Below are 132,500 nucleotides of genomic sequence, written 5' to 3'. Positions count from 1 at the left end.
TTTACATGCTTAAGGTATGTTCTGAGCATTCTGGGTAATAGACAGATAAATAGACAGATGATAGATAGATAGATAGATAATAGATAGATAGATAGATAGATAGATAGATAGATAGATAGATAGATAGATAGATAGATAGATAATAGATAGATAGATAGATAATAGATAGATAGATAGATAGATAGATAGATAGATAGATAGATGATAGATAGATAGATAGATAGATAGATAGATAGATAGATAGATAGATAGATAGATAGATAGATGATAGATAGATAGATAGATAGATGATAGATAGATAGATAGATAGATAGATAGATAGATAGATAGATAGATGATAGATAGATAGATAGATAGATAGATAGATAGATAGATAGATAATAGATAGATAGATAGATAGATAGATAGATAGATAGATAATAGATAGATAGATAGATAGATAGATAATAGATAGATAGATAGATAGATAGATAGATAGATAGATAATAGATAGATAGATAGATAGATAGATAGATAGATAGATAGATAGATAGATAGATAGATAGATAGATAGATAATAGATAGATAGATAGATAGATAGATAATAGATAGATGATAGATAGGTAGATAGATAGATAATAGATAGATAGATAGATAGATAGATAGATAGATAGATAATAGATAGATAGATAGATAGATGATAGATAGATAGATAGATAGATAGATAGATAGATAGATAGATAGATAGATAGATAGATAGATAGATAGATAGATAATAGATAGATAGATAGATAGATAGATAATAGATAGATGATAGATAGGTAGATAGATAGATAGATAGATAGATAGATAGATAGATAGATAATAGATAGATGATAGATAGATAGATAGATAGATAGATAGATAGATAGATAGATAGATAGATAGACAGATAGACAGACAGATAGACAGACAAACAGATTATTTATTTTTTAATTTCTTGTCATGGACCTTGGCTTTGTTACCCTCAACCTGATGTTTATCGTTTTGAAATGAAAATATCACACAGTCCAGGATACAATGCAATGATTTACACTATTTCAGTCTAGAAAATCAAAGCTTCATTTTCATGTGTGCATTCCTGCCCATCCAGTGATCTGACCTATAAGCAGGTGAGTGAATCTGTAAAAAAAAACATGACACTTGGGGCAGGGGCCCGGCGGGAGTTGCAGCTGGGGAGCCCAGTCTGACACTGTAACTGTCACATTACAAGCCTGTCATAGATTATACTACCCAATTTACATCAAGCTAAAGTTCATTTTTCAAAACGCATCAGTTAATAGTGCTACTCTGCACTGAAATCCAATTCTCAAAAGAGCAAACAGATCTTTTTATATTCAGTTTTGAAATCTAACATGGGGCTAGATATATTCTCAGTTTCCCAGCTGCCCCCAGTCATGTGACTTGTGCTTTGATAAATTTCAGTCACTCTTTACTGCTGTACTGCAAGTTGGAGTGATATCACCCCCTCCCTTTCCCCCCAGCAGCCAAACAACAGAACAATGGGAAGGTAACCAGATAGCAGCTCCCTAACACAAGATAACAGCTGCCTGATAGATCTAAGAACAACACTCAATAGTAAAATCCAGGTCCACTGAGACACATTCAGTTACATTGAGAAGGAGAAACAACAGCCTGCCAGAAAGCAGTTCCATCCTAAAGTGCTGGCTCTTTCTGAAATCACATGACCAGACAAAATACACTTGCTGGTTCAGGAATTAAGTTTTATATTGTAGAGTGAATTATTTGCAGTGTAAACAGTGTAATTTAGAAATAAAAACTACATTGTTAAAATGATGACAGAATCTCTTTAATTTTAAAGAAAAATGTCATACAGCCCTGGTCGTGCCTCAGAATAATTTCGATGCCCATTGACTTTAATGCATCATTTGGACAAAAAAGTTGTGCGTGTAAAAATTGTCGCCCGTGTAAAAATTGTCGAGCATCAAAATAATTTTGACACCTGTTGATTTTAATGCGTTTCACTAATTTTTTGCCGTTTCGCTAATTTTTTTGGAGTTTTTCCGGCGAAGCAAAACAGGACAGATTCGCCCATCACTAGCAGCCATATTTAAATTGACGTAAACATAAGTATGTTAAGTACGTTTCGCTAGGAAGGAAGTATCACTAGGGAATAGTCGCTAAGAAACTTTCATGCTGACGTAAGTTCGCCATCGTTCATTTGCCGAGACAAAGTTTCACATTTTGATAAATATGTGTATTCACCACAAAATAACGTCTGACGTAGTTGCAGGAAATGTAGTGAAATTCAGACGTTGATAAATGTGCCCCCTGGGATGCACACGTGCAATCATGCCCACGCCTGGTGGAGACACAATAATAATGCAGGTGACTCAGCAAAGGAGAGTTTGTGCGAATGTATCTGGAGGGCAGGGAGGACACAAGTCACATCTTGCACCCAGTTCCAGCCGACACTCGTTACACCACTGACATGAGAAGTTGTTACATTTACAGTTTGTTTTACGTTTCCCCTACACATGCGCCTAATGCATCGCACTCTAATGCTGTTTCTGGAGCTTAACATAACACAATTCCAATACACAATGGCACCAGAATATGCAAATTGCACGTGATTCACCAATGCAGAAACTAATTAGAATCTGTATTGGTAAATTGTTCATAAATTGTGGCGCCTGTTACTTAGTGGCGCCTGTTACTATGCTGTAATTGTAGAAAATAATATGCAAACCCCCCCCCATTGTCGTTGTCTTATGTTTTTGCACTTGGTCTTTTTTAGTGAAAGGAAAATAACGTAGGTAACAGGAAACCTGTCTGTAAATCAGTTAGATGATAAATGATACCCTCGTTTTTATAGATGTCAATGGAACACAGGGGGGGTCATTTATAAAGTTTGCGCAGCGCATATTTTTCGCAAATGTATTGCGCATGTTTTTTCCTGTGTGCAAATATATTGCACTGCTCTGCCCGTAGTTCCGAATTCGCATTGTGAATAAATTTTCGCAAATGGCGTGCAAATGAGACGGGAGTTTGCACAAGCGCACCCAATGTGCGAGGTTGTTGTGTGTGAAAATAGCGTTGACAGCTACTTACCTTCGCAGTTTGCAAAACTGTTTTGCGAATATTTTATCCGCCACCAAAGTTGTGGCGTAACTGAGTCGCAGAGTGTGCACATAAATATTCGCAATTTGCGAATTGTGACATATTTAAAAACTCCTATAGACATTCGCATTGTGAAAAAAAAAATTGCAATTCTGTTTGCACCCTCTTATTGAGCTTTTTAAATATATCCATGCTTTATAAATGACCCCCAGGGAGTGTTATCACCCACAGTAAAACATGTCTCCTGCAGGGAATTTGAGAAAATCACAGAAGAAACTAGTGATGTGTGGGTCGGGATTTCCCCAACCCGCACCCGACCCTAATCTCGGCCCGGGGGTCGCGACCACCCACATCTGACTTCCTGCTTGCTTTTATAGACCCGCGCTGGCGCTGCATCTATAAAAGACGAACCAGGAAGTCAAAAGCTGGCTATTATGTTAGATAGTGATGGGCAAATTTATTCGCCAGGCGCGAATTCGCAGCGAATTCCCGTGATTTGCCACCGGCGAATAAATTTGCGGAAATTCGCAGACGTAAAAAAATGGCAGCCGGCGTAAAAAATTAGAAGCCAGCGCCGTTTTGTGAATTTTTCACTGTTTCACGAATTTCGTGGGAAATCTGTGGATTTTTCGGTGACGCGAAATGCCCCAAATTCGCCCATCGCTAATCTTAGACATCCAGTCACTCCAGCCTTTATACATTACATTCGCGGCTAACTAACTATATTAGAAATATTTTTTATTTACCCAGTTTTTATTCTTACACTGAACTGTTCATTTAACAAGAATCAGTGTAGAAATGCTGTACTAATGGTGTTTTTGGGTTCTGTACCAGCCCAAGGCAACAACAGCAATTTAAGATTTGTGCCTCTGGATATTCCCCCAGTAACTCCCCATCTTCAATTCTTTTGACTCACAAATTAAGCAAGACACAATTAAAGGGTTCATTCACCATTGAGTTGACTTTTAGTATGATGTAGAGCAGGGGTCCCCAATCTTTTTTACCCGTGAGCCACATTCAGATGTAAAAAGAGTTGGGGAACAACACAAGCATGAAAAATGTTCCTGGGTGGTGCAAACATTTGCTTTAATTATCCATTTGGTAGCCTCTATGGACTGGCAGTATGCAATTTGTTTTGCGCAAAAAATTGTCGTGCATCAAAATTATTCGGACGCTCATTGACTTTAATGCATTCGGACAAAACGCTTGCACGTATGCAAATTGACGCTCGTGTCAAAATTGTCGCACATCAACATTATTTTGACGCCCATTGACCATTGACATGTGTTTTGCAAATTTTTTCGCCATTTCACTAATTTTTTCGGCAAAACGGGACAGATTCGCCATTACTACCAGTGACCCCAATTTGGAAGCTGAGTCAGAAGAAAGAAAATAATTAAAAAAACTATGAAAAAAATAAATAATGAAGACCAATTGAATAGTTGCTTTGAATTGGCTATTCTATAACAAACTAAATATTAACGTAAATCGGAACCACCCCTTTAAAGCAGCATTTCAAGTGTGGGAAAAGTGAGGAAAAAATGTTAAACTAACAATCTCTCATCCCCAACACTGTTGGACTGGCCCACAGGGATACCAGGAAAACTCCGGGTCGGCCCAGGTGTCAGTGGACCCTCCTGCTTCTAAACATTTGTAACAATTTCATATTCATTCCCTAATTCTTTATGGAAACAAAGGGGCCAAATAGATGGACAATAAAGTATATCATCTAAAGAAAAGTACAGGTATGGGACCTGTTATCCAGAATGCTCGGGACCTGGGGTTTTTTCGGATAACGGATCTTTCCTTAATTTGGATCTTCATGCCTTAAGTCTACTAGAAAATCATGTAAACATTAAATAAACCCAATAGGCTGGTTTTGTTTCCAATAAGGATTAATTATATCTTAGTTGGGATCAAGTACAAGGAACTGTTTTATTATTACAGAGAAAAAGGAAATCATTTTTAAACATTTGGATTATATGAATAAAATGGAGTCTATGGGAGACGGTCATTCCGTAATTCTGAGCTTTTTGGATAACGGGTTTCCGGATAATGAATCCCATACCTGTACTAAGAAAATGAAAAGGTTGAGTAAGAAGTGGAAGAAATCAGCTTGGAGAATGGGCCCATGGTCTAAGTCAAACAATGATTCCCAGAACTGTCACTGGAAATCACAGTCAGGTCCAGACTGAAATTAAAATAGGCCCTAACATTTCAGTTCCACAGAGGCCCAAACTGCCCCGCTGCAGCCCAATAAATAGTGAAATCACGTTACCCTGACTTACACTTACCTAGTACAGAAGCAAGGAATTATCGTATACTTCTATGTGTGCAAATGGTAATTATATATTATATTATATAGCTGCAAAAACGACAGGTATGGAATCCGTTATCTGGAAACCCGTTACTAGGCTGACATTAGGCTGCAGGAAAATGTCAAAGTATTCAAGTGATTCCTCATTTAAGGACCAAATGACTGACGTACAATCCTGCAGACTTTTTGCAGATCCAGGATGAAATAGGCTATTAGGGGATTGTATGTTTGATATATACATTGTAACATGAATTACAACTCATTTGTATTTTTCTAAATGTATTTCCCACTTTTAACCAGTAGATGGCGCGGTACACTGGCGCATGTAACGTTTTTTTGTTCCATATTAGCCAGTTGAAAAAGTTATAGGGTAGAACATTTGATATGAGGCATAACAAAAGTGGTGTAAAGATGATACCTTTATTATCTGAGATGATAATCCCAGCAAGCTTTCAGAACATTTCAGTTCCTTCTTCAAAGCATAAATGTCAGTCTCTTTAGTAATGATAGCTTGATACTAGCCATGTTTAGCAGAGCACTATAAGGGTTAGTTCACACGAGGAGATTCAGGGAGATTTTGTCGCCTGGCGACTAATCGCCTCGACTTCTGGGCGACAATCTCCCCGAACTGCCTCCTCATGTCATCCCATCTGCTAAAATGAAAAGTCGCCTGCGCTAAAGCACACGTGGCTCTGCATTTTCCGAAGTCGCACAAAGTTTCCTCGTGAGGCAACTTCAGGCGACTTCGGAAAATTCATAAGAGTGGAGACAGCATTTTGTGATGTAAATGTGGTGTTAAAACTGGTGTAAAAATAATCTCCATATTCACAAACAGAAATCCACCAAAATACAGACTTGACTGACACTTGTGGGGCTATTTACTAAGCTCCGAATACCTGAAATTCCCCGAAATCCCAAAAATTTGTGATTTTTTTTTATAAAATCAGACTTTTAAAAAAAATCATGAATTTTTTGGAATTTATTAAACCCCGAGGACTAAAAAGCCTGAATATAAAAACACAGCATCTCAAACCTGTAGAGGTTACATAAAAGTCAATGGGAACAGTCCCATTGATTTTTGTTTGTGTCGGGGGTTTCGGGCAATTTCACAATGTTTTCTGAGCTTTCGGGTGAAAACTATAAAAAATTCAAAGATTTCGGGGAAATTAATGAAAAAATAAGCAATAGAAACCTGAGGGGGTTGGATCGGAGTTTGTAGCAGCCGATATTGAGATAAATTCAGACCTTGATAAATAACCCCCTAAGTTTATATGTAGAAAAGTTAAAAATATATCTGCATCTCCATCTACCCTACGCGTTTCATACCCCTAAGGGCACTTAGTCATGGGCCCTAAAGTTTACCCCAGGAAAACTTTTTTTTGCTTTGAAAGTACACATTCAGTCGAATCCAAAATGAGAACCTGTGTATTTCTACTCTGAGGGGGTTATTTACTAAACTCTGAATGCAAAAATTTACGAAAAATTCATGATTTTTGTTTTATAAAATCGGAGTTTTGAGGACTCTGATGATGGAAAAGTCAGAATCAGAAAATCCGGCATCTCAGACTAGTCGAGGTTGCATATAAGTCAATGGCAGAAGTCCCAATGATTTTTTCATGTGTGCTGGGATTTATACAATACCCCGAAGTTTTCTTAGTTTTTGAGTGAAAATTCCACAAAAATTGTGAAATTTGTGAAAATCAGATGAAAAAATCCAGAAAATAGTGAAAATCAGATTTTTTTACCGAAAGGAAATTTTCGGGAAAACTTAATAATAAATAAGCGTAAAAAACCAGAGCAGAAAATATTGAGATCAATTCTGACTTTGATAAATAACCCCCGTAATGAACAAACTCTAAGGGGGTTATTTATCAAAATCCGAATTTATCTCAATATTTTCTGATAAAAACTCCGACCAAATCTGCACAGGTTTTTTGGGCTTATTTATTAATATACTTTCCCGAGAATGTTGTTTGCGAGAAAAATCAGATTTTCTCGATTTTTTCGGATTTTTCCCCCAAAAACTCCAAATTTTGCCCGAAAACTCTGAAAACTTTGTGATATTGCCAAAAACCCAGCAGAAATCCGAAACCTTCCAGGTCCTGAGCATTCTGGATAACAGGTCCCATAATGGACAAGAAAAGGTTCTGCTCAAGAGAACCTTGATACTGGGATGCAGGTTAGTTTAGCGACAATATATTAAAGTTTTATATCATGGTTCAAACAGTAAAATAGGTCGCAGTTTGATTATAATACAGCAAATCATTTTTTGGATCTGTGTGAACTTAAAATAAAAATGTATTTGCGTTACCAGCCTAGAGACGAACTTGTAATATCTAAAGTTAAATGGGTACTAGGTCTCCTCTAACTCTCTCTAGCCAAAGCAAAAAACTGGCTGGACAGGTTCTCCTGCACTTTCCTAAATGAAATAAAAAGGTATATGTAAGTTTGTTGACAGTGCTAATATTTACCCCAGAATGGTGAGCATACCACAAAGTTACGGGTTACTGAAGTTATGCCAAAACATTGCCAAAAGTTATAGACATTTTTTAAAGTCACCTTCAGGAAACATAAACTGAATTTCTCTCTCGGCAGTTGTAAAGCAATAACTTCCATGAAGAGCATTCTGGAGGTCATCTGTCCCATATATTGCTCTTAAACTGAGACCAACGAATACCCACAGTTAGGGGCCGATTCACTAACTTCGAGTGAAGGATTCAAAGTAAAAAAACTTCGAATTTCGAAGTGTTTTTTGGGCTACTTCGACCATCGAATGGGCTACTACGACCTTCGACTACGACTTCGAATCGAAGGATTCGAACTAAAAATCGTTCGACTATTCGACCATTCGATAGTCGAAGTACTGTCTCTTTAAGAAAAAACTTCGACCCCCTAGTTCGCCATCTAAAAGCTACCGAAGTCAATGTTAGCCTATGGGGAAGGTCCCCATAGGCTTTCCTAAGTTTTTTTGATCGAAGGATATTCCTTCGATCGTTGGATTAAAATCCTTCGAACCGTTCGATTCGAAGGATTTTATCGTTCGATTGAAGGAATAATCGTTCGATCGCACTATTTGCGCTAAAATCCTTCGACTTCGATATTCGAAGTCGAAGGATTTTAATTCCCAGTCGAATATTGAGGGTTAATTAACCCTCGATATTCGACCCTTTGTGAATCGGCCCCTTGATCATTTGCAAAGTTATAATTAACTTTTTAAAAAGGTACACTTTCCTAGCAGATGAATTAGAGCTCACTCAAATAACCGATTCCAGGACAAATAAAATCTAACAAAATAACTGCCTTTTGCACAAATTCTGCATGTAGAGAGACAGGATTTCTGGTGAATTTAATACATGAGCTCGAATGCATCTTCTAGATAAATGGAGCCCCCCTATAAGATATATTGGATCGTTCATCTGACCCCCAACTCCTGAATGAAGACAGAATGAGGCGAAACAGATGCTGAGAGAGGAATAAATGAAGATACACTTGATTATTTCAGAAACAGTACCGAATTTATAATTGATTGTATTTAGAAAGTTTCTTTTTTCATTATGCTGAAGGTTATATAAAATTTTCATTGTCGTGATAGTTTCCCTTTAAAAGTCAATATTACATCAGTATGTATTAATGTCGCTTTATCTGGTCATTCTCTTGCTTTATGTTGGACTGTATGCAAGACAGCTGGAGGGGCTCGGACCATGAGGCCTATGGGCGCCAAAGAGGGAAATCCATGAGTGAAGGAACTGTGGGGGTCATTTATCAACACTGGGCAAATTTGCCCCTGGGCAGTTACTCATAGCAACCAATCAGATTGCTGCATTCATTGTTCTACTTGCAGCTGGCTTTAAAAACCTAATCACTGATTGGTTGCTATAGGTAACTGCCCATGGGCAAATTTGCCCAGTGTTGATAAATGAGCTGTATTCAGAACACCAGCCTATCCAACAACACTGGGGAGCCAATAAAAATGGTCAGTTTGAAATGCATGTGGCGTCAGCAGTGTAGTGGTGTTAGAGGAGCTGAAAGCATTCACTGTCCCTAAAAAATACCTATATTTTATAGCATAAGACATGATATATGAGAAGAACACTTAGGAGGTTATTCATTTGTGGTTTTCAGATGATAATCCTAAAAAAATCAAAGTTTTCGGGCATCAAATCCCAAAAAATTGTATGATTTGGATTTTTTCACAGTTTTATTGTGTCATTTCCGGCACTGGATTTTTTCAAATTAATTTATTGATAAATACGGTAAAAATGGGCACGGAGGTTTTTTTGAAGCGGTTTTAAGAAAATAGTGAGACATTTTTGGATTTTTGTAAATTACCCCCTAAGTGAATCAGTAGAGTTTTGCTTCCAGAATTGTGGAGCTATTGTAGAATACAGGTATGGGATCTGTTATCTGTAATGCTTGAGGCCTGGGGTTTTCCAGAGAGGGCAGATTTATCAAAGGTTGAATTTCAAATTTATATGAATTTTTTTTTACTCTAATAAATGTGAATGTACTCACGACTCGAATGGGAGGATATTTAGGAAAACATTTGAAGGTCTAATATTCTATCGAATTGTCCCGACCCGAAAATTGTAATCGAATTTGAATCGAGTTTTCCCTCCGGAAAAAACTTGAATGTCAATGTAAATTAACTCAGCAAGTTTTAGGTGGCGAATATTCGAATTAGAACTGTTTCCATGGTCGAAATTTAAATTTTCATTCGAGTTGGGGGATTAAAATTCAAATGTGTGAATTTTGACACCAAAAATATTTCAAAGATTCTAATTTACTATTCGACCCTTAATAAATCCGTCAGGGTACAACATAGCAAATACTTTTGACAACTTTTACAAGATTTATTTAGCACAAAAACTCAAACTGGAATTAAAAAATGCATTTTAAAAAAAGATGTATTTTCAAAAATAAAGCTACCGTTTTTAGATATTCCAGTTTTCGAGATGACATTTCCAGATTAAAAATAAGCAGGATCCCTTGAGTTTGTTCATGGTCTTTATAAAGAGATACAAGTGCCAGAATACATATTCCCCTGTACTTAGTGTAATTGTGCTGGAACAGTTAAGTGTATGCCCTTTAAGGAGTGATATTTAATAATGGATAAGCAGCTAAGCAGTGTTCTCTAAGCAAAGCTCCATCAAAGCTTTTAAGCTCACACACAGAGCATTTTGTTCTCCGCTGCATTCGTGTCTGTGACAAATCTATCTCCAGTTCTGCATTTTTTAAAATATTGTAGGGACTACCATTAATCTTTCTAAAGCGGAACAGCTGCAGAATACGTAGGTGCGCTACAAATAAAGTATAATAAAAATATCTGTAACCTTGGGGGCTTTTAGAGGAAACTATTCGGCGTGCAGATAGGACCGTTTTGGTATCACTTTAAGGAGAGACTTCAACGGAAAAAATTCGACCCTTGATAGATCTGCCCCTAAGGCTGGCCATAGATGTTGAGATTTTTAAAAGATCCGATCCTCATCGTGAGACCACAATTTTCTCGGAACGATCGTACGATTGTATGAATTTACCATCAACTAAAAAGACCAATTTGCCAGGAAAACAAAGGGGAGCTGCCTGCTTGGCCCTGCAAACATAGATAGATTGCACTGGGACCGACAAAGATTTTTTGACCTGGCCGATCAATTTCCCGACAGATGTCGCCCGAAAAATCGTAAGATGTACGATCGTTCGAATCCCACTAACCGCACAATAATTTCGAAGGATTGGTCAGACTTCCCCAAAATCGGTCATTCGGCAAGAAGAATCGTCACGTCTATGGGGAGCTTTAAGCTCATTTAAAGTGGACCTGTCACCCAGACACAAAAATCTGTATAATAAAAGTCCTTTTCAAATTAAACATGAAATCCAATATCTATTTTTTATTAAAGCATTCATAGCTGTTGTAAACTCATTTAAAAATCTCAGCTGTCAATCAAATATTGTCTGCCCCTCCTCTATGCCATGGGCATAGAGGCGGGGCAGACAATTACTTTCACTTTCCATTCAGCACTTCCTAGATGTCACTGCTCTCCCCACATTCCCCCGTTTTCTTTACCATTTAATTGTGTAACCAGGGCATGGGGATGGACATCAGGTCCCCCATTCTGGTGCACAAACAAGATTCTGAGATGATGCAAGGCTTGCCTTAATAACAGTGTCCACAAAATGGCTGCTGCCTGTTTGCTATCATTTTGAATTCCCAGACTAAAGGAAACAAGATTCAAATAATTTATATAGTGTAATTTAAGTTCATTTTGCTTGACTAATGTGATAAAATAGGATTTTTAATAATTTTTTTTGGTGACGGGTCCCCTTTAAGTGTCATTTAAGAGCCCCCATTCTGTGACTCTCTGAAAAAATGTCAAAATTCAAATTCAAAAAGACCAACCGAAATTAAGTTGAAGGTTTTTTTTGGGTCAAATGGGTTAGTTTTTGATCGAAGAGGTATGTATTCGGCCGAATTCGATTCATACGAATCAAAGGAATATTGCATTTGATCAAATTCAATTCCACCAATTAGCTCCAAATGGGTTCTAGGAGGTCCCCCATAGGCTAAAATAGCAATTCACCAGGTTTTAGATGGCGAATGGTCGAAGTCGAATTTTTAAAGAGACAGTACAATCTTGTCTTGTTTTGATTCCTGTTTTGACCATTGCCTGCCTGACTATTCTGAACTCTGCCAAATCGGACCTTTGCCTGCTTGACTACTCTGAACTCTGATTATCCTGACCCTTGCCTGCTTGACTATTCTGATTCTACCAGTATTGACCCTTGCCTGCCTGACTATCCTTGAACATTGCTGTAATGCTGGAGAAGTTTAACAGAGGACCCCGTTGGCCATTGTAGAATAAATAACAGTTCTTTTTAAGTTATGGAGAAGAACACAAACAATTACAGTATATAGAGAGGATGGCGACCTTCCGCATACCAGTGGTGAGTCTCACAGTTCCTTTTGGGCTGGATGGAGACAAGGAATAGTAATGGAGTCTTTCTTTGCAGGTAACAGGTGACGGAGACCCGCAGCAAAGTGCAACTCCAGAGTAAGTACTACAAAGGACTGTAGGGCAGCCAGGTATAGTCATTAGCGGTTGGAAAGATAAGGTTATTGAGACTTATGTATAGGTCAGGTTCCAAACCAGAAGTCACCAGCGCGGCTGCAGATAAACAGGAGCCAGATATGCAGAACTGTAATCCAAGGAAACAGGCAAGGAGATCTAGCCAGGAGTTAACAAGAGCCAGAGAAGCAGGAGCAGGCTGTCAGCGAGAGCAGAGGGGAGGGACCTGAAGAAGGGAAACCCGAGCCAGCAGTGAGAAGGGGAAACCAAGGCAGAAGAGGGAGGAACCGCAGGAAGACAGTCTGGCGCACAGGAGGCAGGACCGGAACAGAAGAGGCTCTTCAATAACTATGCAACTTCCCCAGTGCGCAAGGTACTTTTATACCCTGCTGGAGGAGGGGGCATGGCCAATCTCGGACCCTGGGGAAGGGGGTGTTGCCAAAACCGGACCCTGGGCCCCAGGTCATTACAGCTGCCTGCACTGACCCCAGCCTGTCTGACTATGCTTTGTCTACTCCTAGAACTGTACCTTTTGTCCGAAACCTTGCTACCGACCGTGCCCCTTTGCTTGTTCAGAACCTTTTCTTGGCTCCTCTCTTAGTAAGACCTGGCGGCATCCAATTAGCTGAGTGCTCCTCCGGAAGTGAAAGGCGGCTGTTAAAGGCAGAAGCAAGAGCCGAGACCAGGGAGCCTAGCATTGGTTCTGGATTTGGGGTGCCGATCGTGACAGAATTAAAGAAAAAATGTCTCGGGGGAGGGGCAGAGGGTGCTGCTGACTAGTGTATTTAGAAAAAAACATCCCTATCTTGTGACTCAGGGATGTCATCATTTGATTTTGCACATAATGACATACGATCAAAGTTCACTCAACGGCAATTCACTAAAATGCAAAGTTTCGTCCTGGGCGTCGAACACTGGCGACTTTAGGCTATCGATACTTCAGCATTGTGAGCATTTCAAAGCGAAGATACGCTAGCGTTAATTTCTGCCTAGTGAAAAGTCATTAGAGATCTTGTGCTCAGGTTCATTTGAATACAGCGGGAAATGTGAAATTGAGTGGACGTCTTTATGTTATATGTTGCAGCAAATACATTACATTTCCACTGTTAATTACACATGTCCAGGGAACCTTAATAAAGACAATAGAGTTGTTATAATGCCCTACACATGAGCCCAGTGTCTAGTTAATGTTCTATATGTTAGAAAATGTATGGGAGAAACCGGTTACCCAAAAAATTTTTTTAGGACTTTTGCAGGCTATCACTCTGAAAAAATGAAAATACGGCAGCGTTTTTTGAACTTTGATGCTTTTTCCATGATGTAACAGAAGAATGAGGAATATCTATGCGCTTCAAAGCACTTCGTCTGGTCTGAGCTGGCAAAGGCAAGTCTGGCGAAAGAGGTAACGTTCAGTAAAATCCGCGGAGTAAAGCCCATTCTCCAGAGTGAATTGTCATTTGGCGATAGAGTGCGAATGAGCGCTAGCGTCTGTCTCTTTGGTTAGTGAATTGGCGCCTGTGCCTATTAGTAAATTGCCGATGTACCTGCAGGCAGTAATGCTGGTGAATTGTCGCCAGCGTTTGCCACTTCGCCCCTTTAGTAAATCTGCCCCATAGTCTCTTGCCTTTACTCATTATCCTAAATCTTTCTCTCCGCTCCAATCTTTGTTCTGATACTGAAATAGGAAATGTCTATGGTAAAGGCATATAAAGCCATACGGATGGGTGAAGAGGAAGGCTCGGTGGCTCCTTGACCCCAGGGCCGCCATCAGAAATCGCAGGGCCCCATACTAAAACATTTTCTGGGCCCCTGGGCTGCACCCACCACAAGCCCCACCTACAGGTCCTCCCTCCTCACCCCACAGGTCCACCCCCCATCACATACTAAAAAAAAACACTGGTGGCTATGGTTCCCACATGCTAATAAAAAAATATTGGTGGTCAGGGCCCACCATTAAAAAAAACATTTGTGGTCAGGGCCCCCCCATTAAAAAAAACATTTGTGGTCAGGGCCCCCCATTAAAAAATATTGGTGGCTAGGACCCCACATGGGAAAAAATTGGTTGCCAGGGCCCCCCCACGTTATAAGAAAATTGGTGGCCAGGGCCCCCCTTAAATGTTCATGTAAAAAAACTTGCCCCCACAGAAGTTTAAAAAAAATTGGTGCCCAGGGCCCCACCACACAACAGGGACCACAAAGGGTTACCTTTAGGGGGGCCCTGCCATGTTACACTGACTTCATTAGTGTGGCCCACCTGCTGCTAGTGAGCTGCCAACAACAGAAGGGAGGAGGGGAGCACAGGTGGCTGCATCTTCTTCCAGAGACCGCATTTTCTTCCCTTATTGGTCACAGAATTTTAAGTCCTGGTAAAACTGAATGGTGATTGGATGAGTTGGAGGAGAAGTTCAAACCTCAGATATCCAATCCCTGAGCAGCTCAACCGGGACTTAAACTCAGTGACCAACAAGGGGAAGTAATGGACAGAAGATACCTCCCCTGTGCTCCCGCCCTGCCTTCCCGAAGTCAGCAGCTCTCAGAAAGCAGGGGGGCCCAGCTAATCAAGAATGCGGCGTGGCCGGCCCCCCTTACCCTCGGGCCCCCTACAACTCTCCCCCCTGTTCCCCCCTGATGGCGGCCCTACTTGGCCCACTGAGGGATGTACTAGTATCCCGGATGGCCAGTCCAACTCTGTGTACAGCACATGGCTTAGCTAAACCACTTCTGAACTGTTCTGCGAAACACTGTCCCTGGATTTATAGAGAACTTTCAGGGGTTTAAATAATGATTACCGGTTCAATGGAAATGTCTGATGTGGAAATGAAATGTAATTTTTTGTGCAGAATATTGTCTGCGTATTGAGAGAAGCAGCTGCACAACATACACTCACTTCATATGTTTATATGGTTTTAAAGTTATTTGTAAAATGTAAGTGCTGTTGGTCCCAGCTTGTTCTCTGCACTGCTGCTTCTGACTGCTGAAACAATGTAACAGAAGCTGATGACAGAGCGTACAAGGCACTGCTGAAGGAGGCAGAACCATCAGTACAGAAATGGACAGACAAATACTGGGTTTCAAAAGCAATTACATTTCCTAATCTCTTACAATCCACTGGGAACTTTTAATGAATCTGTATGGAAATTATTACAATGCATTATTACAGCATTTTATTCGTATCCCTGACCCAAACAAACCAGACACTCACATGAACACTCAGAACCCAAGCAAGTTCTCTTTCCTTAACCAATAACATCAGCCTCTCTAACTCTGAGTTAGTCAGCGAGTTTAAGGGAGGCCACATGGGACATAACTGTTCAGTGAGTTTGCAATTGATACTCAGCATTCAGCTCAGATTCAAAAGCAACAGTTGCGACCCATGTGCCCCGCCCCTCAAGTCACTGATTGGTCACTGCCTGGTAACCAATCAGTGGAAACCAAGAGAGCTGAAAAGCAGGAAGTAGTGTTCTGGCTATTATGTTAGACATCCAGTCACTCCAGCCTTTATACATTACATTTTTGGCTAACTAACTATATTAGAAATATTGTTTATATTGCACAGCCTATCTATTTACCTAGTTTTTATTTTTATACTGAACAATTCCTTTAACACATGTAAAATTGCTGTCCCCTTTAAGTAAAGCAGATATTGCTTGTATATTTTATACACATATATTTTATATTTTAAGAATTGAATTAATTAATCAATCACATGCAAGTTGAGTGTTGGACTGGCCATGTCAGGGATGACTGTGATGTAGTTGACCAGCTTAAATATATTGCAATATATGAAAAATAATACCTGCTTTGTTTAAAGGGTAAGGCATTTTTAGTAGCAGTATGCACAAAATGTCTGTGTCTTAAATATATTGATAATGGATTGAGTGCAGAGGACTCTTGTATTTTTCTATATATATATATATATATATATATATATATATATATATATATATATATATATATATATATATATATATATATATATATATATATATATATATATATATATATATATATATTGTTTATATATATTGTTTATAATATACTGCAGTCTACAGTTACACAGAAAATGAGATGTGGAGCTGTGAACACGGTGTTACTAAGGCAATCACACTGCAAGTTTGTGTAGATTGAACTACTAATCACAAGAGAAGAAAAAGAAGAAGTGAAATCAAAACACTGTTAGTCCATAGACACTCAGTGGCGTAACTACCAGGGGAGCAGGGGGTGCGATTGGGCCAGGGCCCACACCCCCTCAGGGCCCCCCAGCAGCTCATGTGCCATTTATTCCAGCCGGTTCCGGGCTTACAGAGGGAGGCGGGGAGGCCCAGCTGCGTGTCCCGCACCAGGGCCCGCCCCCTCTAGTTATGTTGCTGTAGACACTCACTTCAAAGCAAACTAGTTCAGTGTGGCGCCTATATAGTATAACTGGCAAAACTGCCTTATATAAAACGTAACCTTTAATAAAATTAGGCTAAAAAGAGGAGCGCCCACAAACCCACTGCTAAAAGCCCATTAGGCCGCAGTGCAGGAACAATGTCCTTAAAAAACATTCATTTAAAAACCAGCAAATGGTGGAAACGGTGGTATCTTAATCAGCCAAAAAACACACTTCGCCGGTAGTAATATTAACCGTTGGTTACAGAGCAAACACTACCCGCTCCCACCCTTCCATTTGTGCCCCAAGTTTGCCAGCAAAAACTGCCTGTCTACGTAGGGACAAAGTGGGAGCTAAGCTGCCACCGTCCACCTATTTGGCCTAATTTTATTAAAGGTTACATTTTATATAAGGCAGTTTTGCCAGTTATACTATATAGGCGCCACACTGAACTAGTTTGCTTTGAAGTGTTTTGATTTCACTTCTTCTTTTTCTTCTCTTGAGTCTACAGTTACACCTTACAGTTGATATTGTATCTTAACTATTTATAGATATATAAGGCAACCCACCTAGTGACAGAATAAGACTGCATATTTAGTACTTACCCAACTCAGATTTATCAGTCGAAAAAACTCTCAAAAATGCAAATGATAAAGTTCAAAAACTTAAACCTGCCTAGCCTTTACAGAAGACAAATCATACATTTTTCCCACAACAAAATCAAGAAAATATGCAATCAAGAAGAAAATACAATTAAAATCTCACGTTGATTTGCCTATAATAGTTTTTTTTTCAGTTAAATTAAGAAAAAAAAACCAAAGAGTTTAACATATAGAGTAACTTTATTCAGTAGTTTTGAATTGTTAAATACATTGACATAGCAATCTCATAAATAATCTGCGTATACACTTCATATGCTAATGTTCCTGTAAAGGGGTTTTTCACCTTCAAACACTGTTTTCAGTTCAGTTGGTTTCAGATAGTTCACCAGAAATAAAGACTTTTTCCATCTATTTCTATTTTCTATTTCTTATATTGAAGTGTAACGTTTCATTTTTCACCTTCGAAAGCAGCTCTGAGGAAGGGGTCGCTGACTCTTAAACTGTTCTAAATTGATACATTTAGTTGATACATTTGTTGTCTTTGTCCCTGCTGAGCAGAATCCATGAGTTTCATTACAGGCAGCTGTTAGAATTGATACAATAGTTGCTGATATTCCAAAGATACTGCTGAGAAATGTATCAACTAAATGGAGCAACTAATGGAGCAAACTGTAACAGTTCAGATGCTCGTGGATCACTGAGCTGCTTTTACTTTGGGAGAACAGTAGAAATTAAAAGATGGAAAGCAATTGAAAAAAGTCATTATTTATGGTCAACAATTTGAAAACAACCGATCTTAAAAAAGTGTTAGGAAGGTGAACAACCCATTTAATATACTGTTATACTATTCAGTTGTTTTTTTTTTTTTTTTTTTAAAAATGACACAGCAATGAAACACATAAATATTTAAAAGGATAGAATATATTCACTACACAATATCTGTCACTTAAAGTTCTTCACTTTCAAAAAGTCCGGGGTACGTAGGCTGGGAGTTCTGGTACCATTCCGGTGAATAAGTCTCTTGCACATCCAACCCTTTCATATTGAGTGCCGAGTACTTGCTAAACGTTGGTTTAACATTAAGTTGTTTCCCACTTGGCATCTGTTTGTTGACAAGAGCTGAAATCAAACATGATAATATGTGGTTACATTGTATATTAGAGACATAACTTAACTCCTTCTGTCTGTTCCCCCATGTTTGCAAAGTCTGCCTCCCGCTAAATGTACCATGGCACTTGCTACAAGTGATGGGCGAATTTGCGCGATTCGCCGCCGAATAAATTTGTGAAACGGGCGCGAAAATCGCCGGCGTAAAAAAAATGGAGGTCGCCGTTTCGCAAATTTTTTCTGTTTCACGAAATTCGCAAATTTTTTGGTGAACCAAAACGACACAGATTCGCCCATCACTACTTGCTACAGACTGAATGCATTAAAAAGCATCTGTCAGAGCAAGAGTAATTCTGCCTCTTTATAGGTCCCTGGTGAGGGTCATCTGGAGTATGCAGTGCAGTTTTGGACTCCAGTCCTTAAAGGAAAACTATACCCCCCAAACAATGTAGGTCTCTATAAAAAGATATTGCATAAAACAGCTCATATGTAAAATCCTGCTTCATGTAAATGAACCATTTTCATAATAATATACGTTTCTAGTAGTATGTGCCATTGGGTAATCATAAATAGAAAATTGCCATTTTAAAAAATAAGGGCCCCCCCTGAGATCGTAAGATTCACTGTACTGTATGTTAGGTCACATGAGCCAATTAACAGACAGAGTTGTGTCTTTTGCTTCCACACTTCTTCCTGTTACAGTTAGAGCTGCAGTATTTCTGGTCAGGTGATCTCTCAGACAGCACACAGACCATCACTAAATGGTGGCTGAAGGCAAGAGATGTAAAAGGGCAAGATTTACTTAAATATATATTCCAGTTTGGTAAGATTCTTTAATATGCCACTTAATATGATATGAACCATCTGTTGCTTAAGTGTTCATTTGGGGGGTATAGTTTTCCTTTAAGAGGGATATAAATTAGCTGGAGAGAGTGCAGAGACTAAGTGCAACTAAATTGGTTAGAGGGATGGAAGACTTAAATTATGAGGGGAGACTGTCAAGGTTGGGGTTGTTTTCTCTGGATAAAAGGCTCTTGCGAGGGGACATGATTACACTTTACAAGTACATTAGAGGACATTATAGACAAATAGCAGGGGACCTTTTTACCCATAAAGTGGATCACCGTACCAGAGGCCTCCCCTTCAGACTAGAAGAAAAGAACTTTCATTTGAAGCAACGTAGGGGGTTCTTCACAGTCAGGACAGTGAGGTTGTGGAATGCACTGCCGGGTGATGTTGTGATGCTGATTCAGTTAATGACTATAAGGGGCATATTTATCAAGGGTCGAATTTCAAATTGAAAAAACTTCAAAATTGTTTGCTCTCTGCTCTCTGCAATATTGAGTTGTTAAGCTTCAAAAGGAAGTTTTTCAGAGATTCCATTGAGGGAAAGTTCTATGCCAACCAGAGCGTGGTCAGACCACGTCCGTAAGCCTATCCATGGTTTACTAACTTATCTGGTGGTTTGAAGATCTGTCTTCCTAGTGTGTGTGTTTGAAATCTTGGGGGAAAGTATGTGAAATCCTTTGCTAATGGATATTTAGCTCTCCATACATCAATCAGGGCAAAGTTATGTATTAACGTCCTAAAGTGTTTGGCTTGGGCCATTTGACTTTTATTTGCTGTTGCCTTACCAACCGCTCTGTGAACATCTATGTGTGGGTTTAGGGTCAAGTTAAAGGTCAAAGTTGAATTTTTAAAGAGACAGTACATGATAAATTTTGATATTCGAATTTTCGAAAAAAAATTCAAATTTGAATCAAAATTGGGACTATTCCCTAGTTGAAGTTCACAAAAAATAGCTCAAAATTCGAATTCTTTTCATTCGAAAATTCACCTCGAACTTTGATAAATCTGCCCCTAAGAGTGGCTTGGATGATTTCTTGGACAGACATAATATCAAAGGCTATTGTGATACTAAACTCTATAGTTAGTATAGATATGGGTATATATCATATATGTGAAAGTATGGAGGGGTGTATGTATGGGTGCTGGGTTTTCATAAGGAGGGGTTGAACTTGATGGACTTTGTCTTTTTTTCAACCCGATTTAACTATGTAACTATGTAGCTATGTAAGAGTGACATTTTGCATACTGAAAAGGCTGTCTTTCTTCAATTTCGTGTGTTATTTAAAGGGGAACTTTTCGCGAACATGAAAATTTAGTATACGCTTCAGCCTACCGAAATAAGAAACTTTCTAAATACAATCAATTAAATATTCTGCATTGTTTCTGAAATAATCAAGTTCATCTTCACTATCCCTCTCTCAGCATCTGTTTCTCTTCATTCTGTTTTCATGCAGCAGTTGGGTGTCAGATATTCATTGACAGTTAGATCCAATATATCTTATAGGGGGGCTCCTTTTGCCTAGAAGATGTATTAGAGCTCACTCTATTAAAATCACCAGAAAACCTGTCTCTCTACATTGCAGAATTTATGCAAAAGGCAGTTATTTAGTTAGATTTTGTTTGTACTGGAATCAGTTATTTGAGTGAGCTCTAATACATCTGCTAGGAAAGGAAGCCCCCCTATAAGATATATTGGATCTAACTGTCAATGACTATCTGACACCCAAATCCTGCAAGGAGACAGAATGAAGAGAAACAGATGCTGAGAGAGGAATAGTGAATATTTAATTGATTGTATTTAGAAAGTTTCTTATTTCAGTGCGATGAAGCTTATATTAAATTTTAATTTTTGTGATGGTTCCCCTTTAGGCATATTTTAATGGGCTTATGCAATAAAAAGTGCAACATTTACTGTAGGTCTAAATTTGTTTGCATTGCTAAAAGTGTCCCACCTAGTGGTAGACATGAGAATAGCACCCAAGCAGGAAAAACCCATGACTTGGGTCACGGTTAAATGAGAAGGGAAGAAACCACAGCTGTCTCAAAGCAGTTCCATCCTAAAGTGCTGGCTCCTTCTCAAAGCTCAGAATCAGACACAATGCACTGAGATGGCTGCCTCCACAACAATATTAACAAGTACCCAGGCCTCAGAAGAGATCCAAGAACAGGAAAAAGATTGAAACCAACCACAGGTATTATGCCTCTCCTGCTCCTTTTATTAAGAAAGTTTTTTTCCGCAAATTTTTATTGCTCTTGTCACTTAACTTTTTTTATTTATGAAAGACAGGTTTGGCGTGGACTTTTAAAATCTTTTTTGAAAATGTTGCTTGTGATAGCTTCAATAAGCAGAGGGGAAATAGTTGCCCCTTTTCGATTCATATATACAAATTATGGGGAAAAACCAAAGTAGGAACCTTTAATAAAAGAAGGGGGGCAGTGAATGGTTTGGATAAAGAACAAACACAAATAAAGAACTGATATCATAGGTTCATTATCGAAGCTTCAACAAACCCCAAACAGATTTTCAGTAGTTAAAAAGGTTGTCAGTTTAATATTCCTTACTTGCAACATCAAGACGCGTATGGCAAGTTTCAACGCCAGCTTCATTCACTGCTGATATAGTGTACCATCCATCATCTGTTTTGTTAATGTTGTATATCACAAGGGAAACTCTTCCACTATCATCCTGATATAACCTGGAAAATGTATAGGCAGGAATTGCACTTGATATACAGAAGTAATGAAATAAATACAATTGATGGTGAATGAACTTTGTTGATGTAATTCAAGGTGTGTCTTGTTGCACGAATGTCATTTTGAAACAGCTTTTCCAGGGAGCATTCACTTGAGATGGATGTAAGTAGCTTTTACTTTTGGAATCTGAATTTCATTTCTAAGGGGACTGCTTAAAGGAGAACTAAACCCTTAAAAATAAAATGGTTACTAATGCCATGTTTTATATTGTGAACTTATTGCACCAGTGTAAAGTTTCAGCTTGTCAATAGCAGCAATGATCCAGGACTTCAAACTTGTCACAGGGGGTCACCATCTTGGAAAGTGTCTGTGACACTCACATGCTCAGTGGGCTCTGAGCAGCTGTTGAGAAGCTAAGCTTAGGGCTCGTCACTAATTATCAAGCAGAAAATTAGGTTTGTCTGTGATATAAGCTGATGCTACAGGGCTAATTATTAAATTCTGATGCTAATTGCACTGGTTTCTGTGCTGCCATGTAGTATTTATCTGTATTAATTACTAATCAGCCTTATATTGTGACATTTCTATTCTATGTGTACTGTATATTGTGAGTGGGTCCCTAAGCTCAGTAAGTGACAGCAGCACAGAGAAAAGAAGATTGTGGTGTTCATGCAAATGGCCTGTAGATGTCACTGTGCTCATACTTATACTGTGCATACTTCCTGGTAGCTTAAAAGTGAAAGTGAAAGCTTACTTTCACTTTCTTACTGTTGTATAATGACTGCATGACTCTGCTAATAAAAGCACTGTTATACTCTACTCATCCTCGGCTACCAAAACATAACAAAGATGGGGAGCTACTGGGGCATCTTTGGAGACACATATCTTTACTGCTAAAGGACTGTGGTTGCCTTGGGCTGGTACAGAAACACAAAACATAATTTCAACCCTACTTCTTTAGTTAAGTTGTAGTTCTCCTTTAAATCACTGAATGGGTCTGCAAACTAATATAGATTGCAATCTAATATATATATTGAAATTTCTCATTAATTAGGGTCTCATGGGGCCCCCTATAACTCCTACCCCCCACAGGGTCTGCTACTTATATAGTTATGCCCCTGGCAGTAAGGAGACATAGATTTGTTTGTTTCACACAGAGAACTGTATAAACTTAATATATTGATTGAAGTGTATGCACTTCATTAAACACTATTGTGTTTTAATTCTGAATGATATAATACCTTTACTAGGAAATAGTGTATATAACCAAAAATGTAGATACAATGTAATTTTTGTAATGTATTTACCTGATCCGGTCAGTATTATAACGTAGCATCTCGTTATTTTTTTTCAGCAATATCTGCGGTTGTGGCACGGCGGAGACAAGACATTCTATTTTTATATTCTCTCCTTCAATTGCTTTTAATGCTGTTGGCTTTTGAATAAAGCATGGAGCCCTTTTGCGTTCCTGTGCTGAAATAGTTTTATTATATTGTAAGAATCATTTTACATATAAAAAGAAAATATATAAAAGTTAATTTCTAAAGTTTCTGTATTTTTTACAGGTTTATTACAAAAAAGTAATGATAATACCAAACACCGAATAGCCTTGTATTAACATTACTCTACAAGCAATGTTTCCTCTAATTCCTCTTTGGCTATGTGAGCAAAAAAAATAAATCTTTTGTGCACGTTTAAACGCATATTTTTAAAAACTGTATGCTCAAGTCCGAATTTATATTATACATACAACGGTAGCACCTGCTCAAGTCAGAAAAAATTCTAATATCGAAATTTATCATGTACGGTCTTAGAAAAAAACGTTGAATTGAATTTGATCGAATATGGTGTTACTTCGATTTGTATTTGAACGGAAACGGCCTATTCACCCGAAAAAAAATGTAGATTTTTTAATACATTTCGGTTAGTCTTTTTTTATTCGAATTTCACATTTTTTTAATTCGAAATTCGATCCTTGATAAATCTGCCCCAAAATGTTGTGTTTTCACACAAAATTTTTGTGCACGTCACAATTCATACAGCTCCAAGGGAACAGTGTCTATAAAATATATATACAAAGCGCAGAAGAAAGTGGAGAGCAATTAGGACACACAACGAGGGTTATTTACTACAACCCGAATTTTTCTGGTCGGGGTTTTAAAGGGGAAAACACACATTTTTTTGTGAGATTTATTATACCCAGAGGCTGCTAAAAGTCCGAATATACTCCATCTCAAACCAGTCGAGGTCCTGTAGAAGTCAATGGCAGATGTCCCTTTTACAATTGGAAGATTGATCTGCTCTGGGTTTTGTACGATAATCCAAATAGTTTGTGGGTTTCAGGCCTTAATCCGAAAATTATAGTATAGTTTGATTTTTCCACAATTTTATAGAGTCTTTTCCCGCACCTAATTTTTTGAGTTATTTTGTTGATAAACAAGGTAAAATTGTGGAAGGGAGTTTGGTCGAATTTGTTTTAGTAAAATAATGAGAACATTTTGAGTTTTATTACTTAAACCCCCATAAATTCCAACAGTTTAGTGGAAATGATATGTACTGCAGAGCTGTTCTTTCCCTTCCACCTTCATGGGAAGTGGCTGCTAGCAGGAAATTGTATTTTGATCCATGTGGTTCTCCCTTGAGAACAATGATATAAAAAACACTGGTGTAAATTCCAAGATACAGGTCTAGACTGGCAATCTGGATATTCTACCAGAAAGCTGCCAATGACTAGTGGTCTTAAATCCCAGGTCCTACTTTGAATCTAAAGAATTGGTACTTCATAATTTAAGCAAAGTAAATCTGAACCAAGGTGTGAGGTCTAATGAACTGCATCCTTTGTATATAGTAAATACAGTTTTTTCTAGGCCATTTATGGTGGTTTCTTAGACTCCCTTTCATCTGGGCATCTCAGTGAACTCAATATGCTGATTTTGCACATATAAAAATGACTTACCTAGTACAGTAAGTTGCAAAGTAAATGTTGATTTTCCAGCGCGGTTAGATGCCACGCATTCGTACAATCCTGCATCACAAGTCTTAACTACTTCAAATATGAATGAATGAACGCCTTTCTCAGACAATATAATTTTGTGGAAATCATCAGCCTGAACAACTTTCCCATTTATATACCATGAAACATCTGGAACAGGCACACCAGTCACCTGAAAAAATAATTGACATATAATGTTAATAACAAGAAATTATAATAAAAAAAACAAGAAAAACTCAATGTCCAATGAATATTATATAGATAAGTAGCCTGCAACAGAGAAAGAAACTCACCTAAATAATTATAGGTTTGCCATAAGGGATGAAGTTGAATTTGGAATACTCTAATTAATTCATTGGGCATTGGTGACTTCTTTGTTCCTTACTATTTTCCTAGTATCTTCTTTCAATGCATCTGCCCTTCTGCTCTGTATACTAGAAGGGCCAGCAGTCACCTCAACTCATATATGCATAAAGGATTATCAATTCCCATATCTGCTTGCTTTGTGTGCCATCAGTGTTTGGAGTCTTAAAGTGGTAATACTGCTGCTCTCTTAGGGTGAGTCCACACTAGGAGATTCAGGGAGATTTTGTTGCCTGGCGACTAATCGCCTCGTTTTCTGAGCGACAATCTCCTCGAACTGCCTCAACGTGTTTTCCCATAGGCTACAATGAAAAGTCGCCTGCGCAAAAGCACACGCGGAAACGTTGGAAACTTTGGGCGACTATTGAAAACGCATCGCCGCGTGTGCTTTGTGCTTTAGCGCAGGTGACTTTTCATTGTAGCCTATGGGAAAACACGCTGAGGCAGTTCGAGGAGATTGTCGCTCAGAAGACGAGGCGATTAGTCGCCAGGCGACAAAATCTCCCCGAATCTTCTCCTTACCCTTAAATTGGAATGTGGATCATGTTTAAATTAGACTTTTTTCATGGTTGTAAGGAGATACAGCACTGGAAACACATTTTTTGGGACAGGTTCTATATTTGTTTTCCTGGCAAATTGGTTTTTTTAGTTGATAGTATGGCCAGCTTTAGTCAGTTTTCCAGCTGCCCCCAGTCATGTGACTTGTGCTCTAATAAACTTCAATCACTCTTTACTGCTGTACTGCAAGTTGGAGTGATATCAACCCCTCCCTTTCCCCCCCAGCAGCCAAACAAAAGAACAATGGGAAGGTAACCAGATAGCAGCTCCCTAACACAAGATAACAGCTAGGCCCGGACTGGCAATTTGTGGGTTCTGGCAAATGCCAGAGGGGCTGCTATAAGGTGCCATAGAAAGTCAGTATTTAGTGGGCTGGTGGGGATGTTTGGGGCTCTGTGTGGGCTGATTGGGCCTTTGTGTACCTGAAATGCCAGGGCTTATTTTGACTTTCAGTCCAGACCTGATAACAGCTGCCTGGTAGATATAAAAACAGCACTTAATAGTAAAATCCAGGTCCCACTGAGACACATTCAGTTACATTGAGTAGGAGAAACAACAGCCTGCCAGAAAGCAGTTCCATCCTAAAGTGCTGGCTCTTTCTGTAAGCACATGACCAGGCAAAATTACCTGAGATAGAGCCTACACACCAATATTACAACTAAAAAAATACACTTGCTGGTTCAGGAATTAAATGTTACATGGTAGAGTGAATTACTTGCAGTGTAAACAGTGTAATTTAGAAATAAAAATGACATCATAGAAATCATGACAGAATCCCGTTAAACATAATTCTCACTTTAAAGTCTATTCGACAGAAATGTCCTTCTTCAACAGTTAAATCTTCTGGAACTTGCAAAAACCTCGGTGGAAAATATTTTTCTTGTATGGATGATGATTTTGACTCTTCTCTTGGTAAACCTCTATTCCTGCAAAGCACAATCGTTTGTATAATGTTAACATTTTTAACACAAAGTATTATAGAAAGACAACAATTTGAACCGAGTAACAATAATCCACTTTTGTAAGAATACATTTAGGTTGACTGCATATTTGAAAGCTATACCAAGGGAAGGTTACAGAATCTGAAAAAGTTCTTCCAGTGTCATAAGAACACATTCATTCACTGGATCCATCTAATTTAATATGGCACATAAGCCTAGGCTGACTGGCAACCGATGTTTTGTTTATTTGTCTTGTCCCATAAGGGCAGATTCACTAATGGACGAATTTTCGCCAGCGTTAGCTTCATGCACCTCACACCACTTCGCCAGGCGCAAATGTGCTATGACTATGCCAATTCACTAATATGCAAAGTTTCGTCCTAGGTGCCGAACGCTGGCGACTTTTCGTTTTCGCTAGCGTTACTTCGGCAGTGCGAGCATTTCATAGCGAAGATAACGTTCATTTGTGCCTAGAGAAACTTCGCTAGTGATCTTGCGCTTAGTTCAATTTGCATAAGGCGGCTAATTTAAAGTTGTATGGACGTCTTTATTATAAATGTTGGTGCAAATGCTTGAAGTTACCACTTTTTATTACAAATGTCCAGGGAACCTTAAGGCAAGAGAGTTAATATAATGTCCTACACATGAGCCCACTGTAAAAGGAATGTTCCATATGTTATCAAATGTCTGGAAAAAAACGGTTATCCAAAAAAAGTTTATTAGGACTTTTGCAGGCAATTCCGCTTAAAAAAGCAAAAGTCACCAGCATTTTTTGAACTTTAATGCATTTTCAGCTCACAGGATATGATGTAAGTGACAGAAGATTGAGGAAGATTCTTTTTAGCACTTCGCCTGGTCTGATAGAGTGCAAACGAATGCTACCGACAGTCTCTTCCACTAGCGAATTAAGGCCTGCGCCTGTTACTGAATTGACAGTGTCCCAGCAGATGGTAATGCCGGTGAATTGTGGCTAGTGTTAGCCACTTCACCCTTTAGAAAATCTACCCCATGGGCTCCTATAGCAGCCTGTCAAATTGCAGCATGATAGCCTCCTGATGCTCCTAAGCAGGTAACATGGAAGGGCAAATTCTGTATGGCCGAGGTTTGAAAATCCATTCAATTCATTGTGGTAAGAAGAAAATGAATGTTGATGTTTTTCCAAGATAGATAGTTATCCAATTAAGTCCTAATCATCTTTTAATTCTTACAGAAAAGATAAAAAGCCTTCAATGAATGGAGCAATTCACACAGCAACAACTGTAGCACTTAGCCACGTTCATTTCCTGGACCAAATAGTACATTGAAGCTGGCCATAGACGCAAAGATCCGATCGTACGAATCATCGTACAATCGGACTTCCCTGTCTCCCGACCTGCCACTAACCATTCCGATCAAATAAAGTAACGTAGTAAAAGAACAGATCAGCCGATGATCTGCTCTTCCAGCAATTGTACGAAGGTTATGTCCGACAAAAGCTGGTGACAGTCTCCCTCTGAAAATCGTACGATCGGCAATACATGAAGAGATATTATCAGCAGCCGACAAATCTTTTAACTCGTCCGATCGACCAAGCGACTGATCTCTGCCGGACAAAAAATGTCGGGACTCTCCACACACGGTCCAAAAATCGTATAATCTTTGCGTCTATAACCAACTTAAAGGGATACTGTCATCGGAAAACATGTTTTTTTCAAAATGCACCAGTTAATAGTGCTACTCCAGCAGAATTCTGCACTGAATCCATTTCTCAAAAGAGCAATTTCGAAATCTGACATGGGGCTAGACATTTTGTCAATTTCCCAGCTGTCCCCAGTCATGTGACTTGTGCCTGCACTTTAGGAGAGAAATGCTTTCTGGCAGGCTGCTGTTTTTCCTTCTCAATGTAACTGAAAGTGTCTCAGTGGGACATGGGTTTTTACTATTGAGTGCTGTTTTTAGATCTGCCAGGCAGCTGTAATCTTGTGTTAGGCAGCTGCTATCTGGTTACCTTCCCATTGTTCTTTTGTTTGGCTGCTGGGGGGAAAGGGAGGTGGGTGATATCACTCCATCTTGCAGTACAGCAGTAAAGAGTGATTGAAGTTTATCAGAGCACAAGTCACATGACTTGGGGCAGCTGGGAAATTGACAATATGTCTAGCCCCATGTCAGATTTCCAAATTGAATATAAAAAAATCTGTTTGCTCTTTTGAGAAATGAATTTCAGTGCAGAATTTTACTGGAGCAACACTATTAACTGATTCATTTTAAAAAAAAAATTTTTCCCCATGACAGTATCCCTTTAAGACTTATTTCCAGCTGAAACAATGTACAAAGTCAATGTAGTTTTATTGCCAATGTCCTTTATAGAAAAGCAGTTTGGAACACTAGTTCTGCCTCATGTGCATATGCTTGGCTGTCGTTTCTACCCAAGTTGGTATCAGAGGTGCAGAGCATGCATATGCCCCGCCGAAGTGCTTTGAGAATTAGTACTAAGACAGGTAACATTTCACACCCCTCAGATGCATCAGTAAACTACACCTACCATGTCATCTGCAATCAAGAATAATAAAAAGAAGTTTAATAAGGCACTTGCCACTTTTCACCTGAAGCAAATTATTTTTGCAGTTAAATTTCTATTGGTTAAATGTGTGTCTCAGCAGTTAAGAGGCCACATCTAAGCTGGATTCCATGTGAATGAAAATACAATTATGAGAAATGCACATTTATGGATTTCCAGGAGCAATGTGGAGTCGATATTGCTGCTCACAGCTAAAAAGCTACATCTAAATGTTGGATAATTTGCTGGATGGCTCCAATAACACAAATTAAACATTAAAGTAACTGATATATGATGTGTGTGTCTGTATGCACTTATTTACAAGTATATATATCAGTCTGATGAGTATCTGCACTCCAAGGCAATTTTTCATATAGCTGGGGTGCACAGTTATAGTATATGTATATCCACGAATATCAAGGAAACGGCACACCCATGTAAAAAATCTTCACCTCTTTATTTTTGTTGTATCAAAGTCCAACGTTTCGGTCCTCATTATGACCTTTGTCAAAAAGATCCTTTTGAAAAAGGTCCTAATGAGGACCGAAATGTTGGACTTTGATACAACAAAAATAAAGAGGTGAAGAGGTGAACCGAAACATTGGATCAATAAACCATTTTCTTTATTCTTGACTTTTTGGTGTCATTGTTTAAATCTTGTGAGTGCTAGGAAGAGATTTGTCGCTGGGCAACTAGTCTCCCCGAATCTGTCTGTGTACCCTAACACCACTATTCCATTCAGCCCGAGGACCCAATGATCGGATCATAATGAATCCAATACGGGAGATCGGATCACGGGATTCGACAGGATTTTTTCATTTACTCCTTTAAAAATGTTGCTGTTTAGCCAGGTACATAGTACATAGCAACTGTACCATTTAAAGAATGACGAACTGGAAGGAATTTCTTCAAGCTGATTTAATGTTTGTCTTTCTTTGGACTAACACTGGTAAATTATCTGAGAGTTTGCATTGTGAAAGACTTGGGGCGTCATATCTCAGCAAAAGAAGCAAGTACCCTGCGGGGTGAAGGTAGGATTCTTGGGTGCGGGTATAGATGCGGGTCTGCGGGTCGCGGTTCTGCAGGTCGGGTTGCAGGTCTCATCTAAATTTCTTATCTTATGCTATATTGTCTATAATTTACTCCTTTAAAAATGTTGCTGTTTAGCCAGGTACATAGTACATAGCAACTATACCATTTACTGCAGGAGTTTCTGCAACTTTTAAAGTATGAGGAACTGGAAGGAATTTCTTCAAGCTGATTTAATGTTTGTCTTTCTTTGGACTAACACTGGTAAATTATCTGAGAGCTTGCACTGTGAAAGATTTGACTTTTTCAACCTTGACAGCTACGAAACGATTTAACTATGTAATCTATTCAGATATTTGGTGGCTTGCCACATAAGAGTAAGTCACGCTTTATCCTCGGAAAAGCCACGTGTATTGGGGTAGCGATACACCCAAGGGAAATGGATGCCTGTGTAGAACCTCTCTTAGGTTATTGGGGTTGTTCAGGCTTAAAACCCTATAAAGACTGTTTACAAAAACAGTTGTTACTCCAAGAAGAAATATTTCCTAAAAAAAAATTCATTCATACGTCCCATATTTTTTCCTGGTGTTAGAGAAAAAAGATCTGACAACAGTCCCAATTGGCATGCCACTCTACTTCTATATCTCTATATTGTTGGAATCTAAGTAGACTATTTTAATTGTATTATTGTCCTTTATTTATATTGTGCCAACACATTCCTTGGCACTTTACAGAGATTGTAGATCATTCATATCAGTCCCTGCCCCAATGGATCTTACAATTTAAGGAAAATTCTTATAAATCTTAGCTGGCAATAGAATACATCTGTACATGACTGATCCCTCCACAATAGTCACTTTGGTTATTGTATTATTTATATTATTAGCAAGTATTAATAAAGTGTCAACATACTGCACAGTGCTGTTCATCAGATATATCTCAAACATACAGATTACATACAAATACCGACTGATACAAGCTACAGGGTCCTGAATAGTTTTCGGGATAGCGGACATTTTATTTTGAAAACAAATGGCTTGGATTTACCCATGTCTTGCAACTTGGACTGAGGCCAGGAAGAAAAATGATATTTCTATATAGTAAAAACAAAACTGGTTAGCAAGGACATTAATTTAAATTCAATCTAATGGCTCTACAAAGAGACAGTGGGACTGGAGGCATTTCTTTGAGTGTATTTGGGATAGAAGTCATATGCCACGCTCAACATTCTACGGTAGAGAAATAGGCTAGATTGATTTCTTCTGCTATCTCCTGCATTAGCATTGGGTATCAGCACCAGTCAGCAGCCTTATAATATTTGGTAACAGTCAGTACAATTCATTTTCTATCCTAAAATTAGATTCTAGATGAGATTATTTGGTATTTGACTTGATTTTTCTGGTAGGAGTTCCCTCACAGATACTATGGAGAAATAGGATAGGCAATAGAAGCACTAAGGGGCTGATTTATTAAGGGTCAAATTGTAAATTTATTTTGGTGTCAAAATTCACGCATTCAATTTTTAATCCCCCAATTTGAATGTAGATTTGAATGTGAGATTTATCACACCTCGACCATGGAAACAGTTCTAATTCGAATATGCACCACCTAAAACCTGCCGAAATAATTTACAAATCAATGGCAGAGGTCCATTGAGCCATCTGAATATGTTAATAGCCTTCCTGACATTCAAGGTTTTTTTTAGAGGAAAATTAGATTCCAATTTCATTCGTATTCGATTCAAATACTAAACACATTTTTGGATCATTCCCATTCGATTGAATTTTAGACATTCAAATTTTTTCATAAAGAACCTCCCATTCGAGTTGTGAGTACATTCTGAAAAAACATTCAGATCAATTCGAAATTCGACCTTTGATAAATCTGCCCATAAGTTTTTCAGCTGGTAAAATGGCCTGGATTGACCCCGATCAAGCCTATACTTTAGAGCCATACAAATAAAAGTGAATTGTCCTTATCTGACCAACATTAGTTGTTGGTGGTCATTTGGGGTTTAATTTACCATATACATATAGTACATGTGGAGGAGCTTCATACTTTTAAGCATTATGACATGGAAGGTAAAATAACACAAAATACCCAGTGGTGGAGTAGTGAAATTTAAGAAAATCTTTGTGTAGCAGCTGACCACAACCAGCAAAAGAAAGAAAGTGACAAATGTTGCCTGGGACTGGATCCCTAAACTCAGATCTCCTAATATGAAAGTGCATATGCATTATGTATGTTTTTTTGGGAATTGTATGTGACTAAATTACTATTGCTTCTAAAAGGCAACAAATATAAAATCAAAGACTTTTAACCTTTGTCAAAGAAGAACCAGGGGTGGGATCAAGAGAAAAATGCAAGCACCTGCACTGTTGTGCACTATATAGTGAAAGAAATACAAAAGCAATTCATCATTTTTAGTTCACACATGTCCAGATCTTGTGATCCTGAATGGAGCACAAAAACTTGCGCCCCTCATGAATACATTGCTGCCATGTTCAACAGCACTGTATTCATCAGAGGTTGGCTGTGGAAGGCATGTAGATGTCACCATCCTGCCCCCTTGGTACTTAGAGTACAAAGTTGTTTTCTGTAAAATATTTTAAACATTTTTAAAAAATTCAGTTGCTAGTTTTCTTTTTACTAATATGTTTTTTCTCAAAGAATTAGCTTAAAAGTCCAATTAATTGTAGTATGGCACATAATAGCACCACTAAGCTGTACAAGATGCAGTGAGACAGCTGCAGGAAAAGAACATTTCATATGGCCATTGGAATGCAATGCCTGCCTATTTACATTGGTGGATAAGAACATTATTTGGAACAACTGCAATATGAGTATCTGACCTTAGAGTAGAGCTAAAACTGGTGTCAAGTGACTGTACAAGAAAACAAAACCTTCCACGATAAACCTGCAGCATGGTGAATTAACGATAAAACAGTGGGGGAAGGGAATTATTGACTTTCGTTGTTGCTGAATTTTAACATTTTAAATGCCAACTGCTTGCCAATGTTTAGCAATGCAGAAATGTGGCCCAGACAGTTATTCGACAGTCTGCACCATAGGACCAACATTCTATTGCAGCAAAAACTTTAACAGATGTTGTTTTTGTGTTGCTGCTCAATTACAATAATTAAATTATAATTCAGTCACACATCTAAACGTGCTCTCATGTTGAGAGAGTGACTATAGCTCATTATCCAGCCAGGACCTTATTTTATTTTAATAAGGGGTTTGTATATCCTTTAATAAAAAGACACAAGGGACATTTGCCCAGGGCCCACCAATTCTGGCGACTCAGTATGGATGTATTTAACTTATTAAATTTCCCCAGTCCGTCAACTTATCCGCCATGCCCATCTAATGATGTCTCTACCCTTAAATCAGCAGTCAACATCTTCCCTCCCCTTTCCTTCAAACTGTGTCGTGATCTACCCCAGCATGTGTCATTGACTGTACAGGTCACACTGCAGGAGCATGATTGGCAGGGCCAGAAATACCAGGGTGTGTGGGGGGTCCTGCACCCCCTTGGGGCCCTCCGGGTGCTTGTCGATGCAGATCCAAAAGGGGGGGAGTGGCCCAACTCCTGTGCCTGCACCCAGGCCCTGGCACTGATAGTTGCGTTATTGGTTTTTGGCAACAAATTGGGCTAGGCAAGTAGAGGATGGTGAGGGAGCTGGATGTGCCGGTTCCATTAATTGTGAAGGGAACGTACACCCACAAAATTAAAATGCCACCAGGGTCGGACTAGCCTGCAGGGACCCCGGGAAAAAACCCGGTGGGCTCCGGCCTTGGTGGGCCGCTGGGGCCCTTGCTTTAATTAACTTGCTATGGTTTAGTAAAATGATTCATAATCCGTGCGGTCCCGGTGAACACTGTCTGCAGGCTTCCGTTCCGGCACTCCTGACCTCCCCCACCCGATCGCATAAAGAAGACACTTTCGATCTTTTAAAGAAGCCCCACTGGTATTTTAACAAACTATGTTAAGTAGCCATGTCTAGAAAGCTGTATGGTTGTATGCAGTGAGACTATGTAGATGAAAACAATCTTTTAACTATAGATATAACTACATTATAGCTACCTTGATCCATTCACTGGATTTACTTTTCCAGCATCGGACTAGGGGGTCCAGGGGCCACCAGGGCTGCCACCCCAGGGGCCCACAAACACCCCCCTGGGCCCCTCGCAACAGCTCCAAACCTCCTCCGCCTCAGGTCTCCTACCCATTCGATTCCTAGAGTACCTGCACACCAAATTTTTTCCTGGTGTCCTGCTGGCCCAGTCCAACCCTGTATTTTTCTTAAAAAAGTTTTCTTTAAGGAATGGATAAATTATAAGTTTGTGCATCAATTACTTGATTGCATTGGATTAATAAGGAGAATAAGCAGCCAACCATATCAGAACAAAACACAACCAGCATTAATAAAACTTAAATCAAAAAATTTCTCATACACACAACACTGGGAAGCACAGTTATCAATGGTTGAATTTGAATTAATGCGAGTTTTTTTTAATCTCCCCTAAACTCCCATAAATTCTAAATTTGACCAATCTAAATTTATTATTAAAATCAATTTTTTTTTTAAAGTCGGACGAATTAAAGAGACCCGAGAACTTGAATCAAATTAGATTAGAATTATAAAAACACTATTTCGAACTAAAGAAAACTTGAATGTCAGGAAGGCTGCAAACATCACCAAATTGATCCCTGGACCTCTCCCATTGACTGATCCCTGGACCTCTCCCATTGACTTATTTAGTAATTCGGCAGGTTTTGGGTGGCGAATAGTTGAATTCAAGTTCTTAAATTGCCAGAATATGATAAATCTCAAAATTTTAATTTGAATTAAAACTAGAATCGAGTTTGGATAATTCACAATTCGAATTTGAGAGTTTTGACCAAAAAAAAACAAATCAAAAATTCGTATTAGAATTTTCACTTTGACCTATAATAAATCTGCCCCTTAATATAATACACTTGCATTAGATGTACTAGATTAATACAATAAAGATCACAGATAAATATTAAATAAATTAATATATATACCGTATATACTCGCGTATAAGCCGAGTTTTTCAGCACCCAAAATGTGCTGAAAAACTCTACCTCGGCTTATACGCGGGTCATACGCAGAAGGCTGCAAAACAGGCAGTCCTGTTTTTGTCTGGCTGTCCCGCTGTCCCGGATAGTGGACTCAATTGTCCCGTATCCCGCCGGCGGCGGTGGAGGGAGGCTACAAGTGCGCTACATGAAGTGGTTCAGGCAGCTGACGTCCGTGACCATCTTAGAGCGGAACCTCATGACGAACACTGCTGTTCTATAAAGTGATCTATGGTAGGAAGTACACGCTGCGATGCACGCCCACAAATTCGCACAGTTTCCCATAGCAGGAAGTTTGCGCTCCCAGCCCGCTGGGTGAGGAGTCTGGGGCCTGTGCGTCATTGGAGCGTTCGGTTGCTATGGCGACCTGGTAGTTGTTTCTGTGACTTGCTTCAGATTTTCACTTGGTGCTTTTGTTTGGAGCTAGCGAGAGAGTTGCTTACTGCTGCCGTTTGAAAAAAAGAGCAAGGTGTGTAGTTGCTATTTAATATAACTATACATAACTATACATGAACAAACCCCCACAAAGTTTTACCGCACAATAAAAACGAGTTCCTGGCAGTCCAATGGTGGTTTTTTAAAGTCACTGAATGGTATAAAATTTGTCTTAAGTGATTTTGAAACTACACTACAACTCCCACAATGCACTTACAGCCGCATTATGTGGTAGAGATACTGGGAGTGGTAGTTCCGCAACGGCGATGGAGTTACACCTTAAGAAAAAGACAGTTATTCTATATAAATCCACTTATATTAATATCCCTGACTTGTGTGGAGTTGTTGTGTCCCATGTTCAAAGTTATTTTCTTCAGTCCCTTTATTATTATTATTATTAATTAGTACAGCAATAAAATGGAGCCAATATTATACAAGTGACTAGAACTTTCTTTGTTCTATTTTTCCGTATTGCTTTTATTTTATTATGTTCTCCTGCTCTTCTCTCCCTCTTCTATTCCCTCTCAGTTCTTTGTCCTGCCATTGCTTTCCTTTCATCCTCCTCCTCCTCCCTCTCTCCCACCCTTCCCCTCTCCCCTCACCCTTTTTGTGAGCTCTGGGGGAATTTATTAATAGAGTGCCAAGTCTCCCAGTCCATCATTTCTCAGCCTAGGCTTATACGCGAGTCAATAAGTTTACCCAATTTTTCTAGTTAAAATTAGGTACCTCGGCTTATACGCGGGTCGGCTTATACACGAGTATATACGGTAATTCATCAAGTTTTTTTGATTAAAATCTTACCTCAAGTATTTTTCTTGTTGTTGGAGGCTAGCCGTTGTTTCACTGTCTTTGGTTTGCTATAAAAAAAAAATATGATACTAATATTATTTGTGCAGACAAAGGTATAACAATATTTATACATTTTGAACAAAATGGTTTAAACAACAAAGATATTGCCCTTACAATGCATTTATTATCATTATGCATGGCTACATAGTGTCAGTAACACAGTAGCAGTAGAGTTTTAGACAATTTCCAGCTATTTTAATATATGCTATAAATCCCAGTGCTGTTTATGTGGTTTTTATTACCGTAATTGTTCTCATTGCATTTCAATGGAAGATCATTGCACTGCTATCCCAGAGAGTTAATTTGAAGCATTGCTGTGCATTGTGGGATGATGTGCACAAAGTTTGTATCAATGTATTACTGGAGCCCCTAAACTGCACAAAGCACATTCTCTTTGGAATAACTGCCTCATGCACTGTTTCTAGCCTGTGTAACAGTGAATTATTTGATGTGACTCAACTGTGAGATGTTGAATAGATTGTAAATGTTTCTCTGATTATGGCTAAGGTGCTGATCAATAATTTTCCTTCCTTATCCTCCCTTATTCTGTAGGATTTAACACTTATGCACAGATTTCAGGCATATCACTTAGAGGAGTTAAATACATCTATGTTCAACATGGGACCAATATATAAGGGTTGTGTCTCAGGTTTATGGACAATAAATTTTAATTTTAAAGAACGTGTAGAAATGTTTCTCCTCCATGCAGAATTGCCCCAAAAAACTCAAGTTATTCCTCTTCACCATCACTCTCTCATCAATCTGTCTCTCTATATGCAACTTTGTGTTGGAGTAGATTATTTTGAAAGACAGCTCAAATACATTGTCTAGACAGAGGGCAGCACACACTAATGATGTATTTTTTTGCACATAGAGAGACACATTTTTATTTGGAGGATAGTAAAGGGTAATTTGATTATTTATAATCAACTTGCAGCTGACATCATAATACGCCAAAACATGAAATAAAATTACCTTTGAATCCTGAACACTGTCTGCCATGTGATCTTCAAATACTGATGCAGCATTTTGTGCTCCAAGAAGCCTGCGAGCCATCTTTTCTTCATATGTTAAGCGCTATAAAAATTAAATAGTATCATACAGTTCTTTACTACATTTTCCCATAATGTTTGCAGTAAAAACTTTATCCATTTACATCGAGATTTGCAAAAAATATGTTGCTTTAAGTGAATTCAGGTTCAGGATTAATCTAGAGTGCATTAACTATCCAATATTTACCAGCTTTTCTCCCAAGACATTATTTGGAAGCTTTTCTGGATGAAGATAAAGTAAGTACCATTCCTAATGTCACAAAATAATATTTTAAATGGGAACTATTGAAAAATTAAAATGCAATATAAGCCTTGTCATACTGAAATAAAACATTTTCTAAATATAATCCAAAAAAAATTTGTCCACAAAATGTTCGCATGAAAGATCCCCTTTAAATTAAAGGTGTAATTGTCCTTAAAAATAACTTTTTTACGTATGATGTAAACAACGATGTTTTAAGACTATTTGCAGTTTGTCTTCATCATAAATATATATGTTTATATATATATTTTTTTTATTCACTTTTTATTCTACAAGTCTACAGTTTGGAATATTGAATGAATATCTGGCATTAGACTCTCACTTGCTCTAGCAACTAGGCAGTGAAAAAAGGAATAACAGAAGACCTCCACTGGAAGCAATAAAAAGTAAATTACATAGTTAGATAGTTAAATTGGGTTGAAAAAAGACAAAGTCGATCAAGTTCAACCCCTCCAAATGAAAACCCAGCATCCATACACACACCCCTACCTACCTTCACATAAATTATATATACCCATATTTATACTAGTTTAGTATCACAATAGCCTTTGATATTATGTCTATCCAAGAAATCATCCAAGCCATTCTTAAAGGCATTAACTGAATCAGCATCACAACATCACCCGGCAGTGCATTCCACAACCTCACTGTCCTGACTGTGAAGAACCCCCTACGTTGCTTCAAATGAAAGCTCTTTTCTTTTAGTCTAAAGGGGAGGCCTCTGGTACGGTGATCCTCTTTATGGGTAAAAATGTCCCCTGCTATTTGTCTATAATGTCCTCTAATGTACTTGTAAAGTGTAATCATGTCCCCTCGCTAGCGCCATTTTTCCAGAGAAAACAACCCCAACCTTGACAGTCTCCCCTCATAATTTAAGTCTTCCATCCCTCTAACCAGTTTAGTTGCACTTAGTCTCTGCACTCTCTCCAGCTCATTTATATCCCTCTTAAGGACTGGAGTCCAAAACTGCATACTCCAGATGAGGCCTTACCAGGGACCTATAAAGAGCCATAATTATGTTTTCATCCCTTGAGTTAATGCCATTTTTTTGCAAGACACTTTATTTGCTTTAGTAGCCACAGAATGACACTGCCCAGAATTAGACAACTTGTTATCTACAAAAACCCCAAGATCCTTCTCATTTAAGGAAACTCCCAACATACTGCCATTTAGTGCATAACCTGCATTTATCAACATTGAACCTCATTTTCCAGTTTGCTGCCCAGTTTTCCAACTTAGACAAGTCACTCTGCAAAGTGGCAGCATCCTGCATGGAACCTATAGTTCTGCACAATTCAGTAGATTAGTTGTCACTTACTTGGTTTCCATTGTGCAGAATACTCTCTTTGCATTTCAGCTTCCTTTCTAGGTCTTGAATCAAAGCATCTTTTGTTCCTTGTATCCCTCTTTCATATACTTGCTGATCTTGCCTTAAGTCTGTTTTTACTGATGCATTTTGGAAACTGAAAAATATTTTGATTGATTAATATAATGCATTTATATAATAAATGTGTGATGATATTTTCAGTATATTAATACACTGAACGTCATTAGGAAAAAATAAAGCTACTTGGGACAGAGGCTTGAGTTTTCTTTGCATATTTCAAAAATATTTATAAAAAGTTTGTTTAATTCATTTGATTAATTCATAACAAGAAATTGTTTTTGGTTGCTTCTCTGTCTGTGGGTTACGCCAAACCAAGCCTTTGAGGAATCAATCGAAGTAGTAGATAAGTTAGAAGGATTCAGGCTGTTTGAAGATGATTTTTGTTTGAAAATTCAAAAAATTTTAGTTTTTGGTCAACGGTTTGCATTATTCGAATTGTCGCATGATTGTACGAATTTTTTAATAAATTAAAAATATAGGTCATGTTGATTGTTTCACGATCTACTTTTGTAATTGTTACTTGTCCATTTTCAACCTATCAGAATTTGTAATGTTAACAGACAACTACTGCACAAATATGGCGGCCCCATCATAGAGGAACATGGAAGATCTGATGGGTAATGTAAAAGCTTCGACAAATATTCTTATGGCAAAATTATAAATAACATGCAAAGACAATGTTGTGGTAGTTTCTGGTGTCACTGTCTCTTTTAACAAGCCTCAAAGTGTTTCTCAGAGGTGTACAGCCCTTCCAAAAATCATCTTTGTACAGATGAACCACTTTAGCTTTAGGTATAATTCCACCAGCATATTCCAGACAACCATTCCCACAATAGGCTAATATTTTACAAACTCCCTAAAAGGGTAACTAAGGGTTTCCATATCCCATGCCCATTTCACATAACAATGACGTTTGCATTTCACCTCTATTAAAGTATGGATCTTTAAAATGAGAAACTATATTAAAAGGGAACTAAAGTCTAAAATAGAATAATTCTAGAAATGCTGTATTTTGTATATTAAACATAAACATGAACTTACTGCACCAGAAGCCTAATAAAACAATTGATGCTTATGCTTTCAAAATTGGCCACAGGGGGTCACCATTTGTAACTTTCGTTAAACATCTCTGCAAGACCATGCACATGCTCAGTGTCTGGGCTTCTGTTGGGAGGTTAACCTTAGGGATCGTCATAAATTATCAAAACAGCACAAGTCAAATAATATAGAAAACATAGATAACATAGAAGCCGACTGATTAATAGTCAGAATATGCAGACTGCACTGGGTCTGCGGATGCAAAACTCTACACGGTTGCCAGCTGCTCTACAGGGAATCAAACAAAGCTGCTTGAGTTCTGGGAAGTAAGGTGGGGGCCTCCACTTTCCCTGCCATTTGAAAGTATGATTGTTTCCCTACAGAGCAGTTAGGGACCGTCTGAAGTTTCCTATCCTCGGCAGTCACAGCAAGTAAAACAAAGGTGGGATTTCACTGCATTCAGTCAGGTTTCTTATAAAAATGGTACACATATTTAAATTAAAGTATAGTGGAGATAGATTTCATTTTCATTAAAGAAAGTACAAATGGGATTTTATTTTTCCCCTTTACATCCCCTTTAAGGGGTTTCATAATTGTATTGCTGTTTTGACCTATATATACCAGGTATTTATACCAGAGTAATATGTCAGAATTTAAGTACCAAATTTCTGTAGTTATTAGGCATTATTTTTCCAGAACGTTGCCCGGATTTATAATTTAAGTACTCAATATTATAAATTATGGAGTATGTAAAAGGGAAAATATATATATTTTTTTTAAAAAATCTAATTTCCTCTGGTATCATAGTGAGGTTCTTACATGAGCTTCTGATACAATATACAGGCACCTCATAATTAAAAAGGCTTCCTAAGGGTCAGGCCACACAGGCAGATTCAGGGAGATTAGTCTCCAAACAACAAATCTCCTCTTCTTAGGGGCAAATTATCTCCCCAAACTGCCTCCCCTGCCTTTCTGCCAATAAAATGTAAATCGCCGGTGGGGTGGCACTCAGAGCGATTCGTATTCTGAAGTCGCCCGAAGTTTCCTCGTCATGGCAACTTCGGGCGACTATGGAAAACGAATAGCTCCGAGTGCCATCCCACCAGCGATTTACATTTTAGCCGTCGGGAAGGCAAGATTAGCCGTCCCGAAGAAGAGGAGATTTGTCGCAGGGTGATTAATCTCCCTTAATCTGTCTCTGTGCCCTGACCCTTAAAAGCAGAATTCGTGAATTTCTGATCAAACAAACAAAGAAATATGCAGGCAGTAAGATTACCTACTTTGATGTAGCAGTATTCATCATCTTCGTTTTACTTTGACTGTTGTTGGATGGTGATATTGTGAGAAATGCAGTTGATTTATTTTTGCCATGGTCCTTTACTTGTCCAGGTAATGCAGTGTTTGAAGATTGGGGCTGTAAATGAACTTCTGTTTTACTACACTGATTTAATGCTGAGGACACAACTGCGGCTGCAGAGCTCATATTTTGTGATGGACATGACTGAGGCTGAATTGAAATAGAAATTTTCTTCGGTGACCTGCCTGCATGCACGGCTTCACTGGTAGATTGAGACATGGATTCTACTTGACATTTCGGCTGTGATTGTATAAAATGTCTAGGACGCTCATAATTAAATGTTGTTGGTTGATACATCCTAGAGACAGAAGGCAGGTCCATATTTTCAGACACTCGCCGTTGACTGTTAAGGCACCAGTTATTGATTCGCCAGTGTTGTAAAATGGGAAATAATCCACATTGGTATATTTTGTCTTGAGGTGATCACTCCTGAAATAAAATTGTAGATGAATACAACTTTTTTTTCCCACACATTCATTCTGCATTATATATAACATACTTTATAATCTATAATTTGTAATTTAATTTAACTAGGTAAAGTAATATTGTATGTTAACGTGTTCACGTTCAGTCTTTTTATTGTTAAAACCTTTAATCCAAGGGATGTTTCTTGGGTGTTTTGCCTCTGTTAAAATCACTCCCTAAAATATACTATTGTGTTCAACAAGAATAGCATGAAAGTGCAGACTCTAGTGCTTTTAAAGGAGAACTAACCCCTAATATAGTGAACTTATTGCACCAGCCTAAAGTTTCAGCTTCCCAATAGCAGCAATGATCCAGGACTTCAAACTTGTCACAGGGGGTCACCATCTTGGAAAGTGTCTGTGACACTCACATGCTCAGTGGGCTCTGAGCAGCTGTTGAGAAGCTAAACTTAGGGGTCGTCGCAAATTATCAAGCAGAAAATGAGGTTGGCCTGTAATATAAGCTGATGCCACAGGGCTAATTATTGAATTCTGATGCTAATTGCACTGGTTTCTGTGCTGCCACGTAGTAATTATCTGTATTAATTACTAATCAGCCTTATATTGTGACATTTCTATTCTATGTGTACTGTATATTGTATATTGTATGTGCCAACATTTGTATATGCAGCAATTTACATTAAATCAATAAAAAAAATGATAAATACATACAGAAACACATTTATATTGCAGATTAAGGGGCCAATTTACTAACAATCGAATTTAAATTTTTTCCACAAATCTCTTAAAATGTGTGCTTTTCCTGTTTTTTCTTAAAAGCTCTAAAAATTTGAGATTTAATGAGTATAAAAACCACAAAAATGTCTACTGCAAAAATTCACCCAGTAAAAGTTGTCAAAGTCCTATAGAAGTCAACGGGAGCTGCACTGATCTTATTGGACCACTTTTATTCAATTTTGAGATTTTTGGGATTTTAGAAACTGTCCGAATAACTCAAATTTTTTTCCTATCTTTTAGAACAACATGATCAGTGGTTTCTTTTCCTTCATTTTTTGTATTTGGATCTTTTAATAAATTTCAAGACATTCGTGGATTTAGAGAAAGTGAGTTTAGTCCTGGTTTCAAAGACCTCTAAAACCTATAAAATGAATATATTGATAAGTAAACCTCTAAGGGGCAGATTTACTATGGGTCGAATATCGAGGGTTAATTAACCCTCGATATTCAACTAGGAACTAAAATCGTTCGACTTCGAATATCGAACGATTTAGCGCAAATCCTGCGATCGAACGATCGAAGGATTATTAATCGAAGGATTTTAATCCAACGATCGACCGAATATCCTTCGATCAAAAAATCACAGGCAAGCCTATGGGGACCTTCCCCATAGGCTAACATTGACTTCAGTAGCTTTTAGCTGCCGAAGTAGGGGGTCGAAGTTTTTCTTAAAGAGACAGTACTTCGACTATCGAATGGTCGAATAGTCGAACGATTTTTAGTTCGAATCGTTCGATACGAAGTCGAAGTAGTAGTCGAAGGTCGAAGTAGCCCATTCGATGGTCGAAGTAGCCAAAAAAACACTTCGAAATTCGAAGTATTTTTAATTCGAATCCTTCACTCGAGCTTTGTAAATCTGCCCCTAAGTGTTAGGAGACAAGAAGAAGGAGGTGGTCCCTGTTCCATAGAATTTTAAATCAAATATTTTAATACTCCTTTCCACACTGGGCCCCCACAATGGTAACTGACTAGTCTGTAACTTGGTGTAGTGTTTAAGACTCCAAGAAAGAACAACTAGAGATCTTTGGGACTACCCCTTAGGCCTCTGTGAAACTTATTTTTTATGCCTTTTCTTTTTTTTATAGGCATGGATTTGCGGTGAAATTCAGCATTTCGCCATCTGTGAATTTTTTCGCATGACTGTCGCAAAAATTTGCAACGGAAAAAATTAAATGAGACAAAAAACTTCAAAGAGAAGAAAAAACGGCCATAAGAAAAAACACCCATTGACTGTAATACATTTGGACAAAAAATCACAGAGACAAAAAAGTTGCCACAAGAAAAACTCCCATTCATTTATTGCATTTGGAAAAAAATTGACTTTAATGCATTTGGAGCGAGAAAAATTGTCAAAAACATAAAAAAATTGCATTTTACAAATTTTTCGCTGGTTTGGTAATTTTTCGGCGATTTTTTAAGCCCTAAGTGATGTAACTCCAAGCATAGTAAAGACCCATACTACTATATATATATATATCTAGTGCAGAAGGAAAGTTTGCCTAACACAATATTAAGCCATTGCAGTTTTCATTCTATTCACTTTGACAAAAACATGTAAAAAAAAAAGTCCCCAACTGTGACTTTAAAAAAATAAACTAACAAAGTAAATAAAGAAAATTATTCTTTACAGACTTTAAAACAAATGTTTTAAAGATACAATAAAATGAGCAAACATTAAAAACGTAAGAACAACAACATGTTCTATACCAAAAAATATAAGTATATTTTTCCTCATTGAAAAAGAAAAAGGCACTAAAACAGCAACAACAAAGCATCAGACCTTCTAGAATATACCCAGCAGTGCTTAAATTTCTTAGGTAATTTTTAGCTGGACCTTTATTTTTAAACTTCTTGGCTTCACTTTTGGCTGGCATGGTGCAAATGGAAAAGGAGTTTCAATATTCAAATAGGTTGTATAGTCCTAACCTGACATTTATAGACCAGTAACTTTGATATCTTTAAGCGTAAAAATATTTGCTACAAAATTACATTCAGGGTTATATTATATTGAATAAAATAACGAGTAAATGGCTTTGCAAGACAGATCTTGTCAAACAAACTTGCTTGTTACAATGAAATAAGGAGAAAGCTGTTTTGAGCGTACATGGTGTTAGATTTCAGAGAAGCTTTTAAAATAGATGTACATAAACAACTGCTCCATTAATTAGTATCTTGGTCTTCTAAACTCTAAAACTACCGGAGAACAACTTGAAGGATTGTAAACAGACAGTAGTTGTCAAGGGTACATCCTCTAAATTGAAAAGACTCCTGAAATGAAACTAGCTAGTGCACGATTGATTGAAAAACATATTGGAGTAGTTCTTTGTTGCAAGCAATGGCAGCATGTAGAAGCTAGAGGCAGCAAAATGTTGCCTGTATTAAGAGGGGCACACAATTAAAAGTGGGCCTCTCTGCCCAACTTCATCATTACTTGCACTGGAAAGTGGACCTGATCGTTCGCGTGCAGTGCCACGTTTTAATGTGAACATTGGACATTGAAACCTTCAGCTGTCACCAATGTCCTTGCCAGAATATAGGTACACATTTCTTTTTCAAGTGAATGCTGTTTATATTGGATATCTGTCGTAGGCCTGTTTACTGACTTTGTATTCTGGACACTGCCTGCCCTGACCCATGCCTGGACTTGATCTAATATGTTACCTTGGTTGGACTTTGCATTTATTGCCTGATCCAGTACCAGCAGCACCGGTCTAACAACTATGAGCCCTAGCCTTGCCTGATACCTACCATGTCTCTCCAAACTGTACCAAAATAAAGACTGAAGCATGTCCTGCTAGTACCAAATATTAGACTTCGCTGTTCTGTACTCACTACCTCCTAATAATGCGGACTTCGGAAAACAAATCGAAACTTTGGGCGACTTAGAATCAGTTGTAATTCCCCAGACCTGTGTGCAGCAGTTCCCAGTTTTTACTCTCCCTATTTATTAAGACCCTTTTAGGGGAGAGCATTTGCTGGGGTGAGCATTTGAAAGGGTGCTTCATTTCGAAGTGATTCATTTACAAGTGATCTGGAAGAGTTTAACAAGGAGAGATACAATGAGGACTCTTTTTCAACAGTAAATGGACTAATCTCAAACTTAGAACACATTGATTGGGAGCTACTCACCTGCTGCAGTCATACTCCATTGAGGACATAACACTGCTACCTGCTAGAAACTGCAATGGCAAAGTTAATCGTTTTTGCTCTGTTTGCATGCACGGTGCTCCCTAAGGTAGTTACTTCCTTTAACCGTCCTATTGTCTGTCAGTATTCTATTTACATATCTTTTTCCCTGCTCCCTTCCACATACTCCAGCTCTTATACACTTTACAACTACTTGTACCACCTTCGTCCTCCAGTTACAAATAAGACCCGGATATGTCGTCACTTCAAATCCTCTTCCCACATCTTTTCCCTCTTTTACCTACTTTTGCTGGCTGCAGGGGATATCGCTCCAAACCCTGGACCCTGCTCCATACCAAGATATATTTGACCTTGTTTTCCTGCCAACAAATCTTCTCATTCCTCTACTTTCTCTAACCTTATTCAGATTCCGACTCTTCCTTCTTTCTGTCTTCCCTTTTCTTGTGAGTTTCTTAACACCCGCTCTTTAACTAATAAATCCACATTAATCCATGATCTTTTTTGCTCTAATTCACTTAGTCTTTTTGCACTAACAGAAACCTGGCTCTCACAGAATGATACCGCCGTTGAGGCTGCACTCTCTCATGGTGGTCTCTCTTTCTCTCACACCCTCTGAACCATTGGACGTGGTGGGGAGTAGGAATTCTCCTCTCGCTGTCGGTTCAAACCTATTCCTATTCCTCCAGCCTTCTCATCCATGCCCTTCAGATTTTCCACCCTGCAATCATTCTTGGGGATTTTAACTTCCACATTGATGATGCTTCACAACCCTGGCCCTCTCGTTTTCTCCGCCTAACCTCCTCCTTTGAGCTCCAGCAGTGGACAAACACCCCTATTCATAAGGATGGCCACTTTCTGGATCTAGTGTTTACTAAAAAACTCTCTCTCTCTGGTTTTAACAGTGAACCCTTTCCCCTTTCGATCACAATTTGGTTACATTTTCCATCTCTCACTCTCCGTGCCCACCTGCTTCTTCCCCCACTGTCGGGGATACACGTGACATTGACCTTCCAGCCTTAGCTCGGTCTTTCAGGTCCAGTCTCATTTCCCTAAATATGATGTCTGATCCTGATATCCTGGTAAGGGAGTATAATCACATACTATCCTTAACCATTCGCTCATTTGCCCCTTTACAGGCTAAGCGTACACATGCTCAGAACCCACGACCCTGGCTGAATTCACAAACCAGATTCTTGCGCTCCTGTACTAGATCTTCTGAACATATGTGGAAGAAATCCCATACACAAGCAGACTTTATTCACTATAAATTTCTATTGTCCTGCCTCAATTCTGCCTTGTCAAAGCAAGAGTACTACAGTTCCCTTATAAACAATCACAAATCCAACCCACAGCACCTGTTTTCTCTATTCAATACTCTTCTCCATCCCTCATCAACAGTATCACTCAACCTGATGCACTCTCCTTTGCTGATTTCTTTAAAGACAAAGTAGAGTCCATCCACAATCAGATCCCTACCTCTACTAATGTAAACCAGCTCCTCCTTCCTAAGCCCCCTTCTGCATGTCTTAATTCCTTCCCTCCAGTAACAATGTCTGAAGTCTCCAAGCTTCTCCTGTCCTCCCCACTCACAACTTGCCCCCTTGACCCTATGCCTTCTTCTCTGCTCAAACACTCTGTTGCAGAGCTTACACCACTACTTACCCACGTCTTCGATTCTTCTCTATTTTCTGGAACCTTCCCTTCTCCTTTCAAACAGGCCTGTGTAAAGCCTATTCTTATTATATTAACATGTATTTCTATAGCGCCAACATATTGCATATTCTTAAAAAGGCCACTTTTGACCCATCCTGTCTATCAAATTAACACCCTGTCTCCCTTCTGCCACTTGCCTCTAAACTCCTAGAGCGTATTGTGTTCTCCCGTATTACTAACTTTCTACACACCCATGATCTGTTGGACCCTCTGCAATCTGGTTTCTGGCCTGGTCACTTTACTAAGACTGCTTTGTGCAGAGTAAAAAACAATCTACAGGTTGCCAAAGCCAAAGGTCACTTCTCCATCCTTCTCCTCCTTGACCTATCATCTGCATTTGATACAGTTGACCACTCTCTCCTGATGCAGATTCTGTATTCGCTTGGCATCCGTAACCAGACTGCATCTTGGCTCTCTTATTACCTTTCTAACCAATCATTCACTGTCTCCTATGATAACAAAACCTCATCTCCAGTTCCACTTAATGTGGGGGTTCTGTACTTGGTCTGCTGTTGTTCTCCCTGTACACTCTGTCTTTGGGAGATCTCATCCATTCATTTGGCTTTAATTATCATGTGTATGCTGATGATACCCAAATATATTTATCCACCCCTTCATTAACAGCTGAAACAGAGGCTCAAATCTCTAACTGCCTCCTAACTATCTCAAATTGGATGAACCAGAGCCACCTCATACTGAACCTAACAAAAACTGAACTAATCATCTTTCCACCTAAGCCTGGTCCTACTTCCCTATTTACTATCTCTATTGATGGCTCATTAATCCTGTCAACTCAACACGCTGTCTGGGGGTAATCTTTGACTCATCTCTCTACTTCTCTGATCATATTAACACCACTGTCAAAACCTGTCACTTTTTCTTACGCAATATTGCCAAAATCCATCCGTTCCTTTCACCCGATACATCCAAGACGCTCATGCATGCTCTCATCCTATCCAGACTAGATTACTGTAACTACTAACTGGCCTCCCTAACTCCCATCTCTCCCCTCTACAGTCTGTATTAAACACTGCTGCAAGAATTATCCTCCTCTCATCAAAAAGCGTACAGGCCCCTCCACTGCTGAAGTCCTTATTATGGCTTCCTATAAAACAAAGAATAACTTATAAACTCCTCCTCATAACGTTCAAAGCCCTTCATTCCTCTGCACCTAACTACATCTCATCTCTTGTTTCTCTATATGTTCCTGCCCGAAACCTCCGCTCCTCTCAGGGCAACCGCTTTGTTGTACCCCCCACTACTACTGCTGTTTCCCGTAACAAACCTTTCTCTCTTGCGACTTCTTATATTTGGAATGCCATTCCTGAATCTCTCAGGAGAGAATCCTCCTCCAGTGTTTTTAAAACAAAACTCAAAGACTACCTCTGAGAGCACCTGGATAACACCTGAACTGGGAACTGGCACTTATATAACAGTGTAACAAACTGTAACCTACAGCACCTTAATACCCCTCTGAATTGTGTCTGTCTGTTACCCTCACATTTAGACTGTAAGCCCTACGTGGTAGTGTCCTCTAGCCTTTTTGTTTCCTTGACACTGAGCATTTAATCTGTATTGTAATTATATTTTATATTTATGTGAATTGTATTTCTAATAATGCACTTATTGTTACTTTTTATTTCAATGACCCCTTGCTTCTAATTTATCGTTTTGCTGTACAGTGCTTTGCCCTCAAGGAGTACTATACAAATAAAAATATACATACATACATACATATAATATATCCATGTTTTTGCTAGGTACAGTATATCTGTATATGCCAGTATAATCTACCCTCTAAATGCAAAAAAAATAAAACACTATTGGGATAACTATTATGCATGTATTGTAAATCTATAAATATTTCTTCGAACAATATTACGCAATTTTTGGAAACATTTAGGGGCACATTTACTTAGCTCGAGTGAAGGATTCGAATAAAAAAAACTTCGAATTTCGAAGTGTTTTTTGGGCTACTTCGACCATCGAATGGGCTACTTCGACCTTCGACTACTACTTCGACTTCGAATCGAACAATTCGAACTAAAAATCGTTCGACTATTCGACCATTCGATAGTCGAAGTACTGTCTCTTTAAGAAAAACTTCGACCCCCTACTTCGGCAGCTAAAAGCTACCGAAGTCAATGTTAGCCTATGGGGAAGGTCCCCATAGGCTTGCCTGAGATTTTTTGATCGAAGGATATTCCTTCGATCGTTGGATTAAAATCCTTCGAATCGTTCGATTCGAAGGATTTAATCGTTCGATCGAAGGAATAATCCTTCGATCGTTCGATCGCAGGATTTGCGCTAAATCGTTCGACTTCGATATTCGAAGTCGAACGATTTTAGTTCCTAGTCGAATATCGAGGGTTAATTAACCCTCGATATTCGACCCTTCATACATCTGCCCCTTTAAGTGATTTAGTTTGGGACACTCATAAATATATATTGTAATTTCATGCTAATAATGCTTATTAATGACTTTTTTTAAAAAACAGCTCTGACCCTGTCTGTATTAAATGCTTGAATCTATCTGCCATGTATGGCTGTGAGAATTGCTGCCCAAGTATTTCATTCCCCCTGCTGAAGCAGAGCTATTTGCTTACAACTGACTGACTTTCTATAAATACACTGACATGCACTGTATAGAGAGTACGAGATTTACTGTCTTTAGTGACCATGAAGCATAAATATAATGCTACTAACAAAATACTTACCTATTTAAAGTTAATTTGTATTGCTTATCCTTCCGTAATGTTCAAATTTAATTTACATTCAAAACCAATACCTAGTCGATAGGTTCACTGTCCATAACAATTACATATTAGATTTAAATGTACATATTTAAAGCTATTTAAAATACAAACTGGAGAGTAGCAGTAAATAAAACACTCACACAAAAGAAGACCAACTACAAATAGAACAGTGATCTTAAGGCTTTTATGTTAAAGCCCCCCTCAAATGTCCAACCTATGGTAAAAGCCCTGCTTAGACTAAAAAGCCTAAACTTGATAAATGTTTTTTTCAAACTAAAAGTTACTATTTTACTCCCTGTCCATAAAGTGTCAGATAATGAGCTATATATACATTTCTCTGTACTTCTTGTATTACATAGAATAGAGAGGGAATTCCATATACAGTTGGATTAATTAAAACTTAGGGTCAGACAAACCTTACAATAAGAGTGGAAAATGGAAAGCTTATATTGAATATACTACTATTATTAAGGCAGGCTTAAACTGTGCTGCTATTCTGGGTCATAAAAATGTTCTGGATCTCAAATATGGTTTGTAAATGTTTCATGTGCTGTTCCTTCAGTCTGAGGAAACCCCTCTCATGCCTCCTGCTCCCTATGCCATATCTATCATATTCCTATCCAGTCAGCAGAGTTCCATGTTTGCCTTCTTCCTGCAATTGCAATGGGTTGCTACATTCTGGATCAAAAGTATTGTCAGAAGAAGCGATTTTCTGCAGGTAACAAAACAGCCATATCTCTTTGGCCAGATTTATTTACAGTATTTGTCTTCTAATATAATACCTTAATGCTGATAGTTTTATGAAAGTTACATGAGAAGACTATGAATTCGGATTAATATCTTAAAGTTCCAGGAATGCAACAGTGAATATCTGAAAGGTAACAAATGCAAATATAAGCACTGGCCCTTGTCCAAATAAAACTGATGACATGTTAGAGCACTGCTGCAAAGTTGCAGATAACTTCTTATTCTTCAAAAACAAAAAACAACAACTATTGATCCTGTGTTTTAGCATTTCTGTATTGTATTATTGCCCTATCATGTCCTTGAAAGTTCCAAGGTGTCTGTTTTATTAAAATATAGTAGGGATTGATCCTGATATCCGTACAGTCTCTTATTGTTCCTCCTTTCATATTCCTAACAGACGGCATTTAAAAACAACACCAAATTCAATACATTTCACATAATATAACTATTGTAAAATAAAAAAAACATGAATTCTGTTTAAAATAAAAATGCATTGTATTTGTAATATGTAATATATTTGATCATAATGTAATGCGTTATATGCATGACTTAAGAATGCATTATTGATCAAAATATGCATTGTAGTGTAAACAGCAGTTAAAAATGTAAAGACAAAATAATATGTTGTTAATCTACTTGAAAAACATTATTTTATCACAACTCTAAACTCGGTTATATTAATCAATGTAATCAAATTTATGAGGATCTGAAACATGCACAACTGATTGGTAGTAAAATGAAGTTTCTTACCTCATTCAGCGAGCCTACATTAAAAACATGGTTGGTGGTCAGTGGCATGTGCTAGACTGTAGGTTTAGTACTGAAAGTGTGCAGACAACTGTTAGTATTAAGTTACAGCTGACGTGCTATGGTTAGCCTTCAGATCATTATGTCTGCATAAGAGTCACTTTTCAAATGACACATTTGCAGTTGCAGCCTTCTAGGAGTTTGCATTTCCATAACACATTGGAGTCTGTTTATTCCACTGCTACTTCTTCTGCAAGTTCAGATCTAAAAGGTTAGGGGGAAAAGAGGCAAGAAATAATAGATTTCAGCCTTTGCAAAGCTCCCTCCATAGTGACCAAAGGAAAGAAGAAAAAAATAATCTCATAATTCACTACAAGTTCCATTTAATGTCTGTGATCTCATATCTGCTATATTACTACACTATTCCTGCAAAATGAATATGCCTACAAAACCATGGCCAGAGTTTTAGGAAGTGATTGACCCTACAGTAACAGGCTAAAAAATGTCCTGACTTCCACTGGCTACAGATTATATTAGCATGAATAGTAAATTATTTGTTATTTTGATACAATGGGGTGTCATGCTGGACCACAGGTGAGTGGCTAGCAGGTATGAGTCTCCTTGCTGTGTAACACGGATACAGCGGGTATTTAAGGTGCTGATAAACTGGAAACATGTTGTCATGTAGAATAAAGATTTATTAACGCAAATTCAGGCAATACAGCTGTAAAATGCAAAAGAATAATAGATGTCCTTTTACCGGGCCAGTGGTCAGAGGCAGGTAGGGTTGCCACCTTTTCTGGAAAAAAATACCGGCCTTCCTATATATTTATCGTTTTTCCCTATTAAGCATAATTTTTACCAGCCAGGCCGGTTAATATACCGGCCAGGTGGTAACCCTAGAGGCAGGCTGCAGACAAGATTGATCCAATAAACGGGCAGAAGGACAGGACTGGCTCAAACTAGGAGAGTCTGGTAAACTGGCAGAGGTCTGGGGCAGGCTGAGGTCAAATTCTAAGGAGATCAATAGTCAATTGGAACTGGAACAGGGAAGAGGAGCACAAAGCAGAGAATCAGGAAGGACAAGGACAGGAACAGGGAACAAGGCAGGAACCAGGCACAGGAGGCACAGGAGTCACAGGAGCAAGGAGACACAGGAGCAAAAAAAAAAATTATGCTTATCCCCATGCACTGCCTATGGCCAATGCTAAAGCTCTATTTAGGGAATCTCTAAGGAATGACTACCACATGACTACATAAGTGCCTGCTACAGGTAGCATATTTTTCATGTGTATGGGAAGCAGATGCAGGTAGGGAAGGGATTTTTGAATAAATAAAATGCCATGCTATCTCTTTCTTGCACCATGTGAGACAATGTATAAAATAGAATAGAAAGGAAAGAGAGAGGAAGATGCATTTTTATATCTTGAAATAAAAATTTTCATTTGTTCCCAATGAGCATAGTGCAATGCTTACATAGTAACATAGTAAGTTAGGTTGAAAAAAGACACACGTCCATCGAGTTCAATCTTTTTACTTTTTTAACCTGCTTAACTGCCAGTTGATCCAGAGGAAGGCAAAAAAAACCCATCTGAAGCCTCTCCAATTTGCCTCAGAGGGGGAAAAATTCCTTCCTGGCTCCAAAATGGCAATGGGACCAGTCCCTGGATCAACTTGTACTATGAGCTATCTCCCATAACCCTGTATTCCCTCACTTGCTAAAAAGCCATCCAACCCCTTCTTAAAGCTATCTAATGTATCAGCCAGTACAACTGGTTCAGGGAGAGAATTCCACATCTTCACAGCTCTCACTGTAACAAACCTTCCGAATATTTAGGCAGAACCTCTTTTCTTCTAATCGGAATGGGTGACCTTGCGTCAGCTGGAATAACCTACTGGTAAATAAAGCATTAGAGAGATTATTATATGATCTCCTTATATATTTATACATAGTTATCATATCACCCCTTAAGCGCCTCTTCTCCAGCGTGCTTCTTTAAATCAACACATGTATGTGAGTTTGTATAAGATTAATGGCAAGATAATAATGTGAGTTGAATTACATACCTGTTGCAATTTATATTGTGGACAATGACAAGGCATTTCAGGCAGGGTTGGACTGGGCCACGACAAAACACAGTGCGTATGTGCGCATGCAGCAGCCCAGTGGGCCCTGAGCCCCCCAGTCCGACCCTGATTTCAGGCCTTTTGATGTCCATAATGTTAAAGTGGCAAAATGCATTGTGTGTCATTCCCTACATCAGTGCGGTCCAACGTCTGTGGTACTGAGGGCAGAATATTTCTGGTGTACATGGTGGAGGGCCGATAATGAAAGCCAGTGTTGACCACTCCTGCTTTTAAACTACACCCATTTAAATCACCCCCATGCTAACTGAAGAACTTTTAAGACCATGTCCACATTAATTGTGGTAGCACACCAAAAAACCAAATGGTTGGTGCCCACTGCAGGAATTTAACTTATTATTCATATGTGAAAATGTCATACCCTTAAATATACCATAAGCATACCATTAAATCCATGTGCCTCATCCTCTCCTGTGGATTACACAGCACCCCCAGCACACGATTTAACACCTCAGGCACCGATAACAACAATTTTCAAATGCTACCCACAGGGTACAAAGTATGGCAAACAGAGTATGACACACGCAGTAAGCATAGGGAAGGCACCATTATGACTGGCAAGTCGGCACTGGCTGACATGAGGGCAAGTAAGGCACAAGTTCATAGTGCATAGGTATTCAATACATGCAGTTCTGTCCCAATTTAAGTTGCCACCAATAAAAAAAAACTACTCCCACTTACAGTGGCGTAACTAGTTGTTACTGGGCCCCATAGCAAATTCAATTTAGGGCCCCAAAACATTTATAAGTTGGCCTATTTTACCAAGATATATTAAAATTGCTAATTAATTAGGGTCTCACTGGGCCCCCTACACTCCTGGGCCCCCCTGCAGGGTCTGCTTCCTCTATAGTTACGCCCCTGCCCACTTAACTTTCAGCATATCCTGCAAAAGTAAAAAAGGATAAAAACAAAGTTTAATTATGGAGGAATTTCAGTGGTGCTGGATATAAATAAAATCTTTTTGTACCTCTCCCTAATGCTCAGGGGAAAGTCGTTGAACCCCTTTCAGTACAGCAAGATAAAATATAATACTCTGAGATACTTACACTGTTATACATGTAGTGGCACACATCACTGCTATACAGAAACACACACCTCCTAACAAATACACCCAAATACACACAACTGCACATATAGACAGACACAGTTCAACAGAACAGACAGGGAGATGATTATTCAAGCAGTCACCGAGTTCCTTTACAGGATATTTCAAAACCCACCGTGTATTTTCTCCTGCCCTTTGCACTGAACCTCCGTACAATTCCCAGGGTTCTAACAGATGTAACAGAGAATTGTCAAAAGTTGTCAAGTCTTGTCAAGGTTAATCAAGGTCAGACAGACAGTACACAACAAAATATAGTACATTTCCTAACATATGGCACATAAACTATACAGTGGTCACATGTGTAGGACAATATAAGACCTCTATTTTATTTAATGAAGGTTTCCCAGGCATGTGTAGTGTAATGTAGTTTATGCTGCATATATATGTCCATTGTACTTTAACTTGGCACCATATGCAAATTAGGCATCGCTAGAGTAACTTCACTTTGCTTGACGAATTAACGCTAGTGCAACTTTGCTACCTTTCACCTCCCTGGGCACAACTTCAGATTTTAGTGAATTTGAGCAGCCCCGGTGAAACTACACCTGGCGAAGTTTGGTGAAGTGCAGCAAAGCCATCACAATCACATTTTCGGCGCTTAGTGAATTTGCCCCTAAGATCCTTCTCATTTAAGGAAACTCCCAACACACTGCCATTTAGTGTATAATTTGCATTTATATTATTTTTGCCAAAGTGCATAACCTTGCATTTATCAACATTGAACCTCATTTTCCAGTTTGCTGCCCAGTTTCCCAACTTAGACAAATCACTCTGCAAACAGGCCCGGATTTGTGGAAAGGCCACCTAGGCATGGGCCTAGGGTGGAAGGATTTTAGGGGGCGGCATGCTGCCCAACCAAACCCACATTGGTTCAAAAACACTGGGGATGCGCTGGAGATACAATCATTTTTTAAATTTCCCATGCGCCAATCAGCATTGCTCCAGTCCAGATGAAAATTTGCTCGAATAAAGGGGCCATGAATGGCAGTGGGCCTAGGGGTGCCTACTATGTAAATCCCTGTCTACAAAGTGGCAGCATCCTGCATGGAACCTATAGTTCTGCACAATTTAGTATCATCTTCAAAAATAGAAACATTACTTTCAATGCCCACCTCCAGGTCATTAATAAACAAGTTGAAAAGCAAGGGACCTAGTACAGAGCCCTGCGGTACTCCACTAACAACACTGGTCCAATTAGAAAATGTTCCATTTACCACCACTCTTTGTAGTGTATCTTTTAGCCAGTTCTCTTTCCAGGTACAAATACTATGTTCCAGGCCAACATTCCTTAATTTAACTAGCAACCTTTTGTGTGGCACTGTATCAAATGCTTTAGCAAAGTCTAAGTAAATCACATCCACTGCCATCCCAGAATCGAGGTCCCTGCTTGCCTTCTCATAAAAAGAAATTAAGTCTGGCAAGATCTATTACACATTAAACCATGCTGGCACAAACTCATAGGGGGTTATTTATCAAAATCAGAATTTATCTCAATATTTTCTGAAAAGATCTCCGACCAAATCCGCGCAGGTTTTTTGGGCTTATTTATGAATACACTTTCCTGAAAATTTAGTTTCTGAGAAAAAATCTGATTTTCACAATTTTTTCGGATTTTTCATCCAAGTTTTGCATGAAAAACTTTGGGGTATTGCCAAAAACCCAGCGCACTATTGACTTATATGCAACCTCGACAGGTCTGAGATTGTGGATTTTCAGATTCTGACTTGTCCATCCTCTGGGTTTAATAAATTCCGATTTTATATAAAAAAAATCATAGTATTGTTATTTGCTATGAAGTCTTATCCTTTATTAACCCTTCGAAAAGCTTTCCTACCACTGATGCCAGACTAACTGGCCTATAGTTTTGAGGCTAAGAAGGAGATCCTTTTTGAATAGCGGCACCACATTAGCAGTTCGCCAGTCTCTCTGCACTATGCTAGACCTCAAAGAATCCTAAAAAATTCAAGTAAAGAGGTTTGGCAATCACAGAGCTAAGCTCGCTAAGTAACCTGGGATGAATACCATCTGGCCCAGGACCTTTGTTTATCTTAACATGTTCTAGTCTCTTTTTAATTTCTTCATGTGTGAACCATGCATCATTAGTTGTATTACTAGAATTGGGACTATTAATAAGCAAACCTTCATTAGCTGGTTCCTCATTTGTGTTTTGACAGACAAAAAATAAGAGTTCAGAATCTGAGCTTTTTTTTTTCGCATCAACTAGCTGATCCTCCTCTGATATTAAAGGTCCCACCCCTTCCTGCTTCATTTTTTTACTATTAACATATTTAAAATATCATTTTGAATTCTTTTGCTGCAATATCCTTTTCCGTATCGATTTAAGCTTGCCTTTTAGCTTGTTTGCATGATTTATTGGCCTCATTTATGTACCTTATAAATGATTCGGCTGTCCCAGCTAACTTGAAAGCCATAAAAGCACATCTTTTCTTACCCACCTCAACACCAACACTTCTATTGAACCAAAAAGGTTTTGCTTTGCCACAACGTTCCTTGCTCACAAGGGAAATATACTGACAGGTATATTTATTAATCAGCATTTTTGTTCCGTGTTTAACCCTGTGAAAAGCATTTCCCACTTAATATGTTGCAGAGATGCCCTTATACTGTCAAAGTTTGCACATCTGAACTAGTGTTTTAGTTACTCCCTTATAGAATTGCCTCTGCAACAGAATCTCAAAGGAGACCATGTTATGATCACTATTCCCTAAATGCCCACACAAATGTTAGAGATGAGTTCAGTATTATTAGTTATTACAAGATCCAAAAGAGAGTTATTCCTAGTAGGTTCATGAACGAGCTGGAATAAAAAGTTGTCATTCAGCATATTTACAAACCTACTAGCTTTTTCTGTCTTGGCAACCCCATTACCCCAGTCAATGTCTGGATATAGCAACAACTTGACCTAATTGTGAAGCCGCTTGTATCTGCAAGAGTAGCTGGGCTTCATACGCGTCACTTATACGAGGTGGTTTATAACATACACCAATGATAATTCTCTTTGTAACCTTTTGCCCAGTCAAAATCTCTACCCAGAGGGATTCCACTCCCTCACCAGTGCCAGAAATGGTTATTTCTTTAGTGCACGGCTTTAATTCAGGCTTTACTTACAAACACACTCCTCCACCCTTTTTAATCCCTCCGTCCCTCCTAAAAAGGGTGTAACCATTTAAATTCACAGTCCGGTCACATGTTTCATCCCACCAGGTCTCAGTGATACCTGAGCAGGTATACAGGTTAGCTGATGATACAGAACTATGCAGGACAATGAAATTGTTGTGATATGTTCAGCTCAGAAAGAGTGAGAAGGGTAATGTGATGTTTTCTAATCAGTCTTCAGTTATTTTTCCCCCCCCCCCCCGGACTGTAGATAGTCAGCCATAAAGACCAGCAGGTGGCACTGTTTGTTACAAAATGCAACATATTGGTTTATTAAAATAGTCTAAAATTGTCTGGAGATGGCTAAGGGGCGATATGACAACTATGTATAAATATATGGGGACTAGTGATTCACCAGGCATGGATTTGCGTTGAATTTCTGCACTTCGCTGACTGCGAATGCATTTGGACAAAAGAGTCGCACGTGTAAAAATTATCATTCGCGTCAAAATTGTTGCGCGTCAAAATTATTTTGACGCCTATTGACTTCAATGCGTTTCGTGAATTTTTTTCAGAGTTTCGCAGACTTTTTGGCAAAGCGAAACTGGAAAGATTTGCTCTTCACTAATGGGGACATACTCTTTGATGTCTTATATACCAGCAGATCCTTCGAGAGATCTTAAGAGAATCCTTCGAGATCAGAGTAAAAAGGTTTCATCTTAAGGTGCAATAAAGTTTTTTAAAGTGGGAGTTGTGTAACTATAGAATTCTCTTCCTGAATGGTAATACTGAAAAATAAAAGGTAGTTTAAAAAAAAACTCTTATACAGAGTTGATGCAGGAACTAGTCATATTCCCCTTTTGCAATAAATAGGAAAACTTTTCGGTAACCTTGATATGGGGTTTTTCAGTTCTGGATCAATTAGAAATGTGTCTCGTTTCGCATGGAGAAAAGGTTGTATTGGTTTTTAATCATCCCCATCTCCTCAGTGGCTCGACCCGATCCCCTCAGTGGTTCATCCCTCCATATCAATTGAGTTTAGATTGCATGTTTGCATTAATAGATAGTGTGGCTGTTGCAGATATTTACCCCTTTGTGCTCCTGTTTAGGCATCTGCTGATCCTCTATGAATGAATGTCACCACCCAGAAAGCAATCCGCCTGCCTGCTGGAAGAAGAAGACCACAGTTAGGAACTTTTTTTTTGTATGGAGGCAAATGCAGTCCTGGAAAGCAAGGGAGAAGGGCCCTCTGTATATATTAGCCAGAGAAGAGGTCTGGATCTCCAGCCTACACCATTGACGATAATCAGTCATGCCTTAAACTGCCTTACACACAGGGCCGGATTTACATAGTGGGTGCCCCTAGGCCCACTGACGTTCGTCGCCCCTGTCCCCCCCTATTCGTGCAAATTCTCATCATCAATGGGGATTGGCGCATGGGAAATTTAGAAAATGATTGTATCTCAAGCGCATCTCCAGTGGTTTTAAACCAATGTGGGTGTGGTTGGGCAGCATGCCGCCCCCCTAAAATCCTGCCACCCTAGGCCCGGGCCTAGGTGGCCTTTCCACAAATCCGGGCCTGCTTACACAGATACCCCCAAGTCGTAACCCAAGTCACTGAGTATGGAAATACAGAGGAACTCCAGTGTATAGACCCCCCCAAGGGCACACAACTGAGCCATCATTGATTATCACTTGATTTATGAGGGTTTAAAAGGAACATGTCTTGCTTAGCATTTGCCAAGTAGGAACAGCTGTTTTTCTATCAATGACAGGTTCTTTAGGAAAACTAGCACTATGTGTTCATAGGAATTCTGGGACTAAGCTGAACTTCATAGTGGTTATATCCTTCTGGAGTACCTAAGGTAAAATCTCATGTTCTTGAATCAATGGTATTGAGACAATTGGATAGATTTATAGTGTGATTTATAGGGATGCACCGAATCCACTATTTTGGATTCGGCCGAACCCCCGAATCCTTCGTGAAAGATTTGACCGAATACCGAACCGAATCCTAATTTACATATGCAAATCAGGGGTGGGAAGGGGGAAAACCTTTTTTACTTCCTTGTTTTGTGACAAAAAGTCACGCAATTTCCCTCCCTGTCCCTAATTTGCATATGCAAATTAGGATTTGGATTCGGTTCGGCCGGGCAGAAGGATTCGGCCTAAACCGAATCATGCTAAAAAAGGCCGAATCCTGACCGAATTCCGAACCAAATCCTGGATTCGGTGTATCCCTAGTGATTTACCAACCCGTGGCCAAAATGTACCCATCTAGGTTCATGTCCACATAATTCCATAAAGCAATACATGTACCAAATAAAGTAAGCAGTCACTTGGGTTGAACGTAGCAGAGGTTGATTGACCAAATCAATTTTTGTGCTAGGGCAAGCCACACACAGATATGCTACAGTTCAGATATTTTATAAGATGTGTGCATGGAGGAAATGTATGGGGACTTTACTAATTCGCTGGTGCTACTTTAATAAGAAAAACTGGTGAGTTTGCTTCAGAAACACTACTATAGTTTATATAAATAAGCTGCTGTGTAGCAATGGGGGCAGCCATTCAAAGGAGAAAAGGCTCAGGTCACACAGCAGATAAGCTCTGTAGAACATAATGGTGTTATCTGTTATCCACTATTTAACCTGTGCCATATAGACTTTTTTAAATTTCTGCCATTGCTACACAGCAGCTTGTTTATATGAACTATAGTAGTGTTTCTGAAGCAAACACATCAGTTTTACCAGTGCAGGGCAACACTACATGATATTTTCACTACTTTAAAACACTTTCATTTTTTGGTGTTACTGTTCCTTTAAAACTGCCAGGTGTCTGATGTCATTTACTGTATATCAATAAGGAAGAGAGCTACAAATAGAGGTATGGGATCCATTATCTGGAAACCAGTTATCCAGAAAGCTCGAATAATGGAAAGGCCATCTCCCATAGACTCTGTTTTATACAAATAATCCAGATTTTTTAAAATGGTTTCCTTTTTCTCTGTAATAATAAAATCGTACCACGTACTTGATCCCAACTAAGATATTGAAAGCAAAACCAGAATATTGAGTTAATTTAATGTTTACATGATTTTCTAGCAGATTTAATGGATGAAGATCCAAATTATGGAAAGACCTGTTATCCGGAAACCCCCAGGTCCCAAGCATTCTGGATAATAGATTCCATACCTGTATAAAAAATGTATCTGGATATATGTTATATTTACTGTATAAAGTGAATAATGTACCCCCTCTTGTAAAATATAAGGATATTAGTTACCGAGGAGTTTCATGACCATATAAAAGCACGAGGCCAAAGGCTGAGTGTTTATATACAGGTCATGGAACTCCAAGGTAACTTCTAATATCCTAATATTTTGGAACTGGGGGTACTTTATTTATTATAATACACAAATTTCAGTGAGTCATGTGACAGGAATGACATCAGAACTCACCGTTTATAACTGATGACATCAGAACTCACCTCATTTACAAGATATTCATGGCTTGTGTATTATATAGTGAATAAAGTACCCCCTCTTGTAAAATATAAGGATATTATTAGTTACCGAGGAGTTTCATGACCATATAAAAACACGAGGCCGAAGGCCGAGTGTTTTTATACAGGTCATGGAACTCCGAGGTAACTTCTAATATCCTCATATTTTACAACTGGGGGTACTTTATTTATTATAATACACAAATTTTAGTGAGTCATCTGACAGAAATGACATCACTACTCACCGTTTATAACTGATGACATCACTACTCACCGTTTATAAGGATATAATTTACAGGATTTTCATGGCTTTTGTGTATTATATAGTGAATAAAGTACCCCCTCTTGTAAATTATAGGGATATTATAAGTTACCAAGGTGTTTCATTTATACAGGTCATGGAACTCCAAGGTAACTTCTAATATCCTTATAATTTACAAGAGGGGGTACTTTATTTATTATAATACACACGTTTCAGTGAGTCATGTGACAGAAATGACATCAGAACTCACTGTTTATAACTGATGACATCAGAACTCACCGTTTATAAAGATATAATTTACAAGATATTCATGGCTTTTGTGTATTATATAGTGAATAAAGTACCCCCTCTTGTAAAATATAAGGATATTAGAAGTTACCGAGCAGTTTCATGACCATATACAGGTCATGGAACTCCGAGGTAACTTCTAATATCCTCATATTTTTCAGCTGGGGGTACTTTATTTATTATAATACACAAGTTTCAGTGAGTCATGTGACAGAAATGACATCAGAACTCACCGTTTATAACTGATGACATCAGAACTCACCGTTTATAAGGATATAATTTACAAGATATTCATGGCTTTTGTGTATTATAAGGATATAATTTACAAGATATTCATGGCTTTTGTGTATTATAGCCTTATAAACAGTGAGTACTGATGTCATCAGTTATAAACGGTGAGTAGTGATGTCATTTCTGTTACAAGACTCGCTGAAACTTGTGTATTATAATAACTTAAATCCCCCCCTGTTGAAAAATATGAGGATATTAGAAGTTACCTCGGAGTTCCATGACCTGTATAAAAATCTGTGTTTTTATATGGTCATGAAACTCCTCGGTAAGTAACTTATAATATCCTTATAATTTACAAGAAGGGGTACTTTATTCACTATATAAATGGTAATATCATCGATTATAGTTGCTGCTTTGTGATGTCATTTCTGTCACGTAACTCACTAAAATGTGTGTACTATAATAATAAATAATTTACCCCCTCTTGTATAATATGAGTATATTAAAAGTCCCTGAGGACTTCCATGACCTGTATAAATGTCCTGCAAATTGGTGACAAAGGGATACATTATTGACTAAATACGAATTCTGACTTCCTGGAATGAGGAGTTGATTGATTAACAGACCTGGAGGAGAACTGACTGCTAAATTGCTTCATGAGTCAGAACCAGGAAAGAGAGAGCGCGGAGAACAGAAAGGAATAAATACATAGTGAGTTAAGTTGAAAAAAGACACACCTCAGTCAAGTTCAACCTTTTAACTCTATTTTACCCTGCCAGTTGATCCAGAGGAAGGCAAAATTTGAAGCCTCTCCAATTTGCCTAAGAGGGGGGAAAATTCCTTCCTGACCAGTCCCTGGCGAAGATCCGCATATGTGTCCATGCACTAAAGCCAATGTATCAGCTGACTAGATACTGCTTTCAGCGCTGGCTGAGAGTACAGTTGCCACCTGCCAGGCCGGTAAAAATTAAGCTTGATCCCAATGTTATAATTAGGGGAAATCCAGAAAAATATAGGAAGGCTGGTATTCTTTTCAAGAAAAGGTGGAACCCTAGCTTGGCACCCCAGGCAACCCGACAGGCCACGTGGCCCCCCCCACACACACACACACAAGCTGTGCGCAAATGAGGACACACGTGCTAGGCGTGTGCGGCCGTGCACAAACAAACCTGCGTCAACATTCTCTGATGTCAGAGCAGGGCCGGGCAATGCCGGCTGGTCGCCCCAGGCAACCCAGCCAGCGACTTCGCACTCTGCCCTCCGGTGCATCTGTGAGCAGGAGGTGGCGTGTGCCTTTTTCAGTGGCGGACTAGGGGTAGGCTGTTTATGAGGTACATTCCTGGCGCCCCCCAAGCTTTGTGCCCTAGACACCTGCCTCTTTTGCCTACCCCTAGTTCCGGCCCTGAATCAGAGAGCAGCACCTGCTTGAAGGAGAACTAAAGCTTAACTAAATAAGAAGGCTAGAAATGTTGCACATTCTGTTTTGGGCTTCTGTACCAGCCCAAGGTAACCACAGCCCTTTAGCAGTAAAGATCTGTGTCTACAAAGATGCCCCAGTAGCTCCCCATCTTCTGCTGATTCACTGCACATGCTCTGTGCTGCCATCACTTACTGAGCTTAGGGACCCAAGCATAATATACAGTACACATAGAATAGAAATGTCACAATATAAGGCTGATTAGTTATTAATACAGATAATAACTACATGGCAGCACAGAAACCAGTGCAATTAGCATCAGAATTTAATAATCAGCCCTGTAGCATCAGCTTATATTACAGACCAACCTCATTTTCTGCTGGATAATTAGTGACGAGCCCTAAGCTTAGCTTCTCAACAGCTGCTCAGAGCCCACTGAGCATGTGAGTGTCACAGACACTTTCCAAGATGGTGACCCCCTGTGACAAGTTTAAAGTCCTGGATCATTGCTGCTATTGACAAGCTGAAACTTTAGACTTTTGCAATAAGTTCAGTATATAAAATATGGCATTTTAAGCCATATTAATTTTTTAGGGTTTAGTTCTCCTTTAACCTCTTTCAGTGGAGGACTAGAGGTAGGCTGCTTATGAGGTACATGCCTGCAGGGGCGATCCTGGCCATTTTGCTGCCCGAGGCGGCAGTGTCGGACTGGGACACCAGGAGCCCACCAAAAAACCTTAGATTTAGGGGCCCACCAAAACTTTTTAGCCCACTATCAGTACTATTATTATTCTTCCTTACTCAACCTCTATTCTCCTAGTCTCTTTTCTTTACATACTATAATCTATTATTCCATCTATTTAGCCTCTTTGTTCTCATAGAAAAGGGAATGGCCATGAAATAGGCTAAATGTTTAGTAGCATGAGGGGCCACTGACACCTGGGCCCACCGGGACTTTTCCTGGTATCCAAGTGGGCCAGTCCGACAATGCGAGGCGGCCTTCGTTTTGCCGCCCCCTCCCCGCGGCACTCACATTTTCAGTGCTGGAGAGGGTCGGGGGACGTCGCTAGTGCAGAAAGAGCAATTGCGTTAGCAATTTTCTGGGTTGAAAAAGCGGAAATTCGGCTCTTAGTTACCAGGATCAACATTTTCTCAACTCGCCTGATTGGCGGAGCGTAGGGTTGCCACCTTTTGCTAGATTTTTTACCGGCTGGTGGGGGGCGGGTAAAAAAAGGGTGGGTGTGATGTCAAAGGGGGCGGGGTTGTGTGTAAAAGGGGCGGGCCACGGCGCGGCCAGGACAAAAACGGAGGAAAAAGATAAGTTTACAAGGGATTGGGGGGCGGGCCGAGGGGTCCAAATTTACCGGCAGCTACATTGAGGTAAATTTGTAATACCAGCTGGGTGGCAGTGCCCCGCATGCCCGGTGTCCCCCAAGCTTTGAGCCCTGGGCACCTGCCTCTTCCGCCTCCCCCAGTTCTGGCCCTGACAGCTTTCCATTATAATTACACTTATTTAAAAGCATATGTTTACATGTGGGTGGCTTAGAAATATGTTTATAATGCAGAAAGCAGTTTGTGGGCGCAGCCTTGTGATATAAATACCACACAGTCCCTTATTGAACGTGAGGTAAAAGGCGTGTCCCTGTGCCTCATTATTGGAGTCCCTTATCTCTAGTCAGTCTATTCCCACCTCAGAAACCTGCTGACTCCGCCATCTCGAGAGAACGTGACGTCAGCCAGTGACTGTGCCTCGGAGGTGCCGCTAGTGCTGCTGTTGCTGTCGCACTCGCTTTGGCCGCAGTTGGGACTAGCGACTGGACAAGAGGAGACACGGGGAGACACGGGGAGACAAGAGGAGACGAGGCTTGGTGAGTACATGCGCTGCCCTTGGCCATTATAGCTGCGCCATTTAGAGGCGAGGACGTGACGTCTGTTCGCAAGGTGTCTCGTCCGATACGATTCTAGTGTGACGCTTGAGCAATTGGCTGGGGATGATATTAATGTGTGTGTGTTTATATATACACGTATACATGATAACAACAGCTCGGCTTTATAATTAGCAAAGGCTTCCTCTTCTTGCCCATGTAAGGCAGCGGCAGCTCTTGGGTTACCGCAAGGATGTAGTGCGCAGTTCTGCTACTGCTCTTCTGCCTTCCCATTGGTTTATTTGTTCAGCCCAAGTACAACTCCGTGGCCCAGGAAGGCAACACTATCTGCTGGGCAATAGAACCTTGGTACAACCTGGGCTGTACCAATTACACGGCCCCCCCTCTCTATGCTGACAGCTCAGTTGCAGCCTGTGGGATTGAGAGGCAGTGGTACCTGAGTCATGAGTCACACACACAAGTGGCAAGAGAAGGACTTTTTTTGGGAATGATGTCTGTAAGTTATTATTATTATTATTGCTTCAGTACCCTTTATTTATTTTTTATCTTCGCTTCCTCGTTGCGTAGAATTTATTACAGGAGACATTGGATAAATGAAAAAAAAACAAACCCTAATTTTGTAGGCAATTGTGAGTAATATATGGTGTTGCTTTTACATGGTGCTGAACATTAACAGTATCTTTAAAAATGGCCCCTTAATTAGAGCTCCCTATAAATGTTCACTGAGGGGTGGGCGTGTCTTAACAGTTCATGCCAGAAGCACAGTAGGAGGGGGACAGCCAATCACAGCCCTGCAGTCACACAAGCACAGACAGGCTTCAGTTCCCTATCAGGTCCTGCTAGCTGCTGATTGGTTCCTGTCCTACAGTGCAGTGAGCTGAGTGCCACCGGCTCCATTGCACAGCCTGGGAATTCAGCGAGCAGGAAGTGGAAGAGAGGGATTATTAGGGTTTTTGCAGAAATATTCACTAAATCGGCCTGAAACACTACTTTTATAAGCATAATTCTTCTTTATCTAAATGACTATAACACACTGGTACTGTTTTTTTTACACACTATGTCTCCTTTAAAGCGGTTGTTCATCTTGAAACACTTTATTTTCAGTTCTGTTGGTTTCAGATTGTTCACCTGAACTAAATACTGTTTCCAATCACTTTCTATTTTAAACTGTTTCCCTAAGTGTAAAGTTTAATTTTTCACCTTCGAAAGCAGCTGAGGGTGGGGGGGGGGGGGTCGCCAATTCTTTAACTGTTTTAAATGGATACATTTAGTTGATACATTTATCTTTGGCCCTGCTGAGCAGAATCCTTGAGTTTCATTAAAGGTGAACCAAACCCCTTAAGCTGGCCATAGATGTTGAGATTTTTAAAAGATCACATCCTGATCGTGAGACCACGATCTTCTCGGAACGATCGTATGAATTTACCATCAACTAAAAAGACCAATTTGCCAGGAAAACAAAGGGAGCTGCCTGCTTGGCCCTGCAAACATAGATACATTGCACTGGGACCGACAAAGATTTTTTGACCTGGCCGATCAATTTCCTGACAGATGTCGACCGAAAAATCGTGAGATGTACGATCGTTCGAATCCCACTAACCGCACAATAATTTCGAAGGCTTGGTCGGACTTCCATAAAAACGGTCGTTCAGCAAGAAGAATTGTCGCGTCTATGGGGAGCTTTATAGTAAATGCCCCTTAAGATGGCCATAGATTTAAAGATTTTTAAAAGATCTTTTCGTTATCGTTACACCTAGCTTATCTTGAAACGATCATTTAAATGTACGATTTGTCCATCAACTAAAAAGACCATTTCAAGCGATGTTGTCTAGTTGAAGCCAGGAAAACTGAGGGTAGCTGCCTGCTTGGCCCTGCAAACAATTGGACAATAGATCGATTTCACTGTGACCGATGAAAATTTTTCAAAATAGTTAGATGCACGATCATTTGATTCCCACTAACCTCGCGATAATTTGACGGATTGGTTGGATTGCACTAAAATCGGTCGTTCGTGAAAGAAATATATTTGCATCTATGTGCAGATTCAGCACATCTGAGTTCACGTGCGCCATCTTCTTCTCTTTGGTAATCTTCATTAAGTTAGCGCCGTATCGGCACATGCACAGTTGGAGCAGTCTTCCAAAACTGACGGAAATTGTCGAAGCGCCGGAAGAAGACCTGAATATTACTGGAGAAGAAGATGGCACCCGTGAACTCTGATGGGCTAAATCTGCAACGAGGGGTAAGTAAAGAGTTATGGGCATTTACCGAGGGTAACACCTAGGCTGGGGGGGGGGGAGCAGGGAGGGGGGGTAGGGGATTTTAATATGAAGGTTTTGGTTCTCCTTTAAAGGCAGCTGTTGATACAATAGTTGCTAATATTCCACAGATGCTGCTAAGAAATGTATCAACTAAATGTAGCAAATTGTTACAGTTCAGATGCTCCTAGATCATTGAACTGCCAGACAATAGAGACACCAGCATTAAACTTTAAACTTAAATTTTGGGAAAACAATAAAAAATTGAAAGCAATTCAATAAAGTTTTTATTTATGGTGAACAATCTGAAAACAACTGAACTAAAAATTTGTTTGGAACGTGAACAACCCCCTTTAAACCTTCCGCTACAGCAGGGATCCCCAACCTTTTGAACCTGTGAGCAAGATTCAGAAGTAAAAGGAGTTGGGGAGCAACACTAGCATGAAACATGTTCCTGGGGTGCCAAATAAGGGCTCTGATTGGCCATTTTTAGCCTCTATGTGAATTGTCAACCTACATTGAGGCTCTGTGTGGCAGTGCACCTGTTTTTTTTTACAACCAAAACTTGCCCCCAAGCCTGGAATTCAAAAATAAGCACCTGCTTTGAGGCCACTGGGAGCAACATCCAAGAGGTTGGAGAGCAACATGTTGCTCACGAGCTACTGGTTGGGGATCACTGCGCTACAGTAATAGAAAGCCCCAGTATCTTGATGTCTTTCTGTGCACCGAGCCTGATGTGATGGGAGGGAATGTTGCGGTAGGCTCCGCAGTGTTGGACTGAGGCTGATGCAGTAGTGTTCTTAAGGCTCACACAATGCAGAGCCTGTACTGGTTCATTTAACTATAACATTCCAACCCAAATCATTACTAATTAGTCACTTCCCTTTGATCATATGCTGCTCTCTGTCAAATGTCCTCATTAACCTCTATATTATTATGTAATGCTCCATACCATTCATCGTTATGCAGTCATTAGGTTGCAAAATAAAAGGAACATGCATTACGTTCATCCATTTTTGTCTAAATTAAATCTGTATAACTGCCACCTGAGCAGTTCTTGCCCAAATTCCTATATTAAAATACAGTCTATTGGGGGGGCGGGGGGGCGGTTGATCCTGTTTTTCAGTTTTGTCCAAATGCAGAAATGTTTTAGACCTGTATAGTTTGGTTGTTTCCTGTTCTTGCCACACAGCTGGGGAATTTGATACACAGTATTTGTTGTTAAACAGGAGGGGTCATTGTATTGACATGCCAATCTTATTTGTAAGCCAGAGCACATACAAAAAAAGTCACTGCATGGAATGAAATGAAGAATCACCCATGTGTATGAAACTTATGGAAACGAGAATGAATAAATAATGGAGTATATAATAGTCTACCTATGAATTTTCAGTGACATCTGTATATAAGTGATAATAAAATGCATTTTTTTTATTTCAAAAGCGAAAAACCTTTAAAATGCCTGGATAAGCTGTTAAAGGGGTTGTTCACCCTCAAACTCCTTTTTTTTCAGTTCAGTTGGTTTCAGACAGTTCACCAGAAATAAGATTTTTTTCCAATTACTTTCTATTTTTTATTTGTGACTGTTTTTCTCATATTGAAGTAAAGTTTCATTTTTCACCTTCTAAAACATCTCTGAGAAGGGGGAGACGCCGACTCTTTAAAGGGGTTGTTCACCTGCCAAACACTTTTTTTCAGATTAGTTTTCACCAGAAATAGACTTTTTTTCAATTGCTTTGCGTTTTTTATTTATTTTTTTTCGGTTCTCCAAAACTGAATTCTCTAGTTTAATATTCTTGTCTTTGGTGTTTTAGTCTGGCAGCTCAGTGATCAAGGTGCAGATTCTGAACTGTTACAATTGGATATATTTGTTGGCTACGTGAGCTGATACATTTCTCAGCAGTATCTGTGGGAATATTAGCAACTATTGTATCAATTCTAACCCATATCAACTCAAGGATTCAGCTCAGCAGGGACAAAGATAAATAATGTATCAACTAAATGTATCCATTTAGAACAGTAAAGGAATCAGCAAAAATGAAGTTGAAAGTTGAAGTTGAAAAATGACATTTTACACTCCAGTATTAGATCACAAATAAAAAATAGAAGGTAATTTGCAAAAAGTCTTTATTTCCGGTGATTAATCTGAAACCAACTGAACTGGAAAAAGTATTTAAAGGTGATCAACCCCTTTAGGGTCAGGGCACACAGGCAGATTTGGGGGAGATTAGTTGCCCGGCAACAAATCACTTCTTCAGGGCGACTAATCTCCCCAAACTGCCTCTCGCCGGCGATTTACATTTTTTCCTCACAAGGAAACTTCGGGCGACTTCGGAAAACGAATCGAGTACCATCCTGCCGGCGATTTACATTTTAGCCGGCGGGAAGGCAGGGGAGGCAGTTTGGGGAAGATTAGTCGCCCCAAAAAAGAGATTTGTCACCGGGCGACTAATCTCCCTGAATTGCACCATGTGTCTCTGCCCTTAACTGTTCTAAACAGATACATTTAATTGATACATTTATTGTCTTTGTCCCTACTGAACAGAATCCCTAAGTTTCATTAAAGGCGGCTGTTAGAATTGATACAACAAGTTAGAGGTTGGGGAGCACCATCCATCCAACGCAAAGGATGGTGTGCAGGGTCAAATAATAATTAGTAATACAAAAAAGAAGAGAAAAAGAGATGACCCATCTCATTGCACCTTCCCATCCATGTGTTGCAAAAACTCCAGTGAAGTGATTCTTAAAACGTAACTTTTAATAAAGCATTAAAAACCTATGTCTAGATAGCAACATTAAAACAGAGGTTCGATAGGGGGCTGATTCGTTGTCCCTATCAGAAGCCTACCTAACCAAAAGCTAAAAATGCGCCTTTTTAGCTTTTGGTTAGGTAGGCGTCTGATAGGGACAACGAATCTATAGCTGGGGTGACCGGATCGGGAGGGGACTTTGGAGGGTGAAGGGGTTGGTTCATCGGACGATCCGTGGGTTAGAGAATTCGCTACTAGTCTCTTGATACATCTGGTTACTGTAAGAACCGTATGTAATTTAGGCCTTGATACCTTAATCAATCAGCAGGTCGACCGTACACCTGAAGGGAGGGATCCTGAAGTGGATGAAGGGGTAGCCTGATGGGGGTTAATATTTGGTGGACTCTATAGATACATAGAGTGATCAATAGTCAAATAATCACTACTATTTATTGATTCTCTCTAACCAACCGTCACTCCCAGGTGACTTCACCCCTCCTACCCCTTGCTAATCAGTCTATCAGCCCCCTATCGAACCTCTGTTTTAATTTGCTATCTAGACATAGGTTTTTAATGCTTTATTAAAAGTTAAGTTTTAAGAATCACTTCACTGGAATTTTTGCAACACATGGATGGGAAGGTGCAATGAGATGGGTCATTTCTTTTTCTCTTCTTTTTTGTATTAGAATTGATAAAATAGTTGCTAATATTCCACAGATACTGCTGAGAAATGTATCAACTAAATGGAGCAAATTGTAACAGTTCAGATGCTCCTGGATAACTGAGTTGCCAGACTGAAACACTAGAGACACCAACTTTAAACTTTGGAAAACGGTTTGTTATTTCTGGTGAACAATCTGAAAACAACTGAACTGAAAAAAGTGTTTGGAACGTAAACAACCCCTTTAATTATTTACCAGCATGTCTTTAATTATTAACTAGGTTCTTTATTTTCTAAAATGTATTTGCTTTTCTCCAGGCTTTTACCTGCCACACCCTTTCTATTGTAGATCAGTTCAGTCATTTGTCAATCTCTCTTATGATATCTGGATTCTTTTTATTTTTTGAGACACAAAAGTAAATGACCTACATATTATTTTGTAGTTTTTTTTTTTAGTTAATAGTAAATAAGGTGAAAAAATACTTTACTATTTCAAATCATGAGTAACACATGTACATTAATATTTTACAATAAGATCCAGGGCCACATTTGTAATGACATTGGCCCCCAGCTCTGATCCTTTACCAGTCGCCTGTCACCAGTGTATATGACTGGGCAGTACAGAAAATCTTGTGGGTTTCCTATGAATCTGGGCCTGATGAGATGAAGTGAGGCAGCAGCTAAAGGAAGATTTTTAATTTTTGACCAAATGGGTTTAGAGAAATAAGTTAAGAAAGAAATACCTCTATTACACAGGCTAGAATAAATAATAAAGTAGTTTATGTGACTATAGATTTTCAATGACACCTATATTTCTCTTTGGTTTGTAGCTAATACTTAAAGCAGAGTTTCACCTCTTTTAGGTTTTAGATTAAAACCGAAATACAGGCCTTAAACAGCACAGGAACCCAATTTGATCCTGAGTAAAGCATCCCCCTACCTTACAATTTTGGCAGTGTTTTTCTTTATTGTTGATAAATGTATGGGTTTATGATAATATCTTGTGGGGGTTTGTTTGTTAAAGGGTATCTGTTTTTTTTTATTTATTTAGCTATTTAAACAGCAGCTCTCCACTTGGCAAATTTCAGCAATCTGATTGCTAGCGTCCTTACCCTAGCAGCCATTCATTGATTTGATCTATAATGTAAATAGAAGATGGCCTGAATAAAAAGACGAGTAATAAAAAGTAGCAATATATATTTGTAGCATTTGTTTTATATGGGGTCAAGTGACCCCCCCCCCCACATTTGTAAGATGGGAAGAAGTCAAATTATTCACAAACTATTAAAAATAAATAATAAAGTCCACTTGAAAAGTTGTTTAGAAGTAGCCATTCTGTAACATACTAAAAGTTACCTCAAAGGTGAACATCCCTTTAAAGGAGAAGGAAAGGCTAAAATGAAGTAAGCTTTATCAGAAAGGTCTATATAAATACACCAGTAAACCCTCAAAGTAATGCTGCTCTGAGTCCTCTGTCAAAAGAAACACAGCATTTCTTTCCTTCTATTGTGTACACATGTGCTTCTGCCCCGGGCATGAGCATGCTCAGTTTGCTCCTCTCCCCCTAACTTTTCCCCCTCCTTCCTTCCCTCCCTGATGTAATCTGAGCCCAGATATATGAGTGAGCAGGGAGATACTCAGGCAGGATGTGATGTCACAACAAGCTAATATGGCAGCTGCTATCCTAAACAAACAGAGACTTCTAGAGCTGTTTACTCAGGTATGATAAAGCTCACCATTCATTTCACTTGCCTTGTTTAATGACCAGTTTTCCTTGTGGAAAGGCAAAACTGCTAAAATGGTTGGATAAGCTGGAAACACCAGGGGGAAATGCAAGGCACTAAGGACAAGTGTTAAAGGAACAGTTCAGTGTGAAAATAAAAACTGGGTAAGTAGATAGGCTGTGCAAAATAAAAACCATTTCTAATATAGTTAGTTAGCCAAAAATGTAATGTATAAAGACTGGAGTGACTGGATGTGTAACATAATAGCCAGAACACGACTTCCTGCTTTTCAGCTCTCTAACTCTGAGTTAGTCAGCGACTTGAAGGGGGGCCACATGGTACATTTCTGTTCAGTGAGTTTACAATTGATCCTCAGCATTCAGCTCAGATTCAAAAGCAACAGATATGACCCATGTGGTCCCCCCTCAAGTTACTGATTGGTTACTGCTGGGGAACCAGTCGGTGGAAGCCAAGAGAGCTGCAAAGCAGGAAGTAGTGTTCTGGCTATTATGTTAGACATCCAGTCACTCCAGCCTTTATACATTACATTTTTGCCCAATTAACTATATTAGAACATTTTTTATTTTGCAAAGCCTATTTATTTACCCAGTTTTTATACTGAACAATTCCTTTAAGTGTAATAATAATACAGTGTCCATTTTAGCACATCTTTCACCAGTGTTGGAGTTTGGTCTGTGCTTGGTCAGACTTGGTCTGTGCATTGGTCAGACTTCTGGTGTGCTTACAAATCATGTTTTTCCCCTAAGGAGCCATGGCCCTTGCTACTTGCGCCCTTTCTTTATACACAATTCTCCTGTCCTCCGAGTGTCTACCTTTATGTTCAACCCTTACCCATTTGCTGTGTCATTGTACTTTTCCATAGAGTTTGACTAAAATCATTATAAAATCCTGAGTTGAGAGTGTTAGGGTGAGGGAATAAAGTGCAGAGCAAAGTGCAGACCTGTCTATGCTATGGGTCAGGTGCTCCTTGTATGTGTAAAGGCTGCTATTTTGTACCTCTTCATGCATCAGAAGTTGCCCCAGAAGCACTGCTTTAGTGGAATTGTTTTTATTAACTAGTGTTCTTTATTGGTATATTGCAAAGATGTTTGCTTTTTCTTGGGAAAAGCCCCACCCTTTTAATATTCTATCAGCAGTCGTCATGGTCTCTATTACAAAGTTACTAGTCTGCATGCTAATATCATTTTTTGCAACAGAGATGAAGTGAATAAGGTATTATAAATGGGAAATGTATATTTTAAGACAAATGTGTATTATTTATTTCTTGGGAGTTGCCAAATGCTGGATTAAAGGACAAGGAAAGCCTCAGTCATTGTGGGGAATATATGGAAAGATGAAGAGAAGGAAGAAAATACATATTTTGTAGATTATTGCATAAAAAACTGGGAGGTAGTTGTATTGTTGATGGCTATGGAAGATTAATGTACTTAAGATTTTTGGTAATTTTACTTAAATTTAAATTTCTGTTCACATATTTTCCTGCTATATTCACTTCTGGGTGTTGAAACCTCATGAAGTTAGAGGGTGCACATTGAGTGTATGAGCTGTGAAATGTGGCTTGTCTATGATTTAAGTGTTGCATGTGAATGAGTGTTAAATTGGGGTTAAAAGACAAATGTCTTTATAGGCTGTAAACAAAAAGCCAAAAGGTCTTTATAGGCTGTAAACAAAAAGCCAAAAGGTCTTTATAGGCTGTAAACAAAAAGGTCTTTATAGGCTGTAAACAAAAAGCCAAAAGGTCTATATAGGCTGTAAACAAAAAGCCAAAAGGTCTTTATAGGCTGTAAACAAAAAGCCAAAAGTCTTTATAGGCTGTATACAAGTGGTAAGTGGTTGGTTCCGGATGAGTTCTAGTGGGGTTTGTCTTATGTATGTTATGATTGTAAACCAACTTTATTGAATCACTTTCTGGCTTTGGCATCATGCTAAAAATCTTTATTTACTCTAGAAAATACTCTGGTTCTATTTAACACCCTGATCATAATGTTCATTTGTTTTATTTAATAGAAAACACTTCTCAATGAATTACGAAAACCCACCACCATATGCAAGCCAACCTGCTCCATACCCGCCATATGGCCAACAACCAGGCTATCCAGCTCCCAACCAATATCCTGGCAATCCTCCAGGACCAGTTGGATACCAACCAGGACAACCAGGCTACCCACCTCCCAACCAATATCCTGACAATCCTCCAGGACCAGTCGGATATCAACCAGGCTATCCAGCTCCAAACCAATATCCTGGCAATCCTCCTGGACCAGTAGGATACCAACCAGGACAACCAGGCTATCAAGGCTATCCACAATATGAATGGCAGGGTGGTCCACCCGCTAACGCACCAGTTTATATGGATGCCCCTAAAAATACAGGTAAAAGGTGTATTTGTGTCTGAAAAATCTGTTACCTTTAGAGATTTATTTTATTATATTGACATGTTCATTTCAGTAGCACCCAGAGCAGACTTAATCAGTACTTAACAGGCATACCCTCAGCTTTATGTTTATTAGATGTTAGAAATGAGGAGCTTAGGGAGCATGGGACCTTTATTTTGGCAGTTGCCTGTATATAGCCAATATTATATATCAAAAATCAATAGTTAGCAGCTAAAAGCAAAAAAAAAAAAAAACACAGGAGACCTTTGATTTTATAGAGAAAATATTTTTTTAGGCTTCTGTCACAAGAGCTGAAAGGAGCACAGCTGCCATGCTTGCAGATATTTTACAAGGAACAGTAACTAGGCCCTAACCACTGGGGTGAACTTGGAGGGAAAGTCAATAATTAGCTGATGTCTTTGAACAAAGGCTTTAATACTCAACCGTCTGCTCTTACAGGTGGAAAATTATTCCTAGTGTTCATTTGTCTCTGTTCTTTGTCCTTGTTGTCATTATGCCTTTTACCTATTGTACTCGTATAAATATACATATCAGAAAAGCTTGTGGGAACAATGGTACCAGCACCAGGAGAAAGGCTACGGTATATCATATCTATTCGGTGCTGAAACGTGACATTTTGCATTTTTGGATTTTCCACAGGCTGTATCATCTGTCTCTAGCCTTATATGCACGTATATCCGTTCAGGACACCCAGATCAACTGAAAGCTAAGCGGCAGAATAATTAACAAATATCCTAGGGAATGATGGTATCCCAACATTTGTGTTGTAACAGTTACCACTTTTATGAAATTTACCTGAAAGGACAATCTTTTAGCAAACTGACACATTTATCATAGCATTTATTGCTATAACTATTTTGTTATGGGTTAAAAAAAATTCACTACTGGGATCATTAAATTGAGACTACACTACAGTTGTGGGATCCGTTTTTCAGAAAGTTGCGAATTACAGGAAGGCCAGCTCCCATAAACTCCATTTTATTCAAATAATTCACATATTCAAAACGATTTCCTTTTTCATTGTAATGATCCAAACTAAGATTTAATCAATCCTTATTGGAGATAAAACAATCCGGTTGGGGATGTTTAATATTTAAATAATGTTTTAGCAGTTTTAAGGTATGCAGAGCCAAATTATGGAAAGATCCCTTATCCAGAAAACCCCAGGTCCCCCAAGCATTCTGGTTAACAGGTACCATACCTTTATATGAATAAAGTTTGTATTTGGATCTCCATACCTAAAAAATGTTTAAACATCAAATAATGATTGATTATATCTTAGTTGGGTTCAAGTACTGTACAAGGTACTGTTTTAGTACAGGTATGGGACCTGTTATCCAGAATGCTCGGGACCTGGGGCTTTTCGGATAACAGATCTTTCTGTCATTTGGATCTTCATACTTTAAGGGGCTGATTCACTAAGGGTCGAACATCGAGGGTTAATTAACCCTCGATATTCGACTAGGAATTGAAATCCTTCGACTTCGAATATCGAAGGATTTAGCGCAAATACTGCGATCGTACGATCGAAGGATTATTCCTTCGATCGGACGATTCGAAGGATTTTAATCCAACGATCGAAGGAATATCCTTCAATCAAAAAAACTTAGGAAAGCCTATGGGGACCTTCCCCATAGGCTAACATTGACTTCGGTAGCTTTTAGCTGCCGAACTAGGGGGTCGAAGTTTTTTTTAAAGAGACAGTACTTCGACGGTCGAATAGTCGAACGATTTTTAGTTCGAATCCTGCGATTCGAAGTCGTGGTCGAAGTAGCCCATTCGATGGTCGAAGTAGTCCAAAAAATACTTCAAAATTCGAAGTTTTTTTACTTCGAATCCTTCACTCGAATTTAGTGAATCGGCCCCTCAGTCTACTAGAAAATTGTGTAAACATGTAATAAACCCAATAGGCTGGTATTGCTTCCAATAAGGATTAATTATATCTTAGTTGGGATCACGTAAAAGGTACGGTTTTCCTTTTTCTCTTTAACAATATATTATTTTTTGAAATGTGGATTATTTAGATAACATGGAGTCTATGGGAAAGGTCTTTCTATAATTCTGAGCTTTCTCGATAACAACAGGTTTCCGGATACCAGATCCCATACCTGTATTATAGAGAAAAAGGAAATAGATTTTATATCTATTATGGATGTAGATCATAATGGGACAACATCACTAAAAGTAGACCCCACATTAGAAAAGTATGGGCACTCCTGTGCTAGAGAGTTCTTGCATTACTAAATAACATCAGGTACAATAATCAAGCATGGTGGTGACGTATACACATTGCTGCCAGGCATATTTCCAAGTTGTTGGAGGATAAAGTTCAACACATAATAAAATTTAACCCTGGTTACTTAAAAGGATTCAGTCTTATGGTGTACATTGCAAATCATTTATTCTGCTTTCAGAAAGAGCCAGCACTTCACAGTCAGGGTCATATTTACATATAGGACAGCCCTCAGATAAAAAAAAAAAGAAATTCTCCATGTTGCCTCCGGATACTTGCCTACTAAATCCAGGAGGAGGGATGAGGCTAGGGTTGTACCTGGAGAGATGAGATAGAAAGTGATGTAATGCACATGCATATGACATCACTTCCTACCACACACACATTCTATGTCACTTCCTGCACATTGGGGCTTGTGGGTGGGCAGTGTCAGACTGGGATGCCAGGGGCCCACCAGAAAACCTTAGGCTGAGGGCCCACTTTCCACACTATTATACCTCCTCTCCTCAATTAACAGCTTTATTCTCCTTGTCTCTTTTCTCTACACACTAAACTCTGTTCTTCCATTATTAAGACTCTTTGTTCACATAATGAAATAGGGAATGACCATGAAATGGGCCAAATGATTAGAAGCAAGAGGTCCACTGACACCTGGGCCCACCGGGAGTTTTCAGGCAGTTATTGTGTCTGCTACTGAGTAGTGATGAGCAAAGTTTTTCACCAGGTTTCACCTTGAAAAAAAGATGCCCATACACACTAATGGGTGAAAAAAATTGTTGCATCAAAAAAAAAAATGTCACCCAATGACTTCAATGCAATCATTGTTTTGCGAATTTTCGCCCATATTTGCCCATCACTGCTACTCAATGTTCTTTCCCAAGTAGCATCTCTACTTTGCTTATTCTGTTATATCTCCTGCTTGGCTGCTATTCTCATTAGTGATGGGCGACTTTATTCGCCAAGCATGGATTCACAGCTTTGCCGACTGTGTATGTTTTCACAAAACTGCTGCCGTGGAAAAATTCAATGTGACAATTTTTATAAGCGCGACTCTTTTGTCCAAATGCATTAAAGTCAAAATTGACGCACATTGAAATTATTTTGTCACCCATTAACGTTAATGCATTTCACAAATTTTTCGACCATTTCACTAAGGCTTCAGATAACCTGCTTTTTAAAGGGTAAGGGGGTTTGTGGTTTTAGAAACCATTTAGTCTGACTGTATTATACTGTATGCAGTTGAGGCCAAAGTTCCTTCTGTCCCTGTTTTGATATACAATGTCATTGTTTTATATGTACTTGTATATACTGTACAAGCTAATACAGGCTAATGGCACATGGGGCAATTTTCCCCATTTAATTATTATTAAGACCCTGCTGACAGCATTAATTATGTTGGATTTGCTTTAGGCCTGCTGCTATACTGCCCGAATTACATATCAATTACAATATCAGTTTTAGTGTGATGCAAAAAGATCTTTTTAACATTAATTTCACCCAGGTTTTAAAATCACACTGACAGCAGAGAGTAAAAAATGATGCTTGACTAGTAACATAGTAAGTTAGGTTGAAAAAAAGACACACGTCCATCAAATTCAACCTTTTAACTATTTTTAACCTGCCTAACTGCCTTAGTAGGGGTAAGAAAGCTACATGGAATATATATATATATAATTTTTTTTTTTTTTAATTGGAAATTAAAGCTAGTTTAAATACAGTAAAAGCATGGTTCTACCAATATCTGCAAACGATGAACCAGTTAAAGGACTTCTGATTCTGGGCAGCTTTCCAGTTTACATTTATTACACATTTTCAGTGGTTGATTGATTAAATTGTTTGTAAATATAATTGCAATTCGAAGCTTTGTTTCTCCCTTCCTGTGCTGTGTGTCTGACTCTTGAAACCACTGAGAAGAAATCAGCTCTTTCTGCGATATTAAAAATGTTTATCTTTTCTAAAGTTACTTAAAGGGGTTGTTCACCTTCCAACACTGTTTTCAATGCAGTTGGCGCAGAAATAAAGATTTTTTTCAATTACTTTCCATTATTATTTTTTTTACTGTTTTTTCCAAAATCTAAAAGTTTTTTTTAAAGTTGAATGTCCCTGTCTCTGGTGTTTGAGTCTGGCAGCTCAGTGATTCAGGCGCAGATTCTAAACTGTTAGAATTTTGCAGGGCCTGAACTAGGGGTAGGCAGAATAGGCACCTGCCCAGGGCGCAACGGAAGGGGGGCGCTGGGCAGGTACCTGACTTTTGCCTACCCCTAGTCCATGTTCTCTGCTCTCCCCGCCTCCCTCCCCTCAGTCACTTTCCCCTCTACTCTCCCCTTCCCTCAGTCGCTTTCCCCTGCCTCCATCCCCTCTGGCGCCCTTCTAACACCCTCCCCTCCGGCGTTCTGCGCATGTGTGCACACAATGTGTTCAGGAGCGTGCACGTCTGCATGAGCGCGCGTGGAGGGGAGCATGGAAGGCCTAGGGCGCCCGGTCGGCTTGGCCCGGCACTGCAATTTTGCAGCATTTAGTTGATACATTTCTCAGCAGCATCTCTGGAGTATTAGCAACTATTGTATCAAATTTTGTATTAAAAAAAAAATGGTGACGTTCAAAACTTAGGAAATAGAAAGTCAGTGGGAAAAGTCGTTATTTCTGGTGATCTATCTGAAACCAACTAGTTGTTTGAAAATTCCATTTTCATTTTGTACAAACCAGTTTTAGGATGGACGACCCCTTTAATAGGATGTGTACCTGCTACGGGTAGTGCTAGTGTATTTATATTTCCTCTGCTTCCTCCTTAGTGTATGTTGTAGAAGAAAGAAGAAACGATACATCAGGAGATGGAGCCTGTCTCACTGCTTGCTGGACTGCCCTTTGTTGCTGCTGCCTGTGGGACATGTTGACCTAAATTTGCACGAAATCACACTGAGCTCTACATTTGTTGTTTCCTTTTGTTTATTTATTATTGATTCATTATTAATTTTCTTGATCTCGATCATCGCTTTTCTACACCAGTCCTAAAATGTCATTATCTTGTTACTTATCTCTAAAGGAAGTTTTGTTTGTTTAAATATTTTCATTTGCCAATCATATTATTAACGCAAATGCAATGTGCAATAATACAGAGGTTTTACATACAAAGTTAATAAACATTAAAAACTAACAGTATAATTACTGTATTTGTGATGTTTTACTTCCATGGACTATATACCTTTATTTATAATTTCACTTTAGTTTCTGGTACATAGTTAAAACGATTGACATTGTTCATTCTATCTTTGGCTTATTCATCGCACTGGAAGCAACCATGATTGTTGTGACTAACCAACCAAATCCTCAGATTGGACAAATTATCTGGAGAATCATGGAATGTTTTCTTGGGTTTACAAAGTAATAACTTAAAGGGGTTGTTCAGCTTTAAACGACCTTCACCTATGACATACAGTATACATTGATATTCTGGGGCAATATGCAGTTGGTTTTCATGTTTTATTTTTTGTGTCTTATAAATCGTCTAGCTTTTTGTTCAGCAGCTGTCAACTTGGACTTTCAGCAGCTATCCGGTTGCCAGGGTCTTGTTTACCTTATCAACCAGGCAGTGGCTTAAACGAATGTCAGAAATGTGAATATGAGAGTGCCTGAATAGAAACATAAGGAATAAAAAGTTATAAGATGGTAGCCTCACAGAGAAATAGTTTTATGGCTGCTAGAGCCAGTCACCACCTTTTTAAAAGCTAGAAAAGGAAGGCAAATAATTCAGAAACTATAATAGAAAAATAATGAAGACTAATTGCAAAGTTGCTAGGAATGACGTTCTATAACATACTAAAATTTAACTTAAAGGAGAAGGAAAGGTTAAAACTAAGTATGCTTTATCAGAAAGGTCTATATAAATACACCAGTAAACCCTCAATAATGATGCTCTGAGTCCTCTGTCAAAAGAAACACAGCATTTCTTTCCTATATTGTGTACTCATGGGCTTCTGTATCAGACTTCCTGTTTTCATCTTAAACCTCCAGGGCTAGGGCTTGAGCATGCTCAGTTTGCTCCCCCCCTCCCTGCTGTAATCTGAGCCCAGAGCTATAAGTGAGCAGAGAGAGACTCGGGCAGGAAGTGATGTCACACCTAGATAATATGGCAGCTGCTATCCTAAACAAACAGAGCTTCTAGAGCTGTTTACTCAGGTATGGTAAAGCATTCTGCAGAATAAATATAGTGTTATAGCTTCCACTATTGTGGCTAATCTATTGGAAATAAACTGCTTTGGCAGCTTTCCTTCTCCTTTAAATTTAACTTAACAGTGAACCTCCCCTTTAAGAAAACTTGAACAATCCATATTTCTGACACAAAAGTAACTTTGAGTTCAGTGCCCCCTTAAAGGGATACTGTCATGGGAAAAAAATTATTTTCAAAATGAATCGGTTAATAGTGCTGCTCCAGCAGAATTCTGCACTGCCATCCATTTTTTATATTCAATTTTGAAATCTGACATGGGGCTAGACATATTGTCAATTTCTCAGCTGCCCCAAGTCATGTGACTTGTGCTCTGATAAACTGCAATCACTCTTTACTGCTGTACTGCAAGTTGGAGTGATCACCCCCTCCCTTTCCCCCCCCCCCAGCAGCCAAACAAAAGAACAATGGGAAGGTAACCAGATAGCAGCTCCCTAACACTAGGGATGTAGCGAACGTCGGGAAAAAAAGTTTGCGAACATATTCGCGAACTTGCGTCAAAAATGCGAACGGTTCGCGAACATCGCGAACCCCATAGACTTCAATGGGAAGGCGAATTTTAAAAGCTAAAAAAGACATTTCTGGCCAGAAAAATGATTTTAAAGTTGTTTAAAGGGTGCAACGACCTGGACAGTGGCATGCCAGAGGGGGATCAAGGGCAAAAATGTTTCTGAAAAATACATTGTTGACACAGCGCTGCGTTTTGTGCTGTAAAGGGCAGAAATCACACTACCTCACTCAGGTGATGTTTCTGGACACGGAATGTGAAAAAGCTCACACAGCTAGGTGGCACTTGGTTAAAGACTGGGCAAACAATGCCTGCAAGGGCAACGTATACAGTAGTGGGTACGGAATATATTATTGCTGCTGTAAAAACATCACTCAGGTGATGTTTACGGACACGGAATTATTATTGTTATTTAGACAGAATGTGAAAAAGCTCACACAGCTAGGTGGCACTTGCATACCTCCCAACTGTCCCTCTTTTGACCACTCAACCCCCTGTCCCTCTTTTGTACTGGAAAGTCCCTCTTTTCTCTGCACTGAACAGCCAGAAAAAAAACAGTTTCTAACTTAATTAGCTTTTGGCAGAGATCTCAGAACAGCTAACAGGTGCAAATAAGATACTTTTTTTAACAATTTTGACTCTGGTTGGTGCTGGTAGTGGTGAACTACTAGGAGGAGCAGCACACCAGTCCCACTCCCCAACACAGCTAGACTAATAGCACTGGGCTCTTATAGTAGCAAAGTAAAAAAACAAAAAAGAAAATAAAAGCAGTCCTTACAAGGACTATTGGGTTATTACAGCAGTCAGCAGATGAGATCAGAAGAGATCAGTGCCCACAGCAGCTACATACAGAGCACTGCAGTAGAAGGTAGATTACTAGCCAGCAAAGCTACCTAAGCTTAAATGTCCCTCAAATCCCTGCAGAGTTCTGTCCCTCCAATACAGAGCAGTATCAAGTAGATTACTAGCCAGCAAACTTACTATCAACTGTCCCTCAAATCACTAACAGCTCTCTCCCTACACTAGCTCTTCCAAGCACACACAGGCAGAATGAAAAAACGCTGCAGGGCTTCAGTTTATATATGGAAGGGGAGTGGTCCAGGGGGTGTGGGGGTGGTCCAGGAGGGAGAGCTTCCTGATTGGCTGCCATGTATCTGCTGGTCTGGGGTGAGAGGTCAAAAAAAAGCGCCAGCTAAGGCGAACCCAAAATGGCGAACGTCGCGCGACGTTCGCGAACATTCGGCGAGCGCGAACAGTCCGCGACATCCCTACCTAACACAAGATAACAGCTGCCTGGTAGATCTAAGAACAACACTCAATAGTAAAATCCCATATCCCACTGAGACACATTCAGTTACATTGAGAAGGAAAAACAGCAGCCTGCCAAAAAGCATTTCTCTCCTAAAGTGCAGGCACAAGTCACATGACCAAGGGCAGCTGGGAAATTGACAAAATGTCTAGCCCCATGTCAGATTTCAAAATTGAATATAAAAAAAATCTGTTTGCTCTTTTGAGAAATGGATTTCAGTGCAGAATTCTGCCGGAGCAGCACTATTAACTGATGCGTTTTGAAAAAAACATGTTTTCCGATGACAGGATCCCTTTAAATGATATATTCTGGGAGCAGGTCCTGACAACAATTCGGATTCAACGTGATCCAGAGGCATCTTGGCTGCACCTGACACACCGTGGCTCTGCCATGCTCCCTGTTTCACTGCTACTGATAATATCAGAGGACTTCAGGTAATGAATCCATGTATTTCCATGTTTCAGGGACAAACTGACTGCAAGAGACAAACCTATTATCATGGTGCACCAGGGAAGATGAGTTTAAGTCAAAGGGACTCGACAAATACGTTTTTTTTTTCAGTTTTACGGAGTTTCCTGAGCATTGGGCTGCCAGTGATCTTGTAAATGAAAATCCCCTGACCCATCCACAGACATGTCTGCAAATGAAGAAATGACTGCCTGAAAATTGCTTCAGAAACACTTTGGAATAGGTACTCTTACATTTGGTATTCTCGTTCTCCAGGTCAGTTATTTTCAAATTGTTCTTCATAAACAAAGACTTTTTTCATTTGCAGTTTATCTTTTATTTTTTACCTTTTTCCAAAATTTGAAGGGGGTAATTTATGAAAATCAGAATGTATCTGATTATTCTCTGAAATACAATCTGACCAAATCCGCACGGGTTATTTCCCCTTCTTTACCAATACAATACATACAAAAATTGGATAGTACAAATTTTTATGATTTTCCGCATGAAAAGCAAGAAATCTTCGTATTGTTGCACAAAACCCAGAGCAGATCAAGACATCTTCATGACTTCTCCCATTGACTTATATACAACCTTGGCAGGTCTGAGATGCCGGATATTTGGATTCTGACTTTTTCCATCCTCTGGGTATAATTCCGAAAAAATTTTTGTTTATTTTTTTTTCACAAAAAAAAATCGGATTTTATAGATAAAAAAATATATATAATTTTGTATTTCAATAAATAACCCCCTTAATGCTCCTGTCTCTAGTGTCTCAGTCTGGCAGCTCAGTGATCCAGGAACTGTTACAATTTGCTCTATTTAGTTGATACATTTCGCAGCAGTATCTGTGGAATATTAGCAACTATTGTATCAATTCTAAAAACCACCAAATTTTCGTGACTTTCGGCGCATGCACAGTTGTTCGGGACTGGAATATTACTCCAACTGCACATGCGCCGAAACTCTGCGCTGCTTCTGAAGTTTAACAAAGAAAAGAAGATGGCTGCCGTGATGTCCCGAGTACAGAATCTGCACCGAGGGGTAAGTAAAAAGTTAGGGGCATTTTCCTGGGAGGCAGCGAAGTTGGGGAGGAGGGAGGGGGGTCTATGTAGGGTAGAGAGGTAGGGTTTTTATATAGTTCAGGTTGAATTCTCCTTTAATGAGAGAGAAGGGGCAAAACTATACAGTACAGTGTCATCTTCAGGGGTGGGGAATGGTGAGGCCCAGTTAGAAGCCCTCTAGAAACGATGACCTGGAAATATGTAAAGTTCCAAAAATGCAGGCTGCAAAAGGTGGTGCTTATCTGAAAATGGTTCTGCTTGTGTGCAATAGATGTAGCTTGAGTGGATCAGTGATGTAGCCAGGTGTGACTTATTTAGACAGGGTCAGACTGGGCCGGCAGGACACCGTGTAAAAACCTGGTGGATTCCGCCGACCCAGACCCGTACCCATTCGCTGCCTGAACCGCTGCTCTCACTTGCTTCCTCCTGATCTTCCCCCTCCCAAACCCGACTGAGAGAACAGGTACACACAGCAGTGGGGGCCCCTGTGTTGGAACCCCTGGTGGGCCTCCGATTCTCCAGTCTGACACTGTATTTTGATTAGCTTTTTTTTTTAAACATGGGTCCCCATTCTGCTTGCTTGGCAGGGTCCAGCATCATAATGTGCTGTCAGACAGAAAGCTCAGAAGCTGGCAATTAAATAGTATGAGTATAACCTGCAGTCACCCAATAAAGACAGGTGTGGGTATGGATACAGACCATCTCGGTATAAAGAGGATCTATTCTCTTTGAAAATGGTACCTGCCAGTGCTGGGGGTCATGATCAGGAAATAAAGAGAAGCCGCAACACAATTGATTTTGAGTCTGCCCTGAGGGTCTGTACGTCACTGCTGAACCCATGTAACAAAATGAACAAGCATACATACCCTTAGGGATTTTGTACACAAGAGAATCTGTTGGACGTCCATTGATTGACAGACAATGATACACACGTCCAAAAATAATGCAACTGATATTTTCTTCATCTTCTAAACTACATGGAAGATTAGGCATCTGTGATGTCAAACAGCATGCTGCAGTTTCAGATAGGAGATATATAAATTTCATGGAAATACATTCACTGCTGGATATAAACACCAATGTTTAACTTATTAAGTGCCAAGGACTATAAAATCTATGGTATAAAAGTCCCAGCAATGTAAATTGAATGTCATTGGGTTGCACTGACCTATTGCAAATCAGTCACTCCAGCTTGGGTCAAAAGTGAATGTACATTGTCTCAAATCCACAGGGTACCCATAGTGCCTATTTGTGGGTACCCTGGAATTAGCATCACTTTCAGATTGAGGGGGATTCCAAGCAGGTACCCCAGTGACAATACATGCATATGAACACAATTCAGCTGAGCAGACTGGATGGACTCAACTATCAGGTCCAGACTGAGATTTATAATAGGCCCTGGCATTTAAAGTACAGAAAGGCCCAATAAATAGTAACTGTCTATGGCATCTTACAGTAGCCCTGTCTGGCATTTGCCAGAATCCACAGATTGCCAGTCCAGACTTGTCAATTATACAGAAGTGCAAGGAGCATGTTTGGACGGGTATGGCATCTGTTATCCAGAATGCTTGGGACATGGGATTATCCAGATAAAGAGGTCTTCTTGTAATTTGGACTACCATACCGTAAGGGGCATATTTATTGAGGGTCGAATTGAAAATTCAAATTCAAAATTTTTTTTATGGTCAAAACTATCAAACTTGAATAGGAAGTTATCGAAATTCAATTCGAGTTTTTTTCAAAAATTCTAATTCGAGATTCATCATACCCTGGCCCCTTGTAGGCCACCTACAACCTGCCCATTTACCGTATTAGTCGATGGGAGAGGTCCAGGGATCCATTTGGAGATGTTTGCAGCCTTCCTGACATTCAAGTTTTTTTTATAAAAAAAAACTCTAATCGAGTTTGAATTTTCAGGTCTTTTCAATTTGTCCGAGTTTTAAAAATTCGATTTTAATAATAAATTTTGATTGGTCGAATTTCGAATCAAGGGGAGTTTAGGGGGGTTTTTAAACAACCCACATGAACTTGGAATTCGACATTTGATAAATGTCCCTCTAATGGGGGAATGTAATAAAAGTCGCAAAGAGCAAAACAATTTGCACAAATAAGAATATAAGTTTGCATTTTGCATTTGCATTGCATATTTTAATTGCGCATTGCGAATTTTAATTGCACATTGCCCACTTTTAAGGTGTCGTAATATATATTAAAGCAAACAAAACGACTTTTTCAGTAAGAAGTTTTATTACATTCACTACTCACTGGCACAAACTATAAAATTTGCGAGCTTTTTCCCCTGTGGTCACTAAACAGTTTCCGGGTTCGCAAAAGCTATATTAAATTTGTGCAAAGGCAAATTTGTTCGCACAAAAGCATAACTTTTCACATTGCGATTTTTTTCCCGTTATCGACTTTTATTACACTCCCCCATTAGTGTACTAAAATAAAATAAAATCAAACATTAAATAATCCCAATAGGATTTCGCAACACTTTCATTTATAAAAAGAACATAACCCTCGAATTATATTTACCAACAGTTGGTGATAGAAAGTGTCAGGTTGACTGAATATGGATGTGCCCATATCTATCAGTATCAGTTACTTTATATACAGATGTGAGCAAAATCTGATTTATAGTATGCAACAAGTCGATGCAGGAACATTCAACAAATATCCCATATAGTTCATCTTAAATCACTCCTGGGGAATTCTATGATTTCCTAAGGGCCTGATACATTGTTGGGAATTATATTATTGGAATGCTTGGGACATGGGGTTCTCCGGATAGGGATCTTTCTGTAGTTTGGATCTCCATACCGTACCATTCAGACGTGCAAGTTTGGAAGCACAGATGGACACAACCTGCAACAAATCCTTGCAGTTACCACCTGCCCAGGGGTGCTCCACCAATGAGGCGGGTTGAGGCACTCACCTCAAGCGGCAAAAATGCAGCTCCTGGTAACTAAGAGCCGAATTTCTGCTTTTCAATCCAGAAATTCAGCACTTCTAGTGCAAAGAGGGCAATTGCACTTTCTGCACTAGCGATGTGGACCACCCCCGACCCCTCTAGCGCGATGTGGACCGCCGCTGACCCCTTCCAGCACTGAAGAGGTGAGTGCCATGGGGGCGGCAAAAGGAAGGTCATATATAAAGTATATGACCAGGATCACCCCTGCACCTGCCCTATCGCAGACAGTAAGGACAGAACTGCTAACACTGTATTCTGCACCTAGAATACCATTTACTATCAGTGCGGCCAGACACAACACACAAGTGCTCTTCAAATAAGAACTAAAATGCATGTTTTGCTCCCCTTGCTTCTCAACCACTTCAATCTTATTGTAAGGAAATCTTACCTGGCGTCCCAAGATGGTGTGTCCCAAGATGGTGGCGTCCTCCATGTGGTTCCTCCTGGTCGCAGCTCGGTGACATCACGCCGGTCTCAAACGAGGCGTCGGATTGGTCGCTGGCGCTGAAGCGTCAGAATGGACGCCAGTGTCGAAAATGCATGCGTGAGGACGCCAGCGTCATGACGTCACTGCGTCTAATTTTGGCGCCAATGGAGGCCTATTAAAGAAGCTGAGACAATGCTCACCTTGCCCTACAATAGGTTCTTCCTTGTGAGTTCCTGGGTGCGCTTCTAGAGTTATTATCTTGACCTTGTGTATTGATCCTTGCCTGTTCCTGTTTACTGAACCCTTGCTGCCTGAACCGACCATATTGCCTGGACTTCACCACTCTCTTTCTAAATCCTTGCCTGTACCTCGATCTGTTGGACTGGTGCTTCCTCCTAGGTCGGCTACTCCTGTCTGAGCCTTTCGGGCCCCTTTCACTTATGAGTTATAATACAAGACAGGGATTTCCACCAGACTGTTGCTCTTGGTATGGGCCCTTGGGTGCTTTAAATAAATTGGCCATTATTCTGTTTGCTCTTGTTATCACCTCAAAAGCAGAACAAAGAGAGGTTTTGTTACCTCATCCCTTTAAAGGAGAACTAAAGCTTAACTAAAAACGTAGGGACGAAATTGTGTTTTGAGCTTCTGTAGCAGCCCAAGGCAACCACAGAAGTAAAGATCTGTGTCTCCAAAGATGCCCCAGTAGCTCTCCATCTTCTTTTCTGCTGATTCACTGCACATGCTCTGTGCTGCTGTCACTTACTGAGCTTAGGGACCCACTCACAATATACAGTACACATAGAATAGAAATGTCACAATATAAGGCTGATTAGTAATTAATACAGGTAATTATTACATGGCAGCACAGAAACCAGTGCAATTAGCATCAGAATTTAATAATCAGCCCTGTAGCATCAGCTTATATTACAGACCAACCTCATTTTCTGCTGGATAATTAGTGACGAGCCCTAAGCTTAGCTTCTCAACAGCTGCTCAGAGCCCACTGAGCATGTGAGTGTCACTGACACTTTCCAAGATGGTGACCCCCTGTGACAAGTTTGAAGTCCTGGATCATTGCTGCTATTGAGAAACTGAAACTATAGGCTGGTGCAATAAGTTCAGTATGTAAAGTATGTTTTTTCTTGACCAAATTAATTTTTAGGGTTTAGTTCTCCATTAAAACTAGGTCAGCATGAAATCTTAAACCCTCATATATGATTCATCAAGAGAGAGAAGCTTGAAGATGAATGCAGTGGTTGAAGCATGGTGTTCATATGATTACTAAACAGCTAAGCTGATTATTATGGGAAAAATGACAGACCTTCAGGTATTTTACCAGGCTGGTAAAATATTAACCAGTTGGCAACTCTACTGGTGCAACAAGTGAGTCTGATATGTAATCACACAGTGTATATTCTTCATACAAGATAGACACAGAAGGGGTTTCACTACAGAGGAAACAGACAATGTGGCCCAGGAATGTAGAGGGTCCTAATTAATGAGCATTTTTAAAAAATATTGTAGTAAAACAGTTAAAGGGATTCTGTCATGATTTTTCTGATGCAGTTTTTATTTCTAAATTACACTGTTTTTACTGCATATAATTCACTCTACAATATAACATTTCATTCCTGAATTCCAGTGTATTTTTTTAAGTTGTAATATTAGTGTGTAGGTGCATCTCAGGTCATTTTACCTGGTCATGTGCTTTCAGAAAGAGCCAGCACTTTAGGATGGAACTGCTTTCTGGTAGGCTGTTGTTTCTCCTACTCAATGTAAATGAATGTGTCTCAGTGGGACCTGGATTTTACTATTGAGTGCTGTTCTTAGATCTATCAGGCAGCTGTTATCTTGTGTTAGGGAGCTGCTATCTGGTTACCTTTCCATTGTTCTGTTGTTAGGCTGCTGGGGGGGAAAGGGAGGGGGTGACATCACTCCAACTTACAGTACAGCAGTTAGGGCAGAGACACATGGAAGATTTGGGGAAATTTAGTCACCTGGAGACTTATCGCCTCTTCTTCAGGCGACTAATCTCCCTGAAAAGCCTTCCCGCTGGCTAGAATCTGTACGACTAAATTTCCCCCAATCTTCCCATGTGTCTCTGCCCTAAAGAGTGACTGAAGTTTATCAGAACACAAGTCACATGACTGTGGGCAGCTGGGAAACTGACAATATGTCTAGCCCTATGTCAGATTTCAAAATTAAATTTAAAAAACATCTGTTTGATCCCTCTATGGGTCCATATCGAACAGGAGACGCTTAGAGAGGGCTCCATCCAAAACCTCCTATGGACCAAAGCGCAGATCAGGAAAAACGGCGCTAACCCTATCATCTTACACTCTCTACAGATCTGGAAGAAGGTACTTTCAGCCCGAGGCCTCCTTTCCCCGCATACTCCAGTAGTGCAGTTCGAAGCGAACACAGACTTTCCTCCAGGGTCCCAAACGGGTTCCTTTCTCTGGTGGTCAGAGCATAACCTCCTTTCAGTACACTCACTGACTAAAACTGGGGAACTTCTGACATGGCAACAACTCCATGACAAATACGATATCCCACGAAGTGAATTTCTGCACTACCACCAAATCAGACATTACATAAGTTCCATATGGAAGGAGAAAAAGTTCCCGGCTCCAACTTTATATGAAAGTATGTGTTTGCAGGACTTCCCTCAAAAACGTTCCATCTCCATCATATATGATCTTTTAAACCACCCCACCCCCTTGAAACAACTCGGGTTTATAGCTGCCTGGGAAAAAGACCTGCGGATTTGCATGGAGGAAGACCAATGGCTGGACATAATCAGGGATACCACACATTGCTCTATTAACATAGCTATTCAGGAAACCTCTCAAAAAATACTGCACCAATGGTACCTCGTACCAACCAAATTAGCGAAATGGTATCCAACTAGCTCCCCCTTATGCTTCCGTAACTGTGGTCAACAAGGTAACTTTATGCATACTTGGTGGGAATGCCCCAAAGCTGCCAGATTTTGGATTCGTATATACACTTTAATAACCAACGTTACTGGTCTGTCGCTCAGGAAAAACCCGGCGGAGGCCCTGATCCATAAGAGAATCCCTGGCGGCAATAAACACATTCGGAAATTGATCACCCACATCTTTTCAGCCTCAAAGCAGGTTATAGCGTCCTCCTGGAAATCTTCGACTCTGGACTTCCACATGGTTAAGACCAAATTGGATAACATGCTCCTCTTAGAAAAGATGACTAGCTTACGTACCGCCTCCCAGAAACAATTCTACAAAGTCTGGACACCGTGGATGGCGTACCGGAACATATTACCTGCTTAAAGACCCAATTTTCCTTCAACCTACACTGGAAGGGATGGCATAATCTCTATTTTAATGTAATTTTATCCTTTCTATTGCCACCTCTTACCCGCCTTGATGTTTAAATTGCTATTTCCTCTACCCTCTCAATGATATGACAACCAATATGACAGTATTCAAAAGGTTTGATTCAAAACTGTTTATTGTTGTTTATTGTACGGTTCGGAAGATAATGTGTAAGTTTTATGTGTCTATACATTTCTGTAGGCTGGGACACTCCCAGTGACTACGAATCTAGAACCATGTTTGTGTACAATTCTTTTCTTTGTCTTTTTTTTTTACCTGCAAATAAAAATAAATATATATTAAAAAAAAAAAAAAAACATCTGTTTGCTCTTTTGAGAAACTGATTTCAGTGCATAATTCTGCTGGCGCAGCACTTTTAACTGATATGTTTTGAAAAGAAAAAATGTCCATGACAGTATCCCTTTAAACATACTAGTGTTTTGAGGCCATACATTGAATTTGCTATGGGACCCAGTAACAACTTTTTTTGCCACCAGGACACAGAAATCAATAGCCATGCCATCACTATCACCAGCTTTTTCTGCAGCCATGAAGCATGCATCTGAATTGAAGGGGAAGTAAAGGTTTTCCTAAACTGTAGGGTTTAAAACAAAGTATCTTGCAACATAAATATATAGTTAATATTTACTACCTTTTAGAAGATAAAAGATGTAAATTTCAGGCCACAAATTGTTGAAAACCGCAGTTATAGAACACCTGGGTAACCAGTGGCGTAACTACCGAGGAAGCAGACCCCGCAGTCGATGGGGGGCCCGGGGGTACAGGGGGCCCGGGGCCTGCTTCCTCAGTAGTGCCGGATTACCCACAAGGCGCCCTAGGCTACGGTCCACCTGGTCCAACCTGGCCCCCAGGAAAATAAGTCAGTGTCCCGGAAGGTTCCCTCAGTTCGTGTCCCAAAATGTTAAACCCGTTCCTAATCCGTCTACGAGACGATTCGGTCAGAGCCCCCGAGAGCTCTGATGTCCGTGTCCCTGATGGTACAGTCCGGCTCCCAGATGGTTCAGCCCGTGTCCCAGATGGTACAGTCTGGCTCCCAGAAGGCTCACTAAGTGTTCCAGATCTTCACTCCCTCGGCGTGTTGGGTAAAGAGCGTAAGTTGTACTTGTACGCCTCGTCTCCGCGTTCACTGTGCTTCTCGCTTCTAGGTCCGGCAACACAATGGATGCGTAAGGCCTAGCGTCACAAGCACTTCTTCACACTCGAAGCCCTATCGCCTCTTGAGATGACCCAACAGCCCGCGTTGAAAAAAATAAAATAAAAATCCGGTCTTGCCTCCCGCTCCGTTCTCTTCCGCCTCCTAATTATTACTGATTCAAGTTGATCCCAGGGATATAACAGGTAACAACCAAACCATGGAAACTGTTTGCTTAGGAGATATACAGTATATATAACACAATTGCCATGGCTATCATTTAAATGATATCCTTATAAATGGAGCTTATTGAGGTCATCAATTAATGATGTCATTTCTGTTACATGACTCACGTTTGTGTATTATAATACAGTATATACAGTTGTATAATAGGATATTAGAAGTCATCTTGTACTTCCATAGCCACTTGTTCACCTTTGAGTTAACTGTTAATATGAGGTAGAGAGTGATATTCTGAGACAATTTGCAGTTGGTTTTCATTTTTTGTTATTTAAGGTTTTTGAGTTATTTAGCTTTTTATTCAGCAGCTCTCCAGTTTGCAATTTCAGCCATCTGGTTGCTAGGATCCAAATTACATAGCAACCATGAACTGATTTAAATAAGAGACTGGAATATGAATAGGAGAGTACCTTACTAGTAAGCTAAGAACAAAAATTTGGCAATAACAATAAACGTGTAACCTTACAGAGCATTTGCTTTTTAGATGGGGTCAGTGACACCCATTTGAAAGCTGGAAAGAGTCAAAAGAAAAAGGCAAATAATTATAAAACTATAAAAAATAAATAATATAAATCAACTGAAGTTCTAAGTTGCTTAGAATCTTACGATCTTACTTCTGCAGTAACAGCCCTGAAGTTTGCTCATAGCCTTTACAGAGAGATATGTGAAATTGACACTGTACCATCCTTCTATAGTTCTGGGGTATTTATATATGAAATTGTGACTGTGACATTCTTCTATGACTTCTGGGGATATCATACATGAAATTCTCCCACTATTTTGTGCAGAGGGGGCCCCGAATATTTTTTGCAGGGGGGCACTGGCATCCGAAGTTACGCCACTGTGGGTAACACTTGCCAAAATATTGTCTCAATTCATGTCTGTTAGAAAACATCAGTAAAGAAAACATTAGAAGTGTAAGATTGCATACACTAGATTGGGACAATGCTTTTTCAGCTACCAATACAGAACAAACATGGTTGTCCATTAATCATGTAATTGCTGTAGACTGTAGCATCAATGGGGCTGACACACAAGTACCAGAATTCCGGTGTCATAGATGAGTGGTGGAAATTCAGTTACTAGAGGTAAAAATATACAGTTTATACGATATGAGCTCCAGCCCGGATACTGAAGTCACCAAGAATACCGGAATACAAAACAAAGGAATCACAGGGTGTTTATAGTCTTTTCATGGATATAGCACAAGCTTGTACAAAACTGTTCTAAGGGTGTTATATTGTAGTTCTGACCTCAAGGACATGGTTAAGCTGAACTATAGAGATCCTGAGATAGCACCAACAACTTAAAGGAGAATGAAAGTTTTTTTTTATACTTGGGGGTGCCAAACTTTCATTTGTTGATTGTAAGTAATCATATACTTGGTTAAGTGCCACTTCTCCGATTGAAACAAACCCAGTTTGGACATCATATCTTCATAACGTAGATGTGAGATCTTTAGTTGAGCTGTGAAACAACAGAGATCACATCTTGTACTCCAGTGCCATCTAATGGATTAAAGGGGAAAAAGCTTCAGCATACTGAAATAAGAAATTTCTAAATACAATCAAATAAAAATTCTGTACCGTTTCTGAAATAATCAAGTTTATGTTCACTATTCCTCTCTCAGCATCTGTTTCTCCTCTTTCTGTCTTCATTCAGGAGTTGGGTGATCCAATATATTTTATAGGAGGGGGCTCCTTTTGCCTAGAAGATTAGAGCTCGCTTTATTAATATCACCAGAAATCCTGTCTCTCTACATGCAGAATTTCTGCAAAAGGCAGTTATTTTGTTAGATTTTGTTTGTACTGAAATCAGTTATTTGAGAGAACTCTTATTCATCTGCTAGGAAAGAAGCTCCCCTATAAGATATATTGGATCGAATAGGTCAGTTTTCGATCGATTAGGTCCATATTCGGCCAAATTCAACTCATATGAATCGAAGGAATATCGCATTTGATTCAAAGTTTTTCCCAAAAGTCTACCAATTGACACCGAATAGGTTCTAGGAGGTTCCCCATAGGCTAAAACAGCAATTCGGCAGGTTTTAGATGGCGAATGGTCGAAGTCGAATCTTTAAAGAAACAGTACATTTTCGATATTCGAATTTTCAAATTTTTTTCAAATTTGAATCGAATTTGGACTATTTCCTAGTCGAAGTACATAAAAAATCTCGAAATTTGAATTTTTTATATTCAAAAATTTACCTCGACCTTTGATAGATATGCCCCACAGTATTGAATATACCAGCTTGATACCAGTATTAAACCTCGTACAAGCTGATACCAGCTTGTAAATTGTGTATATATAACCTTATGTCTTCCCTGCAGGCCAGGAATGGTAATCTGTGCATTCTGGTAAATTCCAGAGGGGCTGCTGTAAGGTCCCATAGACAGTCACAAATTAGTGGGCTGGTGGAGGACTGTTTGGGCCTCTGTATACTTGGAATGCCAGGGCCTATTTTGACTCCCAGTCCAGACCTGCTTCCCTGTCATTAATGATACCCAAGTCCAAATCTTCACTCCATTTTCCACTCATGCTGGATCCTCATATAACCAACCTTCCACAGAACCTCTCACTTCCCCCATGCCTAGTTTTACATCCACTCCAACCTTCTCTTTGCATTCCCTTCTTGGCAATAAGCCTGCAGCCAATAAAGCAGTTCTCTAAAAATCCACAGATCTCTTTTCTAATTTACCACATAGCATGGGTAATATCTCTCAGATAATTGCCCTAAAAGTCCTCCCCTTCTGCTCTTTATCTGAATCATTCTTGAAGACTGTCAGGAGGGCTTTGTTGTGGAGCTCTCCGCTTTCGAGGCAAGATGGCGGTGCCCAGGGCCGCACACTGATGTCATCGCGCAAAACCATGACGTCATAGCGACAAAAATGGTGTGAAAATTCAAAAGGAACGCCAAGACTTGGGTTCAAAGACCGGAAATAGGTCACACTGGTTTGTGTTCCTGAGTGTTTCCTGGAAATCTGACCCTCTGCTTTGTTTCTGACCTCGTCTGATTGCCACCTGCCTTTGACCTTTGCCTGAAAAACTACTACGAGACTTCCTTATTCCTCTACTATTACAAATTGGACTCTAAGACTAGTGCTTCCTCCTTGGTCTTGACTCCATCGCTTAGGCCCTGACAAAGACTTTGCTCCTTTCTCTAACTTTCACAATAGTAGCAGTAGCAGCCCCTTCCAATAATCTGTCCCTGGCAGACCCAACCACCATGCATCAAAGCTGGGATGAAGCCTTGGCATTGGTCTACAGTGTTGTCCCATTTCATCCATAAAATATTGCTTAAATATTTTATTGATTTAGGAGAGAATTTATATTGCTATATTTAACAACTACAGTATTTGTCATATAACCTTAATGTAATAAATATCTGTATGAAAAGCATGAAATAGGAGGGTGATTCAGACAAGCTGTTTGTTGAAATTGTCTTGAAATCTACTGATCCCCAGCTAAAGGTTTCGTTTCATCAATACATTTTTTATTGCTTTTTAAAACATATAATTTTCATGCAAGATTGAAATGTTACATGTCACCTTGAAACAAGTATAAATCATATAGATTTACATATAATGATCTAACATTGTCATAATAAGTCTACTTACCAACAAAAACCATAAATGAAATAAATCTACCTTTAAATACACAACACCAATGTGTCAGAGAGTCCTAGGCTAAGTATCTGAAGGTGAAAAGGTGTATTACAAAAGGGCTATGATCCAAAATTCCCTCCCAGACATTGAGCATATATCTCTTGCCATGAACTGTTAAGGGTATCCACTCCTAAGGTGGGTTGGAATAGCACTTTATTTACCCATTTATAGAGGGTTTTTGAACAAAAGAAATATAAAAACCCAGGCCTTTAGAAATATGTTTGTTGCCATTTCCAGCTATGTATATCTCTACCATTTGTTTAAGGTTTCTTTTGACTGGGCATGGCTTTCTCTGACCCAATACAGTTTTACTTGGCTTGGTAGTCATTTCCTTCCTCCTGATTCTCTCTGTTTATCCATCATCCATTGCCACAGATACTGTTCTGAAGCTTTGCAGTCTGTTCCCAGTCACTGCCTCCATGAGCTGATCTGTGTTTCAGGAATCACTGACCTTCTGAATAGTAATTCTTTCTACTGACAGACGGCCACGTGACCCTCCTGAATCACTGCCAGGGATTCTTCCCTGTCGCTCTCTTTGCTCTTAGCATTCCCTGTCGTGGGGACCAAATACTAGTGTCTCTTATTCTGACTAACACAAACACACAAATGTCGCCAACGTCTTATGTATTTGCTCAAAACTCATTTAATCTTTTTTTTTTAATCTACTACAACCACTTTGGGAAGACGATTCCACAGCTTCACTGTAAAAGAAAAAGTCCTTTCTGGACTTTAAATGATAAATTCCTTTCAATCAAATATCAATGGATGCCTTTGTGTCATCTTGAAAGATATAATAATAACCATTCAGGACTCATCTATGAATGCTGTACTATGTGCCAACTGCAATATGTGGATGCAAATTGTCATTTTCTCCCCAAAACCACATGAGTTTTTTTACATGCAGATTGTAGCACATGTTTTTATAACATCATTTGTGTGTAAACTGTGTCACTTGAAGTCACGCTATAATTACTAGCAAGTCAATGATTTCTTTGCACCCATGTGAGCAACAGTCTGTAATTGACAGATCAATCTGAATGGGTGCATTTGTGCTCACTGGAGAATTCTAAAGGGTGTGTACGTGTATAAATACTTTGTGAAAAATATTTAGATTTAGCATCTATTTTAGCAGTTTGTACTTGCGTTTGTAAATGTTACATGCATCCCATTGTAATAAGCACAATTCAGCAGCAACAGCCTAATTTTTCACTGCCTATACAGAGAAATACCAACAAATGCCCCTGAACTAAGCACATTTAAGCAGGAACAGCACCCCCCCCCCAAGTTCCTCATAGCATATAAAGAGAGTTACCATCAAATTATGTGATCATAGGCATCCCACTGTAATAAACACATTTCAGCAGGAACACCCCCCAAGTTTCCCCATTTCTCTGTACAGACATCAAACGATATCACATTAGGTATCCCCATGTACTAAGCCAAATTCAGCAGGAACAGCCCCCCTAAATTTACCCACTGCCTGTACAGAGAGATGCCATCAAACAGTACCAGAATAGGTATTCTCCTGAACTAAGCACAAGTCTGCAGTAATAGCCCCCTATGTTTCCCCATAACCTGTATAGAGAGATACAATCAAACAATACCAGCATAAGTATAGACCTATATACTAAGCACAATTCAGTATAAACAGCTCCCTCCATAAGTTTACCCATAACCTGTGTAGAGAAATAGCATAAAAAATGCCACCAAACATATCCCCTGTAGCACTAAGCAGACATAATAGGATTAACCCCCCCCCACACACACACACACACCAAGTTTAACCAAAGCCTGCAAAGGGAGATACCATCAAATAATGCCAGCATAGGTATCCCCCTCTACTAAGCAATATTCATCAGGAACAGCCCCCAAGTATTTGCAAAGCCTTTACTTGGAGATATAATGAAAGGATTCAGTCCCCTTATATTTTCCAAATAGCCTGTACAGAGCAATACCATCAAACCAAACAGGTAGAGTCACCCCCCTGTACTAAGTACAAATACTGAGGATCAACCCCACCCGCCAAGATTCCCTATAGCCTATAGGGATGTAGCGAACTGTTCGCCGGCGAACTTGTTCACGCAAACTTCGACCGTTCGCGTCCGCCGAATGTTCGCGAACGTCGCGCGACGTTCGCATTTTGAGTTCGCGTTCGATTCGAATACAAATCGTTCGACCATTCGAATTCCTTCGACCGCTAAAAATCAAACGATTTCCATTCGTTCGAACGATTGTAAGCATTCGATCGAATGAAAAGCATTCGATCGAATGAAAAGCATTCGATCGAATGAAAAGCATTCGATCGAATGAAAAGCATTCGATCGAATGAAAAGCATTCGATCGAATGAAAAGCATTCGATCGAATGAAAAGCATTCGATCGAATGCTTCGATCGTTCGATTCGAATGAAAATCGTTCGATCGAACGATTAAAATCCTTTGATCGTTCGAATCGAACGATTTTAGCGGGTGTTCGAAGTTTGCGAACTGTTCGCGAACGTTCGCATTTTTTGCCGGTGTTCGCGAACGGCGTTCGCGAACACCAAATCGGCAGTTCGCTACATCCCTAATAGCCTATACAGAGAGATACCATCAAACAATGTCGGTGTAGGCATCCCCTTGTAAAAAGCTGAATTCAGCAGGAAGAGACCTCCAAGTTTCCAGATAGCCTGTAGAGCAAGATATTGTCAAATGATGCCAGGATAGTTTTCACCTTTACTAAGCCACATTCAGCAGGAACGGCCCCCACCCCAAGTTTCCCCATAGCCTGTACAGAGAGATCCCCTCAAGCAGGTATCCCCCTGTACTAAGCACAATTAAGCAAGAACAGCCCCTTAGTTGCCCCATAGCCTTTACAGAGAGATACCATCAAATGATGGCAGCATAGGTATGCCCCTGTACTAAGCACAATTCCCCAGGAACAGCCCACCCTGAGTATACCATGGCCATTACACAGAGATAGCATCAAACAATGCTAGCATTGGTAACCCTTGTACTAAACACAATCCAGCAGGCCATGAACAGCCCCATATAACTAATACTGTGTATAGGAAGATGCCAGCATAGATATCCCCCTGTAATAATCACAATTCAGGAGGAACAGCCACCCCCTGAGTTTCCTTAAAGCCTATTCAGAGATTCCCTCAAATGACACCAATTCAACAGGAACAGCCCAACCCCAAGTTTCTCCTTACATTAGAATAATGTACCGTATATACCCGAGTATAAGCCGAGTTTTTCAGCATCCAAAATGTGCTGAAAAAGTCTACCTCGGCTTATACTCGGGTCAGCAGTATCCGACCCGAGTAGCTGAGATTACAGTCACTTTCAATCATTCCTATACCAACAGTACACTTGGGGAGAGACTGCAATATCCCACAATGCCCTCTGTTGGTTATATGAAAGAATAACAGTGCGCCCTCTGTTGGTTATATGAAAGAATAACAGTGACTGCAATATCACACATCGCCCTCTGTTGGTTATATGAAAGATTAACAGTGACTGCAATATCACACAGCGCCCTCTGTTGGTTATATGAAAGAATAACAGTGCGCCCTCTGTTGGTTATATGAAAGAATAACAGTGACTGCAATATCACACAGTGCCCTCTGTTGGTTATATGAAAGAATAACAGTGCGCCCTCTGTTGGTTATATGAAAGAATAACAGTGATGGCAATATCAAACAGCACCCTCTGTTGGTTATATGAAAGATTAACAGTGATGGCAATATCACACAGCACCCTCTGCACATGGTAGTGGGACAGTGGGACAATGCACACAGTAATCCGTTTGGCAATTCTCTGTCACCATCAACTTTGCAAAGTAGTCCGGTTGATCGCTACGTGGGTCGCTTTGGCAGAATGTGCGCTGCTGGGAGACAGGGCTGTAGTTGTGTCTAGGCTTATACTAGAGTCAATAAGTTTTCCCAGTTTTCATAGGTAAAATTAGGTACCTTGGCTTATACTCGGGTCGGCTTATACTCGAGTATATACGGTATCCCATGTACTAAGTACAAGTGGGCAGAAAAAGCGCATCCCAAAGTTTCCCCATAGCCAGAAGAGAAATACCAGCATAGGTATCCCCCTGTGCAAAGCACAATTCAGCAGGAACAGTGCCCTCCATGAGCTTACCTATAGCCTGTACAGAGAAATACCATCAAGCAATGCCACCATACATAGCCCATGTACTAAGCAGACGTAAGTAGGAACATCCCCCCAATTTTCCCCACAGTCTGTATAGAGAGATACCATCAAAATTTGTCAGCAATAGTATCTCTCTGTATTATGCAGGAACAGCCCCCCCCCAAGTTTCTCCATAGCCTTCAAATAGAGATATGATCAAAAAGTGCCATAGCCTTTAAATAGAGATGCCATCAAATAGTGCCAGCACAGGAATCCCCACACATTATGCACAATTCAGCAGGAACAGCTCAAATCCATGTTTCCATATAACTTGTATAGTCAGATACAATTAAACAATGCCAACTTAGGTATCCCTCTGTACTGAAAACAATTCAGCAGGAATCCTCCCCCCCCAAATTTCACCTTAACATATAAAGAGAGATACCATTAAAGTGGACCCGTCCCCTAGACACAAAAAGCTGTATAATAAAAGTCCTTTTCAAATTAAACATGAAATCCAATTTCTATTTTTTATTAAAGCATTCATAGCTGTTGTAAGCTAATTTAAAAATCTCAGATGAGGGTGTGTGTGTGTGTGTGTGTGTGTGTGTGTGTGTGTGTGTGTGTGTGTGTGTGTGTGTGTGTACATGAATATAGAAATCTGTCCCAACTTACAGGGAAAATGTCCTCTTTAATGTAGAAAAATGAATGGAAAATTCCAGACACTGATTTGATAACTTTATTGTTTTACTTTATACACAAATGCACTTTTTCAGTGTACACATTGGGCTATTTTTGGGCTACTTTTAAAATGGCTTTTGGCTACTTTTTTTGATAGCCTTTGGCTGGTTTTGAAATATAAACCTGTAAGTGGTGTGATTCTGTAATTAGTGTCCCCTAGTAGTTCCTCAATAGCATTTCAGAAGGCACAGGCCGCCTCTATTCCTAGCTCTGCATAATTCTATTTCTAAGGCTCTTTAGATAACGAAGCAAAGAAGTATCAATCAGGGTTGCCAGGTCTAATTTTCAAAACCAGCCAAAGTCAGCTACAAAACGAGCCCAAAACTAGCCAAGAGGAACTTGAAAAGTAGCCCAAAAATAGCACAATATGTGCAGTCAAAAGGCCTAATTAAATGAATATATATGAAAAAAATGCCTTTTTTAAATTTTCAGATTTTTCCATGAAGCAAAATGGTACAGATTTGACCACCACCAGGGGAGTAACTACAGAGGGGGGGCCCAGGATGTATAGGGGCCCCATAAGGCTCTAATTCATATCCAATTTCAATAAATATTGGTAAAACAGCTCAACCTCTAGACATTTTGGTGGCCAGCAGATTTTTGCCCCAAAATTGTCTGAAATTGAGGAAAGTCACCAAAAAATGCTTAAGAGTCATGGGAGACTGGGGTACAGAGCTCAAAATCTGGTAACTCCCGAGTTCTACACAAGTCAGTCCCATTGCATGCTGGGTATTGTAGCCTTACATTAAACTTGGCAGTTGGTAAATTGTTAAACAAAAACGACATTACCCAACATGCATATGGAGAAACAAGATAGAGCAAAATAAAAACTTTGGCTGGTTTCTAAAGTACAAACCAGCCAAAAGTCAAAAAAGTAGCCCAAATTCATACCTTGGCTAGTTTGTGCTTTCAAAACCAGCCTGGACTTTAATTTAGTAGCTCAATTTAGCTGGAAATTTTAGCCAACCTGGCATTAACGCTTATTGTACAGACAGGGGAGCAGGGTTGTCAGCCAAAGTCAGCTACAAAACCAGCCCAAAACTAGCCAAGAGGCACTTCAAATGTAGCCCAAAAATAGCTCAATATGTGCAGTAAAAAAAAGTCTAAAAATAAATTAATAGATGTGAAAATATGCCTTTTTTAAATTTTCACTGTTTTGCAAATTTTTCCCCGAAGCAAAGATTCTCCCATCACCAGGGGCGTAACCGTAACTACAGAGGGGGGGGGCATAAGGCCCTAATACAGTTAGGCTTGACACCTGGCTGGTAAAAATTAAGGGAGATGCCAATGTTATTAATAGGAAAAAATGTGAAGAATATAGGAAGGCCGGTATTTTTTTCCAGAAAAGGTGGCAACCCTAAATACAGTACATAAACAATTTCAATAAATATTGGTAAAACAGGTCAGCCTGTAGGCACTACAGCGGCCAGCAGATTTTTGCCCCAAAATTGCCTGAAATTGAGGAAAGTCACCGGAAAACGCTCAAGCTTGACTGAAGACTGGGTACAGAGCCCAAAATCAGGTAATTCCAGAGTCCTGACTTCTACACTAGTCAATCCTTATTGCCTTCTGGGTATTGTAGTCTTAGATTAAACTGGGCAGTTGGCAAATTGCTAAATAAAAACTACATTACCCAACATGCATTGGGAGACGCAGGCTTGGCACATTAGGACAAGAAAAAAAAAACTTTGGCTGGTTTCCAAACTAGCCAAAGGTCTAAAAAGTAGCCCAAATCCGTACCTTGGCTACTTTGTACTTTCAAAACCCGCCTGGGCTTTAGAGTAGCCCAATTTGGCTGGAAACCCGCCAACCCTGCAGGGGAGCAAAGAGCACTTCCTCTCCCCCTATTTGGTCATGTGAGCTGCCGCTGGGAAGAAGTCAGTGACACCTGACAGGTGCCAATCTAATAGCGACAGGCCAAGTCTAACACTCATTAAAGACATACAAACACGATCCATTGTGTAAGCATTCTTTAAATTATTCGCAAGCGCTAATTCCTGCAGTATTATAGCCTTAATAATACCGTCCCAACGCAAATGAACTTAAGGTGTCATGTGACTGACAGTAAGAAAGGCCATTCAGCGGTCAGCTTTTCTCGGAGAGGGGCGGTGACCGAAGCTTGCGTGTGCAGCCAACGCAGCTTGACAGAAAATGCGCATGACGTAGGGCGATTGACGGCACAAAGCACCAACGGCAGATCGGCTTCATCTTCGTCCCACCAATAGTGCAAAGAAAGATATATTTGTGGGCGGGCGTTGCGCAGAAGCAAGGTAGTTTACAAGAAGTTAATGGCTAGGAAACGGGTTGCTTAGCTGATTTTTTTTAATGACTTCAGATGTCTGCTTTTGAGCAGTTCATGTTTTGGAATTCGGCGCAGTAAGCGGATAAAAGTTTCGTTTCGCTCTTTTTAGATCTCGGGTCTTTTTTTTTTTTACACGCTTGACGGAAGCGATGCAGAATGCTGTGACCGGGACGGACATGCTCACGGAAGGATTTGAAGATGAGATCGACTCGGTAACTCCGCGCTCTCCAGTCACGGAACTGGGACTCGGAAGTGAAGCCGGGCTCGGACTCTCCGCCGCTGCCAAGGTTCGACTGTTTGGGGGCGCGTCGACTGGAAACGAGAGGCTGGATTTTCGGTTGGCCGCCGCTGCCGCTGTGCTCTCCTCCGGAACTGGCAGTGACGACGACGAAGTGTCTGAGGTAATAACTTCATGGGAACTAAAGTCGCCTGTGAGTTTGTGCTGCGGCTCAGCCGAGTTCTTCACGTTGCGCCTGTGTGTGTGGGGCAGTCTCCTGGGCCCTCTCACTTCGGCCTGTTCCGCCCGCAGACCAGTCCTATTTTAGAAACTCCCAGTTCTCACATGGCGACAGAAAGTAGATCAGGTTCTGCGCAGAACACACCCAGGCTACGGCGATGTCGTCAAAGGGGAAAAAAATAAACATTTTTATTGCGATTATTGTCGCTGTTGCCGTTCGGCGCTGACAGGGAAACCGACTGACTGAAATGGGGGCGTGTTGGCTGCCCAGGGTCGCCAGGTCTAATTTTCGCCTACAAAAGCAGCCCAACAACTAGCCAAGAGGCACTTGGGGGTCAGGACACACAAGGAGATTAGTTGCGACAAATCTCCTTTGCTTCGGGCGACTAATCTCCCTGAACTGCCTTCCTACTGGCTAAAATGTAAATGGCACTCGGTGAAATTCGTTTTCCGAAGTCGCCCGAAGTTTCCTCGTGAGGCAACCTCTGGAAAACGAATCGCGCTGAGTTCCATCCCATCCATTCAAGGCAGTTCGGGGAGATTAGTTGCCCGGCGACAAATCTCTTCTTCGGGGCGACTAATCTCCTTGAATCTGCCTTCCTATATTCTTGCCGTTTTTTCCTATTAACATTGGCATCAAGCATAATTTTTACCGGCAAGGCCAGGTGGCAAGCCTAACTGGAGTACAGAGGCCAAAATCTGGTAACTCCCGACTTCTACATAAGCCGGTCCCATTGCATGCTGGGTATTGTAGTCTTGCATTAAACTTGTCCGTTGACAAATTGTTAAACAAAAACAACATTACCCAACATGCAAAACAGAAAAAACTGTCTGGTTTCCAAAGTACAAACCAGCCAAAGGCCCATAAAGTAGCCTTCCCACCGGGTTGAATGTAAGTTGCTGGTGGGATGGCACCTGGCGCAATTCGTTTTCCAAAGTTGCCTGAAGTTTCCTCATGAGGCAGCATGGAGCGACCTCGGGAAAACGAATTGCGTCAGCGATTTACATTTTTAGCCCGTAGGAAGGCAGGGGAGGCAGTTCTAGGAGATTAGTTCAGATGTCTGGTTTTGAGGAGTTAATGTTTTGGAATTCGGCGCAGTAAGCGGATAAAAGTTTAGTTTCTCTCTTTTATATCTCGTCTTTTTTTTTTTTTTATTACACCCTTGATGGAAGCGATGCAGATGCATCCGACAGTCGCGTCGGATCAACGCTGCGACTTCGTCCGATATTTCTATCTCTTACCTTATTTCCGTTGCATGCGTTTTGTCGCAGCGCGACGGATGGTGCCCAAAAGTCCGTGTAGTCCTACCCTAAAAGTAGCCCAAGAAAAAAAGAGCAACAATCTGTGCAGTAAAAAACTGTCTAAAAAAAATGAATATAGGTGAAAATACATCTTTTTTCGAATTTTCAGTTTCACAGATTTTTCCATGAAGCAAAATGGGACAGATTCGCCCGCTACCAGGGACGTAACTACACAGGGGGGCCCAGGAAATTGAGGAAAGTCACCAGAAAACGCGAGAATGTTTAAACGTGACGCAGGTCTGGGCTGAGAAATAAATAGGCCCTGGCATTTCAGTTACACAGAGGCCCAATCAGCCCACATAGAGGCCCAAACAGCCCCAACAGCCCACTAAATACTGACTTTCTATGGGACCTTATAGCAGCCCCTCTGGCATTTGCCAGAACCCACAGATTGCCAGTCCTGGCCTGACGTGATGGAAGACTGGGTTAGGGTCGCCACCTTTCCTGGAAAAAAATACCGGCCTTCCTATATTCTTGCCGCTTTTTCCTATTCGTAACATTGACATCAAGCATCATTTTTACCGGCCAGGCCGGTAAAGTACAGGCCAGGTGGCAACCCTAACTGGAGTACAAAGTCCAAAATCTGGTAACTCCCAGCTTCTACAGAAGTCAGTCCCATTGCATGCTTGGTATTGTAGTCTTACATTAAACTTGTCAGTCGGCAAATGGTTAAACAAAAACTACATTTCCCAACACGCATTGGGAGAAACAGGCTTGGCACATTAGAGCAAGAAAAAACTTTGGCTGGTTTCCAAAGTACAAACCAGCCAAAGGCCCATAAAGTAGCCCAAATTGGTTCCTTGGCTAGTTTGTACTTTCAAAACCCGCCTGGGCTTTAGAGTAGCCCAATTTGGCTGGAAACCCGCCAACCTGGCAACCCTATGGCTGCCTATATCTGCTATGGAAATGCCAGGTGTTGAACTGCAACTCACGACAGAACCCAAAGTAGGCTAGGGGATGTCACCCCTAAATTCTAATGAAAAGCACATTTCCCTTCTTGACAGGAAGTAGATGATGTAAAAATGATTGCCTTCAAATGAGCATCACATTGGTGTAGGCTTAATTAGAGATTTCCATGTCATTATTTCTTCATTGTTGTAGGAGGAAATGTTATTAAAGCAACAGTAACATTAAAAAAAAAAATAAGTGTTTTAAATTAATACAAATATAATGTAGCGTTGCCCTGCACTGGTAAAACTGGTGTTTTTGCTTTAGAAACATAACTGTGGTTTCTATAAATAATCTCTTGTGTAGCAATGGCGGCAGCCATTCAAAGTAGAAAAGGCTCAGGTTACACAGCAGATAAGCTCTGTAGAACATAATGGTGTTATCTGTTATCCACTATTTAACCTGTCATATAGCATTTTTTCAATTTCCACCATTGCTACACAGCAGTTTGTTTATATGAACTATAGTAGTGTTTCTGAAGCAAACACATCAGTTATACCAGTGCAGGGCAACACTACATGATATTTTCCTTGCTTTAAAACACTTTCATTTTTTGGTGTTAGTGTTCCTTTAACCCAACTGGTCTTGTTTATCAGGGGCTAGGTCTGCAAGCATCAAGGGATGCAAAAGTTCCCCCTTAAATCACATGGTAATTCATGGTCTGTAGGTTAAATTCTTTGGTTAAAGGTGGCCATACACGGGCAGATTAAAGCTGCTGATATTGGTCCTTTAGACCGATTCGGTAGCTTATCTGCCCATGTGTGCGGGCTCCCGACTGTTCCTCCCGATCGATATCAGGCCAAAAATTGGCCGGATATTGATTGGTCAAGTTTGATTTTTCATACAATCCAGGACCGCATCAGCTAGTTGATGCGGTCCTGCGACACGTCGGAGCCCGTTCGTAGTATTGTAATCCGATCGTTCGGCCTCATCTGATATTGCCCAGCCGTTAGTGGGCATATTGGGTTAAGATCCACTCGTTTGGCGACCTTGCCAAACGAGCGGATCTTATGGTGTATGGCCACCTTTAGGAAATGGGATTAAAATGACTATACGCAGATGTTGCTGGTGCCCTGCATACCTCAACATATTGAATTAAGAAGGGTTAATACCTTTATCAAAAGGTAGCATTTTTCTGAAAACAGAAATTATCATTCGCAAAAGAGAGGCCCCTGATCGCACTGGCCCCATAGGCTATAGACTAAAGAAGCCTGTGTATTAATCTGTCCCTGCTACATAGCCCCATAATCATCTAGAGATGCATTCGTAATTAGTCCCCGCAGCATAGAGCCAATTGTGATCCATATATAAGCAATCAGGTGAACTCTCTATTTTTCTTTTTATTCTTGGCAATAATTTATATCATATACAATCTCACCATAACACCATTCTTTTTAAACCACGCAGGCATAGTGATTCCTGAGTGGATGGAAATATTGGAGTAGTGGTTAGAAACGATTGCCACTTCAAGAATAAAGCTGGAGGATCTGGGCCTGTTTTGGCTACCCACGTGCAGGGCCATATCGGATTTATCTCATTGGAGTGCTAATGGTTCAAAAGGACTAGGGATGCACCGAATCCACTATTTGGGATTCAGCTGAATCCCTGAATCCTTGGTGAAAGATGTGGCCGAATACCGAACCGATAAGTTCTGATGAATCCCATTGAATACTACATAACTTATCAGTTATCTGCTGAATATCCTGTGCCTTTTCTCCTTTTTCAGCTTTATTTGGCTGGCCCACCGGTAGGCCCATACACCTGCCAATAAGTTGCAGACTTGGTCTGGAGGGTCTGAGTTGGCAGCTGTAAGCCACATGCGCGTGGCCACTTAAGGAGTATGCCTTATTGTTTATATATTAATCACTTGGGGGCTAACAATTGTCACCTGCCAGTGATTATTATTGTTTACCACAGACCCCTGGTAAAGCTTCAGAATGACTTGGGGCACTGTTATAGTGAGCTATGAGCTGCCCTTTTCTTGTAGAAAAGTAGAACAATTTTTGGCTTTTTGCTTCGCTTAAATTCTGATTTTACTATACCGTTTGTGAGTACAGCTCTTCTAATGCGAAAGAGTGCAATTGTGTTCTCTGCTCTAGGGATGCAGCACCCCCCCCAGACCCTCTCTGGCTCTGCTGGGGGGCAACATTGCAGGAACCTCCTCAGATGACTCCTGATCCAGAAAAGGCACTTGGTAGACCTCAGAAAACACCATTGTACTGATGTCTGTGTCTGCAGCAGTAAAACATTTGAATGGTGTTGGCAACGAAAATTGCCTTCTCTTGCACTTTCTGGCTATTATGGGATTTACATGTTTTACCACCATGTCCCTCAGTTGTCTGAACTGAAACCTGCCTAACTGCTAGTTGATCAGAGAAAAGCAAAACAAAAAAAAAAATCTTTAGCCTCTCCAATTTGCCCCAGGGTAGAAAGATTTCTTTTCTGACTCCAAGAGGGCAATTGTCCCTGAATCAGCTTTGCATGAAGAACTGGATTTTTTCACTATCTATCATTACAGCCTTTTTTTTTTTTTTTTTTTTTAAATACAGTAGTATAATGTATCTGCCAGTACAACTCTAGTGGGGAAAATTCTATAGCTTCAGAGCTCTCGCTGTAAAAAAAAGTAATTTGTCAAGTATTTTTGATGAACACTCCTTTCTTGGCCTGATGTTCTTCCTAGACAGCAAAGGTTTTCTCTTGGCAAACATCCCATGTAGATTTAATTTGTAGGACCTCTTTTTAATGGTAGACTCATGCTCATTGACATCAGTAGTGGCAAGAGCTACCTGTAGGTCCCATGATCATTCTGGTGTTCTTGGAGCCTTCCTTCTTTCAGCATCTTATGTTCTGCTATCAGCCTGAACTTGCTTTGATGGCCAGGCCCAGCAAGTTGGTGGTTTCTTTTAGGTCTAGATGATCTCCTGGGCAGTGGAATGGTTGATGTTCAGTTGTTTGCCAATTGCTTCTCAGACCCAAAGGAACCTATAACCTTCCTTCTAATGGCCTCTCTTAATTTGGGAATGGTTATTCCACACACTTCAACAACAAAGAGCAATCCCAACGAAATGCCTGAGGTTTAAATAAGACGGGTTCCTCCAAGATCCTCTCCAACAATGTGCAAAACATTTGCCCATGATCTGGTGCACTAGAATCTAATTGAAGAAAACTTGATGAAGTCAAAATTGCCATGAAGTATACTTACTTCTTCTCACATAACGTAATTGTGGTTTAAGAAGCTGAATAGACTTTGTTCTCAACCCAAGAACTGAGTTTGTAACATTGTTTCAGGAGTGCAGAGAATGTAAACAGACTGAAAATGTAACTGCTTATCAGAGTATGTGCTGGATGGTTTATATTTGTGTAAAACATTAATAGGCGGGTGACATCCTTGTTGAACATAAGTTCAGTGATGTTGGTGTTAGTGATGTGCGTTGCAGCCCAAAAACGTTAGCCTCTGTTTTCCCTACCCGTGGCCTTTTTCTGCCCTACTTACGCCTCTGTGGGTGGCTTTTTATATACTCGCACAGGTATATAAAGAGGGGAATGCACTGGGTGAGGGTGGAGGAGTTTTTGTTGACCCGCAAATCACTAGTAGGTATATTGCATGGTCTTTTATATTTATACATAATTATCATCTCTCCCTTTAAGTGTCTGTTTTCCAGTATAAACAATCCCAATCTATCTATTTCCCCATAACTGAGACCTTTTATACCCTATCAGATCAGTTACTTGTTCTCTCTTTCCTAACTTCTAGATATGGGGCCTTACTATTGCTTTCTGTGAATCTATACTTCTTTTAATACAGGAGAGTATCCACCTACTGCTGACTGGCATTGCTTCCTACATCTTGGTTTACTATTTGCAAATACTTGTATGACCTTCTTCATCATAGATTTGCCTTATTTAGTCCCATAAGAGGCATAAATAACTTGCATATTTAAACATCCCAGGTGCATAACTCTTCGTATATTAACATTGAATTTCATGGGCCAAGAATAACATACTGGATGGAATTAATTGGCCTGCATAGCTTTGTGTCATCACCAAACATATACATTGCTTACAAACATATACATTGCTTACAGTGCGTTCTCTCAAGCCATTATTGAACCTAATACAGAGAGTATTTAATGTATTGTTGACAACCACGCTCTGTAGATGATCCTTCAGCCAGTCTTATATCCGTGAAACAGCATAGCCAGTCTTATATCCGTGAAACAGCATTAGACCTTTGTTTAAAACGTAAATATTTATTGGGCACTGTATCAAAAGTCTCAACTTTGAAGCTTCACCCTTCTTTCACCATATGTATCGTTGATTGTTATAGCCAAACCATTTTAGTTTTGTTTCATCTTACCAGGGAACTCTCCTCCAAAATATAAGGTTTTTGTTCTGCTGATTATTTGCAAACTTCAATCTGGATTTTTAATTCTTGGCATTGCTTGGGGGTTTATACTTGTACAAAAGCCTTTCAGGCCATGACCGTGCAGTACTCTTAGTGGTAGATGTTGATACTTTGGTGCCTAATGCTTCAATCTCCTTCACCATTTTTTTGTTGTTGTTGTTGTTGTTGCTATGGGGTTTAGTTGGACCTTTCAGAAAAGAACAGTTTGTTTGTCCATGGGCATTTATTTGAGCCTTCTTCCTGAACAATGCCTGGTCTCAAATTTTTTATATGGTTGTATAATTGTTAGTACAGGTGATTGTAGGACCTTTTTGGAAATCTCTTGCTAAGAAGGAACTGGATTTGTGGAGGTCCACAATTTTGTTAGAGGTCTTGACTAAAGTTCTGTTAGAAGATCCTTAACTACAGTCACAAGTAAATTTGCATTCACCTGTAACCTAGAACTGACAGCCAACTCTGAGGGATATGCAAACTATTGAGTCTCAAGTCACGTGGGATACATCCAAGGCAGTTAGAAGCCCTCCTAGTGGAACCCAGAGACGTATTCATTCTTGCTATAGAAACGTAGCACCCTAGAACATCAGAATACCCTCCTAAGAAAGAAAGTATTCCTCTTTCAATGACAGAGGTACTTTGAAATGGTAGCTAATAATGAGCGATTGTTGGCATACTTTGCAAAAACACAATGCCCTACCACGACAATACCGTCCATAAAGAGGACAGATGGGGGTAACGGTCACTGTCCCGAAACTCATAGTGGAGGAATCTTCAACATACTACCAAGATCTATACAAATCTAAATTGCCCCACTTCAACAACTCCACCTCCCCTTATAACCATCCCTACCCTACACCCATGCGATAAGGCCTCTCTCAATCAACCTATAACTATTGAAAAAGTTAAAGAACCTATAGCTTCCCTTACATTCAACAAAACTCCAAGTATAGACGGCCTTCCATCTAACTCATAGAATGCCCTGGCAAATCAATTGGCTCCCCATCTATTGACCACCCTCAAAGTTCGCTTTAAATCTGGCTCCCTCCCCCCTTCTCATTTAGTGAAGCCTTCATTATAGTGATTCCAAAACCAGGCAAAGAACCAGACCAGTGCTGTTCATATGGGACAATCTCCCTCATAAACACTGGAGACTATATACCAACATAGAAATTCAGCATGACAATATGGGAACCAGAGCTGTCGACTATCTTACATAGTTAAATTGGGTTGAAAAAAGACCAAAGTCCATCAAGTTCAACCCCTCCAAATGAAACCAAGCATCCCTACATACACTCACTGACAATGACTCCTGTATACACACGCATTAATTATATATACCCATATCTATACTAACTATAGAGTTTAGTATCACAATAGCCTTGAATATTATGTCTGTCCAAGAAATCATCCAAGCCACTCTTAAAGGCATTAACAGAATCAGCCATCACAACATCACCCAGCAGTGCATTCCACAACCTCACTGTCCTCACTGTGAAGAACCACCTACCCTGCTAATGACTCCACAAAAGCCTTTGATCCACAAAAGCCTTCAGAAAAAAATAGGAAAAATCTAAAAAAGACTTTTGAAAATTTGAATCGTACAGATATTTCGGATTTTCCACCCGAAAACCACAAAATCTTTGGACTATTGTGCGAAACCCAGAGCAGATCAGGATATCTTCGAGGCTTCTCCCATTGACTTATATACAACCTCGGCAGGTCTGAGATGCCGGATTTTCGCATTTTGATTTTTTCCATCCACAGGTATAATCAATCCCAAAAAGCAACAGGTTGCTCTCCTACCCCTTTGATGTTGCTCCCAGTGGCCTCAAAGCAGGAGCTTGTTTTTGAATTCCAGGCTTGGAGGCAAGTTTTGGCTGCATAAAAACTAGGTGTACTTCCAAACAGAGTCTCAATGTAGGTTGACAATCCACATAGGGGCTACTAAATGGCCAATCACAGCCCTTATTTGGCACCTCAAGATTATTTTTCATGCTAGTGTTGCCCCCCAACTACTTTTACTTCTGAATGTTGCTCACGGGTTTGAAAGGTTGGGGATCCCTGGCATAGACCATTAAACTTGTTTTGTTGGAAATTTAGTAGATGTACCTTTACTCTTGTTCAAAAACCTCTGTTTATGGCCAACTGTGTAAGGTAAAAACATTTTGTTTCCTTCTGATTCATACATGTTTCTGGTAGTGAAAGGTTAATTTTTGTTCACATTTGTTCTCAGTCTACATTTTTATTTTTAATTAGGTTGAGTCATTTATTTTGGACCAAGAGGACTTGGACAATCCAGTGCTTAAAACTGCTTCTGAACTCTTTCTATCTACTGCTGCTGAAGGAACAGACTTTAGAACTGTTGATCCAGAGACACAGGCACGTCTAGAAGCTTTATTAGAAGCCGCAGGTATTTCATTTATTTGTTCACTGATTTACGTTATTTTACGTGTTATTACTAATGCGTATCCAAACGAATGCCTTGCCAGAGGGTGGCTATTGTTTAAACAAGGGGCTGTTCACCTTTTAGTATTTTTGTGGTTTTTAATGATTTAGCTGTTTTGTTCAGCAGCTCTCCAGTTTAGAACTTTGGTTTATATTACACTAGCAACCAGGCAGTGGTTTGAATAAAAAACTGGAATATGAGTCAGAATTGAGCCCTGAATAGAACAATAAGCCATAGAAAATAACAGTACAATTTCTAGCCTCACAGGGAAATCTTTTTTTCGCTGCTGGGGTCAGTGACCCCTCATTCTAAAGCTGGAAATAATCAAAAGAAGACAAATACTATAATTAACAAAATATAAAAAATGAATATCGGTTGAAAATTTTGCTTTGAACTAGCCATTGTAAAACATACTTAAAGTGAACTACCCCTTAAAATTGTTTTCTGAAGTCGCCTTGAGGAAACTTGGGGCGACTTCGGAAAACTAATCGTTTCCGAGTGCCATCCTGCCGGCGATTTACGTTTTAGCCGACGGAAGGCAGTTCGGGGAGATTTGTCGGCCCTAAGAAGAGGAGATTTGTTGCCAGTCGACTAATCTCCCTGAATCTGCCTGTGTGCCGTGACCCTAAGGGCTAGTCCACACGGGGAGATAGCCCTGCGTTTGCGGTCGCGGCGACAAAGCGCCGCGCCAGTCGCCGCGACCGGCGCAGGCGACAGTTTTGTATGGGCGCCTATGTAAAAACGCCTGTGCTAACCACACGAGGCGATGCGCTTTTCAACAGTCGCCTGAAAAAGCCTGGCGAGGCATTTTCAGGCGACTGTTGAAAAGCGCATCGCCTCGTGTGGTTAGCACAGGCGTTTTTACATAGGCGCCCATACAAAACTGTCGCCTGCGCCGGTCGCGGCGACTGGCGCGGCGCTTTGTCGCCGCAAACGCAAGGCTATCTCCCCGTGTGGAATAGCCCTAAGACATTAAACCCTATAGAATGGCTGCTTATTAGATTTTTATGCGAATAACTGCATCATAATGTGTCATTGTGTGTGTAGAAAATTGTCCACCTTTTAAACACCTTATTTTTATTTTCTAAAATTAAGTTAAACCTTATATCAATAATGAAAAATCTGTATTCATATTAACAGAGGAAATAATTCACTACCAAATTGCTGTACGTACGTACGTACACGTATGGGACCTGTTATCCAGAATGCTCAGGGTCTTTGGATAAGGGGTTTTTCCATAATTGGGATCTCTATACCTTATAGGGATTGTTCACCTTCCAAACACTTTTTTCATTTGTTTTCAGATTTTTCCCCAGATATAGACTTTTTTCAATCACTATACATATTTTTTTTACTGTTTTTACAAAATCCAAGTTCAAAGTTAGCTAAGTTAAAGTCCCTGGGGTAAATTTATCATAGAGTGAAGTTCCGCCACTAGAGTGAAATTCCGCAGCTCTCAATTCATTTTTATGGGATTTTGAAAGGCGTATTTATCAATGGGTGAAAGTTCCATAGAAATGAATGGAGACTGGCGGAACTTCACTATTAACTTCACTCTTTGATAAATATACCCCCCTGTCTCTGGTGTTTGAGTCTGGCAGCTCAGTTATTCAGGTGCAGACTCTAAACTGTTACAATTTTGCAACATTTAGTTGATACATTTCTCAGCAGCATCTGTGGAGTACAGGTATGGGACCTGTTATCCAGAATGCTCGGGAGCTGGGGTTTTCCGGATATTTGGGTCTTCATGCCTTAAGTCTACTAGAAATTCATTTAAACATTAAATAAACCCAATAAGCTGGTTTTGCTTCCAATAAGGATTAATTATATCTTAGTTGGGATCAAGTACAAGCTACTGTTTTATTATTACAGAGAAAAAGGAAATCATTTTTAAAAATTTGGATTATTTGGATAAAATGGAGTCTATGGGAGACAGCCATTCCGTAGCTTTTCTGGATATCGGTTTTCCGGATAAGGGATCCTATACCTGTAATAGCAACTATTTTATCAAGTCTAACAGCTGCCTGTAATGAAATCCAGAGATTCTGCTCAGCAGGGACAAAAATAAGAAATGTATCAACTTAAGCTGGTCATAGATGCAAAGATCCGATCGGACTTTCCCATCTCCCAACCTGCCACTAACCATTCCGACCAAATAAAGTAGTAAAAGAACAGATCAGCCAATGTTCTGCCCCTGACAGCAATAGTACGAAAGTTATGTCCAACCAAAGCTAGAGACAGTCTCCCTCTGAAAATTGTACGATCGGCAATACACGCAGAAATATTACCCACAGCCGACAAATCTTTTATCCTGTCCGATCGACCGATCTCCGCTGGACGAAAAATGACGGGACTCTCGACACACGGTCCGAAAATAGTACGAATCCTCAATTCATACGATCAGATCTTAAATGTCAGAGTTTAAATGTATCAATTTAGAACACTTTACAGGGTTGGCAACCCCCCCCCCCCCATTACACTTCAATATTCCAAAAACCCATAGAAAATAGAAAGTCATTGTAAAAAGTCTTTATTTCTGGTGATCTATCTGAAAACAACTAGTTGTTTGAAGGTGAACAACCCCTTTAAGTCTATTAAAAAATTATTTAAACCATAATTAAACCCAATAGGCAGGTTTTGCCTCCAATAAGGATTAATTATATCTTATATGAGACCAAATACAATGCTCTGTTTTATTATTACAGGAAATAAATCCATTTTACAAATTTAATTATTTGTTTAAAGTGGAGTCTATGGGAGATGACCTTCCTGTAATTCGGCGCTTTCTGGATAACTGGTTTCCAAATAACGGATCCTATACCTGTAGTTAGAAGCCATATCTTTTCTTTGTGGATGGCACTGTTTGAAAATTAGGAAAAATTCTCATTTCATTTTTGAGTAGTTTGGTTCCAGGATCCTTATGTGTGTCATTTTTGTTGCATTAATGTACCAGTAGAATGAAATTAAAAATGTATTAAAGTGTATGTGTAGATTTAACTTTTTCTTAATTCCAACAAATATGTGCATGTCTTGTATGTAATCATTGGATTCTAACATGCATGCAGTTGAAGGTTCTAATAAGTCTTGTGCATCTTGTGTTTCTTTCCTACTAACCTGATTTGAACGTACATGGAAGGAATTGGTAAATTGTCCACTGCTGATGGTAAAGCCTTTGCAGATCCTGAAGTACTTCGAAGATTGACGTCATCTGTAAGCTGTGCTTTGGATGAAGCTGCGGCTGCGCTAACTCGGATGAGAGCGGACAGTACTCTCAGCACAGGACAAGTAGACAAGTAGGCACCAATGGTTTTATTTGAATCCTTATGTAACGTTAACGTAGTAAGTTATGTTAAAGGATCTTTTAGTATGATGTAGAGAGGGATATTCTAAGACAATATGCAATTGCTTTTCATTTTTTATTATTTGTGGGTTTTGACTTATTTAGCTTTTTATTCAGCAGCTCTCCAGTTGGCAGTTTCGGCAGTCTGTTTGCTAGGGTCCAAATTCCCCTAGCAACCATGCATTGATTTAAATAGGCGACTGGAATATGAATAGGAGAGGCCTGAATAGAAAGATGAGTAATAAAAAGTAGCAATAACAATAAATGTGTAGCCTTACAGAGCATTTGTTTTTTTAGAAGGGGTCAGTGACCCCTCATTGAAAGCTGGAAAGAGTCAGAAGAAAACGGCAAATAATTAAAAAAAAAAAACTAAAAAAGAAATAAAGAAGACCAATTAAAAAGTTGCTTAGAATTAGCCATTCTATAACATACTAAAAGTTAACTTAAAGGTGAACCACTCCTTTAATAAATAGTGCATTAAAACTTTCAAGTTCATTCCTTTAAAAACACTCCTTGGGAAGGCATGCAAGTTACCAGATCAGTCTCCAAGGGGAAATAATTAATATGTAGTGTTTCTTGGATTCCCACACTAACGCCTCTTTAACATATTATTATACTTTTTCATGCCCTTTTTCACATAAATTCATTGACCTAAATTTTGATCCACAAAAATCAGCTTCAGAGTGACTCTTTACGTGAATGCTGAGAAGTGTTGCAGACCATAACATTTGGTTATTATGCTATTGTTAAAAAAAATATTCCCCCACCCCAGGTGCAGACTAATAGAGCCCACAATCCAGTTGAGGGAAAGAGTAGTGCCTCCTGGTTTGGACGGCATAGTTTTCGCAGGGGCACCTTTAAAAACAAACAAAATTTGTTTTCCCCCCCCCTCCAAACAGAGTGCAGCTTTTTTAGCTCACACTTGCGTGGAAATACACTTTTTATTTTTTTACAATAGATGCCCTTTAAAGCCCTTAAGTACAAAATGGTAAATTATGCTATGTATGACATAGAAGGGGTTTTAAAGGAGATATAAACCCTGAAAATGAATATGGCTAAAAATACCATATTTTATATACTGAACTTATTGCACCAGCCTAAAGTTTCAGCTTTTCAATAACAGCAATGATCCAGGACTTAACTTGTCACAGGGGGTCACCATCTTGGAAAGTGTCTGTGACACTCACATGCTCAGTGGGCTCTGAGCAGCTGTTGAGAAGCTAAGCTTAGGGGTCGTCCCTAATTATCCAGCAGAAAATGAGCTTCCCCTGTAATATAAGCTGATGCTACAGGGCTGATTATTAAATTCTGATGCTAATCGCACTTGTTTCTGTGGTGCCATGTAGTAATTATCTGTATTGATTACTAATCAGCCTTATATTGTGACATTTCTATTCTATGTGTACTGTATATTGTGAGTGGGTCCCTAAGCTCAGTAAGTGACAGCAGCACAGAGCATGTGCAGTGAATCAGCAGAAAAGAAGATGGAGAGCTACTTGGGCATCTTTGTAGGAACATATCTTTACTGCTAAAGGGCTGTGGTTGCCTTGGGCTGGTACTGAAGCACAAAACATAATGTACAACATTTCTAGCTAATTCTTTAGTTAAGCTTTAGTTCTCCTTTAAGGATTTAGATGCATTAATGTGCACACCTTCCTAGAACAATGAATGTGTGAACAAATATTTGGTTGGGAACTAGACTTATAAAATGATGGCAAGGGGCATGGTATAGCCCTCCCCCAAAGTCATTGCCCTATATTTGTATAGTCCCAGCAAATTATTAAATGTGAACTCCAGTTCAGAAAGCAGTCACAATATTGGCCAAGGGCCAGATCAAGCAATGACCATTGAAGAAGCAATATTGGCTGCGTTATGTGACCTACATGTAACCTATGTGAACTACTCATTTGTATTATCCTGTATATTGATCATAGTCGGAGTCTAGCAGAAGCCTGTTCCGATGGAGATGTTAACGCTGTTCGTAAACTGCTCGATGAAGGTAGAAGTGTAAATGAACACACAGAGGAGGGAGAAAGCCTTCTCTGCTTGGCCTGTTCAGCTGGATATTATGAGTTGGCACAAGTAAGTTGATGGTGTATAAACCACAGTGATAATGGGGAAAAAGCCTGGTCTAGGAAATTGATTTAAAAATCCCTGTTGACAAATGAAAAAACACTGATCAGTTGAAAAAAGTTTGTCTTCCTATTTGTTTTTAAGTATGATAAGCTCTGTCTAGTCATTTTATCATTGAGTGTATTACATTTGTGTACTTGTTTTAAATAACAGAATATTTTTATAGCCAAAACAAATTTTTTAGCTGAAGCAGGTTTAATTCAAAGTAGACATGTATTCATTCTCAAAAAGCACAGTTTATAGAGGAAACATTTTGTATTCAAAATTAATCCTGCAGTTTCAGTCATTAATCCTGTACTGAAATTCATTTTATAAAAAAAGAAATTAAAAGAACTGCAAAAAATCCACCTGTTCGGTTTATCAAAAATCCATTGTATTCTATTACAGAGTCTTAATAGGTCTTTGTGCGGTTTTTCCTTTGCTTTGTCCCGCTTTTGCTTCATTTATCTGCAGCTTGTGTCAGACTTTCAGATAAGCAGTAGTTTATTACACAGTGGGCTTCTGTGTGGTTTGGTAATTTTAAACCTCCTCATAAGAACCCTAACATTCAAATAAAAACAAAAACCTCATAGATATTTCTTAATTAAAACAATTGGCATAAAGAGTGTTCAGCGCAGTCCCTTTTCTTTGAGCTTGCGTTGAACAATGGATTGTATTGTGATTAGGCAGTTTGAAAACTAATTCAGCAAACAAGGTTGCATCCAAAAACACACACATACGGTCACAATACAATAACACACAACAATAAGGTCGGCTTTTATATCCGGTAATGTTATAACCATCAAGTATATTTTTATTTATGGAGCACTATTATTCTATTTTGGGAATTCATAAAAGTGGTGATACTGAGACAAAATAAAAGTGTCGGCAACAAAATAAAAAATGTTGGATTTCCCACCAAATTCACAAACATTTCTCAGCAGTATCTGTGGAATAAAGCGACTGTTGTATCAATTCTAACAGCTATTTCTATGGGGGGGGGAGAATTCACAAAAGTGGTGATACTGAGACAAAATAAAAATGGAGATAAAAATGTCGGATTTCCCACCAAATTCACAAACCTCCACTTTTGTGAAATTCCAAATCTCCACTTTTGTGAACTTGTCTTTTAAACAGACCGTTTTCAGATTTTGTCGTTTGCACGACATTTTAAAGACATTTTTTCTGAATTTTTCTTTAGCTCTTACTACACCTGTCAGTCAGCCATCAAATTGGATTTTTTTTTACCTAGGAAGATTATACATCATTTTTTAAGGATAATCTTGGCTTTCTACATCTGCCTACACGTTTATGTAATTCCACTTCTGTAGCAAGATATAAGGGTCTAAATACAATAAATGCAATTTTGCATAATATACAGATTTTTAAAAGAAATATGTTTTATTATCTTAAGTCATGTGTCTGCTGCTAAAACTAAAAAAAAAAATGCCTGGGGGCTTTACGTTTCCTTAAGATATATTCACTCAAATTGCTAATATTGCCTCATTCATTAAGCTAAAACTAGTAAAATAATGCAAGTATGAGATAAAGAATTTTTACATATCAATTTGTATAAAATACACTTTTTTTTTTGTTTAAGTGTTTTTTTCTTGTTAATGAGGCTTTTAGGCAGATTTCTGTTTATATAGAGAAAGTATTTTACACCAGTTTACTGCCACTTTTACTCCAAAAAAATATCTCCACTTTTGTGAATTCCCCCCTTTGTGTCTGTCCCTGATAGTATTCAGTCATCACTATAGCTGTGGGCAACACTAGAATTGTTAGTTAACCTGGGCAAAAACCTGCTTTTGTGTGCTAACAGTGGTTTTATTTCATTTTAATTAGGGATGCTCCAAATCCACTATTGGGATTTCAGGCCAAATCCCTGAATTCTTCGTGAAAGATTCAGATGAATACAGAACAAAATCTGAATTTGTATTTGCATATGCAAATTAGTGTTAATAAAGGAAAAAGTGCCAAAAAAAATGTTTTTACTTCCTTGTTTTGTGACGAAAAGTCATGTGATATCCATTCTCAACCCTAATATACATTTGTAAATTAGGATCCAGATTGTTTGGCCGAATCCTGCTGAAAAAGGCAATATCCTGGCGGAATCCCGAACCGAATCTTGGAATCGGTGCATCCCTAGTTTTTAGGGATGCACCAAATCCAGGATTCTGCCTTTGGTGCATCCCTAGTTTTTAGGGATGCACCAAATCCAGGATTCAGCCTTTTTCAGCAGGATTCAGATTTGGCCGAATCCTTCTACCTGGCCGAACCGAATCCTCATTTGCATATGCAAATTAAGGGCTGGGGGGAACTCGTGTGACTTTGTCATAAAACAAGGAAGTAAAAAAATGCTTTCCCCTTCCCACCCCTAATTTGCATATGCAAATGAGGATTTGGTTCGGTATTCGGCTGAATCTTTTGCGAAGGATTCGGGGGTTCGGCCAAATCCAAAAATGTGGTTTCGGTGCATCCCTTCTAGTTTTAACCATACATTGTGCAGTCTGTGTGCCTAATTTATGAATGCTATGCTATAGGGATAAATAGAATGACAGCCAAAAAAGCTTGAAGGGATTGCTACGTTAAAGTTAATTAATTTGATTCCAAATGTGAACAAACATTATTCTCTTCAGCATAGATACAAACTTCATATTATAAATTAGTATCCCCTTATTGACAATGTACTGCTTGTACTGAATTAAGTGTTGTGTGAAGTTGTCCTCTCCATTTTCTTGTACTAAACCAAACTCCCTTACTTTGCAAATTGACAGGTGTTGCTTGCTATGCATGCCAATGTTGAAGACCGAGGAAATAAAGGTGACATTACACCTTTAATGGCAGCCGCCAGTGGGGGTTTTGTTGATATTGTAAAACTGTTATTGGCTCATTCTGCAGATGTGAATGCACAGTCATCGACTGGTAAGGAACCGTTTCTATCCTAAACATTTCTTGCTTGTTTGCATGAGTTTTTCTATTTGTAACCTGCTTTGTATTAGGGTTAGTTCACACAGAGTGTTTTGGGGAGATTTGGTCGCCTGGCCACTAATCACCTCATTTTTGCTACGACCAATCTCCCCAAACACCTTCCCTGTTCCTGCGCCGGCTAAAATGAAAAAACCCCGGTGCTAATCACATGCGGTAATTCGTTTTCCGAAGTCGCCCGAAGTTTCCTCGTGAGGCAACCCTCGGGCGACTTCGGAAAACGAACCGCTGCATGTGATTAGCGCTGGGGTTTTTTTTTTTTCATTTTAGCTGGCACACTGACAGGGAAGGCGTTTGGGGAGATTGGTCGCCGAAAAAACAAGGCGGTTAGTCGCCAGGCGACCAAATCTCCCCAAAACGCTCTGTGTGAACTAACCCTTAGAGTCAGGGCACACGCTCAGATTCGGGGAGATTAGTCGCCCGGCGACTAACCTCCCCAAACTGCCTCCCGCCGGGTAAAGTGTAAATGGCAATGTCGTCAGGCGACTAATCTCCCGAATCTGAGCGTGTGCCCTGCCCCTTGAAGGGGTTGTTGACCTTCCAAACACTTTTTCAGTTAAGTTGTTTTCAGATTGTTTAGCATAAATAAAGTCTTTATTCTATTACTTTCTGTCTTTTATCTTTTACTGTTTTCCCAAAATTAAAGTTTAATGTTGGTGTTTCAGTCTGGCAGGTCAGTGATCCAGGAGCATCTGAATTGTTACAATTTGCTGCATTTAATTGCTACAATTAGTTGATACATTTCTCAGAAGTATCTGTGGAATATAAGTGACTTTTGTATCAATTCTAACAGCTGCCTTTAAAGGGGACATATAGCATACATTTTCACAATGCTTCAAACCATGTAAAATAGAAGAAATAGTTTTTATTTTAATACCTTTTGGATCAAAAAACGTCTGTATTAGCCTGAAAACTGTTCAAAGCCATCCCCCTTTGCAATTTCCTGTCTCAGACTCTTCAGTATCTGAGCTGCAGCCAAGGGCTCTTTCTGTATAAGCTATAGAGCAGCAGCCAATTAGGGAGGAGTGGGCGTGTCTGTGATGCCACTCTCAGTCCTTCCCTGCAGACATATTTGTTAACCCTTACTGCTGGTTTTCCCTTCCCTGCTCTTTTCTCTCCCTCTCTGTCCTATTTATTTAACCCCCTCTCTGCCCTGTTTGTTTTCCTCCCCCTCCCTTCACTGCTTGTTCCTTTCTCTTGCCCTGTAATAAATGTGGAAAAGTAAGAAAAGCAAACTTCTGTATAAATATTAGTATTATTAAAGTATTATTTTGTATACAAAAAGCAATCAACCTCTTTTGGGGTTTCCACATCTGTTATTATATGTTATACAATTCCAGAACATCAGCTGCATTTCCCCTTGCAGCTCCCTGCAGCTCCCTATAAATTGTTTCACAACAGCTGCTTTTCCTCTTGCAACTCCCTGCACCTGATCATAAATTGTTGCAGAAAAGCTGCATTCTACCTTGCAACTCCCTGCACCTGATCATAAATTGTTGCAGAAAAGCTGCATTTCACCTTGAAACCCCCTGCACCTGATCATAAATTGCTGGTTGGGGATCACTGGTCTATTTAAAATGAGCTCATACATAACCTCAAGGAATGTTCAGATAACTTTTTTCTATAAATGTAAGAAAGGTGTGTAAATGTATGTGTTTGACTCAGGATGAGATTCTATGTATTAAGTAGGGATGCAACGAATCCACTATTTTTAAATCGGCCAACCCCCGAATCCTTTGTGAAAGATTCGGCCGAATACCGAGCCGAATCTAAATCCTAATATGCAAATTAGGGGTGGGAAAGGGAAAGTTTTTTTACTTCCTTGTTTTGTGACAAAAAGTCTTGTGATTTCCCTCCCCTAATTTGCATATGTAAATTAGGGTTCGGTTCAGCTGCGCAAAAGGATTCTGCCGAATCCTGCTGAAAATGGCTGAGCCGAATCCTGGATTCGGTGCATCTCTAATTTTAATGTGTGCATTGTGTTCAGCTTGAACAAGGCCGCTGAGCTTAAACATTATTCATATGTTCAGTAATATGATGACATTTTTTATAAACTGTAGTGGAGAGCAGGTTTAAAACAAACATACTTTATAGTTCTGAGGCTGTCATCAGGAGATTGGTGGGGTTTTTTTGTTTCCTACCTCCTTATGAGTTCATAGTATGCTAGCTGTATTGATTGTAAAGCTGGTAAAATGTAATACTAAATATTTCTTTTCTTTCCCAATCTATATAGGTAACACTGCACTTACGTATGCATGTGCTGGCGGCTTTGTTGATGTAGTTAAAGTTTTGCTAAAAGAAGGTGCTAATATAGAGGATCACAATGAAAATGGGCACACCCCATTAATGGAAGCAGCTAGTGCTGGGCATGTAGAGGTGGCAAGGGTCTTGCTAGAATTTGGAGCAGGCATCAACACGCATTCAAATGAATTCAAAGAAAGTGCTCTTACACTGGCATGCTATAAAGGTAAGATACAAATATTTTTTTTGTAAATAATATATAATTTTTTAGGCAGAACTTTACACAATGTAAGGAAGTGTTTTCCTGACTTATAGTAGAAGCCAGCTCTCTCTTCCAGTCACAACTCCAGTTCTTACAAAGCATTTTGGGAATTGGAGTCTTGGCTGCAGGAGTAGAGCTGGCTTTTGCTATACTTTTAAAAAATCATGCAAAGTAATGTACAGCAGAGTAAGGGACCAGGAATCCCTTTCAGTGGAGCCTTGTCTATAAAATACAGCAGTGGGGCATGCAGCATTCTTAGCATACTTGAGGGAGTCCTGCAGCTAAAGGACAAATGTCCATAGCTCTCAGGCAGCCTTGTAAACTAGGGAGACCATGACAGCTGTAGCACGTTAAGAGTTTATCCTCCTGCAGTTGTGATATAGAGGGACAACTGTGACGCTTGTCGGGGTGGATAAGGTGGGGCAGATTTTGTCTATGGAATCAGAAGAGGACTATTTGAGAGGTGGAAACATTTCTTCTACAAGGGAAGTAGTAGGGAAGGGTCAGCCAGCTTACAACTTGGTCTGCTCGCACAGAGGTTTTTTAACACTAACAGGTAGGGGCTGATTTATCAAAGGTCAAATGTTAGAGATTTTTTTACCTCGAATAAACTCTAATGACCTTGAAACTCGAATAGTATCTTTAAACTTGAACGTCTAAAACACGAACGAATATTACCGAAAACTCGAAACTCTGAAAAAAAACCTTGAATGTCACGAAAGTCTATTAACATCTTTAAATGGGTCACTGGACCTCTGCCATTGACTTCTACATGAACTCTGCAGGTTTTAGGTGGCGCACTTTCAAATTTGAGTTGTTCCCAGGTTCAAGGTATGATTAATCTCGAATTCAAATTCGAGTTTGGATTATTCCCAACTCGAATTTGTGAGTTTTGACCAAAAATCCAACTCGAAAATTCTAATTTACAATTCGAACCTTAATAAATCTGCCCTTTAGAGTGAAGAGCACTTTCTCTGTGTGGCCTCAAGCCATTAGAGATTGCTTTGTGTCATAACAGTTGCAGTTAAAGGAGAATTCAACCCTTAGTTTAGAAACCCTCCCCCCCCCCCCGGGCAAATGCCCCTAATTTTTTACTCGCCTCTCCATGCAGATTCTGGCCTCGGAGTTCATTGCAGCCATCTTCTTCTCCGGTAATCTTTGTGTATTGGCGGCATTTTCGGCACATGCAGAGTTGGAGTAAACGTCTGGTCCCTAACAAATATTTTCGGAAATTTTCGTGACTTTTGGGGAATGCGCAGTGAAAGTTGAATACGGGTTGAATTCTCCTTTAACAGCAGTGTTTGTCACTCTATTCTTTTGAGTTTTGGCCAGTTCTTCAGATGTTTTATTTTGCTGGCTTGCAACATTGTAGTTAGAAAATGGCAGAAATGTCCAGACATGCACCGCTTGCAATAGTAATTACATTTATAAATAACGTTGAAACCTTTAAATATGTGCATATTTAAAGGCTGTTTAGGATTTTATTTGGATGGAGGATCACTTACTGCAGTCACAGATGCTTAGAGCATTTATATTATTATCCTTACCACATCGCTGTGTCAGTTTGGTGTTATGGTGGGGGACAATAATGGCAGCTCTGCTGTTAGAAGGATAATTCTCCAGTTAGCAGTACAAAGACGAATATGATATAATGTAATAGAGATAGGGTATCTGTCTCTCCCAACCCCCCCACCAAAAAAACTCACTTTATTGAATGGTGCAAAGTCGTGCTTTTTATCTTTTTTACCCTTCTCTTTTAAATCCTTTCTCTGTGAAGTGCTATTAATTCTTAATACAAGTTCATTTTACATTGAAAGTTCATGTTATTGCATTTTAAAGGCAAAATGCTACTTCTATTAAACTTCAACTTTGTTGTGCCTTTCATGTAGTTCGGTACGTCCTTCAAAATATTAAATTTCTGTCATTCTCATGAATCAGTTAAACATTTGTCAAACATACTTGTCTAAAAGACACGTTAAAAAATATATATATAACTATGTAGATACATTGTGATAGTGGACAACTTTTTCAATTTATAGGCCATTTAGACATGGTTCGATTTTTGCTGGAAGCTGGAGCTGACCAAGAGCATAAAACTGATGAAATGCACACTGCCTTAATGGAGGCCTGTATGGTAAGTTGAATCATATTAGGATTATTTATTATAAGTGTTTTACTAATGTTAATGTTGTCTCATCTGTGTTAGGAGTTTGTGTGGTCCTGTGGGTATAGACTCTATAGAAGAGAATGGGGCTGTTAACTTTTTTTTTTTGTTGGTTCTATCATATAGAAAAACAAAATAGTTTACAGGAGCACTGTAAGTCTTGTTAACCGATATAGCTTTATTAACCTTGTAAATCTTTTAATGTAGGGCATGTAAGAATGATACTGTTCCTTTTGATAATTATTTAGAATCCACATGCTAAATTACTTGCCTCTGCATTAATGGAAATGTCATTTATTTGTACCTTTCTCAATAGAGGGGGGGAGGGGCACGTAGCCAGAACTATTATCATTTTACCTGCTTGTACTTCTGTACAATCCAAAATTTAAGGGATACTGTCATGGGAAAAACTTTTTTTTTTTTTTTTCTTCTTCAAAACGCATCAGTTAATAGTGCTGCCCCAGCAGAATTCTGCACTGAATCTGTTTTCCAAAAGAGCAAACAGATTTTTTTATATTTAATTTTGAAATCTGACATGGGGCTAGAGATATTATATTGTCAGTTTCTCAGCTGCCCCCAGTCATGTGACTTGTGCTATGATAAACTTCAGTCACTCTTTACTGCTGTTGTGCAAGTTGGAGTGATATCACCCCCCCAGCAGCCTAACAGAACAATGGGAAGGTAACCAGATAGCAGCTCCCTAGCACAAGATAACAGCTGCCTGGTAGATCTAAGAACAGCACTCCATAGTAAAATCCAGGTCCCACTGAGACACATTCAGTTATATTGAGTAGGAGAAACAACAGCCTGCCAGAAAGCAGTTCTATCCTAAAGTGCTGGCTCTTTCTGAAAGCACATGACCAGGCAAAATGACCTGAGATGCCCTTTAATTTCCTGTTTCGCCTTATTTCCAGTTAATGTAATACTTGTATTTTTGACAGGATGGCCATGTGGAAGTAGCACGTTTACTGCTAGACAGTGGTGCTCAAGTAAACATGCCTGCAGATTCTTTTGAGTCTCCTTTGACTTTGGCAGCCTGTGGAGGTCATGTTGAACTTGCTGCCCTTCTGATAGAAAGAGGGGCTAATTTGGAAGAAGTAAATGATGAAGGTTATACACCTTTAATGGAAGCTGCGCGAGAGGGCCACGAAGAAATGGTGGCACTACTCCTTGCACAAGGTGAGTGAATTTGCATAATATTAAATCCAAAATTCAAGATGATCTGCAGTCTTGTAGAACTTGGCTTGGGCAGTACCCTCTTTATCTCTTGTATCTGTTATTTAACACAGCCATGCTAGCCTGCTGTCAGCCCTGTTTTACCTAACCATTAGAGTGAAGTAGTCACCCCAAAGTCCTCCAGAAAAACAGTTACACAATCAAAGGAATTTCGAGACGTTATAATTAACAGTTTGAAATGTTTGAAAATGCTTTTCAGCTCTCTAACTCCGAGCTAGTCAGCGACTTGAAGGGGGCCACATGGTACATTTCTGTTCAGTTAGTTTGCGATTTATACTCGGCATTCAGCTCAGATTCAAAAGCAACAGATATGACCCATGTGCCCCCCCCCCTCAAGTCACTGATTGGTTACTGCCTGATAATCAGCCAGTGTAAACCAAGAGAGCTGAAAAGCAGAAAGTAGTGTTCGACATCCAGTCACTCCAGCCTTTATACATTACATTTTAGCTAACTATTAGAAACATTTTTTATTTTGCACAGCCTATCTATTTACCTAGTTTTTATTTTTACACTGAACTATTCCTTTAAAGGAACAGTAACATCAAAAATCAAAGTGTTTTAAAGTAATGAATATATATAATGTCCTGTTGCTCTGCACTGGTAAAACTGGTGTGTTTGCTTCTACTGTAGTTTATATAAACAAGTTGCTGTGTAGCCATGGTCATTCAAAGCTGAAAAAGGAGAAAAGGTACAGGATACTCGGCAGATAACATAAAAGCTCTGTAGTATACAATGGGATTCTTCAGAATTTATCTATCTACTGTGTATACTGTGCTTGAATAGCTGTCCCATGACAGCTTGTTTATATAAACTATAGTTGTGTTTCTGAAGCAAAAACACGAGTTTTACCAGTACAGGGAAACAGTACATTATAGTGTTCTTAAAACACTTTCATTTTAGGTGTTCCTTTAATTATGATTCCAGGCTAATAAAAGGACTGGACAAAATTAGTACTCATGGCAGAGTGCCAAGTTGGAAGTTGCTTTATCCTTGCTGTCCAAGAGTCGCACATTTGGGTGGGGGGTTTACATGGATGATCCCCAGACCTTTTGGAATATTTTATTGCCAACTAGTCAAAAGTAGAATTGCCATAATAGAAGGAAAATCTGCACTGTACTAGAGATTTGCAGAATGTCCTGTCATTTATCTCTAAACTTAAGTGTAATTGAGTTAACCCCTTAGTGGCTGTTGAGAAACAAAAGTAAAGTTTTTGGATTGCACTAGAAACCAATTTGATTTGAAACCAATTGGTTAGATGCTGTGGTAGGACCTAAAACTTTTACAGTTAAAACCCAGTCTGAGTTTACCCCTATTTAATAATAAAACATTCAGTATTTCTTTGCTGCCTGCATGTTCTTTTTACCGCTAATGCTTTAAAGGGGTGGTTTACATTTAAATTAACTTTTAGTATGTTATAGAATGGCCAATTCTAAGCAACCTTTCAATTAGTCTTCATTATTTATTTTGTATAGTTTTTGCATTATTTAACTTCTGACTCTCTCCAGCTTTCAAATGGGGCTCACTGACCCCCTCTTAAATCTAATGCTCTGTGAGGCTACAAATGTATTATTGATACTTTTTATTACTCCTCTTTCTATTCAGGCCTCTCCTATTCATATTTTTATACCATTTAAATCCAAAACCATGTCACTCTAAAGAAGCAATTTACTTTACATCTGTCAATCAGACGGTAACATTTCTGCATTAAATAACATCTTATAGTTTGAGCAAGTACATTAGGGTCAGTAAATAAATATTTCTTACCGCACCCAAACGTTTAATCAATAAATTCTAAGATATGGGAGTCGAAATCAAAGGAGTCTGGAAGAAGGAAAGTTTACAAGTTAATAGTGTTCATATCTTAGAATTTATTGATCAAAAGTTTGGGGACGGTAAGATATATATATTTGTTTATTTCACCAGAGATGTCTTTGACACTGTTAAAATGCTGGTGTAGCGCTAAGAAGAGAACTGCACTGGCATGAGAAAACTCTAACAGGAGCACCATCCTCGGGAAAAACCTGGGAATCTATTTCACTGGCGGGTGCCTCACATTTTGCCTCCCCCAGGGTTTGCATGACCTTTAAGTTTGACAGGGGCAGCTTTTTAATTCTTCTGATAAAAGTTCTTACATGGCAGAAATGGTGCTGCTCTCTATAAATAAAAATATTTAGTGCTGCTTTTCCTTGTTATCCTTGGTGATGCAAGTTACAAGCAAAAGATCGTACGTATAGAGTGTTAAATATGGCATAAATACTTTGTGGGGGGGGGAGAGGTGGGCTCTAACTTGCTTTGCTTACAACTTTTTTGTAAATGTCTGATTATTTTTAACATTTTATACAGGTATGGGATCAGTTATCCAGAAAGCTCTGAATTATGAAAAGGCTGTCTCCCACAGACTCCATTTTATCCAAATAATCCACATTTTTTAAAAGTTTCCTTTTTCTCTGTAATAATAAAACAGTACCTTATACTTGATCACAACTAAGATATAATAAATCCTTATTGGAAACAAAACCAGCCTATTGGGTTTATTTAATGTTTACAAGATTTTCTAGTAGACTTGAGGTATACACAAAAATAGGAAAAAGGCACACTCACTTCAATGCTTTTGCAAAAACTCCCAAATTTTTTTTCTTTTATTTATAGTGAGATTCCAGTTTTAATATAAAACTCCATTATATTAAAGCCAATATACTACTGGTTATCGTGTTTCTTACATTTATTGTATTCCAAGAAAGGAATGCATTTTTTTTTCTTTATTCATAAATCTATATATACATTTAAAACGTATTTTAACAAAAAAAAATTTTTTGTTTAATGCAGGGGCCAACATAAATGCACAGACCGAAGAAACACAGGAAACTGCTCTTACCTTGGCGTGCTGTGGTGGATTTTCAGAAGTTTCTGATTTTCTCATCAAAGCAGGGGCAGACATAGAACTTGGCTGTTCTACACCTCTTATGGAAGCTGCTCAGGAGGGGCATCTGGAGCTGGTGAAATATTTGTTGGCAGCAGGTACACTTTTTTTTTTTTTTTAAATCAGAGCTACACCGATCTTTTTGCATACTAGCATGGTTGATATTAAAGGAGAAGGAAAGGTGGAAACTAAGTAAGCTTTATCAGAAAGGTCTATATAAATACACCAGTAAACCCTCAAAGTAATGCTGCTCTGAGTCCTCTGTCAAAAGAAACACAGCATTTCTTTCCTTCTGTTGTGTACACATAGGCTTCTGTATCAGACTTCCTGTTTTCAGCAGAAACATCCAGGGCTAGGGCTTGAGCATGCTCAGTTTGCTCCACTCTCCCTCCCCCTACCTGCTACATCACAGCAAGCTAATATGGCAGCTGCTATCCTAAACAAACAGAGAGAGCTTCTAGAGCTGTTTACTCAGGTATGGTAAAGAATTCTGCAAAATAAATATAGTCTTATAGCTTGCACTATTGTGGCTAATCTATTGGCAATAAACTGTCTCTGTAGCTTTCCTTCTCCTTTAAGGCTACTTTCAAGGTGAAAAATGATACCTTTTTACCTAGGAGCATCTGATTTTTTTTCAAGAATACAGCTATAGTATTTGAATGTGTATAAATGCTATTTTAAATCACAATATACTTGTTTTGCTTATAAATTGTTGATCTATTCATATTGTAAATCTGAATATTCTTTTTAAGGCGCAAATGTACAAGCAACGACTGCTACAGGGGATACAGCTCTGACGTATGCATGTGAAAACGGTCACACAGACGTTGCTGATGT

The 132,500-nt window shown here is 39.5% G+C and overlaps 3 protein-coding genes across 7 annotated transcripts in view; 2 read left to right on the top strand and 1 right to left on the bottom strand.

Moving 5' to 3' along the window:
* Nucleotides 1-18,301: 18,301 nt before the first annotated feature.
* Nucleotides 18,302-66,208, bottom strand: myot.S (myotilin S homeolog). Of its 3 annotated transcripts, none has more exons than XM_018256214.2 (12): nucleotides 66,079-66,208; nucleotides 59,776-59,850; nucleotides 52,323-52,583; nucleotides 41,931-42,436; nucleotides 39,544-39,688; nucleotides 37,887-37,988; nucleotides 36,864-36,919; nucleotides 26,811-26,940; nucleotides 25,058-25,265; nucleotides 23,409-23,574; nucleotides 21,970-22,103; nucleotides 18,302-18,570 (listed from the first exon to the last, which is right to left on the bottom strand). In XM_018256214.2, exons 4-12 carry the CDS (start codon nucleotides 42,326-42,328, stop codon nucleotides 18,398-18,400), a joined length of 1,512 nt encoding a protein of 503 aa, XP_018111703.1. In that variant the 5' UTR covers nucleotides 42,329-42,436; nucleotides 52,323-52,583; nucleotides 59,776-59,850; nucleotides 66,079-66,208; the 3' UTR covers nucleotides 18,302-18,397. The 3 variants fall into 3 exon arrangements, with proteins under 3 accessions (XP_018111703.1, XP_018111702.1, XP_041444696.1); XM_018256213.2 differs by having other exon boundaries at nucleotides 59,776-59,853; nucleotides 66,079-66,205; XM_041588762.1 differs by lacking the exon at nucleotides 52,323-52,583 and having other exon boundaries at nucleotides 59,776-59,853; nucleotides 66,079-66,205.
* On the top strand, nucleotides 66,200-81,479 carry cystm1.S (cysteine-rich transmembrane module containing 1 S homeolog). Of its 2 annotated transcripts, none has more exon segments than NM_001096212.1 (3): nucleotides 66,200-66,256; nucleotides 75,696-76,060; nucleotides 81,110-81,476. In NM_001096212.1, coding segments are annotated over 2 exon segments (459 nt in total). In that variant the 5' UTR covers nucleotides 66,200-66,256; nucleotides 75,696-75,708; the 3' UTR covers nucleotides 81,217-81,476.
* Nucleotides 81,480-104,747: 23,268 nt separating this feature from the next.
* Nucleotides 104,748-132,500, top strand: part of ankhd1.S (ankyrin repeat and KH domain containing 1 S homeolog) — a 75,950-nt gene continuing 48,197 nt past the window's right edge. For both annotated transcript variants that reach the window (XM_041588761.1, XM_041588760.1), the window contains exons 1-10: nucleotides 104,748-105,246; nucleotides 114,211-114,364; nucleotides 117,537-117,693; nucleotides 119,675-119,822; nucleotides 122,630-122,777; nucleotides 125,074-125,307; nucleotides 127,383-127,477; nucleotides 128,449-128,686; nucleotides 131,570-131,761; nucleotides 132,416-132,500. The exon at nucleotides 132,416-132,500 is cut by the window's right edge and continues 25 nt beyond it. In XM_041588761.1, coding sequence (XP_041444695.1) covers nucleotides 104,995-105,246; nucleotides 114,211-114,364; nucleotides 117,537-117,693; nucleotides 119,675-119,822; nucleotides 122,630-122,777; nucleotides 125,074-125,307; nucleotides 127,383-127,477; nucleotides 128,449-128,686; nucleotides 131,570-131,761; nucleotides 132,416-132,500 — 1,703 coding nt within the window. In that variant the 5' untranslated portion in view covers nucleotides 104,748-104,994. The remainder of the gene's footprint in view (nucleotides 105,247-114,210; nucleotides 114,365-117,536; nucleotides 117,694-119,674; nucleotides 119,823-122,629; nucleotides 122,778-125,073; nucleotides 125,308-127,382; nucleotides 127,478-128,448; nucleotides 128,687-131,569; nucleotides 131,762-132,415) is intronic.

Source organism: Xenopus laevis, chromosome 3S (genome assembly GCF_017654675.1).
Source record: "Xenopus laevis strain J_2021 chromosome 3S, Xenopus_laevis_v10.1, whole genome shotgun sequence".
NCBI classification, from domain to species: Eukaryota; Metazoa; Chordata; class Amphibia; order Anura; family Pipidae; genus Xenopus; species Xenopus laevis.
This window is presented reverse-complemented; position numbering and strand designations above follow the sequence as displayed.

Coding starts and splice junctions, on each gene's coding strand:
- cystm1.S (XM_018254456.2), top strand. CDS start 75,709: ATGAATTACGAAAACCCACCACCATATGCAAGCCAACCTGCTCCATAC. Junction 76,061..81,109: donor GGATGCCCCTAAAAATACAG/GTAAAAGGTGTA, acceptor CTTCCTCCTTAG/TGTATGTTGTAGAAGAAAGA.
- myot.S (XM_018256214.2), bottom strand. CDS start 42,328: ATGGACCTGCCTTCTGTCTCTAGGATGTATCAACCAACAACATTTAAT. Junction 39,689..41,930: donor ATGAATACTGCTACATCAAA/GTAGGTAATCTT, acceptor AATATTTTTCAG/TTTCCAAAATGCATCAGTAA. Junction 37,989..39,543: donor TTCTGCACAATGGAAACCAA/GTAAGTGACAAC, acceptor TAATTTTTATAG/CGCTTAACATATGAAGAAAA.